The sequence below is a fragment of the Chlamydotis macqueenii genome, chromosome 1 (genome assembly GCF_036417535.1).
Source record: "Chlamydotis macqueenii isolate bChlMac1 chromosome 1, bChlMac1.mat, whole genome shotgun sequence".
NCBI classification, from domain to species: Eukaryota; Metazoa; Chordata; class Aves; order Otidiformes; family Otididae; genus Chlamydotis; species Chlamydotis macqueenii.
Genome location: NC_141556.1, coordinates 206341337 through 206483827, shown reverse-complemented (window position 1 = coordinate 206483827; position 142491 = coordinate 206341337). Strand labels below are relative to the sequence as shown.

General features: G+C 40.9%; 1 protein-coding gene across 2 annotated transcripts; it reads right to left on the bottom strand.

Annotated features, from left to right (window-relative positions):
- Positions 1 to 21691: 21691 nt before the first annotated feature.
- NOX4 (NADPH oxidase 4) lies at positions 21692 to 125656 on the bottom strand. Of its 2 annotated transcripts, none has more exons than XM_086742833.1 (18): positions 125573 to 125656; positions 124831 to 124926; positions 114139 to 114249; positions 113046 to 113130; positions 112288 to 112385; positions 110199 to 110226; positions 107785 to 107857; positions 102621 to 102701; positions 98041 to 98269; positions 95908 to 96072; positions 95696 to 95758; positions 78485 to 78545; positions 57462 to 57543; positions 33577 to 33696; positions 29792 to 29900; positions 29141 to 29209; positions 26982 to 27082; positions 21692 to 22456 (listed from the first exon to the last, which is right to left on the bottom strand). In XM_086742833.1, the coding sequence occupies exons 1-18, from the start codon at positions 125627 to 125629 to the stop codon at positions 22336 to 22338; spliced, it is 1749 nt and encodes a 582-aa protein (XP_086598959.1). In that variant the 5' UTR covers positions 125630 to 125656; the 3' UTR covers positions 21692 to 22335. The 2 variants fall into 2 exon arrangements, with proteins under 2 accessions (XP_086598959.1, XP_086598967.1); XM_086742841.1 differs by having other exon boundaries at positions 114139 to 114245.
- Between the last annotated feature and the right edge of the window lie 16835 nt (positions 125657 to 142491).

The window sequence follows — 142491 nt, the reverse complement described above, 5'->3', positions numbered from 1 at the left end:
GAGGTGCTACATCCACTCTGCGTTTGAATGTAAGCGCAGAAAGAGCCCTTTAGTTTAGTGAGCAAAATATGTGGTGTCTCTGAGCAGAGTGAATGACCCATAAACACATTTTTCTTCTAGGATAGAAATATTTTACTTGCAACTCCTGTAATGTCCTGTTTGTCCTTGATTCAATGCCACCAGCAGTAGAAAGCGGGCCCTCAGAAACCACTTCTCACTTGTCTCAAATGCTCCAGTTAGTCATATTCTATACCATTTTGCATTTGTCTGGGGAGCTGAGATGTTTTTAGGAGATGAAATGTAGTCTCACTGGGTCCACCTCTGTTTAATTTGACTTAATTATTGCTCATTTTATTGTTGACTTTTTGTGTCTCAGTATGCATAGGATAATGAGAAATAAAAACAAATCTTAAAACACCTTCCCCTCCCTCCTCCCTTCTTCCTGGGCTCGATTTCATTCCTGGTTTCTCTACCTCCTCCTCCTCGGAGCAGTGCAGGGGGACAAGGAATGGAGGTTGTGGTCAGTTCATCATGTCTCTGCCTCTCCTTCCTTCTCACATGCTTCCCCTTTCATGGAGTGCAGTCCCTCAGGAATAGACTGCTCCAGCGTGGGTCCCCCATGGGGGTCACAAGTCCTGCCAGCAAACCTGCTCCAGTGTGAGCTCCAGTCTCCATGGGGCCTCGGCTCCTGTCAGGAGCCTGCCCCAGTGTGGGCTTCCCACGAGGTCACAGCCATCCGCCTTCCCTGGCGTGGGGTCCTCCACGGGCTGCAGGTGAATCTCTGCTCCTCCGTGGGCCTCCATGGGCTGCAGGGGCACAGCCTGCTCCACCATGGGCTGCACCACGGGCTGCAGGGGAATCTCTGCCAGGAGCCACATTACTGCTCCCCCTCCTTCTTCACTGACCTCGACATCTGCAGAGTTGCTCCTCTCACATATTCTCACTCCTCTCCTGTACATATTTTTTTTTTCCTCCTTCTTAAATCTGTTATCCCAGAGGCACTACAACCATTGCTGATGGGCTCAGCCTTGGCCAGTGGCGGGTCTATCTTGGAGCCAGCTGGCATTGGCTCTATAGGACATGGAGGAAACTTCTGGGATCTTTTCACAGAAGCCACCTCTGCAGCCCCCCACTACCAAAACCTTGCCATGCAAACCCAGTACACAAGGTATTTAATTACACGATGAACATTAAATAAAAAGAATCACTCCTTTTTTTTTCAGATGGTGACTCCAATTGGCTTTTGATAGTTCCAAAGCTCATCTCCAGCCAAAAGCATAAATCCACAGCTGCCCCAGAATGGTCTATACTGTTAGTCTGGTTTAAAGGATTCCCACCACGTTTTAGTCTTCTTTTAAAATATTAACAGAACAAGGCAATGGCCGTGCCTTTGGTGCTGATCTACTGATGGCAATGCTGGCCTCTGGCTTTATTCCAGGTATTCAGGATAGTCTTGTGGTTCAAGTGATAGATTCAGCCTTTGGGAACTGAAGACGAGGGCACGGCAGATGAGGGCACCTTGAAGACTGCAAGGAGCCACAAGCATGTTTTAAGGGGGCTGTGTGAAAGCTGAGGGAGGGATGACATTGCATAATTTGAAAATGGGGGAAATGTACTTTGACCATTGATCTGAGTGCTCTGTCCTAATCAAGAAATGCCACAAGACCTCTCAGATTAACTTTCTCTCACAAGTGCCTCCAGTGAACATCCTCATGGAGTACTGTAAAGTGTTTTCTTAGTAGTTTTCAATTGGCCAACTACATGGATTTATTTCCATTTCAGGGCAATCGCACTGGAATTTTCCTCTGAACTACAGACATCACAGCTTTTTACAGAGCAGAGGAGACACAAAATAGTAAGGGGCTGGTATGCTTGCTGGGAAGGGTCCGTTTAGAGCAGATGTTTCTGTATGAGATGATGCTCTTCTGTGATTTTTTTTTTCCACATCAAAGTGTTAATATCTCTCTCCTGCTGTAGGATTCCTGCTTTCAAGGAGCATACAAGGACATCTGCAGTCTCCCATCTATCCTTGACCGAGCAGTAATAGTCACAAAAACAGGCAAAATATAAGGTGTGTATACCACTGCCAGTGTATTCCACTAGCAATAGAAGGAAATGTCTCCATCTGCACCCTCAAATCCAACCATATGCCATCTCCAGGAGCTAAGTGACTGACTGGTGCCTGTTGATCTGTTCCACTGCCCTGATTAAGGAAGGCATGGGCTAAAGTCGCCTCCAGCCCAGCAAAGCTTTTGCTGAATGAAGCTCTTTTGCCAGGTGAAAGATTCTGGTCTAAAATCCAAAATGGCTCTTTTCCTATGGCTTCTGATTGTTCATCTGAGATACTAGTAGATGAATGCTCTCCAGTATCTTAGAAAGTCTTAAAAACAAACACAATACATGGAATTTCAAATGCTTCTTGGCACTGAGGCATAGTCAGGAGGAAAGGAATTATATTATGAAAATATTTCAAGTGGTCAGTTCAGTCATTTAATTTGTATTTTATATAAGTCAGAATATTCTATTTGTAGAAACAAATACTAGCAGCAGTGAAAAACCATCCATACTTAAATTTTTGCTTTATAAATGTTGATTGGTTACAAAGTCAGATAAACACAAAGATTTTTATACAGTCTATTTGAGGACTCCACTCAAATTCTACAACTAGTAACTATTTGTTTAATTTCTCTGGACTACTTCAACTAACTAAAATGGGAAGAAAAAATCTCTGATAAGCACATAGGGAAAATCACTCTTTGGTGCCCACTAATTCTGAAATCTTTGCTTGTTGTGTTCAATAACCATGGTTTGGCTAAAATACTTAAAATTATTATGTAACTCTTACTCTGCAAAGTTCTTCTGAACAAATATGAAAAAGGTAACAGAAGAATTTTTAAAGGGAAATTTTTAGGGACAGGTAAGGGCAGGATTAAAATAATAAGTGCTTTTAATCCATAACTGTTCACAGAAGCCTAAATTGCATGAGTGCCTGGGAACCCTGGACTCCCTGCTCCCACCTGGCTCTACTGGGCAGATGGAGAGTTGCAAACACACAAACAGTGGCAGAGTGGAGCTGAGATATGAAGAATCTCTCAATCTATGGAAGGAGAGTGGAAATCCCATGAGCTCCCAGGGGCTTCCAAAGCAGAGGGATGTCTCCTGGGGAGAGTCTGGAGCTGGTACGCTTTTGGGGTCCCCAGTCCTGGTGTTAGACTGCAACAGGAATATGTTGGAGTTGTGCACCTTAAAAATCCTAGATGTCCAGCTTTGAGACAGTCTGAATGGCTGTGGCAGTCTGAGACAGATGGATGGATGCCCTAACAGAAATAAAACTTCTGTGTTTCACTGGAAATTTGCTGAAAACAATGCATTTCTGCAAAATATTTCACGTCAGTAAAGTGGTATTTTCCTTTGAAAAGTTATTCTGATAGAAAAATACTAACTATACTAAGCCTATGTCAGCCTTTGCAATATTCTATGGATATTTCACTGTCTTTGGTGACAGTGCCCCATTTTCACATCGGCTAAGGTAATTTTTACCAAATGTCAACCCCTCACAAAGGATACAGCCAACAACTCATTTCTGATTCAGCTCCTCAGCTGCTGGTGTCTTCTCCACAGATCTTCACCAGTGTTCCCCGGGACTTCCTCTTTGTGCCATGGCAACTCACTATGCCTGGAAGGATGAAAGTGGAGCTTTGGCTCGTCAGGTCTTCTAAATCCTGCTTTTTGCCAGCTCTTGATCATCCCTTCCTCCCCGAAAGCATGGAATGTGTAATTTGTACCTTGTCACCAAACCTTGTGACCTATCTCTTTATGCTGTACTCAGATCATCTGCCAGTTCCCAGACAAGATTTTTCCCTTCCCTTTTCTTCAGTGAAGGGTCTGACAGTCTCTTTTCTTCCCCTAGATACTTCATCAGAGAGACCTCAACATAGCTCTAACTGATGAAAAGGAGCTTCCATCCCCTTCATACTTGTAGGCAACCCCCAAGCATTTTTCCCCTTTAACTCCCACTCACCATGTGACCTGGGGACCATGTCTGCTTTGAGAGGAAACAAAGAAAACCGTAGCCCTGTTTCAAACAGTTAACGTGATCTGTGGCAGGGAATAAACAGTACAGTGTACGTTAATCTTAATATTTAGGACAAAATTGATACAAGGAACACATGCTGGTTCTCTTCATTGTTGTCTTTTTCTTCTCAGGGTCTTGTTCTGGCTCGTACTTACTTCTGGGCTCAGACACATGTAAGTTAAGAGTTGAAGGACCTCTTCTCTTCATAGATGCTTCCCAGAGATGGCAGTTGGAGCTCATGCATTGAGGTTGTGCTTGCCATGTAATCTCATTGAATCTGAGTGGGCAGAGATTAAACACAGCCCTGTCTTTACCTTTTCTTCTGTCTGGCCAGGGTGACTCCCCATGCTGTGTCTCTCCTTCTGAGAGAAGGAACTTTCCATTGGCACAAAGGCAGCTGGCTCAGGCTTGAGGAGTTCATTCTGACAGCGTCAATGCCAAAAATGGGGCATTCCAGTGCTTGGTGCCATAAAATCCAGATCCTATGCCGGTAGCCCATTCAATAACACGCTACCTTGACAACAGTGGGCATTGAAGTTGGGCTTGTCTGAAAGCACTCGTCAGATGAGGATCCCACCAGCTTCAGCATACAGGGATATATTTGCAGTATCAGCACCATGTTGTTTCACATAATGAAACAAAAATACTGTATGGCTGATGTTCAGAAATCTTCTGTAGGATACCTAGCAGCTTGATTAAAATGTACTCAGTATTGTTTGTCTCTGTTTTTTGCAGGAGAATGTTACCTCTGTGAAATCTTTCATTTTCAGGCCTGGTGTCTTTCTTCCCTGAACAGTTAAGAGTCACATTTAGTCAAGGCAGGATAATGAGCAGCTGTCAGTCTTTTTCATTCTGTTCCCCCTCCCACATTTTCCCCAAATTTGTATTTTTAGCACTTGTCCTCTCCATTGAGTGTCATCTGTAATCTACCATCTGTGTATACACGTTTGTGTAGGGATGCAAGTCCTTTTGAATCAGTCTCTATAGTGAGCTGAAAATTGGCAGCAATGAGACCTCATCATTAAAAATGGCCTTTTACTGTAATTTTTGTAATAAGCTCTAAATTAGATATGAAGTAGTTATTATAACTATAGAAAACCAACTTACTTGTGTAAGTAAGTTGCATCCATTAGGCTTTCTGATATCCCATTTTGTATGCGGACATTTCCCCAGAAGTCTGCCTGTCACCTCCTTCTCTTTAGGGCCTCAGGCATGCAGAATTCACACGGTGCCAAGAAGTTCTGCAAAACTGCTGGATTAGTAAAATATGTGGAGAAACTAGTTCTTTCCTTGCATACAGACAAAATCCCCTTTGAAACAAGAACTCGGCAATAAACGTTAATTCTGGACTCCAACTGTGGCTTGGCACTTCGCATCATCTCTCTTCATGTAGTTTGATTCAGCCTTACATGACTTCCCTCTCCTGTCCCCCCCACACTGCACTGCTTTATCCATCAGGAAAAGGGATCCTTGAGGGCTCAGTGTTGCGATTGTCCTGTATCACTGATGGTGATGCAAAACAACCCACAGAGGCGGTACCTACACCATTGCTGACTGACTGTGTCACACAGATTGTAAAGAACTTGGATATATATAAAACACCTCCCTTGTTTTCCTTATTGTTCATGTCTGAGTGTATAACAATAAAACAATAATAAGGAAACAAGGTATTTTTCAGGTTGATTACATGTTGTGTGACAAATTTTCACACATTTTCTTGTGATCATAACAATGCTTAAATGTTTCTGGTTTGAATTGTTTCTTGGAAAATTTAAGCACAACCATTTCACTGTGCTACATTTTTGAACCGCTGTACATCTTCCCAAGCACTTCTGACAACAGTGCCATAAATATGAATAAAGGAAAGGAGTCTGCAGAGCCTCTTACCTCTCAGGGCAGAGCCATGCACCAGGCTTTTCTTGCCTTGCATACCAATACAACCCTCCTTCTAATCAGACTCTGATTTTCCCCACCAGTGACTGATGCTGATGAGCTTTTCTACAACATTAATATCATTACTCACCTTCATTCCTTTGTGCAAGCTATTGCAAATAAATAGTCCATATTCACCACACACAAAAATATATTTCTGGGAGAAGTGCTAAAAGCTTAAGCTCTTTGCATGTGACCCCTTCATGTAAAGATAAGAACACTGCAAAAATGTGCTATTTTGTCACAGAGCTGAATGTGTCAGGAAGATCTGCTAACAGGACTTGAAAGCCTGGACTGTCTTCTCATAAATTTACTGTGAGATTGGCAGGGTGGAAAATACTGGTTCATTAATGGTGCTCTGCTAAATTTACTGTGGACTGATTTCATTGTCAGCTGAGCTGGCTGTATAGAATAAAATATACACATGGTTAGATAGCTTGAAAAATATCAAATGACCAAGATCATGACAGTAACTGTATACAGAAATATTAATTGGTGTAATTATGAGAAAATGTGTGGGTTTCTTTTTTTTTTTTTTAACTGAAGCACAACACATCCCAGTGTCAGAGCTGCAGCTGTTAGCTGATAGCAAAATACAAATACTCATGGCAACAGAGAGGTGCTATACAACTCTATTCTTACTATAGTAGTAGAAGTTGTATAACATGTATCTATATGGGGGTACACAAGCCTTATAAAGATTCTTTTTCCCACTCTCCTTTCATTTGGATGACATTACAGACATTTACATCAAAAGCAAGTGAATACATTATACGCCAAGTCAGAACAGCAGCAATTTGTTTTAACTTTGATCTTGTCAATTAATGCCACAGTGACCATGGAAGATGCAGACCACCAGAGAATCCAGGCTTCATGTCCTCTTTTACATTGTCATGGACCTGAGATGCTACTTTAAAATTCATGTGAGTCTTTTCAATCTACAGCCTGTGGTCCCAATTATTTAATCCAAAGGGTTGACTCTCAAAGCATCAACCTCCCATTAACATTCAGGGAGAATCAGGCTCTTGACAAATTTCATTTAAAAGCCTAAATGAAAATCAGACATGCCTGTCCTCCCTACTGCTAGCAGAAAAGGTGCTTGTCACTTTGGAAAATCAGATCACTTCTAGTGAGAAAGACTTTTCCCTTTTAGTGGAGCAAATACGCTTAAATCCACAAGTCTAGATACCAAGACTTAAAAGTTATGACCTCTTGTCTCATCCTAGGAGCCACAGCACTCTAAAGCACCAAACAGGGATGTCTGAAGGGAGGCTTTCACTTTAGAAATTGTCTTTAGAGGTCTGGATACAGATGATAGATCGGGGAATTACTGCAGTCATCATAACAAAGGTGACACTCTCTTACAAGGAGACATACTACTGTAAAAAGTTACAGGAAGGCTGATTTGGAAAATTAATTTGCAGAGAGATCAGAAACTTTGGGCTAACAAAATTAATTTTCAGGAAAACCAGAAGAACGGTTTTAGGGAGGGAGACAGGACAAGTTGTTGGTTATTCAGACCATCAGTCATGAGCCCACAATGCACAATTTCAGATTAGAAAGTGCACTGTTATTAAGCTCAGCCTAATGCTTATGTATATGATAAACAAGAGACCAGATAGAGTAACGATAAATCACAGAGCCATTAAATTCTCAAGAATTTAATTTGGGAGGAGCTGGAAAAGGGAAATGGATGAGAAATGCACATTGTTGTAAGTCATCTTGCATGCAAAAATGACGTTGGGTTTTCAGGAAAAACAATCCAAGTTGTATTGATTAGAAATTATTCCAGTGTACCCCTCTTCAGTCCTCCTGTAACATCCACCTGGCTGTAATGCGCTTTATGGCACATCTAAAGCTAAGCATCAGGTTCCCTGCAGCGAACGAGGCTCTAACTGGATTGCACAGCTGCTCCCCAGTTTTCAGGAGGCTGGTGGGACCAGCAATGGGGTACCTATCCCTTTTTCCCCAGAATCCAGAATTGGGAATAGGTAGGGAACCACCTGTGTGTGCTCCTCAGATGGTCTCAATTTTGTAACACACACTGCTTCTTTAGGTGGGTCTCCAGCTGAGACAGCTAGGACAGGGGATCCAGGTCACACCTAACCAGCACCCACATTTGCAGCTCACAGTGTGCTGTGTTCTCCAAATAAATAAGTACATTCCCTGTAACACTAATGGAGGGAAAAAGGAGATTTTTAAACAGATTTTGTATGCTGAAATGCAAAAATCCAGGTCAGGTGAATCAGATCTCCCTGGAGGTCTTCAAAGGGCTTCACATCTCCCCACTCATTATGTGAGAAAGATGTTCATTTACTTTAGGAGATTTGGTTCAGTAAATAACCGCAATTCATGAGAGGTTGGTGCCTGAATCAGGCAGAGAGCTGCTGCTCAGCCCATGGCTGCTGCTCTTCTCTCCAGAAAGGCTCATCCATCAGCAGGTGCAGTCTTCGCCTGCCATTGCCCACCCTTCTGCTCACCTTGCTATCAAGCATTTATTATCATCAGTGATGCCTATATAACACTGAAGTGGGGAGGAGGAAGCACAGCTTTTCTCTTCTGCTAGGAAACCAGCAGACCACAACACTTGCTTGCTGCTCAGAGTAAAGAGTTTCTTCTTTGCTTTTAGCCAGGTTTTGTCAAAATAAAAGGTTCCCCAATTTTTGTGCTGCCCTTCCCCTACTCTTCTTGTACAATGAGATTTCCTTCTTCATCAAATGCCCTTGTGAAATGCATTGTTTCCGATAAAACCTCTGCAAATATCAGACAAAAACATCAAAGCTCAAGAGCCAAAACACATTTTGCCAAACCTCATTACTTGGCCAGGGGAAGGTGAGTGGGAAAGGATAAATGCCGTAAAAATTTTTGAATGTATCAATTTTCCCTCTGATAGCTCTGTCCAGTGTGTCACTGACCCTGTGCTAAGTATAAATAAACACATTTTACATTTCCACAGCTCAGGAACTTCTCTGAAGTGAAAACATTAACTTTCTCTACATGTTTTTAACCTAATGTCTAAAAATAGATGAGAAGGAATACACAGGTGTGTATTTTCATCTTGCTGCAGTTAAACTCCTCATTCCAGAGGGATGGTACCATTTGCCATCATTATATCAACACCACTCTGGAATGAGAAATTCAAAAATACAACCTTGAAATTAATTTATGCAGTTTGTGTAACCTTACTTCTCAAAAATAATTAACCAGAACCTTTGACATCAATTCTGAAAAATCTCAGAGAAGTCTGCACACTTGTATTAATCCATGCTTCACATGTAATTTTCCTAAAAACCCACAACCCTCCCAAATGCAGAAATGATTAGGTGGATGGCTACCAGGACATTCAGCGTCTTGCAGAAAGACCGAGTGGGTGCTTTGGTCCACAGTACACCAGAAAGGCGTCAGTGGGAAGTGGATTATGAGTTTTAAAACAATCATTTCAGATTTGCTGTGGAATCAGCAGTGTCTTGAAGATCATAATAAAACATCAGCTTTCCGTTAGGATCTATCAAAACCAGTATGGTTGGAGCAGGTACTTCAAATAAAACACTGTGAAACGCTTTACCAGAATGAGCAGACTGAAGAAATGCCCAGATCGTGTTTCACTCAGTCAGGTTCTCTAGTGTTCATCTTAAGTGGGAAGAATTTCTACACACTTCTGGTATAGGAAGGAACTTTGTTCATCATTGATTTTGAAGAGCTGGGGTCAGGCAGGTGCTGTCCTCTATTCCCATTGCGCTCTAAACAAAGACAAGCACAGCGCAGGGGACTGATGTTCTTCCAAGTTCCAGTGGTGGGAGGATCATGTATGAGAAAGAGAGAAATTTATTCTGCTTCTGAGATGGTCTCATAGTCAAAGATAGAAAAAGAATATATTTGACACAGTCCTTCATTTTGAATGGTCTGGATTTCTCAGAAATTTCAAGAGGTGGCATATGAAGTAAGCATGTACCTCATGTTTTAAGTCAGAAAATGACTCTCGGTGGATGAACAAGGGTGACTACTACAGTTTTTGTACTTAGGTGTCTTATCCGGCTTCCTGCTGTTGTTCCAGAGGATCCTGGGTCTCCTGTAGCATACCCGCCAACCCTGTGGGGATGTTTCAGCTAGTACAGGGCATCCCAAGCAGTATTAGAGCCTCTGTTTAAGCAGTGAAATCCCAGCCTCCCCTGCCAGCAGTAACACATACGCACATATGCACACCCACAATGTTTCCACAATTAAAGCAGTACATCATTAATTAAAACCAGGTCACAAATAGCAACTCAACCATGTTTTGTTCAGTCTTGGAATGGTTGTTTATTCCAAAGTCATGAAGCTTCCTGTAAAGTAAATACCTCGAGAGTACAGTGCTGTAATTACATGATGAATAACATGTATGGTGCTTTGTCAAATACAATAAGAGATATAAACCCACGTTAGGGTGTCCTGCTAATATAACAGAACGCAAAAATAACATCTGAACAGCCACAGAACTCAGCAACCAAATATTGTACTTGTCAGGACTGCCATTAAGATAAAATGGCTAACTCAGTCTAGTATTTTTGGAAAGAAGTATCCTTTCCATACTGCAACCAGGAACTTGCCATTTAACTAAACAAATTTGACATGAAGGACTATTTGCCAGGCAAATCCATAAAACTCTTCTCAGGTGTGACTGTCCCCATTCTACAGGCAGGCAAAAAGAGCATGGGATTTTAGAAAGACACTTAATGCAGTTGGGTATCAAAAACTCTGTGAACTTGAATTCTTCATGTTACTCTGAAAATCCTAAGCCAAGTGACTGGTTTGTGAGGAAACTGTACGATGAAGGGATGCAGCCCAGGATTCCTCCCCAGCCAATCCCTTTTTTAGCCGATGGTTTGCACCTACCCTCACAAAACTGTATAAATAAGAAAGAAGACATTATGGCAAAAGATTTCTGCACTTGAAAAAGAGAAGAAAAAAAACACTTAAAGGACTCGGGGGAAAAAGAAAGAGAAGAAAAAAAAAAACAACCCAAAGCTTTTTTTTATGATCAGTCTTCGAGCTCAGCCTTATTATACAGCTAACTGGTAAAAGCTTTGCTTCATTTGATGGGAACTAGCAGAGTCAAAAAGCTTACTGCTTACTCTTTGAAGGTTTAAGAGACATGCAGTTACAATAGTGATTTATTTAAATCCTTCCAGCCAGTGGAATATAGTTCCTCTGTTGTGTTGGGGGGCAGCAAGTTGAAGCTACAAAATGGGCGGTTTCATATGACAAGAGTATGACTTCTCATAAGCAGGAACCTAGTAAGCACTATTCTCTTTCTTAAAGTCAAGCCTGGGGGAAAAAATTAAAAATCAAAGTTCAGGACCAAATTTTGCCTTCTGTTCCATTTGGAAACTAAGCAGACATTTCTCTTCAAAGAACTGTACCACATCCTGATCTATAAAAACATAAGAACAGAATGAAATTACATTAACGTAAACAGCATCTCGGAAAAGAACACTGAGTGCCAGCACTTTCCAAAATGGTTATCTTGCACATTGTATGGAGATAAAAAAGTAAATGTTACCTTCATTTTGAATACACCATTTTTATTTCCATTCTAGGGGGAAAACTGTGTAATTATAAAACCGGAAATTCAGAACAAATTTTCTGGTCTTTCTTTTGGGACAGGAAAGAGTGAGGTCAGCAAACAGTGAGGTCAGAAAGAATGCGGTCAGCAGTAAAAAAGTCAAGACTTGCAACTAAAGAAAAGAAAGAGCATTCATTTTTTCTTTCACAGTATACATGTTAACTGGAAATAACTACTTTCAAGGCTTATTTGTAAACATAAAAATTGGAAAGTGGAACTTAGTTTATTGCTTTTTCCAAATTTTAGAGATGGCAACAATTTCTTCTGAGGTTTACATCTTCATTCCTGAGACTGGATTTCAATTAATTATTTTCTGTCTATGTAGCACTCTGGTTCAAAGAAGTCGTCTGACTAGTGAGATCACAGGCTAAGGCCTTTTCAGGATACTCACTCATAACAGTGTGCCCAGTTCTTGAACATCTACCATGTCAAACTCTCACATGGCTTACAAGACACAAATAACTATCCAAAGAAGTGAGACAAAAATGGATCATTTGTCTTCTTCCTTCCCAAGATTTCTAACTCTATATCCTCACCACCTCAGAAACCACTATAACATAAGCTGTGGCTAAAGAAGACTAAATGTCCAGCATGCTCCCAGCCCTCAGTACTCATGACTCTCTCATGGGTGGGCTGGTGTCTGCCCAAGAGTCCACCGAGTCCCCAGAGCTTGGCTCAGCCTCTGAACTCAAGTTACGGAGCAACTCAAGTCTAGATCTGCCACAGACATTGCCTTGAAGGTTCAGATGACAATGTAGACATGATCCTAGAGAGATGCTTTGTTTTAAAAGGAAGATATTCACTTGTTGAAACTCAGATTGTGGTAGTACTCCTTAGTTTGAACAGTACTTTTCACTAACAAAGGTTGGAAAGAAAAAAAAATCCAAAGAATGCTTTGCCATTAGAAAATAATAGGGTTTTTTTTTCCAGTTGGCTTCCACTCTAAGTATTTTTGAAGATTTTTTTAAACAGACAGACTTGTTTTGGACAGGCTAACATTCCCCAAGTAAAATGATGTTTGGATTTTTTTTTTGTCCTGCTTTTTTGTTCTACAATAAAAATATATTTTTATAAGCAATGTAAAACCATAGAACCTTAAAAAAAAACCCCATACACACATTATGGAACTAATACAGCTGGCCCAGTCAAAATATCATTTTAGACATCAGTTTGAGAAGAAATGTCACACTGATCACTTTTCTCCTCAACTACCACAGATAAAGGGAACTATTTCTCACCCAAAGTGTTTCATCAAATTTGCTCTTGCAAGTGATTAGAAGGAACACACAGAGAGAAAAACGCAGTGGGACTACGGGCTTCACAATTTGGCACATATGGGCGAAAAAAAAAAGAAAAAAAAAAGCCTAGAGCTTCATCAACACGAGTCCTGGAAGACGCTCTTGGTCACATCTGAATCTCAGTGAAAGCTCTGCCCTTCTGCAGTCACAGCAGCATCAGTGCCTCCTTCTCAAAGATGCAGAGCAGAACATATGTGTTGGGAGCTGCCTGCTTAACAGCACAATTCCTCTTCTTTCCCTTTATAAACAATGAGCTCTCAAGCTCCCTGAAGCAAAGAAACCAGGCGAGGAAATATTTAATCAGTGAAAGGAGGAATTTATATACAGTTGATAAAGTAGGAGCTGTATGGAAATAGAGAATGTAATTGAAAAAAGCAACCCTTTCCGCTGTCCTGAAATGCCTACGTGTGAAAGCAGACACGACTTAATTTCAGTGATGGCCACAAACAATCTAACTTTCACAAAACCAAATCCCTGATTCTCATCCAGAAGATGACATAATCTTTGCTACTATGAGTTTGCTCCATTTTCTACACAGCTGTCCCTGTGGCACTACCCCTTTTGTCATTCCAAAAAAAAAGCATCTCCAGAACTGAGATGCTGCAACCCATCACTTTCCTAAAGCTAATCAAAGCGATGACAAGATCGCCATTGGGTTCTGTACACTAGGAGCATTACAAAGGCTGGTGTATGCTATAATCAAAATTGAGGACCTCTGCATTTCCCAAAGTGGCATTTTCCTGAGTTAAGGGAAGCAGAGGCTGGGAGAAGCCTCGTGACACAACATGTGCTATGGAGGGAGGAAGAGCACAAAAGGAGGACTATGTGACACACGGATGAGGGTGTTTCCAGTGATCCAAAGGTTTGAGCACGTCTCTAGACAAAGGCTGATGGTATGCAGAGAGGAAGAGGTGGATCTGAAAGCTCAGCTCTCACCAGTCTCTTATGGAGAGCGAGCTGACTGAGATTAATGAAAGCACCCATGCATCCAGCTCCAACTGACAATGATACTTCACTATCAAATAGAGGCCCTTTGCCAAGTTGCATCTCAGCCACATTTTTAAGCTCTGCTTGGGGAAATTACGTTTTTCTCAAAAAGCATGTATCAAACAGTTACAAGCACTTAAGCAATCAAGAAGAATAATGCCATAGGTGAATCTCCACATTCTTATCAAATATTTTTAAACAGTTACTTATGTTGTCCTGACACAATAAAGGAAAAACACAGCACTTGTATCTTCTCAGCAGAGATTTTGCCATTTATTCCTCAAGAACACTGGTGCAAATGATGCAGAGTATCTTCAGTCATCAGGGGAAGCTGGGATTCACCATTTTCGTTGGTTCTGGACAGTACATGCTTTCAAGTGTCTAACGCCTGATGAGATACAATAACATACCCTGCTCCTCAGTCCCTGAACAATGTGCTTCTACAAAGCTACAGAAATACAAAAGGTTACGTCCATACCCTCAGCTAACCACACAACTGAGACTGTGCTCAAGAGTCAGGCCAGCTCACTGTCCACCCAATCCACCCTCCGACACGGCAGGGGCAAGCTCCAAGCTGCAGACTGCACACAGGTGGCTCACCCGGCTGCATTTAAACCTGCTTTCATCTCACATCGCAGACTGAACCTGAGAGCCCTCGACCTGCCCTGATGCCGAGGCGTGCCTTTAGGACAGGCTCTGACTCAGCACCACTCAAAGACGTGATGGCCAATGTTGTGACATGGTCTGCTTCTGACTACAGATCATGTACTGCTGCTGTAATTCTCCTTCAAACAGTCGTTTTCCTCTTTGCCTTACACCTCGCTTCTTCCCAGCAGCTTGCAGGGTTTCTGTGCAGCATTTCTCACCAGGCTGCACTGAGTGCAGCTCGGGACACAGTCCCCTCTGTGTGCTCTCTGGTATTTCACATTTCTCTCAGATTATTAAAGGCAGACGAAAAGGCTCAGAGGCGTTATTTATTCAACTCAGAAGCAACCCGTTATCACTGTGTTACATTTCTAACATGCAAACACCACTACACAGCAGCACGAGAGAATCCGTTATCCCCAGAAAAGAAATGACCTGCTCTTTCAAAATCAAAAGAAATGCCCTGCTGTCGATGAAGATATTCTCGGTTACAGCACAAGGAGGAAGTTTTTGCTTTTCTTCCCCCACCTCTCATCCAAATTTCTTCCCCAGGGTTCCAGAGTACGAGATGAGCAACGCGACCTTGCAATGACAGAATTTTAATGTGCGACTGGTGCACTGAAAGCAATGCAGCAGCGTCTCTCTGCTCAGTGCTGCTATGTACACCAGGCATTTATGTAACACTGCTTCTCATCCTCAAGGCTGTCCTTACCTAGGGTCAGCAGCTACGAATGCAGAATTTATTTAGTCAACTGTCAAAGCTACTTACAGTGAGCACAGAGAACTACACACGGCAGTGTTTTGGTGAAAAGGAGTGAATAGGTAAAGCCATTCCCAACCCCAAAGCTGCAAAATAGGAGATGTTTTTGTGGAACAGGTTAACTAGAAAAAGTCAATGGTGGATTTATTTCAAGCAAATTGCTTATTTCCAAGGTGTTTACTAAAATATACTAGTTTTCTTCAGTGTGTTAGCACTGAGTTGTGCATTAAAGGCAATGTCTTTGCATAATCAGTTCTCATACCCGAGTGAGACTTTATATGCACATCTAGATAATGGATCTGGCTTCTAATTTCTAAAGTTGAAGGGCCAGGAAGAACGTCTTCCTCCTTCCCCTTTGCTCCCAGGTTTGAAATATTTCATCCTGTTCATTGCTGGTACTCGTCACCCTCTCCTGCCCTCCTTGGTTTGCTCCTCCGTTGACAGCAGTTTACCTGAGGCATCAGGAGCTACTCTTGGCTTCCCTCTCCTGGTGTAATGGTACAGATCGTTAGCAAGAAGGTGCAGATTTTCGGCTGTGGGATGGACAGATTTTGCTAGGAAGAAGCAGACAGCATGTAAATATATTTTTGCAAGGTCTGATGCCCTCAGAAATCCAAGGGCCCTCTTAAGAGGTAAGCTGCAATTGAGATGGATGGCTTTCTCCATCTTTCTCTCCGTGCCCTGTAATAACGGGACAGATCCATTGCTGTTACTCCAGTTCTGTCAGCTATTTCTTACAAATATGATCCTTCTGGAGAATATCACGCTTTAGGTACTGCAAATCTTGAGCATCCACTGCAAGTCTGGAGACATTCATAACCTCAGAGGAACTGCACAGCATTCTACAGCACCAAAAGAGATCCCATCCTTCTTACAACACAGGTGGTACAACTAGCAGGATACTAAACCTTCACAAATACTCATCCAGCCCTTTAAGAAGCAGCATTTGTTGCTCAAAATGTTTGTGTAAGAGCATTCATTACATGTGTCAGTTCAGCAGGGAACTAAGAGTTCAACCCTAAAAGATGCTGGCTAATTAATCTACTGTACCTACAAGGGCAATTCTAGAGTTTCTGGAATTTACTATGCTTAGTACAGGCACTAAAATATCAGGCTCTTTATGGGAATGAAAAGTCTCACTTCAGCTCCATGTATCTCACCAGTGCATCACTACAGTGGCCTTAATGAAATACAGCAGCAGCAGAGACGATGCAAGCCCCAAATCACCATTCAGAGCTGAGTCCTCAACTGCATTCTATAGATCTCTGAAAAATGTACATTCATTGCAGAAAAGCTCAGCTCAGCACGGACACCAGTGGCATTTTGATTAAACCTTGCCGTTAAATCCTCTTTGTTAAAACAATAAAAACTCATTTTATTTGTGAGAGGTGGGAAATCTGCAAACAAATCAGATGCATAATCCAGAGAAGAACAGATCCAGCTTGTCTTAAATCACACTGGCATGTCTATGACATGATTGCCAAGCTGAAGTGAAAATTAATCTCCCTAGAAGCTCTTTTATTTTTTAAACAAGTAAACATCGCATTTTAGTAACAACGTCTCTTCTCTGACTCACAGGGATTGAACTGCTATAGGCAATGACTGGTGAGGCTCCTGCCTGCTTCTCCAAGCAACACCTTGCAGTTTGAAACTTTAACCTGGCGCGCAAGGGTTGAATAGAGGCTTTTCTCTTAGGCAGCTGTTCTAAAAGCACATTTCCTACCAAGCCATTGCTCCTCTGCTCTGTCAGGCTGCGGTAGCTGAATTTCTGATCCCAACGTGGCTGGTCTGCCACTCATACTGTTCCAAATCACTTTCTCACCTCTGTGCCAGAAGCCTGAGAAGCAAAGGGATGACTCTGCGCTCGCTTGCACTGCTGGTATGCTCACAGGTTGCTCTGTGCTTGCACCAGGCTCTGTGCACGGATGCAAGCATACGCAGTATTTCTCTCACCTGCAAGGCACGTACACTAACAAGACAGCTCAATATCTGCAACAAGGAAAATAACAGGGATTCATTCAGTGCTGAGGGAGTAAGCCCACGATCGGGATGCAGTGTGTGCGCACCACGGGCTACTGGAAGCTGAATGTGCACAGTGCTTTCATACACATCTTCACATCAGGCTTGTGCGGGCAGGAGTCTTCAAACAGAGAGAGAGTGTATCTCTTCTCCCTTTACAGCAACTGTTCTCTAGTCTGTTGTGGCAAAACAATCAGCATTTTGCAGAAAAATGGATTTGGCTTAAACTGTCTACCCTAAGCAGTGCAGTCATCAGCTAGGTGTCTGTGGTACACGTGCTGGTGTCCTCTCTCCAGCCCAGGTTCAAGGCTGTATATTGCGATCTCTCATTCTCCTCAGTCCTTTCTCGTAGAAAAACAGACAAAAGACCAAGGAAGAACTCACATGCTGATAGTACCGTACACTGAAACAGGGAAGTGTTGCTCCAAAGCCAGAGCTGAAATAATCATCATGGAGGGATGGGCTGTGCTGCAAACTTCAGAAGCGAAGGTCACTCCTCATCGGGCCTTCCCACACTCCATCAGGGCTCACCTCTGCAGCCCTTCGCTATGGCAGCAAACAGTTACTCACACAATTAATCTCAGTGCTACGGGAATGGAACTGCTCGGGTGAATCTGGTTAACCCAGCTGTTAGCGGTGTAAAGCCCCGAGTCTCACACTGCTGTAGAGAGAGGTGGGCTCCCATCGCAGAGACAGGGTTTGGTTTTCCATCATGGCATGAAAACACATCTGTTTTAAAGAAAAGTCCTGAAACATTTATGATGAATAAAACACAAAGGTCCTGCTAAGCAAACACTGAGGGTCTACAGTTTTGTGACAGACTGAGCGAGGAGTTGCAGAACACATGGTGGGATCCTTCCCCTGCCAGCAGGACACTTACGACAGACTCACAGGACCCCGTTTAAAGGGTAGAGACCACATTCAATTACAGAAATCCAGCTGAACTGTAAACGTGGAATTCAGTGCTGTCAGCCATCACTTACTTGCCTGGCACAGTTATATTTTAATGTATGTTTGGCCTACAGATAAAAAAGCTATGGAGTTTAAAAGAGGGCTCGGATCGGTTTTGCAAGCTGGAGTTACACACGCAGAAGTGGCAGGGTCAATGCAGCCCGTAGAAAGAGTGTGTTTATTGATAACGTTTGCCGTTCCTGAAGTCCAGTCAGTCATTAACCCTTAAAATTTTTGCCCCTCTAAAAAGCATAGCTCAGGGAAAAGGAAAAAAGCAATTGAAGCTTTTAGCCTTTCCCCGAACTCACCCTCACCTGGTCTAGCAATTACTCATATCACCAACAGAAACGTTTACACAAAATACAACACAAATACTGCCACACAGCAATTAGAGAGACCTTTTCACTGCAGGGGCACTGAACTGATCCTGAAACACTAATTAAGCCTCACAACACTCCAAAAAGGGAGACAGTCCCAAGCCTGTTTTACAAGTGGGTCAGCTGAGGTTGGTACAGGACGAAGGCAGAAAGGGGAGACGGTGGCTTTGCCTGCGTCTTGGCTCTGACAGCACTGCCTCATGCAACAACGGGCATTCAACATGCCTACACGCAGCGTCAGCTCCTGCTACGATGCAGAACGAGAGCACAGTACTAGTATTATTAATTTAATTATACTTCGCTACTTATGTAAGAGCTCAGCCTGAAAATATAATCTGTTTTAGCACAGAGCTAACTATGAAACTAGCTGCTCATTATATGGTAATGGAACCGGTATCGATCGGAGAAGAGATATGAAACCACAAACAACACCGTGATTGGATTACCCTAAACCGTATTTAAAAAACATTAGATACTAGATCCTAAAACAAGACGGAAAAGATTACTGTCTGGTTGTGGATAATAGATGCAGTCATGATTTCACTCATGTTTTAAGCTAACTGCCAGCAAACAAAGAAGCCTGCAGTATCGGCAATAACCGGTATCTATGCATTTTGCCATGTGCGTTATGTTTATCATAAAACCCATGCAGGCAGCATTAGAAATAAATCTTAATGACTGAAAAGGATCTAAGCTTTTTCTGCATACCCCCAGTTTTACAGTGATAAATGAATAATATCCAATCGGAAAATGACAATCCTTGCAGTCCAAAAAAAAAAAATTAAAATCAGTAGCTGCAACATAGGCTCCCATCTCTGCATTTCCATTTTGGCTTCTCTCCTCTAGGCTACTTTGACAATTGTCATTACTGGGAATAAGTTAATCTCTTGCTCTTTGTTCCCCTCTGAATCTCAAATTGGGCAAAGTCGGAGGCAAGAATTTCAACGTAAAGTCCAGACACTGAGGAACACGTCCCCATGTGCCTTCACTGCTCCACCTCCACCCTGCTGCTCCACTGAGGGCAACTCCTGAGGAGGAGCTGCCAAGGCAAAGACCCAACTCGTTTTCACTGGTTACACATACAACGTGTCCATACACCACCTACTAGAAAAATGCTTTCTTCTGAACACTGATACCGATACTTGTAGAGCCCTGTACAGAGTTTGCTGCGAGCTGAAAATTAGTGTCTTTCCTACCAAAATAAAAAAGGTCTTCATTGGAAAGGTGTAAACCGAATCAAATGCACTGTGCTAAATACAGGTGAACCACAGGCACAAGAGATGCTGAGCCATCTTACGACTCTGTGTGCTGCAAGCACTACAGGGTATTGCTCCCAAGCTTCTGATGGAGATTAAAGGGCAGGTTTTCAGCAAGTATAAAGCGACGCTGCTCTAATAAGCTGCACTGGAACGATGCCTATTTATGCCAGCTAAGTGTTTGACCCCTGTCCTTTTCTCAGCAAAATAAGGTAAATGGTGTAAAGAAGAAATAAAGAAAGTTAGATCAGCTATTGGATGGAGGACACAAAGTTGCGCCTCATAACCAAAAAGTTTATGAAGTGCTTGCTTCAACCTCTAGCCCTTCTGTGGCAACTATGAGCAGAGTGGAAAACAGTTGTGGGGAGCTGAAGGGAAGGAGAGCTTAAATTTGGAGTACAGAATCTGAGAATCGTTTAGGTTGGAAAAGACCTTTAAGATTATAGAGTCCAACCGTTAACCTAGCACCGCCAAGTCCACCACTAAACCACGTCTCTAAGCATCACAGCTACATGCCTTTTAAATACCTCCAGGGATGGTGACTTCACCACTTCCCTGGGCAGTCTGTTCCAGTGCTTGACAACCCTTTTGGTGAAAGAATTTTTCCTGATATCCAATCTAAATTTCCCCTGGCACAACTTGAGGACATTTCCTCTTGTCCTGTCACTTGTTACTTGGGATCAACACTCACCTCACTACAACCTCCTTGCAGGTAGTCATCAAGAGTGATAAGGCCTCCCCTCAGCCTCCTCTTCTCCAGGCTAAACAACCCCAGTTCCCTCAGACACTCCTCACACGAACTGTGCTCCAGACGCTTAACCAGCTTCACTGCCTTTGTCTGGAGGCACTCCAGCACCTCAATGTCTTTTTTGTAATGAGGGGTCCAAAACTGAACACAGTATTCGAGGTGCAGCCTCACCAGTGCTGAGTACAGGGGGATGATCACTTCCCTGCTCCTGCTGGTCACACTATTCCTGACACAAGCCAGGATAATGTTTGCCTTCCTGGCCACCTGGGCACACTGCTGGCTCATGTTCAGTCAGCTGTCAATCAGCACCCCCAGGTCCTTTTCTGCTGGGCAGCTTTCCAGCCACTTTTCCCCAAGCCTGTAGCATTGCATGGGGTTGTTGTCATCCAACAACAGTTTCTCTCTGCATAAAGGAGAGGATGTCTCATGACATCCTTGTAGTCCTCCTGAGTAGCCTATCCCTTCTTCAAAAGGTCATAAACTCCCTGTTTTTATCCTGTTTCCAGGCTGGATGTTTCAGACCCTCCTCTTTGGAAGATACTGAAACCGTACTGCAGCTCCTGCAAGATTTCTATCTGCACACAACACAAAGAGCCACAGCAATGAGGGTTTCGTTCTTAGATCCAGCCTGACCCTGCCTTCAGTGACATCAGTGCAAACAAGTGTGACTGCAGGGGTGGTACTCAAAGCATCACAGTCAACCAAACATACTCTGGAACCTCTAAAACTGGACTTCAACCTGCTGCATTGTAAAATAATCAGTAAGAACATCCGAGTGCTTGAAGTATTTGACATTCAGGGCATGTGAGTGCAGAGTGAGTGCAACTTCCACGCTGAGCGCATGGTATAATAAAACATCATAACCTGTCTGCTCCCGTTAATCACTTTTCTTGCTCTATGTTTCTGGCTGCATAAATCATACTTATTTTGCAAACTCACTGAATGCTGAATCGGTGCAAGACAGAGAGTTCTCCAAGTACAGCTGTTTGCTTGTCAAAAGGCTGCGATTTACATCACAGCAGAATCTGCCCACAGGTGCCACACAGATGTGCTCACTTTTCCAGTTTAACTTACACCCTTCCCCACATTCCACCCTCTCATCCATTCAGGGTGAGAATATTCACATCCATTACAGAAGTAGACCAGTGAGAGTAACACTCTGTATTTTAAATAGAGAATCCCAGTTCTGCAATGTATAAAATCTTTAATATGGAGTGTTTCCACCCCAAAGCCATGAGATTTGTATACCAAGAAAAGCAACAGGTCTTTTTAATACACTATGTTTTGTCACTTGGATTAACTTGGGGTTTGGTTTACTGATCCAGCTTCAGAGGACTGAAATGGAAGAAGTTCAAACATTCCACAGATTCTTCTTCCGTCAGCTTTTAAAGCAACCGTGTCTCTCCCCAGCTTCTGTACTTATTAATTAACAGAAACAATCCCAAAGAATCACCACTGCCACACATATTGTGTGAGCACATTTGGCTTTGAGCGTAAGCACATACTATTTGTTGGTATACTGCTGCATCCATAATTTCCCAAAGTCTTAAATAATCATAAATAAGAAAATCTGTGCTATTCTTTGGTACATTTCTGTCTGTTTAAACCACGGATGAACTTCTAAGTTGTACAAACAAAAAATTGCACTTTTATCTTCCGGAGAGTCTTGCTAGTCCAGCAGACTTTCAGCTGAAGGATTCTTTATTATACTCAAACCTTGTCCCATAAGAGTTGCTGCTGTTGCTTAGTTTATGAAGTATCTTAGAGATTTTGTTTGGTCCACAACAGAAAACTCCAATGGTCTTCCTGTTAAAAAAAAAAAAAAGTTATGACATTGCAAAGAAGCAGTAACTTCTAACAATAGAAATGGATTCTGGCCTCACCGAATACATAGGCCAACTATGCACAGATTTTAAGGAGACAGCACCGAAGGGCTCAGAACTGAAGCCAGCATCAGAACAGGGCACATCCACAACAGCGGCACTGAGGCACTCATGATGGCACATCATGGCACTCATGATGATAGTCATCATCTCCCTTTTTTTGAGAGATGAGGTGAAGGGAAAGGAAGGAGCAGGGAAAGAGGATGCAGCGCAGTCTCCTCTATATAAAGAAAAAAAATATTTCTTCATCTTCCTGCTGAAATTGTGCCACTACAGAGAAAGATCTTAAAAGTTTACTGGGATGGAGAGAGAGTACGCAAGAAGGGACAGGTCTCTAACTCTTTTGATCTACAGCACTCACCAAGAGGCTGGAGACTTGAGTTCTGGTCCCTGCCTCCGGCACTGCTTCAGTACTTTATCCAGTAACTATTTAATATAAAATATCTTAGCACGTGCAGGATAATCAAGCACACAGTTTTAAGCTGCCTGTTTGGTGAGAGAAGGCAACTAACACGTATAAGAAGAAATCTTTGATGCATACTGTCAAGTGTATTTGCCCGACGTTAGGCAGCAGCTTGAACAGCAACACAGTCAATGCTGTACCAGTGCACAGTAACACTGGCACGGCACATCTGAGGACTCAAACATTTAAAAGCATCTCAAAGTTACACGGGTAAGTGCAATGGTGCCCTTGTGCAGGCACCTTACAATGCTGACTTTAATTGCCTTCAGTTACACCATCTCTCATAACAATCTATGGAAAATACTTGTAACTTGTACTCTTCTCACTCTTATGTATATCTATTAAACGTTCCTGCCCTGGCAGTACTCCTTTTAATGGCAAGGGGTGTTGTGTTGGTGCCTGGATTTGCAGAAATAATGTGAACACTATCGCTCGTTGCTCTCCAATGAGATTCCTCCACACTTGCAGACTCTGAACATCCTCTAATCTGTGCACAGTGGAGAAAAAGGGTGCATGAGCTGCCAGCAGGAATCTGTCTTCTACTGTGCATTTTATTGAGAGAATTAATATTGTTGGTTTTTTTCATTAGACTAATTAGTACAGACAACTGATAAATAAAACCCAAAGAGTTCATTTGTCTCTCTCCCTTTCATTACATATATATCGCCCCTGAAGCACAGATATATCTAAGCAGCACATACTGCTAATGTATTCCCATCCCAGCAACATCCTTCCAAGGTACACAGAATTTTAAGCTAGTAAACAGAATCACAGAAAGGTTAAATGTTTTGCTAAGATCACACATGAGACCCATGGCTGACTGAGGTCTCCTGAATCCCAGCTGAGCCACTGCCCCATGCAGTACTGTGCAATATCCACCACCAGCATCTACTCTGGACATCCCTCCAGGTACCACTGATCCCCCACACTTCATGCCCCATGTCCTCCCTCACCTATGCCCCGCACTTCCCTACTTGCAGACACCTTCCTCCCTGCCTCGCCTGGCTCCTGCCTGGTTGCCGTGGCACGAGCAGGCAGGCGGCTAAAAGCAGCACACTGCTACCCTGGACTTCAACTGTGTATCACTTCTTTGGGTCAATGGCTCACCTTTTTCCTCAGATGAAAACAAGCAGCTAGGTATTCCTGGAGCATAATGTCTGAAAATCTTTTAAATACTACTACCATGTTTACAATTAGGGTAACGGTGTTATAGGCCATTCTTTGTAATAACTATAAACATTAATATAGGATTTTACTCATTCAAAGCACTAAGAAAATAACTCCTCAGTGTTTCTATGGGAGGAGTAGGTCAGCACGTATTCTTACATCCATTTTATGAACAGCAGGAGGTGAGGGAGAGGTGAAATACTCTGCTACCTAAAGAGGACAGAGTCAGGACTTGAAATGTTGCAGTTTTAAATCCCACATTCATTCTTAGAGAGAGAGGTTTCTCCTTTACAGTGCATGAGAAATTTATCATGGTGCTCCATGCCTTTTTCTACTACAGATATTCACGTCTTTTTCCAGGTCAGTCTCCATCTGGAAAAAAGCACACGTCCACTTGAACTAAGTAAAATTTGAGAAAGCGTGGCAGCCAAGGCATGGTATAAGCTTTTCATCCGGGAAAGAACTGAACAGAAACAAGGCTGCTGCTCCATCTCCAAAAAGGGAGCATGGAAAACAAGACCAATAATTTATTATGTAAACTGTCCCAACCACATGCTTGGGACTGCGGGTGTCATGTGCAATATCAGCAGTAGATGGCATGCGTCTGCTCTTCTTACTCCAGAAGAAAGACTCAGGAACGTGATGCTGGGTTGTCCCATGTCATGCTCTGAAGGTCTGGCAAAGCTCAGACACTTACAAATGCATTTTTCTTATTTAAGACCCAAACAGCAACAACAACAACAGCAACAATTCAGAAACCACAAACCAATCAGATGGTTAAACCGATGAGAGGCTTGCCAGCTGCGTGTTTATTTATGCACAGCTTTTACTAAAAACACAAGATAAAAAAGTGGAAAATATCTTGGCTGCCCATAAACAAGCCCAAGGGGATGATCGCAAATACATGTGAAAGTCTGAACACTGGCACCAGATGTTGGAAACAACTTGGTTGCCCTGTTGTTTTTTTTTTTTCTTGTGTGTCTCTGTATTGAAGTAGGGTCATTTAGATGGAAAGTTACTGAGAAACAAGAACTGAAATAGTGTTAGATGGAGACCAGGAAAGGGGAAGACTTAGGCTATACAGAAAAACAGAAGTTCCCACCTTGTCCAGGGAAACAGGGGGAATATTTACCTACAACAGGTAAGTTTATGTGGGATAGCTGAGTTACAGGTCGCGCTGCTGTCTATCGTGTTCCAACCCAAACCATTCTATGATTCTATGCTACATGCAACTATATCTACAGATACACATCTGTATCTGTAAACCCTGACAAAGGAGTGACAAAGGGTGAAGAAGCCTACATCTTAGCAACTGCAGGATAATCATGAGAGTCAGAACATTATTTAGGTACTGAAAGACATTCTGCTTGGAAATGGTAGCACAATTTAAAGACCTGATGTGCAAATGCAGAGGAAATGGTACTTGAAGTCTACTTAAGGAGTAACGCGATGGAAAAAAAAAAGCAAGTATGACTACCACTAATATCTTCGTCTGTATTACGTGCACTTAAAGCTTTGGAAGGAAGTGGCAGAAACTTCATCATTCTTATCTTTTTAAACTGCATTCACACATTTAAACAAAAAAGACATTAGAATGAAGCATAAAAGGTCAACACTCCCCTATGCAGAAGACTCTGAGCCAGAGAGTTAACTTGCTTCTCCAGTCTCTATTTCCCTTTCTTTCCCATGGTTCTTTACTACAAACCCCTTCTCTAAGTGACACTTGTTTGCACAGTATGAGAATCCTACTAGAGATGTCCCTCTGTAGCAGCCTTTGAGGCATCCCAGCAAGGGACCCTGTCTGCAACATCATCTAGGACCAGAATCCAAGAGACATATTGTCGGCAGCTTACACTGCCAACTGCGATAGACCTTGGCACTCAATACTTCTCCAGAGCCAGGGCTCAGCGACCTTTAGTCATATCCAGCCTCAGAAGAGGAGAGACAATAAACCATGGGCAGATGTTCACTTTGCAAGTGCAAGAGAGGACAAAATGTTCTTGAAGGAAAGTTCTGCAGGTCAAGGGGATCATGAGAGCACCGCTCAACCTGGTACACCCGGCTTACTATCAACAGTGGTTTGCTCCCACCCCACTGACTATACCAGAAATTAATTAGGGAAGACTTGCACAATACTTTCTACCAGATCAGCTTTTGAGGCAGAAAACTGCCAATGGAGTGTAAAACACTCAACCAGCAAAGCTCGATCTGGACAAAGACATTCCATAGTCTAATTGCATGTCTTCTCTGGTTTACAGCTGTCTTGTTTCAGACTCTAATATCTTTGTCGAGCACAGTAAAAAGGCATTGCCAGGTCTTAACAAAGAATAAAAAAGTGCCAGGAATTTCCAAAGACAATATATCCTCTGAATAAAAACAATATAGGACAGTTAGGTTCTTCCTTGTGTATTCTGTTTGTACACCAGCACTATAAATCACAAAAACTGCATAAGTCAAACATTTTAAAAAATGCAACTTTATATATAAAACCAGCATATGTTGCAAGCAAGATATTGCCACGGACAAAACCATATGTAATCTCTGTGCAGCGAGATGGAAATCTATTACTTTTATTTTCTGGGCCACTGAACATCCCAGCTGCATGAAAAAATGAACTGTTCTGAGTGTAAAAAAAAATAAATGTTTTGGTTTGTACAGGCTATCTCTCACAACAAAATATTAGCTAATTTCAACATCAGTAGCTTAAACATTACAGTCTGAGATAAAACTCAAAAGTATTTTCCTACAAACATAGCTGGAAACTAATAATATACCCACCCTTTAAATTGTGGCATCCTTCAAGCGGACTGGTACTTACCGCCTGTTACACTTCGCTATTTCATCAAAAAGGAGTTTCCACCGGGGTCGTCCAATCAAAAGCCTTGAGTTTAAAGCTTGGTATTTTTCACCAATTATCTTCTGCAAGAAACAAAAAATTCCATTCTGCCTGTTTTGCAAATTGCCTCATATCACCCAGGGCTCCCATTTCTGACACAGGCTGACTTACCATGTTGCTGAGGTGCAAAACCTGAGCACAAGTATCAGCCAGTTGTGATTAAAACTGCAGCCATTTCATGCACCAATACCTCTCTGCTCACCGCCTGTTCAATGGCTCTCCTTGGTGTTCATCATACATTGTTCTTCATGCAGCTGCTCATTAATCTCCCCATTACTTTTAAACCAATTTATGTAAGCCATAAAACAATAACCACGCTCCTATTATTCATTCCCTCATTGGCTTTTAATGCTAAGCTGGAAGAAACACCGCTGATGCAAAAATCGTATTTCTGTCTGAAGTATTTTTTTTAACTTTGTACAAGTAACTATTAAGATGACTGGGTCTGAAAAAGGAACAAGGGAAATCTTACATTTCTCCCTGAAGGTAGTTTGCCAGCTGTTTTGAGCTGCCGCAACAGCAGGAAGCAGCTAAAACTGCTGCCCAGATGGATCCCAACTCATTCCAGCAGTGCTAACTCACCGGCATTTTAATAAGGTCAAAGACCCTTCCATTGCAGGGCATTCCTTTCCTTTGGTTTTCTGTCCTAATGTGATAGAAAGGCGGAGGGAAGTTACATCTTATCTAGGCTACCAGATTTGCTCCACTGCTGAATGACCTGAAACATCGCTCGTACCAGTGCGAGCACAGAGCCTTGGCTAACTCATCCTCCCTTGGCCTTTTAATATTCAAGAGGCATTTGCTGAAGGATGGGCTTGGCTCCTTGTTGTCGCACAGGCATGCTAATTCTGAGCAAAGGGAGCACAAGGCAACACTGCCCTAATTTTGGCAGCAGATAGCACTCTGGACTCTCAGTCAGAGAGGCTGCATGGCAATGGAGAGTTGAGTTTAACTCCCTCTTGAGAAATCACGAGCAGCACTGTAGGTTATGCCAGTTTTGTTCAACAGCCACAAAAGAAAAGTGACTTTAAAGAAAGACTTAAAACAAAGCCTACAAATAAATTCAGTAGCTGCTTGATAAAAACTTGTTTTGCATTGTCTATTATTACGATCTTGCTCTGTCATTGCACTCAAGTCCTGCTTCAGATTTTAATTTTAACCTAATAATTGCATACTAGGTTCATCAATTAGGTATTTTCAAGTACCTCATTCCAGTTGACTTACATCATCTAGGCACTAAATCTGTGGAGGACTGTTCGTAACTACTGCAGCTATCACGTTATTTAGACTACTGGATAGTGTTCCTAGCAGAGCTGTGAATGTCATGCTGTCTCCACCTAATACCAGGCAGATCAAAATCCTCTGGGCATGGTTTCTCACTATATTTCATGTTTTAAAGTAATTGTTAGGCTTGGTTCTGTGTCTGCTGCAGTCAATGGAAAGCTTCCAGACACAGCAGGGTAAAGAATCAGGCCTAGGCTCATGTGCTAAATAACGTTAAACGAAGATCATAAGCGCAAATAGCGACGGGAGATGCCAAGATGTGAGGAATTAGCGCAGCTCTGGGGTTGGTAACATGACAATGGACAGTTCAGCACAATTTCCAGTTACACATCAAGAGATTTGTAACTTTTGTCTGTATTTGAGGCAAAGAAATCAAAAGCTTTTAAAAATAGCTAGTTTATCTCAAAATATTTATTTGAAAATAAGGTTTGTGCTTGCAAGCTCCTAGAACTATTCTGTTTTGATTCTTAGCCCAGAAATGATGCAGATTTCCCATAAAACATGGCCAACTGTCTGGTTCGTGGCCTGGCCTGGAAGGACCTCTTTCCCAGAAAAGGAAGATATAGATTTCTGCCCACACATCATCAAGTTAAGGCAGTAGCCTTAGAGTACGTTCTCTTAATGCTATGAGGATGGACTTGCTCTCTTGCCCTAGTAATGAATCAATCACTTGAGTTTATGGCCTCATTTCCTGTTTTTACCATCTGCACTCATTCCCTTTTGCCTTTGACTGACAGTTTGCATTGTTTGCTAGCCCAAGGTCTAGTTCAGTTTACAAACAGCATTTAGCCACATACCTGTATTCCATCTGTTTGACTGAGGTACAGCTGGATGTTTATATAGTCTGGTCGATTCTCCTGCCAAAGCTGGGAGGATGATAAAAACAGCTAGTGAAAAAAACATCGCTTCTCTTAACGTAAGCATAAAGTCACTTGTGCCTACTATCCAGAGAGACTTGGGTTTCAGCATCAATGAAGTACGCTTTTTAATGAAGAAGATACACTTGTGTAGCATCCCTTCACGCACTCCAGAATGCTGCACATCATGCTGTGTACAAAATATTATTTTAGGAAGATACACTGCTCTTAAAATCTACCTGAAATTGTAAATATCCCTCCCTTCTCAACCTGTCTACTAGTCAAATGGTTAAAGGCTACTCAGACTCCCCAGCCTGCACGTTCTTCTTCCATCTCACAAATCTCATGGATAAATGTCTAGATTACTGGTACTAGGTTACACTGTGCCATGAAATACTGGTGACAGATACTCAAACAGTTGTGCAGCTCCAAAAATAAATGGAGTCTGGGTCAGGTAGCCCAAGCAGAAGTACTGCTGGAGCTTGCTTCTTTTAAGCAAGGCTGCCTTTCTTTATGGCGTACCAGTTATGTGATGTGGACAAAGCCTGCATTTATTAAGTTGTCAGTATCCCTCCAAGCAACACCCATTACCTTGTTATGCAACATACAGAGCAGATCTGCAAACCAGCGGAAAGATTCAACGTCCCTGCACACCCAAATGAAGTAGAGTCTTCTGAGCTTGTAGCATTTCCAGCCATCACTTGAAAATAAAATGTTTAAGTAATTAAAAATAATCATTTTAAAAGGACACATGAATTAAGATGCTTTATATTCATTAGTGGAAACGTGACTTTCTACTAGAAGCTAACTGCTAAGTTGTTCTTCATCCTATGACACAGCAGACAGTGAAGTGACCAGGGCAGCCTATTATGATGATCCTCAGAATATTAAATCTCCAGCTCAGAGCAAACATCCTTCACAGATACTGTTTCCGCATTAGGAAATTGTCAGCTATACAGATGATTTGGGCAGCAAATATGGATTCATGCATCATCATCAAACTCTTATTTCAAAGCAAAGCAGACATTCTAAGTTCAAGTGGATTATGTCAATTCCTTATTAGGTTTATAAAGCGACCCACAAGAGGAAAATATTGACAAATGCAATAATGTCAGGACTTAATTCTGCCTTTATATGTGAAAGGCTTGGGTTGATTACAATTAATACTCTAGCAAAATCACAAAGACCAAATCAAATCAGAGCTCCATCGTGTTAGGGAACTGTGTGATATATTACAGTCCTCAGAAAATGCTGGTGGGGAAAGTGAAGTCATGGGCAGATTCTGGCGTTGCATTTAGAAAAACAGGACTCTTGTGTCAGCTTTCTAATGCAAATAAAAGGCAAATATAGCACAAAGGAAGGACTGGAATGAACTGGGAAAGAAAACAGAAGTGAAAAAAATCCTGATGATTAATGAGTTCAAACAAAGCACAAATATCTGGGAAGTTTCTTCTCAGTTAGCCCGTGCTGTTTTCTGCTGCTCTGATCTTAGCCAGTGCACAGATTGTTTCCTTCTTTTTCTCCTAAAATAATTTTCAGATAGAGAAAGTCATAGCCTGTCAACTGCAGACACTAGTCCCAGGAGCCAACCCCAGTTGAAAAGTTTCATGATACATCTCACGTTATCCATTGCACATTATTTCAAAGTCCAGAGTTGCTGGCATATCCATCAAGGGTACTGTACTAACAGATCTACCTAAGTGATGACTCCAATCACTGTCCTACCTCTCCATACCTCTAACCTCCACTGCAAGCCTGAGGAGCAAGAATGGAGACATTCTCAGCAGCATGCCGGGGCCGAGAACTCACCTTTCATGTGAACTCTCCACAGAGAGAAAAAAAAAACTGCTTTAAAACTGGAGAAGCATCTTTCAAGTCCTGATTTCAGCTTCTTTATTTGTAAACTGTTGACCTGCAGAGCAGGATTTCCTCTATTTTTTTCTGACTGCCTATACTAAGACAAGCCCTTAGGAAGGGTCATGAGATGTGACAAGATAACTGTAAACAGTAGCAAGGAAAATAAGTGCCTTTCATCGCAGAAAAGAATAAAAGAAGAGAAAAATGCAAGGCATTTTGTACTGAACTGCTGTAGCTCAGTAACAGCTCAGTAACAAAACACCACTTTAGGTGATGAAACATCGCAGCTGGACTGTGAGACTTCATGAAACAAGTCAAGAACAGCACCTCAGACACATATGCTTGGGTCTATCTCCAGCAGGATATATTATGTAATAAAGGTGCAATCCCTCATTAGAATCAAATCCACATGTATATAACACTTCTTGTGTGTTTATATGTTATCACTGCTCATAATAACAGTCATTATGGTTTTAAACTAAAAAAGGGTAGATTTAAACTAGACATAAGGAAAAAACTTTTTACACTGAGGGTGGTGGAACACCGGCAGAGGTTGCCCAGAGAGGTGGTGCATGCCCCAATCCTGGAAACATTCAGGGCCAGGTTGGAAGGGGCTCTGAGCAACCTGATGTGGTTGGAGACGTCCCTGCTGCTTGCAGGGGGTTGGACTAGATGGCCTTTAAAGGTCCCTTCTGACCCAAACTATTCTATGATATGAAAGCTTTCCTTAGCGTAAGTTACATATTCTTAACAGTAGAGCATAGGGTTCAACAATTAAGTGGAGGAAAGGGCAGGAGCAGGAATTAAATTGTGTACATACAACAGGAACAAAACTGAGCAGGAAACAAATGATTATCTTGACAGGCTTCTCATCTCCCCTAGACCTGCATGTCCTTGACACAGCAGGACTGGTCCCGCTGCTCTGCAGCACTGCCATCATAAGGCAGTTTGCATGTTCACACCTGCCAATTTCTGGTCCTAAGCCAGGGCAAAGACAACAGGCAGATCATCCACTAAACCAGTGCTTTGTTGATGTTTCAATACTAAGAAGGAAAGCAGGCTTAGACTGTTACTTTTTCCCAGAATCACAGAATGATTCCCCTGTACAATGTTACAGTGTGCAAGGAGAAGTCTGGCTACAAAGGCAGGTTGTGAGATTGGCTGCTTGGAAGCCCATTTATGGCTTTATCCAGATAAACGAACATTGCAGAAGTTTTTAGACACTAACCTTCTATGGCAATGTCTGTGCAAGTTCCTACAGCCTCTAATAAAAAACTGGTAGAGGCAAACATCTCATTACCTGCCCTTGGCCCCTCATTACCATCTGTGACATTTTTGCTATGCGTTGTCAAGGATAATCCATCACGAGGAAAATGGTCATCTTATCCACCTGGGCCCCAGGCTTTCAGCAAAAATGTACCTGCTTTTTGAGAGGATGATCAATACACTCTCAGGAAAAGAAAATAAGAGAGCCCAAGATGATCTTTGAGGGCTGCAGCGCTACGAGACAAGTTGGGCTGATAATTCTCAGAAGCGGTCAGCACTGTCAGGTCCTGCCCAGATCCAGAACAGAAAAATGTAATGTGCACAGTATCTAAATTCTAGGCTTTAACTTCACTTTGGAGTTAGAGCTGGCCATTGGCCTGTTTACCTCAGAACAAATGCTTCAGTTGTGCATTGTAAAACCTTTCCAAAGCCAGCTAGCCTTTCAGCACTTCAGGGAAGGTTTGCTGCTTTCTGGCTGTTTACACAGTGCCTATGAAACAGGGGTGCTTAACCTGTGACTGGAGCTTTTAGCCAATACTCTAGCAAAAAAAAAAAAAATTAAAAATCAATAGCAATCATAAAAGTAAGCCTATTTCAGGCAGCGTGAGATTTCGTGGGAACCATGTTGCCAATGTGACAGAGAAACAAGAAATGAAAGGTTTGGTCTGAATAGACCTAAACTAAAAAAAAAAAAAGAGAGAAACAAGAAAAAAAAAAAGTAAAGAAAAAGGCATACCTAGAATCTAAACTTTTCAAATAGAGTTAAACATCTGAATGCTATCTGAATCCAAGTTGATCTCTTTCCTTTAGAACTTTAAGCTTACACATTTACAGAAGACACACAGACCAGGAAAGCTGGCCCTGCATTTCCAGCAGAAAGACCTTGCTGACTCTCAAATACTCACTATCACAGTCCATAGCTTCATCTAAGCTGGGACTAGGGGAAGAAGTCTAGCTGAAGGCTGTGACTAAAGCAACCACAGGCTAGGCTGGTGTCAGGATATAAAGGCTACTAACACTGTCCCAGTTTAGGTGCATTACTGGCACAACTCTGCCACAACTCTTTGGGTTACAACAGCTGTATGAGATGATTTATGCTCTTCAGGGGACATCCCAGTCCTCTCTCTCTCTCCAAGGAATCATTCACTTATGTTATGCTAATAGAAGTTTTTAAATACTCCGAAAGTCTTTCTGACATGCACTACTATGGTAAATTTTGGGGAAATGGCTTTAAAAGACTTAAGCTCACTTACAGCAGTGTGTTGAGTACTGATGCAAATGGTGTGACTCCAATACCTCCAGCCACGCAGAGGCTGACCTCGTAGTTCAGGGATTCCTCAAAGGGACTTCCAAAAGGTCCATCCACATACAGTCTGCAGAAACAGCATAAAAAACACCTTTAGAGAAACCTGCTAAAATCAGAGAGAGGCAAAGAAAAGTAAGCCAGAATTAAAATCCTACAAAGAATTTGTTTCCATTTTTTATTAGTCTTGGGATGCAGAATGTGAAAATCTTTTTCTTGGAAAGCTTTATGTAGAGAGAAACCAACGTACAGGTGGTATAAGAAACTGTTATATAAAATCTCTTGGTAGATTCCATGATTAGACCAGCTGTTCTTTAATCAAATGAGTGGAGATGACTAAATTATGACCGCCCTTTGTGTCTGGTATTAGAGTGCAAAGAAAGTGCTGCACTGGAAACAACAACTTGACGGGTCATATGCAGGAAGACAAAGAAGTTTGGCTAGGCCTGTCTAAGAGGTTCATATCTTGAAAATCAGATACAACTGAGATGGACAAAGGTTCAAAAAAATAATCTATTGTTTCTGGCTTCACAGAATGCTTTTCAAAGGCCTCAAGTGAATCAAGAGGAGGTGACACACATCCATTCTGCAGAGCACAAGAGGAACAAATTACATCTATCTACTCCACTTCACGTCCAGACCCGGAGGAATGTGATCTACACCAGTAGATTCCCTGAGGAATGTGCTCTATGCCAGTCACACAGGATATCTGAAGAGGGGGAAAATCACTGAATTGTACCCCTTTGACTCATGCCTCTCATTCTTTCAACAGTTTTGTCTACCTGTTTTTAAAGATTGTTTAGGAGACTGAGTCCCACTTCCAACCCATTTTGAGTATTTCAGAGACTGCCAGAGAGTGAGTTTATTTTAATTCAAAAATAAGCTTTTAGGTATTTTTAGTTTTGCACACACATAATGGTGCTATTACACAACTAAGCTAGGCAGACTCTATGTCTAATGAAAGGGCATAAGCTTCTCCTTTATAACATCGGCCAGAGAATCAAAGGCAGAGGAAATGTCTCTTTTCCCAGACAAAGTCTTCCAACCCTCATCTGATTCTTTCCTTTCAAGAACTGGATCTTAGCCATAACTCAAGATCTCAGTCCGATCTCATTTCTTTCAGTTTTGTGGTCTGACCCTTTGGATCTCAGCAGTCAAGACAACATCTTGTCTGGATGTCCTTGGCCAATATGGTCCTTTCTAGGAAATCTCTTCCAGACCTCTGCTATTGCTGACATCTTGAGGCCTCATGCATTACGCTCTTTCTTCCGCAGTGTCTAAACACAGATAAGCACCTTCTTTCTGATGGATCTGGAGGCAAACAGGCTGATTCTTATCTATGCCCTTTTCTTGGCTCTTGGTGTCCTACCTGGAGAGAAAGGGAGAAGACACTGGGCGAGCCACAGCCATCATCAAAAAGCATTGGAAGTGCTGGCAGTGGATGTTTTAAATGACCCAAATTCCTCACGGATATTGATAACTAATCAATCTGCAATCCAAATATGCTTTTTCTTATTTCTCTCTCTGTATTCTGAAATTACTAAAGTATTCTACAAATGTTCTCTTGGAGAATCTCAAAGCTTTTCATGTCAGATGTGTTAGTACCAGCATGATGAGAATACTAGAAAAACAAATTCACTCCATACTTAGGAGAGATAAATTCTTTGGCACAATGGGGCCAAGAAAAACTTAACTGGATATGTGCATACAATATAAACAGAATTTTAAGTATCTTCTCATTAAATGTTTCCTTTTACATAACAATTTATACCCTATTTGCTTAGCAAGGGTTTATTTTCCACTAATGAAATTATATCACTGCTGGTGCAGAGAGCAGCAGCAGCTGCTTTAAGGGATCTTCTAAACATTGCACTATCACTTAACTGAGTAGGTAAAGGAGCACCTCTTATTTAAATAAACAACAAGGGAAATACAGAGAATTAGGTCATTCCTGTGAAATGAATCTGGTCCAGGGGACATTCTGAGAAAAGACCACCACACTCAGATGTATATCTCAACAAAGATCTAAATTAGGGATATCAGCGTACAGCAAACAGAGAAGGAAAATTTACTGGCTAATGAAGACCAGTAATCGAAGTTTGCTGTCAGTCCTGGCATACCTCTTACACATAGGTTACTCTAATCAGATCCAACCTAGCTGATGAAATTGGGAGAATCACTCCTAAAGGTATGAAGGGCATAAGCACAGGCCTGAGGGAAATTCCTCGCATTTCGCACAAGCAGCACTAACTTTCATTTGGATATACAGATGTAAAGCCAACATTTTGGGAGGGAAACACAAGCAAACAAAAGCAAACTAGCAAAGCAGACTATTCCAGAAATGACCACAGTGGATGTGACAAACATAACTGCACGGAAGCCTACTCGAGGACTATCTGAAGTAGGCATGTGTGTCTGATCTCAGAAGGGACAAAGCAATTCCTGGAAAGTCTGAGTGGCACTGAATACCACTGACATGATCAGGACTTGAAAAATGCAAAACTATATCTGGTCACTGCAAACCAGTCAAGCACGGTGCATAATTCCATGTCATAAATTCAAGAAACAACCTTCAATTAAATACATATTTTGGTCTGATTGCTCCAGTTTGTGGCCCATTAGCCCCATCTGGCCTGAAAAATATTTCTATCTGCCCACTGCGTCCTCCTTGGAGTGAGTAAGGAGCAGTTGTTTGGACAGCAAATGCAGTCAGAGGAGCCAAGAGCCTCCTGCTGTGCCTGCATGTGGCCCAGCACAGAACAGCCAGAAGTCATTGCTTCCAAGTGTGAGAAAGAGAAATGAGGAAAAAGCTAGAGAAATATTGCTACTGCGTTAATCCACTCCACAAGACTGCCTGAAAAGGCTGATTCCAAAGATAACATGACCTCCCTGGAAGATTTTGTTGGATGTCATAAATATGCACTATTTAATCCCATTTTAGTACAGGGATAATTTATAACTAAAAGAAACGTGACTCTGATGCCCTGATGGAGGCGGTCAGTTAGGGATTGATCTTTCTTTTATCCAAGTCAGTGGAACAAAAAAAACCCCCTCCTGATGCCGTATCAAGCAGTGCAGTGATGAACAGAGCAGCAATTCAGTCACAGACTTTTGCAGAAATTATGAAACTTTCACTTCCCGTCAACATGTTCTTCCTTTCATTTGGTAGTACTGAAAAGTTTTGCATAAAAGCAGTTCATTATTGCAAATGAAATCTCACAGTGTTCAATAAAAAGACAGCAAAGCCAAGGGGGGTAAGATGACTTTTTGTTTCTCGAGCTGTGCCCCAGATACATCACACCACCATGCTATGTTCTCCTATCCCCCCAGTTTTAATTTAATTAACATGCAGGAAAGGAATGGAATTTTACTAAAAGTTTAGAAATTCTCCCTTCAGGCAAACTTATTCAAATAATGAGTTGTTCTTTTTATACGTATTCATTTCCAGTCTTAGGAGCTCTCTCAGTTATTCTGGCACAATTTTGTATCTCACAAACAGAAAAAAAAAGCTTCTCAAAGCAGAATAGATCACAAAAAAATAGCAGACCACATTATTAAAAAGCATCTTACAAATAGTTGGTGAACATATTTTCTATTTAAAGCACACTTGCATTCTATAGTACAGTGGTACAGAAATATCCCAGCAAGAACCAAGTTCCAGAGCTGGGCAATTCCAGCTGCAGGAACATGGGGCTGTCCCTAAAGGAAGGGACACTGCCTCAGGGACACAGGCAACTCTACTCCTTTTGAGATCCTGGTTATTATCTTTCATAAGGAACTGCACACTGATGTGTGGAGACACCTGCCCACATCTCTGTCAGACTTGGACCTCAGTGCCATGCATTATTGCAGGGTGCAGGTGCCCTTAGAAAAGTTTAACGCTTATCTTGTGTCTCACTACCCAATTGTAGATGCTGGTATTACAGTATAGCTTTTTTCCTAGGCTCTTTGGGAGCTACTGTGAGACATTATGAGGGATATTAGTGGAATAACAGATGGACAGGGGAGCTAATTCAAGAGCTTCTAGGAAATCTTAATTAAAGAAGTATCACCATTTGCCAACTGAACAAAATGCTTGGATATGAAGTACTGCATAGAGCACAGGAAGCGAACGCCTAATCTGAATGAAGTTTGTGACAAAATTCTTACCAACAGCAACAGAGTCAACAGATTTCACCCAGCAGTATGAGATTTTATATCCTCGGAGCAGTATTCAGTTTGTTACTAAGACCCAGCTGTAAGCATCTCTGTGTGAGCGTACTGATTAAGTCCCTGATACAGTCAAAAGATATGCAGTCAACAGTTAATAGAGCCTAGAGAGAGAATCAGGATGTGATGAATTGCTCTCTACATCTACAGACTGTACCGACTCAACTAACAGGACCTTAGAGATCAGTGTACCTCTGGAACAGCTGAAGGCCTAGAAGAAATGAAGTGCCATTAGGCACCTAGTGTGAGGCATCCAAATCTACACCTAGATCTCCACTGAGAAAACTGGAGCTCAGACCCCTAGCTCACACACAGACACCTACATTCAGACATCTTTGGCTGGAGCTGAACCCCGCCCCAGATATCCTGTTACAAGCCCATGTCATTGACTTCAATAGGTTTTGGATAAAGCTCTCCAAACTAAAAATCAAATTAAGTGAAGAACCCTCCTCCCACACTCGTTCTTCTCTTTAACTTGTCCTGCTAAAACCACAGCTGAGTACTGCCATGATGGATACAGCCAAAAAACTCCAAGGAACTGACTGTCTGATCAGAAGATCTCCTCATGCTCTTCTGCCGCTGTAACTCTTATACACCAGAGAGATGCCATCACCTCCCTCTGATAACCCACAATACCAGCCTCCACCCACACGTGATAAATATTCAAACAAATGCCTTCATGTTCCTCCCACACTGCCCTTCATGCCTGGGAGGAAATCTCCTAAACATCTGCAGAGTTATTTCATTATCTCCCTTCAAATTCCTTCTTAAGACTCCTCTTTCCTGTAATATCTAAAAACCCAATAAACCAGAAGCTGACAGCACTTAGGCTGCCGCTGTCCTCGCCATAGCTCAGGCATATTCTGGCCCAGTACTGTCTCACTGTTTCCCTGAATTTTGCTGTCTGATTGTATCCATCTGTTGTCTCCTGTTCTTCTAGTTTAAGCTGGTTGGGTCAGGGCAGTCCCTCTGCTGTGTGTATCAGGATGGCTTCATGATGCATGACTGGTTCTTCAGGCCACTAGGATAACACAGATAAATGAAGAAATCACCCAAATCTGAAACTTGTATCAGAGGCAATTTTTCATATGGTAGGTTTGTAGAAAGTAAAACTGACTACAAAAGTCTTCCAGAGTACTTTGGAGCCCAAGGCTCAATTCACATTTTTCAGTAAAAACCTAGCTACAGCAAACTACATTATTTTATTTTCCAAATAAGCTGCACTTACTACTCTCGAAGATTTTGAAGTATTTTCTGAAGCAAAAATCAAGACAGCCAGTTCATCTTTTGAAGTCACCATATGACACTTTAAATCATTATTTAAATCTCAATTAATAAGTGTACACTCTGACACTATTTTTTCAGAGGGCTTATGATTATTGACAGCATTTCAGTATCAACAGATGAAGAACCACCACTGAACAAAGCACATCATCGTTGATTTGTAAGGATTTCCAAAACTACAATGGCTTTCAAGGTTTAAAAGCATAACAAAATGTGACATCTGGCATGTGAGATCAGAGATTCCCATGTGTTCTCCTGACACCATGAAGGATGATGTTTTCATTAAAGAAAACAGCAGCCCCTTAGACAAGTACGCTTGCAAAACCCAGTGGGTCCAATTAACTTTATATACTACTTTGCACAAGATTGCAAAGTGTTATGATTCTAATTCAGATTTCATTAGGCATTCTCTCCTTTTTTAACAGCTTGAATTTAAATTATGATGGATTATTCATATTTTGTTTTCCTTTCAACTTCACATATATTCTTACTAGAGCTTGTAGGAAGTTTCCTTCTCTCTTCTACAGAAGTTGCTTCCTTTATCAGTTGGTGAAACATCCAAATATAACAATGTAGATGGCTCAAAACTCTATAGAATCAAATAGCATCAGATTTTCTTCTCACAGAAACATGTTAAATTATGATTCTTTTTAAAATTCTAAAAAAAACCCACTGATTTTTGGTACACCTCAGTTCCATTTATTTCTCCCTATCTGAGCTAAACAAAATGAAAGCACCCATTCTTCAGCTCATTATACTTTCAAAGGCCCAGAGATGTCTGAAGAAGACTTTCCATTTCTACAACATCCTCAGCAAGAGAAAATGATGTTGAAGGCACAATGAAAAGGGCAATAAAGCAGAAAAATTTTCATGGATAAGGCTCCTTCTGTAATAAACCCTGAACTGAGATCCATGGTTTTCTATGAGACGATGCAGGTTCAAGGAGAAGATGACCCCTCTGGAGTAGGCTGGAACACTACAGCAGCCAAAGTTGTACAACTACCTATAGGGAGCTGGTCTTGTAAAAGAGGAGTGAGAAGGAGGTGGAGGAGGAGAAAAGAATCTCATAAATATGAATGATTTTTTTTTTTAAGTATAGAGATAGAACTTCCACTGAAGGAAACAGGAAACAGACTTGCACTTCTGACAGACATCTTTCTAAGAACTGCTCTTGCTTGTTCAGGACTCCTAGAGCAATCTGAAGGTAACCTCTCAGACCAAGTTCATCGAATAAAACTGTCTAAATATTGCCTAGCGGTCCTGCATACGGGTCGGGACAAATCCAAGCACAAATACAGGCTGGGTGGAGAATAGATTGAGAGTAGCTCTGAGATGAAGGACTTGCGGGTGTTTATTGATGAGAAGCTGGACATGAGCTGGCAATATGCACCTGCAGCCCAGAAAGCCAACCGCATCCTGGGCTGCATCAAAAGAAGCATGGACAGCAGGTTGAGGGAGGTGATTCTTCCCCTCTACTCTGCTCCGTTGAGACCCCACCTGGAGTACTGCGTCCAGCTCTGGATCCCCCAACATAAGAAGAACGTGGACCTGTTGGAGCAAATCCAGAGGAGGGCCACAGAGATGATCAGAGGGCTGGAGCACCTCTCCTGTGAGGATAGGCTGAGAGAGTTGGGGTTGTTCAGCCTGGAGAAGGCTCCAGGGAGATCTTATAGCAGCCTTCCAGTGCCTAAAGGTGGCTGATAGGAAAGACGGGAAGAAACTTTTCAGAAGGGTCTGTTCTTACAGAACAAGGTTTAATAGTTTTAAACCAGAAGGAGGTAGATTTAGACTAGATATAAGGAAGACATTTTTTGCAATGAGAGTGATGGAACACTGGCACAGGTTGCCCACAGAGCTGGTAGATGCCCCATCCCTGGAAATATTCAAGGCCAGGCTGGACGGGGCTCTGAACAACCTGATCTGGTTGGAGATGTCCCTGATCCTTGCAGGGGGGTTGGACTAAATGACCTTTAAAGGTCCCTTCCAACCCAAACCATTCTATGATTCTATGAAGTATTTATGGAGAGCTCATATTTCTTATTACTCATTGTTGACTATCATAGGACACAAACAACAGTTTAGAGCATTTACTTCATTAAAAAGGTCTGTAAAACCACTATGAGAACTACCATCAAGTATAATTATGTATTCAGACAACTTTGTTCTCTGAAAGTACATGTACTTTCTGTATCAAATTCTTGGGCCAATATTCTTAATTAATGTTGTATTAATTCTTCTCCAAGGCAGCCTTTTTACTGTCATTCTTATAAAATGTTTCCAAAATGTATTCCTTTGATTAAGTATCACACATGATTTAATTTTACTGCAACAAGAAATCCAATTTTCCACTTATTTCCTCACCAATTACAGTATCTCTTTTGTGAAGTGCCTTGCCTTTCTGTAAACTTGTCTCCTACCAATTTTGCCTCAGCTAATAAAATAAAAGAAGAGTATTTATAACAACTGCATCACCTATTATAACTCGCCCTTTGAAAATTGAGTTTGTTACATCATTAAGTGATAAGATGCTGCAGATCAGCAACCACAAGTAGGCTGAGTGTGTTGGCCATGTTTCTTCACAACTCATTCACTGGCACTATAATGATCTGTCCATCTCACGGCAAACAGTATTTCTGCTCTAGAGTAATCCATTTCCAGATTTGACTTTTTGTCTCTTTCAATGGCCAGTGGCGGGTCTGCCTTAGACCCAGCCGAGTCCATCAGAAAAGGGGGAAATTTCTAGCAGCTTCTCACAAAAGCTGCCCCTATAGCCCTACCCCTACACAAAACCAACACATAAGGCAAGGTCTATCATGATCCGCTCCAAAGGGAGCCCTTTCTGATTCTCAGGATTAGACTAAGTAGAGATGAAGAATTCAAAATAAAGATAATAATAAGAAAAAAATAAAGAAGGACAAATTGCACAACAAATTCTGCAGTTGGAATGAAATAGTTAATCTTGCAATAAAATGGGATCCTCAATATACAGTAAACCTAAGCTCATATATGCTACTTAAAATGTAAAAAACACCCAAGAAAAATTTACCATGTCTCATTGCTGACTCTTTTCTGTCTTAAGGTGTACATTTGGGTAGGCAAAGTGACTTAGTCCACTCACAAGCACATCTTTTCTCCGGAAAATTCTTTTTTTAAGGAAGTGTCCCCTACAATTACACTTCCTTTAAGTAAAGATGCTCTCCATGAGCCTCACATCTGATACAGGCCAGTGAATGTGCCTACAGGAGTAGGTTCCCTTCAGGATATCTTCATGAAGCAAGTAGTTACTGGTTTGAGGGTTTGTAAAATATCTTTGCCTAAACTTAGCTGCCAGGAAGCCTACAAAGAAATTCTCTAAAAATTGCTCAGACAGTTGAGGAGTGATGTCTGCAAGATCATGAGAAGGTAACTTCAAATGTCTTCCAGATGCAATGGTCAGACAAGCTCATTTCCTCAGGCAGACTACCTTTTATCTGGAAAGTGATATAGGTAACTGGCAAGGCCAAAATGGAAAGAAAGAATACCTGCTGAGTGCTAGAGTAAACCATACGTAGTTGCAGTAAAATGGCAGATTAAGGATGAGATCATTCAACTCGGAGAAGGATTTTCCGAAGTCAACATAAGCCTATAGATGGCTCTGCATACAGAGTCACAGGCAGAAGCTTATCAAGCTACCGGAGAATATCCTGCATTACATCACAGATGAGCTCAATCCAGCCCTGCCCATCTTGACCTCTTCATTGGTTTTTCTATGAATATGCTCCAACTTCTTATTTCAAGTTCTGTTTTTTTAGAGTGAATGGCCCATTATTGTCTGCACTGTTCAATTTCAGTCCTGCCAAGGCTCTACATAATGGTATCATTATTCATAGGTGGTAGTGTCATCATTACTACCTCTCTAGACACACAAAGATGCCTCTGTACAGCCCTCCAGTCTCTTGGCTTATTCAAAATAAGGAATTTTTTATCCCTTGAATTTTTAAATTCCTTCAAGCTCTTACCTTTCTATGTGCTGTAAGAGTATCCATGATAACAGAGAGTGTCCTATTTTTAGCATTTCTATGAGTTTTAGAAGCTGAGAGAGAGCAGGTGACCCTGAAGAAGACAGATGAGCAAGTGACTTGCTGAGAGACAGAGGGAACTAGTGTTTAAGTACTTCAACTACATAACTCCTCTCATAACCCTTCCCACCCTTAGTTTTCATAAAAATGCTGAGATTTAGAACCCACTGGGTGTGAAACACTGCTGGAGGACAAGGTGACTGCAAGGCGCTGAACAGAACAGAGGCTGATCACCACAGCAGAATACATCTGGCACAGAGTCAGGGTCTAAGCCAAAGGGGTTTTTCCTGTAGGTCCAATTCCAGCTCCTATGACCAGCCCCCTGAAGTTGCTCTGGATATATACAGAGAAACCACACTATGCGTGACTGGTTTTGTCATTCTAGAGATACACAGCAAATCTTAACTCATGAGACTTCTTGCATAAAATGAAGTGTCCTGCAGCTCTACACTGGTCAAGCTGATCCCCATCATGTTCGTTGTCATTGTGAAACGCAGGTCACAGGACTGTGCCTCAGGTCTGACCTCAAATGCCAGCTTTGATTGGTCAGAGAGGAAGAGAAGTCCGAACTTTTAATCCCATCTCCCTCATGCTGATCCACTGCCATTTCCAGAATGCCATTTACATCCTCAGCTATGCTCTTCCTTTTGGTGAAACCACATAGCTACACTTTCTCAGACCTCCCCTGCACAAGATCGGGAATGCTCAATTTAATAGGATTAATTCTCTTAGACACACAGACAAAAGGCTGTTATAAAGTGCTAAGAATGATCCTAACATTTCCTCTACCCCATGTGACTGTTCCTTCTTTGAGGACGGTAATTTCTCTCTTGGTGAACTGTCTAATATTTCTGCCTATTTCAACTCATCTTCCTTTTCTTCCACTCACCTCCTGAAATTTGCCAGATCATTCAGAAATTTCAGTCCATCTGCTCTGAAATATACTACCCTCCCTGGCCCAATAACATCAGAGGACTTAATTAACTTGGTGTTTACATCTCCCTCCTTGCCATTCATTACCTGATATACTGAAAAGAACAAGTCCCAAGATGAATTACGGCACATTTGATGCCTCACCCCTTTTAAAACTGTCTACTGAAGAACTATTTGCTGCTTGCCACCTGTCAGCACTTTTTCATTTTTTTCTTTACACTGTGTTGTATTCTCATTTAGACAACACTTTGCTAAACTCTCTATGGAAAAAAAAGATTTGATTCTATGACAAATCAAATGGCAAAAATGACACTGAATTTCACAACAGCAGCATTTAGTTCCACAGGACTGAAAGGTATAATGCCAAGCAGATATTCACTATACAAGTGGATATATGTACCAAATCTATTTTACACTATTTATCCTGCTGTGGTACCTATATTTGCAAGTAAATACATCAGGATATGGGCAGAACATAACAGACGAAATCCCAGTTTTCTAGGTTTTGTGTAGCTACAAAACCTCATGTTTCGAAAAGCTCACTCTGTATCCATCAGTTGTGATCAGTGGTTTAACCATTCCATGTACCATTTACTTTCTTTCTGTTTAAGGATTCCCCTAACAATTGCAATTTAAATAAACTGTAGAGTAAATACTGGACTGACGGGTGAATACTTTCTGGTTGTTCCTTTCCGAGATTCTGAAACTGCAGTTATGTTTTTCCTAATGGTTGCATTCATCAACCATTTGCTAAACCACCACCACATATTTGTACTGTTATCACTGCTACATCTATTGCAAAAGCGCCCAAAGGTCCCTAATCAGAAAGTACTTTCCTCTTTGGAGTAGGGACTTTACAAAGAGCACAAAGAGGAAGGATAAATGCAGAAGCTCAGGTGCTGTGCTGGGATCCAACTTGATCTCTTGTCACACTTATCCTCACAAGAACTTAGAACAGAAACACAGAATGGTTTAGGTTGGAAGGGACCTTTAAAGGCCATCCAGTTCAACCCCCCTGCAAGGAGCACGGACATCTCCAACCAGATCAGGTTGCTCAGAGCCCCATCCAGCCTGACCTTGAATGTTTCCAGGGATGGGGCAAGTCAGTTTGACACCATGTAACACCATCTACCTGTTACATGGGAACAGTTATATTTCTCAGAGAAGAACATTTTGACAATGACTTCATTAAAAACCTGTGAGACCCATAAATACATCTATAATGGTGGTCATAAACCCCCATCAATATATGGATCACTCTCCTTAATGAGCAAACAAAAAGGAAAAGAAGGAAAACATTACACAAAGGAGCATTTCTAGAGATTCACTGGTTTATAGTTTCATCTGTCTAACTGATGGCTTTTACTTGCAGACCTGACTGATAAACTGTTTAAAAAAGTGTAAGCAATAGCTTCATATCTCATTGGATGAGTCAAGTGAAAGGGTAAAGATGACTGTGGATAAAGGCATCAGCCCCGTTATTTCCTTGTTAGTTCTATTTCATCAGTTTGGTTAACCTTACATGACAGTGTTCAAACACTTGAGTGCATAGGGTTTTTTTTACCACCAGTAACCCAACAATAATAAAACAACACGTGATTTAGAAGCACTTTTGATGTACTTTTTTTCTGTGAACAAGTTTTATGGGGCAATGTCCCTTGAACTTTCACTCTCCAAGGGACCTTCAAAGGCAGAGAAAAAAGACCCCCAGACTCAGCAATATCAAGACACTTTCTTTTTTTAAATAGATCCTAAATAGTTCAATCTGAGTCTTCTCGTTAATCATCATAAGAAGGATGGAAGAAGGGAATGAGTCAAATTTACTTGTCTCTTAATCATCACCACAACATTTCCACACGGTGCAGATGCTATTCACTGGTGCCAGAATCCAAGTGCACGGCCAAATAACTAACAACAAAGTTAAGTGAAGAGGGTTCATCTGACCAGGTATAACTGGTACAGCCAAAGCAGAGATAAATGGGTTTCTTAAGCTTCAGTGATGCTCTTTAGAGTTGCTTGCAGTAAACCTGCTCCATTTTCCTGTAAAAGTACTTGGAAGACCCACCCCAGACTTTTGATAACTGCTGTTTGCACCAATCTCTTAAAGTGGATTTATTCATTGTAATGCAAATCTGCATCAAGGAAAGTTAACCATCAGCAGTACACAGCTAGTTACTGCCATCTAATAATGTGCAGGCAAAACGCATACAGATACACACAAAAAATGCATTCAAATAGCAAAGTGCTGCTGCAGATGGGGCAGGGAAAGCTAGAGAAGTTCCCCATCTCAGAAGTGCTGCTTGTGCTGACTCTGAAAGAGGGAAGCAGGGGGACAGCCCTACGCTGCACTTAGCGCTTGGAATTAGATGCTCAAGTGCCTACTAACAGCACCATAGGTGAAAGAAGCCTTGGAAATGTCAAACTCACAGCCTATTTTCTCCTGGGGACACAGTGATCTGCAAATAAATTAGCAAGACATTCCTTAAACCCTCTGCCCCAACACAAGACAGAAGGAGCTCAAGTTGTCCGTCAATACCAGCATCGCCTGCCTGGCGCAGAAGAGCAGTGCCCAGAGGCTCTCATTACCTATAGAGCCCTGTGCAGCTGAACAGGCTCATTTTATTTTGCTCTGCTGATTCCATAAGGTAAATCTGTTCTTTCAAATTAAGGTATCCTTCTGCATGTAACGCGTGGACTGTGCACGAAAGAGAAAGCTACATCTGTCTCTTCCTCCTCCCTGCTCTCCTTCCCTCCCTGCTTCCATCTTCCCCATCAGATCATGCAATATTCAGCATCACTGCTCCCTTTCAAGCCATTCAGAAACCAAAGTTATCTTATTTTCTTTTTCTTCAGTTCACTAGCAAGACTGATGTATGTGAGCTGAAGCAAAATTTCATGTTGGCTCCTTGAAACAAAACAGGGTCAACAGAGAGGCTGGCGTGTAACGATTGTCCTTCACAGAAAGTTTGTTCTTTCTGGAGGGAAAGCAGCACAGCGTTTCCTTTGGACATAACTGAAATACAAAACCAATGGCTTTTACACTCTTCAGATCAGCTGTGATCCTTCAGGACAGCAGCCCCTGTTCTTCCTGCTCCGAAATGCTGGCACAGCAACTGAATTGCCCAGTGTATTGCCCTAACTAATGGATTTTGGTACTTTCTAGTCTTTTTTGCAGCTTACACTAAAAACTTATGGAAAGCCTGATTTTAGTTCACAACTCTGTCAGATTTTCTCTCATACCAACTTGAACAAAGTGCCAGTTTCCTCGATTTCAGCCAAGTGAGTGGGAACTCTCCAACACACTTCAAACTCATACTGGTACAGCGATCAGCTGAAATCCTAGAACTGCTTCCCTTGAAAACTGCAGTGGCAGGAGACACTCTTGGTATACTCTTAAGATCACAGAATTTCATCTTCACATTGCCCAAAAGCCCAGTACCTCAAGTTTATAACACCTTCACAAGATAACATTACATCTACATATTGTGCCTCATCCAAGTTGAAAATACATCTGGGGATGAAGCACAAGAAACTAAATGGTACAGTTCTGCCACCATTTCTTTAGCCTTGCTCTGGTATTGCACATGTGATGGAGAAATTGTCACTGACCACTTCCATTGCTTTATTTTCCCACATAACATAAAAATTATGGCACAACCCCTGCCCTCTGCCGTCCCTACAAATAGCTTTTTTGAGATTTTTGAGGGAATGCAAATATCTTTATTTTGGAGAAAACACTGGAAATAAATGCCTGTGTTTCAAATGTTGTTTAGGAAGCTTCAGCTATCCGTGCAAAAAGGGACAATTTAATCTATTTTAAGACCTTCAGAATTGGTTTAGCCGAGGGAAGTCTATATAATAAAGAAATTCAGTCTTTTATGGTGAATTGTCTAAAAGAGGAATTAATTATATCTTAAAAATTCCAGTATTAGAAATCATCAGTATTATATCTAAAAAACTATTTTATACCATGAAGACATGGTATACAGTGAAGTGTTTTGAAACAAGAGAGCACACAGAACACTTACACTGACAACTGTATAGGCTGTAGTACAGGTTACTGTTTCCATACCAGTCAAGTGGATTTGGGGTAGGAAGTCTGACCCTGCTCACGTGTGGTTTTTTGGAGTATGCAGTAATTTTGCCTTATACAAGCTTCCAGAGTAATGAGGAAAGCTCCTTGAAGAGTTTGGTTCTAAATGAGTTCCAACAGTACACAAACTTAATTTAAACCTTGTAGCACAAAGATAACTTGACAGCAATGGATCATTAAGTCATAAAGCAAAGTGTTACATGAAAGCTACTACGCTCTAAAGCAAATTATTTTGGTATATTTTCTTTCTGGTCGATGTCTACAACATAGCTTCTGTCATTGCTTCCGGGAGAGAAAAAATGTCACTACATTCATGATACCAAGGAAAAGCATTGCTAGTGACCTCACTCAACACACATAATGCCTCACTTTAGGTGCACGTGCTTAGGCTGGTGATTTTCTGACAAATCTGTATCCCACAAAATTCTTCTATCAAAAAACAACCACCAGGAACTCTGAATATCACTCAATCTATCTTTGCGATCCAACAACTCAGCACACATCTTCCATTCAAACAGCTTTTGTGTTAGGACTTACTACTTTAGCCTCCAGTTCTGCTCATGAACACCTCAGCTAGCTGATTAGGCAACACTCTGAAAGGATCTGGCAGCTAATATCATGGGCCATTCAGTGCTGTTCTGCAGCTGCTAACCATGTTTTCCAGCTGCTAGCTGTCTGGCCATTCAAAAGCACTTGTGATTCTTACAAACTACTTGACATGGTTGTAGAAGTAGTTTCTTTGGGACTAGGCTTTCTCCACTGGGCACAATATCTCAGCAGCCAACTCCCATCCCCATGATAGAGGATAATCGACAGCTACAATATCACACTAGAGGATGAGATGGATTTTCTACCACTGCCAGTTTTTAAGACTTGATAGTTACTTCTGAGTTAAGCTCTAGCCTAGACGCTGAGACATCTTACTCGATGGAATGTGGCTGACGTACATGTTTACTTGGAGATGCTCAATTGAGGGTGCTCCCACAGCCCAGATCTCCTGTTCATTTCTCAGAAGAGACAGGAGACAGCTGTTAGATCAACATGGGCCTCTCACTGCCCCTGATTATCACTAAGACCTTAAAGCCCAACTTGTTGCATGAAAAAGAAATGTGAAGTGTCTCCCTCCCATATACTGCAGAGCCTGGCACTCAGAATTGAATCACTCTACCAGTGCCACCCACCAAAAAGGTTGCTAACATTGCCTTCCTTAGACCCAGAAATACAGTTTTTTATGTCGTACATGAGATATAAACGAAGACATAGTAGGCAACTTCTTTTTCTCTCTCAGATTCTTTAACATGTTTACAGGCATCATTTGCCCCTTTATTATATCCAGAATCTCTCCTTTCTCCCTCTTTCACCAAGACTTACCAACAAGGCACCAACAAAAGATGCTGCCTTCTTTAACAGGTTCTATGAAAGAAAACAGCCTCTGGTTCCCACACTTGAGAACATGGGGCCAGAAATTAAATTGCTAATGTGCAGGCAGGCGTATAGGAGTGAATGAGTGATGATGCTGTTCCCTTTTACCCACAGAGTCAAGGAGGAAGTAACTTCTGTCAACAAACACAACTCTTCAGCACTTGGGGTTTTTTCAAGTGTCTGGTGCTTGGATTTCTGTAAGTGTGGTAATTGTGAAACTATTTTTCAAACTAATAAAAACCATTATTTTCAAAACTGTTAAAACTGGATATAAGGCCTGAAGGGATCACTGTAACTCTCTCTTGCATAATGAATCAAAGAACTTCACTAATAATTTCTGCATCAAACTACTACAACTTCTGTTTGAGCTGTTTAAAAAAACATCCTTCAAGTCATCTGGTGGCAGATAATTCCCCACAGTCTCACACTGCTGCTCAACAGTCAACAGGTATATATCAATTAAATCAACAGGCTTTATCAAGAACCATACTCATTCTTCTACAGAGCAGAATGAAAACCAGCTTTAATATTTTGTCGTATACCATTCACTTTGAACAAAGTAATGATTTCATCTCCTAAATATTCTGAAAGGTTTAGGCATCTTTTCTTTCCAGTCAGCCCTTTCCCCTTCTCAATTGGGAGTATTGCAATGTTTTGCATAAAACAGTTGATGACTGCTAATGATCCACAACTATGCTATGATAAACAGTTGAGTTAAACTTGAATTCCAGATTCCTCGGCACTTAAAAGAGAATATATATGCAGCCAAAGCTTCGATTTTGCATGTATGTTGCTGCACAAATCTCCCAGAGGACACAGGTTTTTCCCCACATCTCTCTACATCTGAAGGCTTTGTACTTGTTTCTTCAAAGTTTCCTAGATTTCAGGTTAAGTCTGAGCTCTGCTGAAGTTAGCAGCAAAATTCCCTCAGCTTTAAGGGGACTGGTTCACTCTGTGTTGTTGGTACTTGAACTCAAGGCCTTTGGAAACAGAACAAATGTGTCTTTATTTTGCACTAGAAGTTACTGGGGCATTGTACTGACACTCTAAGCAAACAGAGCTTCTGTCTCAAGGAATTTATGACCCACATTTGAGTTTCATGTGCAGTCCTAAATATTTTAAGATACTGACTTGGCCTTGTCTGATACTATGCGGATGTGTCCACATGAGTCTTTGTGGGATCTGAGCCCATTCTGTGAACATGTAGTGCACAGTATGAATTACTGTCCTCTTTCTTCCCATTTTCACTATGGTTTCAACAAAATCTAGATCCAACACTTGCATTTTTAGCTACATGATTACTCCCATAATATGACTGTTGTTTACGCCACTGCCACTGTTGTTCTTGCCATTTGGTAGGAATCTAAAATGTCAGGAAAATGCCCTTTTCCTTATAGTGGAGGTTTTATTGCCATGGAGCTCAACCCTGCACTAGTCTCCAAAATCTACAGGATAACCTGATACCAACACAAGTCATTAATATTTTTTTTTTAAAAGATGAAAATTAGAGACAAAATCCCAAACCACTACAAAAACCCTATAAACATTCTTCTCTATAAACAGCTTGAGTTTCTTCTAAGTGTCATCACAGATTCCTTAAGCAGGTATCTTTTTTTTTTTTAATCAAGTAGTCAAAGTTCTCTGAGACAAAACTTCTGAGGGCTCAGGGCTGCTGGCGAGGTAGTTAGCTTCTAGCCTGCATTTTTAAATAAATCTTGGAGCATTACAAAACCAATTTTCATGCTTAATGTACAAAAAGCATTCAAAGTGCTTGTCTGGGCACCTCTGCAAGGCTCCCTCACTTGGCACTTTCTCATCAGATTTCAGCAATATGGACAGGCCATGTGATTCTTGCAGTGGAAAACAGGATAGATGTTATTTTAGACGAGAAAGCCAATTGCACACACCTGAAAGGACTGCGGAAGACCTGATTTCTATTTCTGGCCTCGTCCCCAGGAGTTGTTCCTGGGTGACACTGGTAACTCACATCAGAGTCTCATGCCTCAGTTTCTCCTCCGGAACAAGAGAACATCTTTTGTAAAGCACTTCCCAGAAAGCCTTTTATAGCAAATCACTCTGTGGAAGTTCTCTCTTTTTAAAACTAAAAAATCTCTTTGCCTTACAATGAAGACTGAGTGACGAACACGTAGGTCGTGATTTTCCCCCTTGTTGAACACCAAAGAAGATGTTACCTTTGCTTCTAATGCAAACTGAATTGGGTTTCTAGGCCACGATCCTGCTAGCTGCTCTTGCATGTGCTTAAATCTGGGATTCACGGAGAATCTCAGCGGATGTGCCATCTGAGCATCGTCACTTCCATAAGCCGCAACTCCCTACTTTCTCTAGTTAAGAAAAAATTATTTTTCTCTAAAAAGAAAAATGTTCTCAAGACAGTTACAAATAAGATAAAAGTTTTATTCCTGGGGTATTACTTATGAAATATTATCGGGTTTTTTGGCTCACATTTCAAGCTGTAGTAAATAGGCATGGATCCATTACAGATCCATTATCGTTAAAATGAGTAGCAATTGGGAAGCAGATGGCACAATGGTTTAGGGCACTAACTTTCTGCCGTCTATTTGTCTAGACTACTCCATGATGAGAATTGAATAACACCATTTGGCTTTGTTTGAGCTGAAACTTTCAGTAGCTTTTCAAAGATGACCTTCAAAAATATACATTTGAACATACATACATATATAAAAATCAAGATCCTGTATTTTCTGTTTAATTTTTTGTAACACGAAAATGACTGGTATTTTTGTGCACACACAAGAAGTCCACCTTAATTTACTAAGAATATACGTCAAACAAGGGTTTGTAAGTTTATGACTCATGGAAAGTAAATGTATTTGAAATACTCTGTTATTTCATTGCACCTGCTAGGCTCAAGTTCATTTTTTTTTTCTCCAAAGTTCAATATTTGCACTTCTTTTAAATAATAAGATTATTACTCAATTTAAACTGTCTCTCTATTTGATTGTAAAGAAGTGTTGTTATTAGTCTGTGTGCACATTATGGAAACAGTTACCAAAATACTCTCCTAATTCCTGCTTGTTTCAAAAAGAAAAAGAAAAATTTTGAAAGGTTTTAAAAAGAAAAAAGAAATTATTATCTTTTAAGTAAGGAAGGCTTTATTTAAACTGTCCAAGAGAAGGGTAAATTTTTAAATTACCTCCAACCTCTTCTATAGAGGTGTCATTTTAGATAGTATAGGACTTTCTTGTTTAGCAGAAAATGGCATAGTGAGATGGCAGAGACTGGAAACTGAAGTTAAAGAAATTAATGTCATACACATGTGAAGTAATTAACAATTGAAACAAGTTGATGTAAAGACTTGTGAATTTTCCATTTTTTAACATCTCAATTTAAAGACTGGATGTCATTCTAAATTCATGCTCCAGTTGAACCAGAAGCTTGCTGCAAGGATTACCGGGTAATGCTCTATGGCTTATGTTAAGAAGGGACTCAAATTAGCTGGAACATAACAGCTCCTTCTGTTCTTAAAATCTGTGAATCATCCAAGAACTTTTCCACCAAACCCACAGAAGATAAGAATGAAGACTGCAAATATTTCTGAAGGGGAAAAAAAAAAGAAGCAAATAATCCTTCTAAAAAATCCACATATGTATTTAAAGATTTCAGGAACATCTTGAAAATATAAAGTACAGCTGAACTCTCAAGTCACTTGTATACAGAGAAATTTGCTAAAAAGCTGTAACACCAGTAGCATTTCCAGCACATCCCTCTCAAGCACTGTTTTGTACAGTGTCAGCCTCTCTCCTGCTTTTTTTCACCCATCAACCTAAAATTCCTCACTCTCACACTTCCGTTATCACTTCCCTTATCATTCTGTTCTTTTGTGTTGTTTTGTTTTTTTTTTTCTTTTGAGATTATCAGGCCCAGCTACAAGAGCTACTTCTCTCTAGCACTGCAAGGCAATTGTGCATCCTTCCTTTGCGCACACAGCACGGGTGGTCAGGAGCAGAGTGGAGTCAGCAGGGAAACACCAAAGGATTCTTGTGGGACAGAGTGAACTAGGACCCTGCTGCTAGCACCAACCACCCTGTCACATGCTGGACCCTGCAGCGCAATTAATGAGCATAACAGTGCCTTCTTCAGGAGCAATCCTCTGTAGCCTGTGTCAGCACTTCAGCAGTTCTTGCATTTTATGAGTGAATCTATGTGATAAAACAGTAGGAATATCATCAGCTAAGTGGACAATCAAGGAAAGTATGAGCTGGATATCAACGTGAGAAAGCTCCTGCAGAAATGTTCTAAGGGTGAAACTCTGACAAGTTTTTTATGAGATACAGTAGCCCTGATACTCATTGTCCAAGTAATGAGTTGGGCTAAGACTCATTGCAAAAAGTTTAGTTTGTTGACAGGCCTGATCGTGCCGGTGTAACTCACCTTGGTGACTTCAGCACACTCATGGAGCGAAGGAGAGAAGGAACAAGCTGCGAGTATGTCTGTGATTTGGTTCGCGTGCAGAGGCTCTTCCCAGGCAGGTACACTCGGAGGCTGCTATGAGCCCCCACCCATTTGGCTGCCCACAGCTGCAGATTTATTCTTAGTTTCAGGAATGTGAATCCTCATGGACATGGTACAGCTCCATGTCAGCTAGGAAACAGATTTTTCCTCAAAATATGTGGATGGTTAGGTTTTCTGCTGAGATGGATGAGGGAGGTCTAGTGACATCTGATTTCTGAACCATGCATTTCATCCTCTAACAGTTGCTTGAGGTATCAAAGACTTGCCTGTATTAGACAGGTCTTGTGAGTTCAGTAATCTGTAACTATGTGCAGTGCAATATTTTTCATTAAGAAACTCTAGTGCAGGCATTTATGGGAGAACATACTTCCACATTTCCTTCCCCAATAACTATAATTTTTCCAAGACACAGTTACATTGTCACACGAGTGAAGTGTAAGATAAAGCCAAGCTCCTTCTGCTCTGCAGCCTCACAGAGAAAAAAGTGAAAGGACACATACTGCAGGTCAGGTTGACTGGATGGGTGCCGTACCGATGCACAGTACTGCATCTCAAACCACAGGCCACCATGAGAAATGGTGTTCATGATGCCACGCTACTTATGGACACACCGTGATAAATCAAGGTGATGTGCCATGTGGCTTTGCAAGCCAGAGTCTTTGTAAGCTCAGGTCTCTCTATAATCTCCTCCACGTGCCAAAGCAGGTATTTGCTCCTTGGTTAACGTAAGATCGGTAGAATAAACTCAGGCAAAAACAAGGGCCACGAAAAGATTCTGAATTTCTCCCTTCATCAACTAGGAGCGCAAAGCATGTTTCTTTGATGCATTTACCCCAGCAAATCCATAACAACATATGCATGCATATTCTAGAAAACATCTTCCACCTATTCCAGTGCACAGACGTCTCCTCTGAGAAAACACGTACCAAAAATGATCCTGCTGTTCCCTGGGAAAGAGTTCAGGTCTTAATATAACAAATGTACAAGAACATTTGTCAGGTCAGAACATCAAGGCACATCTATTTCTTTCAAAAATTGACGAATTACAGTTTGCTCATTTAGCTTTTAAGATTTATCACTATGACTCTGAATATCCTGAGAGATGGTGAACATTTCCTATTCAATCTCCTTCCTTTGGCCATATGTCTCTTAAATATGTACAAACTTTTGTCCTTTCTATCTACTAAGCCCTATTTAGTCAAGCTGTTCAACTAAGTCATTACTGAAATTTCTCCTCTATTTTTAACTTTCCATATTCTTAGGATTTCCTTAAGCATGACAAGCTCCAGCTTGTGCCCCATGATGATGTCTCATTAAAATGACCTTACAGCTCAGATCCTCATGTACTACAACCAGCCATTGCTAAGCTGAACTCAGTAAAGGGACACTGATTTATGACATCTGTCTGTTCATTACCTTAATTTCTGTTAATCGACCTTTCAACGAAAAAGAGCACAGGGAAGCGAAAAAACTGACAGGGCAATAAGACAAAATATATTATGAAGATGAACAGGTTTTCTACCTTGCTGAACACAAGCACTTCACTTGAAAGACAACCTCTAGGCAAATTAAGACATGTCAATAGTCTTCAACTGGTTTCTAAATGAACTATAACAAATGATAAATTTCTGTAACAAGTAAGCAAATTTGCACCAATTAATGATGCTATAAACAGAACTCTATTGCTTTTGAGAACATACGCAAACTTCTCCTTCAGTTAGGTGCCCAAGTTTGTCCGATTTTGAATATTAGAAGAATCAGTCAGTCTTGACAATTAATGCGGCTGAAAACATGTATTTTGTGATGCAAGGCCATTATAACTTCAAATAGCAACAGAGTTCCATACTACAAGCTATTTGTTGTATGATCTTCAGAGAGCTGAAGCATCCATTGAACAGAAGACAACAGGCGCTCATTCACCCATTAATCTGACAATGTGCAATACTGCTAGTAGACTGTACTTGCCTAGAATGCTAGCGATAAAGTGAATGTAAGGAAACAGAAAGTCAGACACCTTAGGAATGATTTATATAAAACTAAGTCTGCTCTTTGAGGAAGGACAATAAACTAGATTGTCAGACCAGACTGACAGTGTCCGTACCATAAGCGAAAACATCTAAGCCAAGCAAAGCATTCTACTGACACGGAAAAAGTGCTCCAGTGCTCCAGCGCTCCAAAGCATGAGGAGAAAAGTAATAACTCATGGAAGTCCTAGTGAAAAAAGTAGACCAGTCCATTCACATAAGGTGCCTCCAACAGTTTCATATAGCGTACCTCCACGGTATTCCAGTAAAACAATAACAATGGATAATGCAAACAATAAATTCAGGGAATAAAATCCTGTCTCCCGTGAAGTCAATGCAAAATTTCACCACATTCAGAATCAGGATTTCATCCCTCAGTGCTTTTATTTTCAAGTATTCAGAGTGAGGAGCTGACTAGCTTTCAGCACTCACTCCCACTATTTGTTGCCTGCTCTTACACAGTTTAAGTCATTATTATCAGATTTTAAGACCTGTATTTAACACTTAGCTCCACTGGCTTCTTATATATTTCAGGAATCTGCTAACAATAACAACTAAAACAAATAACTTTGCTTATTTCCATCATTGTTGGACTGTCTCCAGACATTCTTTCTTTCTCCTCTCCTCTCTGTCCATCCTGCACTAGCCTTCTCTCATTGCTTACTCTGGCCATGGTTCATGCGAGGACTATTTCTTCTCCTTTTCTCTTCACTGCCTCTTTTCAAGACTTAGCTCAAGGTGACTCTTTCTTTTAACCAATATAATAAAAAGGAACATCTTTTGTTTCATTTAGGTATCTCACTTGGGAAAAGATGTTTTATCCAGGAATACTCAATACACGCAAGACACACAACACCACTCTTTTGCTGTGCCTGGACATACATCCCTAAAAAGGGTAGGAAAAAAATGTTTTCTAGTGCTTACAGGCTTCCAGAGGGGAGCCTGTTAAAATCCAAGGGAATCTGTCACCATAAATGATGGAATCCCACAAGACAAGAGTGGGGATTAGCCTGACAAAACATCTGCCTATGTCAACACAGTGTCAAGCGAAACAAAGCTCCACCAGACACTGATCTGGGCAACTTAACGTCTGCACTCTGCCACCACCTCCCCGCTGACAGCTGGGCAGGCTGGCAAAGCAAGTCTGCTTCTCCCTGACACCGCTGAAAGACTGCAAAGCTCAGTGCAAGCGTGGCTTCCTGACAGCTCTGCCTTAGGACTTCACACCAAAAGCATGTACAGTGCTATAAATGCTTCACTCTCCCTCGCTGCAAATAGATAAAGATTTTAGTTCTCCCAAGAAGACAATCTTACTTACTTGGGATAGCGCCTCTGCTGAAAGATGGGCAGAATCTCTGTATCTTGGTTTGAATGCAGAAGCAGTAAATCCCGAAATCTTTCTGTCAGGACAAAGAAAAAAAAAAAAAGAAGAAAAGAAAAAAAAAACAAACCCAGACTGTGACTCTGCATTATAAGTTCAGGCCACAAGTATGCAAGCAGTAATATCAGTGAATTCTCTTCTCCAGCAATATTTAGCAGAGGACAAAGCTAAGTGTATAGGAAATAAAATCTACACATTCATACAAAACTGCTGCTAAGACTAGAAATCACTGTTTACTGTAAACCCTTTAAACAATATTTTTAAATGCTATTTTTTAATTTCAATATTTAATTGTAGTAGTGCTTGCAGGCTTTCTGAGGTCTGCATACAGGTTTTCTGCGTATCATACACAGCCAGACATAAACAATCCCTGCCTTGAAGAGCTTAGTCAGAACAGAAAGGAGGAGCAACTAAGAATTTGCCAGTCACTCAAGGATCACAGTAGTCTAAACAAACATAGATTAATTAATTGATCTAAATTAAATTGCAGTACAAGTGCTTGGGTAACTGATTCATTGGTATTTTCAAGGATGGCTGTAAGACTGAATTGCTTTTTGTTCACTATTATATATTTTAAAAACTGCATTATAGGATCATCTGCAGTAGGTAAGGTTTCTGTAATTTATGTTCACTGACCACCAAGGGAAGGGGTGGTTGTGGTTTCTCTGATGGCTTTCTCTAGAGATGGCTATACGCAATACCTACACAGGATTTGTAGGAGCTTCCATCAGTATCAAATTCTCAGTTCCTAGAAGATCAGAATCTCCTCAAAACTCATTTGATACCCAGATTCAGGGACAGAAAGGAATTTCTTACCCAGGTCAAATCCCCTTTGCACACCCTGTAGCTCTCCATAGCATGGGGCATGCACTGTTTCCTTCTTTCCTTCCATCATCTGCAACTTTTATTTACCTAGTCCTCCAGTGGCACAGAAACCTAGGACACTGGTGATGCCCTTCCCACCTTCACATCTACTCTTCCTGCAATACCTTACAATTCTGGCTTGAAGTCTTCAGCTACGGGTTTTATGCTTCACCTGCTAAACCACAGTTTGTAGCCTGTGTTGTGTGTAGTAGATGGACTATGGGTTTCTCTAAACGAGCTATCTTTCCTGCATAAGTTCTTCATTCTGGGAACCGAACCTGAGCATAACTATAGTCCTTCCTTCCCTTACACCCCTATGTATCTCAGAATATCCTCTAACACTGGGTTTACAGATAAGGAAATCAAGGGAAAGAACATCAGTGGAGAAAAAAATCTAAATCTTCCAGCTCCAAAAAGGAACCACAGCAGCTTTCTTACAAGTTAATATATGATGGCTTTCTTAATGTTCAGTTTCATGCACTGTTACGTCATCATAAATAAACTAAAATGAAAAAAAAACCCCGAATCCATACATCATAGAAGTTGTAATACTTTGAGGAAAGCATAATAAATGCAGAAGAAAAACTCTCTTGTTAAGGGCTCAGTTTTAAAGATCAGTTGTTTCAGATGGTCTAATTAAGTCTTTCATGGCTAAGATGTACTGCAAACATCTTGGAGAAGACAGCAGGATCTGCCAGTGAAGAAACAAGGTGTGATATTTAATATCTTTGTTCCTTTATTTCTACACCTCTTCAGATTCAATTTTGAAAGAAATAAGCACTTGAACCTCCAAAATTCTTACTGCATCTTCAAAATGTAACTTAGCTTTCCCTGTACCTAACCAGGACAGAGACTGCTTGTGGCCAAGAACAATAAATGCAATGTTGTAAAGGTTTCAGGGAACAGCCCGCTCACTGTTTTGACAAAAAGCTTGCCATTACGGCTACCTCTTGACCTCTTGTTGAATTTTCAGGAAGATGTGGAGATTTGCTTTTATGTACCAGTCCTCTGGTACATGGCAATATGCTGTACGTGGGCATGACCTTAAAGATGACACGATATGATCTTCAAAAGCCACTTGACAAATGAAAGGCTTCAGGAAGCTTTCACTGGTGCAAAATATCCAACTGTGCATGTGTCAGAGTGAGCACATTAACTTCCACTCCTACCTCGGGAATCTCCCAACACGACTCAAGCTACTGAAACTCGTTACAAAAAGGCTTCACACAAACAACAACAGCCTTCGTGTGTGCCTGGTGGAGGAATGCGAGGAAGTTTTCAATGGCAAACATTGAACAATAGGACTTCCTTCCATGACTTGAGGGTTTTGACCTCCAGAACATGGTGAGAATCACCATGATTAAGGATTTGTCTTTGGGATGGTCTGATTTTTTTATTTTTTAGGGTCTATAAAGGGGTGCAAGAGCAACACAAAGCACAGGGAGACATGCTCTTTTTCAGGTCAATACTGTGCAACACCACATTACATGTAAGTGAGCGAGGCCAGTTTGGCAGATCTTGCAAAGGGCTTGCGACTCTCTGGGAGAGACAAAACACCTCTCAGGGAGGGTGTAGGTATGTCCTGCTCCATTGTTCTGCCCGAGACAGATGGCATCCAGGCAGACAGCCATATTCCATCTCTAATTCCATCTTTTTCTTATGCTGCTGCCGCTTCACATTGACCCAGGCCACCCAGCTGCACTCCAGGACTCAATTCAACAAGCCGAGATCTCGAAAATACTTTGAATAGTAACGTGACAGGGCTGGCCAGTGCTGGAGTGAAAGCAGCCAAGTTATGATATCTGAAATTGGCCTAAACAGCTTCCCTACTGGATCTTGTTTCAGTTAAAGTCAAATTTTATATTTTTTCCCCATGCTATGGCAGATTTCCCAGGCAAATGTATTTTCTTTTCACCATATGACTTTACTAATTTTTCCATGGCAACGTTTAGGCTATATGGTAGCATTCCACCTCATCTCACATACATCCTACAACTTCCTCCAGCACATGCTGCCTCCACCCCCTGTAAATTCTCTTAAGAGAAATGGCACTCTGACCAGAAGCCTTTAGGAGTAATTTGTCCCATAGGACCATTATGTACATGCTTTACCCTTCACGACTATGCTATTCTCATATTACACGTATGTGTGCACAGTACAGAAGTCACACTGGTGCAAATGACACTGTTGCATTTAAGGACTATCCAGCAAGATGGTAAGAGAGGTGACAAGAGCTTTGGCAGGTACTGACAGAACATAGGTACTTTTGGTTCTCCTACACAAGTGAGTATCAGAAGCCTAAAGCTTGACAAGAGAAAGCTTTTCAATTTGTAAGAAAAAATCACAATGATACTTTCCAAGGGGGGAGATTTTTTTTAAAAAAAACTAAGATTTTGTTCTAAACCATGCTACAACTTGAAAACTGATGAAACTAATAATTAGTGCATTTTTACATTATGTTGATCTGCAATCATTAGTTGATTAATAGAACAAAACCAAGTCACAGACAATCTTATCATTACTTTGACCATTTTAGAGAGACATCTCCCAAAACCGAGCCTTTCCATCATTTCATACAGTTTAGCACCTAAAATGTGATGTTTTTTGGCTAGGTGTTGGTCTGGTTTCTTAACAAAGCATACTTACTTAGCCAAGTTGTAAGAGGCTTACTTCTGAATATCTTCAATTATCTTCTCTGTCGCTCATTCTATCCATGCAATACTAATATGTATGTACCAGCTACTCTCCTAATTATTTTTTACATTGTTCCAAGATCAATTATCTCATTGATTGTTTTGTCACTCTGAGCATGACACTGCAGACATCTTCTCACTGACTCTCCCGTAAGTCCACTCACAGGATGAAGTTCTCACGGACATCAAGAATGGTTGCACAGTCATCTCTTATGCTCAAGTCTATCTTTTCAACATGCTGAATGTCTCCACTTCCTGGCTTTCATTTTTAGCGTACAATTCCTTGCAAATCCTTGATCAGTGAGAAGACCTCAGTTAAATTTAGGCAGTCTCACTGGGATCATATATGTTCAGCTAAATGTGTAGCATAGTCACCTCCGATGACTCGGAGCTGGATGTAATGACAGAATCTTATGCCTTCTCCTCCTAAATCAGGAAGGTTGTAGACTATGAAGGAGAAGAGAAAGTTTGCCATTGAAAGCTTCAGAGATTTAATCAGTCCTCTTATATATATCTCTCTTGCTCGTCTGTCATCTAATTCTTCTTCCCTCTTCTGCACCCTTTGTTCCTCCTCTTTGCTCCCAGCTCATATTCATATTCACAAGTCAGCTACTGGAATCTCAGCATAAAAGCCAGCTAACATCTTTATAATACCTATTATGACAAACCAGTTACCAATTTACAAAGACAGAAGGATGCATTTCAAGGGAAATTTTCCCTTTGAAATATTTAGATGCATGTCATTCTTGTTCTCAAGCAGAACAGAGTTATGCTCAGTACAGTGAGTAAACAGTAAAATGTGAGCAAGAATGGGCGTATGGTATGAAGCCCATTCAAACTGTGTTACACAGTCAAGTTTCCTTTTTTTTTTCCAGAATACACTATTAGAGAGATGGAAAGGGAGATAAAGGGAAATTTTATTATAATATTTTAATATATGGTGTTCTCAAAGCAAAGACAAATAATTTGTAGAGAGGGTTCCTGTGAATTAAAACACAGTATTATTCACATTCTGTAAACAGAGACACTAAAGCACAGGGACTATTTGCCTTGTTTTTCGAAGTTGTCACATCCCTGAAGCTCCTCAGCATCTTGCAATAATTTAAAAAAAAAAAAAAGTTAGCTTTCTTAAAACTGCCAACGACATTTAAAAAGATTTGAGACTCACTAATCTGACTTGTTTTCAAGTTCTGTAAATTTGGAAATGCTGTCATAAGCAGTTCCTCAGTGCCTTGCAAAAAGAAAAGGCATTTAGGAAGAAGTCTTTGCCAGTTCAGGGCTATAAAACTATGATGAGCAACGAGATGGCATAAAATTGAAATATCCAGTATTTTAGTTTGACCTGTGTCTTATCAATGGCCAAAGTTTCTGAAGTTGAAGTGTCACATCTCTCCTCTGGAGGAGTCAGTGCTACAAATATCCTCCCTCAGATCAAAAAGGGGAGGAAGAAAAACAGTGATGAGGTAATGCTGATGAGCTAAAGGTTCCAAAATAATTACATCATAAGCCTTGGAATTCCCCTGAAACATGCATGCTTTGCTGATACAAAGAGGTAGGCTTTTTGACCAGCCTGAACTTCCATGATTCTCAGCCCATTAAGTCTCAGGGAGTTTAATTCTCCTGTTTTTTCACCACCATTTCCTTCCCTCCTCATCAGTTACTTGAAAGAATACTTAGAACCTATCATTTACAGAGCTACTGAAAAAAAAAAATTAAAAGCAAGTAAAAATGCAGAAAGTTGAAAATCACATAAAAAACTTTGCTGTTTATGTTTATTTAAGGGAAATAGAGAGGCTTTTACAGAAAGGCAACTGGTCTCTTCATTTTTTAAGTCAGGTGAATAAACAGAGATCATCCTTCTGTTCAACATTTTCTTTTGCAGGATTTTAGTTTATTTAAGTGGAGGGGAAAACATAAGGAAATCAACTAACCATTAGACAAGCCAGCAGTGAACCTTCCAGTCACTCTGGACCTGCAGAACAGTCCTCCTATCTTTGAAGAAAATCTGTGTACACCCTGCTTTCCCTCCTAACCTGCATTTGCTTCCAAAAAAGTAGTCAACTCCTCCTCTTTCTCTACCTGTGTGCTCACCAGCTGGAAATCGTTCTCCCTCCCTGATTCTGGCATCAGCACATCCTTTCCCTGATGAAACTCTAGGTGCTTTCTTACGTCTTTAAAATGTCCCACCTACTATGTCAAAATTATCTTGGACAGATTTATTTCTAACTAGACTGCCTCCATTTACACTATGATCACACACATTGCATGATTTATGTGTGTATACCCATGTATCAGTCAACGAAGAAACAGAGTAAAAGGCAGTTCTTGTCCAAGGAACCTTAAAAGGTTGGGAGATCAATGTCAGGGAGGAAAAAGCATCGCTTGCTTGCTTTCAAAACAGGGAAGAAAGATGCTGAGGACTGTATTTAGACTCCATGTTGTATGTCTAACTTGACAAGACAGCAGTGAATGACCCAGACTGCCCATTAGCTTCATTGCCAGACTCAGGTTCCCAAGCCAGCCAGCAAGGGAAGCACACAGAACACCAAAGGTAGGCAGCCTCAATGCTCAATACCGAGTTAGAAATCCTTCTGTAGCTTATACAGCAACTCCTTGGCAGAGCTGGGGATTAGCAAGACCACTGAATTTCAAAATCAATGTCTTAATCAAGAAACTAATTTTTCTCAGAGGTACTTACTATGCTTGAAGACTATTTCTGTCATGACAGTAGAGTTCATTCCACAACTCGACACTTAAAAAGCGCAACAGTAAAACAGGGTTTAGAAACAACACAAAACTATAGCTTTAACTTAAAAAATATCTTTATAAATACATGCTCTGAAGTAAATGTTATTTACGCAGAACTTTTTTGCATTGAGTTCTACAATTGCTTCCTTTGGCCATGGGCCATACTTTGCTGTTTGAACTCCCTATAAGCCAATGCAGGGAGGCTCAGCTACCATTTTCTTCAGTAGTGGTGCACTTTCCTCTTTTGCGGTACGCTGTAAGAAATGATAAGACATCAGTACATCCCTTTTTGGCTTTACGGTAAAGTTGTGACATTTGATCTAAAACGTCCTTGCATTCACCAAAAAAAAAAAAATGCAAGGAGGATATTCAACTGGTTCTCTCTTTGCAACTTGTAATCTGATACAGAAACTAGAGAAAGCCCAACCTTTCAAAACTTACATGGGCTTTTAACACTGAAATGGAGCTACTCTCTGTTCTGGTTTTGTTAGTGAGGGGGGGCCTAAGGTGGTAGCTTCTGTAGGAAACTGCTAGAAGTCGCTCCCCTTTGTTCAGTGGACTCGGCCGGGCCTAGGGCGGACCTGCTGCTGGCCAAGGCCGAGCCAATTGGTAGCAGAATGTCCCGTGATAACGCCTCTGCGATAACGTATTTAAGTAGGGGAAAACAGGAAAAAGAAGAGAAGATGTGAAGCAGCTGAGCGGGGGGCAGAGAGGGGGAGGCGCGAGCCTCATGGGCCTTGCAGGCCTCACCCTCTGGCCTCCCGCCGGGCAGCCGACTGGGCCCAACTCGGCCCGGCCCGGCTGCAAGAAGTGGAGAGGAGATGAGAAGTGAATAAGATGTAAAAAGGATCCTGAGAGGCGTCTGCCAGCCTGTTGTGAGGAACGGCTGCAGACGCCAAGGTCAGTTCAGAAGGAGGGGGAGGAGTAATATGGCTCCTGGCCAAGATTCCTCTGCAACTCGTGGTGAAGACCATGGTGGAGCGGGTTGTCCCCCTGCAGCCCATGGAGGTCCACGGAGGGGCAGAGATCCACCTGCAGCTCGTGGAGGACCCCACGCCAGAGCAGGTGGAGGCCTGAAGGAGGCTGTGGCCCGTGGAGGGCCCGCTGGGGCAGCTGTTCTGAAGGGACTGCACCCCGTGGAAGAGATGACCCACGCCAGAGCAGTTTCACGGAGGACTGTGGCCCGTGGGAGGGACCCCACGCTGGAGCAGAGGAGGAATGCGAGGAGTTCTTCCCCTGACGATGATACAGCGGCGTAAAACAACGCGTGATGAACTGACCGCGACCCCCATTCCCTTTCCCCCCCCCCGTGCCGCTCGGGAGGGGAAGGTAGTAGAGATAATGTTAAGCCCGGGAAGAGGGAGGGGTGGAGGGAGGTTATCTTGTTCCCTGTCTCATTCTCCTGCTAGTTTTAGAAAATAAATGAATAGTTTTCCCCAAGTCGAGTCTGTTTTGCCCGTGACGGTAACTTTAAGGATTTCTCCCCGTCCTTATCTCAAACCTTGAGCCGTTTTTCTTATATCATCTCCCCCTGTTCTCTTGGAGGGTGGGGGGAGCGGGAGAGAGACTGCGTAGTCTGGTCCTGATCAGGGCTGAACTACGACACTCTCCAACTGTGTAATTACTGCAATGCTATCCAGTACTGCAAAGCTCCAGAGGGTATGCCTCTAAAAAGCTAAGCAAATGCCCAATTCATCAGGCTGTACTGTTTCACACCAAGGGCCTCTCTACCCTAATCTATTCCTCCACACGCAGACACCTCTGGAAGAATGAGCACAGGGCAGGCCCCTCCTGCTGCCAGTTCCCCAGCCTCCAACCACTTCTGTCTTGGCAGATCTCCTTAGCCTAAGGTGGTCTGTCTATTAAGAAATGCCTTGACTTCTCTCTAAAGTATTTGCTCAGTCCTCCATGTACATCTCTTAATCTATCTCATATCCTCTGACATGGAGTTCTAGGTGCCTCTCACCTCCTATATGAAGATCCACCATCTTATGTTTGCTCTGAAATAGTGTCTTACTGACTGTATTTGATGGCCAAAAGTTCTGATACTGGCAGAAACAGTGAATAGTCAGGCCCTACCCACTCACTCTTCCAGAGTCCTGCTTTTTTGTTATACTATCTCTCCCCCATTTCCCTCAGACGGTGGGCAGAGTGAGTGAGAGACCACGTACCTTGGTCCCAAGCAAGTATAAACTACAACACTGATCTGATTATGGGAAAAAATATTAACAACAATATTTTGTGCTGTGTCCATTGACTGCCACCTTTGGATAAAACTGTAAACCCTGGTCTGCTTGAGGAGAGGGACACAGCAGGTTAGGAGGCAACTGTCCCCACAGCTGATAAACATGCAGTCAGGACACTGCCCTGCCATAGGCTTTGTACACGCTGGGCAGGTTAGATGACGGAGGGGAAGGGAAAATGCTAAAGAAAAAAAAAAAGAGTTTGCAAAAGAGAAAAGGAATTTCCTTCTTAACACATCCTCGCTCCCTGCCTTGTAATATAAGGTAGTGGTGAGACTGCCCAGCCCTCTTTCCTCCAACTGCAGCTGTGAATGATGTTGTTAATCACTGGGGCTTAACTGATGTTAGTAAGGTCATTAAGCATAACTTTTACTTCCTCGCAGCTAAGTTGTGTGAATACCTACATTGAAGGCGTTGTTGTTGTAGTTGTTCTCAGGGCCAGACAGAAAGCTGAAATAGGCTGAACACTTAGAGACAGTGCTCAGGCAAAACAGTGCTGATAGACACCCTGTGGGGGAAACGCCTGTCCAGCCAACCACTTAGTTAAACTAAAATGCTAGACGTAACAGTAAGAAGGCTCCAAATAAGAAATTAAAGAATAAATGGGGTATTAAGGGACTCCATTTATATATAAAAATAATTTCTCCTGTGTTTTCAGCTGCCTATCTCTTTCAGAGAACATAGACAAGTTCTTCTCTAAAAGCACTCCTAGCACTAGCTGCACTGAAGCATAACACAGGATAAAGTGATCAGAGCACAGCTGGATCCTATTTTCTATATAAATTTTGCTAGTCAGCTGGGGATGATCCACTGGGAAGAAATGCACATTTTTTCCAAAGATCTAATCACATCTAAGGCTCCATTTCTTATAACATCTCTCAAAGGGCAATATCAAAATCTTAGCAGGAAATCATTCGAATGACTGGCAAATTAAACGAGCCATTAGATACTGCTTTTCTCCTTTTTTTTTTTGGATAGGTGATAAAACTTAATGCACACAAGTGTATCAGGAAACGTATCGAAAGTTTGGTTGAACTTCACCCTGCTGTGAGCAATTTGTTATTTCTTCTTACATCTGAATTGGACAAGTCATTCTTGAGAACTTAAGCCAGCCCACTCCCTGACTATAAACTACTATATATAACCTAGTCTGGGTAGTTTTCATTTACTCTTAATTAATAATGTCTTAAAAATACATGCATTTGCTGAAATAGCACTAGCTCTTGCGTAAACTCTCCTTAAAATATCCTGCAGGATTTTCTACTGGACCACCATCTCCATCTTTCAAATATCATGATATTATGATTGGAATAAAATATTGAATACACATGTTTTTACATGACAGAAAGTCATGGCTCAAGTCAGTAGAAAACGTATTCCTAGCCTTGAATGGGAGAGAAAAGCTAGAAAATGCTACTATGTAATACTACACTGATAACTATTTTCTAGAACAAAGAAACAGTGCTTTAACATGATTTAGATCACACAGTTTGTCACATCATTGTAAGGAAATAGTTTGGCACGTACTTTTCTGAAAAAAAAAAACAAGCAATTTTGTCAATTCTTGTAACTATAAGCTGTCATTAGATATCTACCTTTTGATTCTTTTAGTTACCAGTCACAATCTGGCATATAGCAATGCCTTGATGTATCATCACAAACTCAACTCCACAAAATGGCACAGAAATTATAAAAACCTTTTCATGCAGAAATGGCACATGCTGGTATATATGTGTTGAGAAGTATGGGAGATTTTTGAAGAAATATTATTGCTAAACAAATTTTTGGATTAATGAAACGCTGCTTTATTTGGAAACTGCACTGAGATTTCATTTGCTATGCTTCTTAATAGTGGGGCACAATTAGCATAATCCCCTCAACCCATTAAAAAAACCGCAAACATCAAATAACAGCAATTATAAAAATGTCTTCCTTTAATTAGAACTTTCGCCTTTTTCAAACTAGTCATGGCTAAGAGACACTCGGCTAACAGTGTAAGTGAAATCCTTGAGGGAAAGCCCTGTGCCGTCAGGCTGGCACCAGCCACTTGGCAAAGCACAGCAAAGCATCACAGCTTCGTCTTTGAAAATGTGCGTGGGTGTCTGCAGCATTTTCCTTGAGGAAATGGCACGTACAGTGTGCTTAATGAATAAGGGAATATGTTAAATTCATGGGAAGAGATAGTCCTTAAAACCGCTTATCGCAATGAAGAGCACAAAGTGCCCACTGATTTATTTTTGTTTCACATAACGAGAAGAGGCTTCTCAGAGGCTGTAGGTGTGCTGGTTATCACTGACAGTACAGCAAAATCATCGCAGCAGCCATTTCAGCAAAACTCAAAATAGCTAATAATCTCTGAAACTCCTCCTCTTCCCAAGATCCCCCTTCAATACTAAAAAACACGACAACAGCCCTCAGTAAATGTCACCCTCCACTGAGTCCCCGCTTGTCCAACACACACAAATCCACAAATGTGCCTGTTTGGATCCACAGACCATCCAGGCTCTCTCCCTAGAAGCATTCTCTCTTACTTATAACCATGGTATTTACTACAGCATAACTTCAAATTTTCTGGTTCCAGGTAAGTCACAAAGCTAAGCAGTCATCCACTGCTTATCAGCTTCTACAATACAGAACAGGGTCCCTGTAAATTACTAAAAACACAATGATGCTTTGCGTAAAGCATTGTCCAGATGTTACCCTCTACAGATGGTCAAACATTTCCAATCAAAGTGTTGTTCAGATAGGATATCGACATTTGAAGAGAAAAAAAAATATTAAAATGCAAAAAAACGACCCAAGGGCTGAAAGCTTAGGGATGTCTGTGGGCACCTATATATAAATAGAATGCAGCATTTCATGCAAGTCACAGAAGAGTTTTCGCACGTGCCCATCTCTTTTCCCAGCTAGAGCTGCCAGCCAGACTGTATCTGCCATGACGTGAGGGCTTTCTCTCTCCAGGAGAGAGTGAGACCATGGCACATTACAACAAATATACCATAAACTGGGAACCCAGCCAAGAGAAGATAAAGAAAGCTGGAGACATACAAATCCTAAGAGGCAGTGGGGAGAGCATTTACAAGTTATATTTTTGGCTTTCAGACAGCATCTTTGACCATATGAATTTGAGAAACAAGTAGTATTTATCATGGAATAGGTAAATAAACTTTTTTAAAAGTTTAAAAAAGGAAAAAAAAATTACTCAAGGAAAAAATCGCTTTAAAAAGTAACAGGGAATGTTATTTTATTCCCTGCTCTTTGCTTTGACTTTGCTGCCTCTTTGTCAAACCTGCTGAAGGCACTGCATGCCTGAAAGACAACCTGTTTTTTCCAGCTGTTTCAGCTGATCTAATAAAAGATATTACCTCTCCCTACAAAACTTGCCTCTCATGGAATATTATTTCATTACCGTGTACTTTGGTCTAATCTGCTACAAATGTCACAAACTATATAAATAAGAAGTATCATATCACCCTTTTTGAAACAAGCTCTGTCACTTTACTCCCATTCTGAGCAAAAAAGCACTTTATATAAAGAAAAAAAAAGAGGAAGAATAAGAACATGCCTGAGCTGCAGAAATACGGGTTATAATGTCAGTGAAACAAAATACACGCTGCACCCTGCCCATCAGCTGCTGCACTTCATACCAAAGCGCCGTTTATTGCTGTCACGACACACTCCGCTCTGCGTACCACAATGGGCAAGGCTGAAATCCCATTCACATTTTGGGAAGTGATTTCCAGCTTACAAATTCCCTCCTACAATTTCTCCTCACAGCACTTTAGTTAATACTGAGATAATTGAGTCATTTGTCTCATTAAGAAACGCCACGTTCAGCACGTAGCAACCGTCATTTCCAATTTAGCTCAAAATTCGGACGCACTAGCAATTAATTTATCTTGCAGCATCTTAAACTTTACAGAGTATTTAAGGCATTTCTGCCTCACCGCCTTTTGAAATTTCAAAGCTTGATAAAAAGAAAAAAAAAAGGGTTTTAATCTAGTGGGCTGGCACTCAAAAAAGGATGCTTTTATACTAAAACATGGATTGCACTGGCAGTCTGACTCCATTCCCATTAGGAACTTGCCCCCACATCTGTGTCCTGCACTGGGGTATCCACTTTTTTGAGGCATGGGACCACGAGGTTCATAGTCCAGTACAGAGCCGTGATTAGCACGTAGTGTCATGTGTGGTTTAAGTTCGTAGAAAATGTGTAGCCATAAACATTTTAAACTGAACTTTTCTATTCTGTTCATAGCATATCCCAAAGCACCTATTTTGACAAGTTGTGGAAACCTGCTGCTGGCCCACTGTCAGGACACAGTGCTTTCAGTGCAAGTTCTGAGGTTTGGGTTGTTTTTTTTCCTTAAAGGAAGAAGTAACACTTTCGCAGCTGTCACATACCCATTTTTTTCAGAGGAATTATATTTTTGCAGTTGATGATAACTATATAGTTGGTTGGTGGCAGATTTTTATTAATATTATTTATGATTTAATGGTACAGATCTCCAAGATGCCTCTCAGTAATTCTCGGATCACAGCCTGGCTATATTTCCTTACAGTAAACCCCAAATTCTCCAGCTAGAGCTTGATGCATCACAGAAACAATGTCTATACAAAGTCAAAAGACTGGATGGAGCAACAGGAAGGTGTGTGGCGCATGAATGCAACACTTGGTTGCAAGAGGCTGTAGGGAACTGACGCTAAAATTTGGGGTGTAGGATTTGCTTCACATGAACAAGGCCAGGACTGATTTTAATGAATCTTGGAAAAGAAAGAGATTTTGTAACAGACAGTTGCTGTTTCAAGAAAGTCTGAAGTTTGGGGTGATGACATGCAGCTGGCAAAAAGTAGGGTAAATGTAGTTATGTAATGAAGGATTAAAAATAATGTAATAAAGGAGATGGGATAGCCTGGAGAAGAGGAGGCTCCAGGGAGACCTGATAGCAATCTTCCAGTACCTCAAGGGGGCCTACAGGAAAGATGGGGAGAAGCTGTTCAGTAGGGCCTGTTGTGACAGGACAAGGGATAATGGTTTTAAGATAGAGGGAGGTAGATTTAGATTGGATATTAGGAAAAAATTTTTTACAATGAGGGTTGTAGAACACTGGAACAGGTTGCCCAGAGAGGTGGTGAAAGCCCCATCCCTGGAAACGTTCAAGGCCAGGCTGGATGAGGCTCTGAGCAATATGATCTAGTCGAGGATGTCCCTGCTCCTTGCAGGGGGTTAGACTAGATGACCTTTAAATGTCCCTTTCAACTCTAACCATTCTATGATTCTATGATTCTATGATCCTAACTAGAACTTCAACACTAATATCATACCAACCAAAATCTATATCATATTTGTTGTGTAAATAGGGTGAAAACATCATATGCCCACGTTATTCAATCACAATGACATTTGCAATTTTGTAGGAGTTTAAATTAACTCCCAGAGAGTTAACTGCTGAGCACAGAACAAATTCTGAGCAAGCGATAGCCCCTCTCCCTTCCAACCCAAGCTTAGACACGGCACCTGTAGAAATAAGCAGAAGGGTAGGAGAGACCAAGGAATAAGGAACAATACAAAGTAGCATGACAGATAGTCTTTTGAACAGCCCAGCAACCACCACTGCTGGTGGTCTTTGTGGAAAAAGAGAGCTACAGCTACCACAACCCAAACCAATGATGAGACCTCTACTGAAAAGCAAGCCCACTTCTGTATTTAAAAGGAATAACAGAAGTGGAGAGGGTGCACAAAGCAAAGAGTCAGACAATGCAAGGTCTCAAAACTTGAACTTAGTTCAACTGATCAACCAAACAGAAGGTTCAAAGGTGCCATACTCATTTTCTGTAACTATTTGCACATAAAGAGGCGACAACTAAAATGCACATTTTCAAGTGGTGGTTCTTGCCCTGAAATGAAGGACAAAAGGGGGAGAAAAAAAAAAACAAACAAACAAGAAAACTGGGAAAAACCACTAAATTATGACATCATCACAAAGTTGAGATTCATTTCCACAAATAGAACAGAAAAAGCCCATGGACTCAACAAGGTTGAAGCTGAAACATCTGCAGATTATTTCAATCCCAAATTTTGGTTTTGGCTTATATTAACTTCTGTATAGAAATTCTAAAGAATTCTAAAGCACCATGCAGGAGTTAGGAGCACATAGGTAACTGTCCCTTCTGAGCATAAAGTTTATAAATATCAACTTTTCCCACAAAGGTCTTTCCTGTTTTTCTTATGCTCCGAATTTGAAATATGTTTTTCCTAATTAATTACAGCATTTTTACAATCTGTTAGAAAAGGATTCCAAAAAGAAACCTTTCAAATCTACTTTTAAGATATTTTAACTAGCAATTTTTAGTTAAACTGTGGTAACTCATAAGAAATGTGTCTGCTTTTTTTCTTCTGTCCCTGAGGGAGAAGTTTCAATGAACTGGCCACAAAACAAGAGGATGTTTAGTAGAGATTCTTCAGCAAAACAGGAGTGGCAGCTAGGGGAGCCCACTATCGCCCCTTCGCAGGAAGAGCTGGCATTTTGATGTGAACTCTCCCATCTCTCCAGAAACCATGACACACTTGAGCTTGTTAAAGGTGCTCACACAAAGGAACCATAAAGTCCAGCCAGATTTTATATATTTATTGCTTGAAGCAGCTGCGTACCTCTGCACAGAAACTCCCACAAGAATGGAACTTCCCTGAGCATCCCTAAGACTAACAAAAAAATGGTGAAACACAGGCAGCTCCAGAACAGCAACTCTGCCTTATGCAGAAAAACATAGCATATAAATAGCGATTACAAACCCAGAAATTTGCCTGGCAGTCCACTCAAACACATGTCCTAGAGCTCTTCTATCTTGTGACTATTTTCAAAGCAGAGAGTAGCCTTTTGCTTTTTTTCACCACAGTCATCTAGATCTCATCAGCTGCTACATGTTCAAGTGCTCCACAGGTTTCATTCCTGTAGTTCACAGGGGTACTTAATGAGGCACGGCAAGGAATCCTTCAACCCTGTGTTCTTGGATCGGTTCTTAACTACAGCAACATCCACACATCCTGTGCATACTATATTGAAGGATAAAAATAATTTACAGAATTCAGACACATCATTTTCTATAATCATTACACGATTAAAAAAAGCCTAGGATGCACAAAAAGGTGGAAGTTTACAAATAACAGGATACATGAAGAAAAAAATTTCAGAGTAGGAGAAAATTTCCTTCAAGGCAACTTTCTCACCTAAAAATCTTTTTTCCCTGTAGAGGTAAAACTCATTTAGCTGTTCAAATCGGACTTGACTCAAGTTTTGGTACTAAGTCAGCTGGAGTTCAACTAATATAAAACATCCAGGTCTCAAGCCAAAACTTCAAATGTGTTCGCCTTCGGCATTAATTCTTTAATCAGAGGAAAGGGGCTTTCAGCATTGAGTTAATAAACTAAATCTGTTCTCCTTTTTCTCCAGTCTCTTAATCCTGTCTTCTGTTGAGCTTGTTTGCAGTCATAAATAAAATAATTAATGAATGTTAATGGCAACGAAGAATAAAACTAATATTCCTTATGGCACACTTTGATTAATTACATAATTAAGGTATTTTAACCTCCCAGAAAGGTAACACTATTACTTTTATTACTAATGTCAAATTATATAAAAAGAAACACAATTAAACATTTTTAGTACTCATTTCTGCTGTCTTCCTCAGAAGTGTAAGTAGAATTCACTGACAACATAAGAATTGGTAGTCATAAAATCTAATAGAGGAAAATAACATCTATCCCATCTCTGTCTTCTGCTTCCAAAACCACACGTTGATTTTGCTGGAACAACCGACAGTAACACATCATTAATGCCTTTACACCCTGCCAGGAATCTCATGGAATAACTAAACATAACAAAATGCATGTTACTATGGAATGAAAAAGGCCCAAATCAAACAGAGCTTGAGGTAACAGCAGAAGAGTTGACCAGCCATCACCACTGGTTGGTCATCATCATCACCAGTTGCTAGATATTTTTAAAGAAACTCAGCAGCAGTTACAGTGATCCTGGGACAACCTTGTCACATCCTGCAGGCAAATTTCATAGTCTTATTATTCCTTCTTGTCATCTTCTGCTTCACACACTCCTCCAGTCTGAACCAAGATCTACTAAGACTACAGTAGATACTGATGGAATGATCCACTACTTCAATATCTCTAAAGCTCTCCCTGAGGTTACTGAAAATAAAATATTGTTTCTTTGCTAGCTCCTACGCTTGCTGATAAATTCCAGCTAAGCACAGCAACGCACAGCAAGCCTTGGGATGCTTCAGGCATTCTCTAAACCACGAGCTGAAAGAACTAAACAAGGTCACGTAGATACTCCTCAACAATACGACAAACCCTCCCAGCCCAGCAAGTTTAGATCATTCTTCCTTCAGAGCCACTCAAAAGGTATGTTTATTTTCTTCTGGTAAGCATGCAAAAAAAAATCCTTAGTCAGCCTCCAAAATCCCAAACAACTGCCTTAAAAATTTTATCTGTTTAAGAAATTTGGCATGTGTACTCTTTTCTGTCTCAGGTTTCAGTCCACAGGGAGTTAAACAAGATCCATGTTTTCATACCTTTGCCATGTTCTGGAAAATTGTTGTTTTTAACTGAAGAATGTTGGTTTTGGTTTTTTTTTCCCTGAAACTTCCTGCTCTAAAACCAGACCTTCCAGAAAACGGGTTATGACAATATCTGACAAAAATTCACATCATACCACATCAGATTCATAATAAGGTAGTCAGTACTTAAATGACTTAGTGACCATGTATATCCTCATGTCTAGCAGGAAAAATTATGCAAAGATACGTATTTTCTGAGAAGACCTAGAGTTTTCTAGGGTGATGCAGATCGGTACCCCATGATCTGTCTGTTCTGGCTCTAGCTGGAGAGTTCCTGCACACATCAACACCTCCTGCTGCCATCACATGCAGTAACCTACAGGACAGAAGTCTCAGATTCCATGGCTGGTATTAAAGTGCTCTTATGGCATCCCCACAATAAATACCACGATGTCTCTAGGATCATACGCGACTACACAGCAGGATGATGTCACTACCAGATAAAAACTGCTATAAAGCACAGAAAGCAGCAGGTCCCACATCAATTTATACCAGCAACACACTGCAACAGAACAGCAATGTTTTATTGCCGTAAGGCATACGGTTCACCTTAACACCTCTGAGGTCTGTGTATTTGTTTTCCACAAAAACACGCCACATGGCTTCAGAAGTCAGTTATCCTGGCATCATCAATATCACTTGCTGTCTCGCACCCTGAAGTTTGTCTAGTCAATGAGACACATTGTCTTGATACACTGCCACGGGTTTTTTTTTCACTGCTGTCAAGTGGTTGGACACGAGGCATGGCTCGTGGCCTCTCTTTTTCCCTCCAGAGGTGCCACATGAAACGCCAGCTTTAAAACTAATCAAGCAGTAGTACTTGTGGCAGCAGCAAGGACAGAGGAAGCATAAGGCTGACAGATGACAATGCTGAGGACAAACTAGACAGTAAGTGGGACCCATTTGTAAATGCTAAGCCAACACTTTTTTCAACAATACCTAGTGCACATAGCAAAAAAACAGAAAAATCATGTTAGGAACCCTACATGGGAAAAATCACAACTAATTATCAATTACCTCCAGACTCTCTTTACAATGAATGAAGAGAAAAAGGCATGCTTGGGCATGGCTCACCTCATCCTATATGAGGCATATAAACAGTTCAGAGGTCTAAAAAGGGAGCCATAGGAAGCATTTCAGGTGAAAGTATCTGCTACACAGGCGTCTGAGGTCACGTTACAGCAAATACCAGTGCCTGTTTGTCTCTGTTTCTGTGATGAACACGGAAGCAAAGCACAATACAGTTACTAATACCACCATAACACAGATGAGAAATGAAAGAGCTCAGATTTGTACTGGAAATTTATCTAAAGGATGCTGCCGCCTATGTAACGGGAGGGAATGTTGTGCCTTTATCCAAATCTGCTTCTGAGAAGGGCAGGCTATCAGCTCTTCTCAGCTCAGACAGCATCATTTGATTTCAATGGAGCAAGAAATCACTTAGGGGTCTGGATTACAGTTTGGTTTGCAAAGGTCTCAGAGCTAATGTTTCTGAGGTTTCTTCCTCTCTTCCCTACTTTTCTTGTCCTATGTTTTTCATTACTCAAATCATTGCTTTAAAAAATAAATAACAGCATTGCCTGAAAATCTATTAAATATTTGCTCCTACGCAAAAAAAAAAATATTTCTAGAGTGACTGCCTTTTTCAGAAGCTGCTTCTCGTGGCTTCTTCTATTGGATCTCTAAAATGGTACGCACTGGGATATGGGCAATGATGGGCAATGGGACTTGCCGTTAACAGCAACTTCTCATCAGGAGCTGACAATTCCATTACCCCTTATCTTCTCTAGTGACATGCAGTTGCTTTCCCATCCTACAAAACAAAGCCACTAAGGCCACAAGGTATTCTACTAAATTTTCAAAATATAAGACACCGTGTCAGAGACTTGACCCAAAACATAAGTTGCAGAATTGCTTTGCCCGCAGTGTATATCTCCCCTTAAGTCCTTACAGCTAACAGCAGGAAATTGTTCCTTTGCTACATCTCCCCTGTGCAGGCAGCAGAAGCTGAAGCCAGAGAGAGGAGAAATGTCTCAAACTAACCAGTTCTCTGCATTTCACAGGGTATCTGCACTCTTCTTGCAGCCTTTTAATTTAAGCTTGTAATTGAGTTCTCTGAAACAAATTGTTAACTCTCCTTGAGTCAGGTCTAAACTGCCAGGAATGTGAAAATATGATACAAAAAAGAACTTGAGTAAATAGGAAAAAGGCTGAGAGAACAGGTCGTGAGAAGAGCTCAAATGACAGTATGTCACATAAAAGCTCCTCCAGCCCAACAGCCTGTCTGCAGAAGCAGCCATTACAGCACGCTTAAGAAAGATTATAAGGAAGGCAGCAAATATAATAATAATCCTTCCTCAAACAGTCAGCGGATTAGAGACCATTAATTGTCACAGGGCTTATGGGACCAAGTGAGAACAGGGCTTCATGGCACAGATGTGGCATAAAGAGTTGGGTAAACTGTCTACTTCTGGACAGCACATTTGACCCCGGGAGAGACAGCTCTGTTTAGCAAAACTAATACAACAAATGGTCTCTGTAATGTGACAGTGCCCTGAATCTCACACAGTCCTACCTAGGTAGGCCTGCTTCTCAATGGAGAATATAGATAATGAGTTGGGAGAATGACATTTAAATGCTAACACTGAGCAATTCACACCACAGAGGCAATCAGAAAACTTTAAAGATACCACTTTTTTGGAAAACATATTTAGCTAGCATTTCTCCACCCTACTTGTCCCAGTAGCCCACTTTCCTCTTCCGGGTAGGAACGATGCTTAACAACAAAAAAAAGCCATCATACTGGGGCAGACCACAGGCTAATTTGGCCCATAATCTCCTACTGTCTGGCCACCATCCTATACTTCGAGCAAGAACAGCAAATCGGGTGATTATGGAGCATATGTGCGCACGGCATTGCCCTCCCAACCTCTGCCTATTAAAGGTTCAGCGACTTCTGCAGCCAAGTATGCAGCCAGATCAACAAGTTCAACAGACATTCATGGATTTATTCTCCCCAAATTGGTCTAATCTCTTTTAGGGCAACAAGCTCATTTGACTCGGTTCCACAAAAACACAAGCCGATACAAATTAATATGGAAAACATTTCTTCATAAGAAATGAACAAGATGGTGTTGTGCGTTTGTCTTCCTTACAAGGGAATGTTATGCTTAGCAAGAAGAAAGTCAGCCACCAAGGAATAATGACAACTATCACTTGAGTATACAACTGTCACAGGGAGCAGAAATTACAATTCTCCTCTGCAGGGAATCCTGGCTTACACCCCTGGTCTGGAGGACATTCAAAGAGCAATGGAAGAGCATGGAAGAACATGAAAGCAACCTGTAATCTCAGTGTACCACAGGCGTTAATTAACCTGGCAGCCCTCCAAACTGCTGGCATTAAAATCCTCTTATCTGGGAGCTGCACGTTTCAACATTTCTGCAGACACTACTACGCACAGAGGCACTGCGCTGCACAGGGGCAGCAGGCTACCAAAAAATAAGAAAAAGAGGCAGAAACAGAGGAACATCAAAAATTATTAAACTGCAATCAGAAGATCTGTTAGTAGTTGGAAAAACACGTTATCTGAAGAAATGCACATCTGAATAAAGCGGGGTTTGCATCAAGAATGTAATAAAAAACTTTGGGAAAACAAGCGTGAACCATCTCTAGTGAGAATATGCCACAATCAAGGTACAATCATGCTGAAGCCAGAAAGGGATAACAGTTCAGATAAAGGTATTCATCTCTGAAAAGGAATTGTTTTTCTACGTACCTGTCCAGTCTCCTACTACTTTAAGGTGGACCCCAAACGTTGCTTTGGTATCTGTAGGGCACTAAAAATATTAAATATATTAAAGACCACTTCGGAGTAACAAGAAAACGACAAAATGCAGTCAAAATATGGTTGTTAAGACAGAATTTGGTGTAAATAGGTTATTCCTGAGCAGCCATACCAGCACCTATACCCTTTAAAAAGCAAGTCTAGCATCAATACAGCTCAGGAAGCTGCGCATGGCTAGTCTCCACTCCACTTTCTTCTGGTCACAGAGGACTTTGGGATGGGATTGTCTAGGGGTGTGATCTGGAACAGCCACTTCACTAAGCATTACTCAGCAACGACATCAACTGAGGATACAACAGTACAAATACTCCCTCTGCTATTGACCCTTACCATTCAAAACCAGGAACTGCCCCATCAAGGGGGGCATTTAACAGACTTCTTGTTCTTGAGTGTCAGGGCTCATGTTTTCAAGCTGATTGTTCTCACACAACTGATGCTTTCCTCTTAATGAAAACCGAGGTTTTGCTGCACTTCACAAGAGCTTAGAGTTTGCAAAGGAAAACCACCAGATTGCATGGCACAATATCATCCCTGGAAACATTCAAGGCCAGGTTGGACGGGGCTCTGAGCAACATGATCTAGTTGAAGGTGTCCCTGCTCCTTGCAGGAGGGCTGGACTAGATGACCTTTAAAGGCCCCTTCCAACCCTAACCATTCTATGATTCTATCACAAAAATCACTTTGCAGTCCCCATGCTCTCACTCTGCACTTATGACCTTACCTTGGGTCTACTTATCTGTGACTATCAACACAGAAAATACACTATTTACAGTGTCATCCACACCACAGTATCTAAAAACCTCCAATCAAGTCATTTCAAAGGTTTAAGGTGCCCTCTTAGTTTCGTTGTTAGCTACAGGGAGATTTCAAACGTACTGTCAGGACAGCTTTTGCAGGTACACTGAATGATTTTACACATAAACAGGACAAGCAGCTATTCCTCAAGAAAAGATTCTTCACTTTCCTTCTGTAAACCAATACTACTGGTTTATTTTTTGACAGATATACTATTATTGAGTTTTGACAACTTTCTTAGAACCTGTTAATGGCTGAACCAAGCTCCATCATGAAGCCAGCACTCAACAGATGACATTTCTGTCTTTTTTTTTTTCTTACTGCTACAGATAAATATGAATTCTGAGGAGAGGGCTTAAATTCAAGGTAAATATTTGTATTATAAATAAAAGAGGCCTAGGGAGTGAATCCAAGCACCAAACATTCAATCATCCCCCATGCTTGTGAGGACACTTCCTGGCTCCATTTTGGGCCACTCCTGCTAGAGTTCTCAAGACAATTTCTTGAGAAGCGGAAAACCACTGGCCTAAGGGTTAAGGATCCGTTCCAATCAGTTCCTTATTTAGCAGCAAAGACACAGAGAAAAGGTCAGTATTCTCTACATCTTGGTAAACCTAGAACAGGGAATACAATGTCCTGGCTAATCACTCCATTTTCCTGGAGGGGAAGAGCATTCTTGTTAAGAGTATTGATTACTAGACAGATTCATGTTTAATTCCCCGTCACCTTTCAAGTTTTCCTATAAAAATCTGGTACACACACTTGGAGTCAGAATTATTTCAGCAAGTCTTAGCCTTCAAAAATACAGCATCAAGGGAGGAATGCAGACAAACCTCGCACAACAAGGCCTGTAGTTGCTGTGGCTAGTACCTTCCAACAAAAACATCAAGACCAATTCTGCATACAAAACTAGGTAAGCAGCCTCTCAGGCAGAAAGTAGCATACTGGAAGCAGAAATATCTGTTCTCCTAGAGGCCTCTGTAACAGCCTTTAGCAGAGTTCATTTTTCAGTTTGGGCTGTCCCAGGGCTCTCTGTGTTTCACAGGAGGTTGAGTCATTTTCTTAATTCAACTATGCGAAGTCCCAGTTCAGCACATCTTCTACAAAATTGTCTGTCATTCCCTCCTTCCGTTAAAGTTAATGGCAGAATATCCCTTGTCTCCAGACAGAATAGGTTCAAATCAGTTATCCTTTACATTACCCTTGTGACTAACTCCTTTCTGCACTACTTCAAAAAATTATCCAATAAAAAATAGATTTATTTCTCTTTAGACTCTGGAAGCCTATTTTGATATCTATAACTGGGTATGAGAGTTCCTCAGAGTGTTCTGGAAAAATCTTACTATGCTGCTAAATCTTACCAGAAGAAACACGCCCATCATCTAGGCTACACAGAATGAATTTCCCCCTTCAAGAGAGAAAGACTGCAGATAGTCCAGTGAAGGGCCTCCAAGACGATGAAAGGCTTGGAGAATCTGACATACAATGAGAGGTCAAAAAAATAATATGCTTGTGTAATCCACAAAAGACAAGGCTCAGGAAGATGACTGTCTTCCAATAACTAAAAAACAGCTATATAGAAGACAAAGGTGCTCTCTTCACCACCATGCATGGTGACACGACAGGAGACCAGGAGCACAAGTTGCTTCATGGGAAACTTCACCTGGATACAAGAAAAATATTCTTCTCCATGGAATAGGTAGCCCAGATAAATACTGCAATGTATCTTGCTAATTCAGCTTCACAGGTCTCTGGATAACCTAATCTATGGCCCTTGCACTAGAAGGTTGAACCAGCTGATCTCCAGAGCCCCCTTCCAACTTAAGACTTTCCTATGAACCTGTAATTTTAACTTTGAAAACTGTATTTACGTTTTTACTGCAAGGAATGCTTATTTTACCGCTCTCATCTCCATAAACACAAGTTTCAAAATTGTGGCTTTTTTCCAGACTGTTAGAGAATATATTCCAGAAGCTTAAGAAAATATTCAAAGACAGTTTTTCAGAAGTTTAATCATGAAAGTGGGTAAACTTTCCCATGTTACTGACAGACCTTTGGGCATGTGTAATGAAATGCAATGAAAATATCTTCTCATACACTTAACCTTCTTCATGAAACCACAGAATCGCAGGATAGCTAAGACTAGAAAGCACCTCTGGAGATTGGCTACTTCAATCCTCCTGTTCAAAGAGGTGAGAGGAAGTGGCACAGGACAGTGTCCAGTTGGGTTCTGAATGCCTCCAAGGATGGAGACTCCACAGCCTCTCTGGGCAATCTGTGCCACCCTCACAGAAAAAGTGAGGTTTTTTCTTATGCTCAGATGGACTCCTACTCCTGTAGTTCAGTTTGTGTAGTCCTGTCACTGAGTGCCACTGAGAAGAGTCTGATTCTATTTTTTTCATTCCACCATCAGTTCCAGCTCTCTCATCCTCTCCTGAGAAATGCTCCAGTTCCTTAATCACCTTCACAGTCCTCTGTGCTCCAGTATGTCCATGTCTCTCTTGTGCTGGGGAGCCCAGAACTGGACACAGAGCTCCAGATGTATCTCAGCAGTACTGAGCAGAGGGAAAGGGTCACTTCTCTCGACCTACTGGCAATGCTCTGCCTGATACAGCCCAGGAGGCTGTTGGCATTCTTTGCTGCAAGAAAACATTGCTGGCTCATGGTCACCTTGGTGTCCACCAGGATCCTCAGGTCATTCTCTGCTGAGCTGCTCTCCAGTCAGTCAGTTCCTATCATGTACCTGGGGTTACTCCTCATCAGAGGCAAGATTTGGCAATTTCCTTTTATGATCTTTCATGAGGTTACTGTCAGCCAATTTTTCCAGCCTCTCAAGGTCCCTCAAACGGCAGCACAACCACCTAGTGTATCAACCATTCCTCCCCGTTTTGTATCACCTGCAAAGCAGTATTGACCCGAGGTACACCACTACTGACTGACCTCCAGCTGGACTTTGTGCCACTGATCACAATCCTTTCAGCCCGGCAGTTCAGCTGGTTTCCACCTACCTCCCTGCCCATTCACCTACTCCCTACTTCATCAATTTTTTCCATGAGGATTTTAAGAAAGTGTCAAAAACCTTGTGAATTATTATATTCTTGTCCATTTTACATACCTAAATTTCTGATCACCTGTTTTACTTTTAATTTGCCATATCTCATCTTTAAAAGACTGCACAGCTAAACACTGCTTCAAGATCCTTATTACAGTCAGCTTATACACACAGTTGAACTCGTATCTATTTGTACTCTATGAGGTCAAGCAGAAGCTGAAGCACCCTCTTGAACTGGAAATGAAGAGAATAAGTACATGAGCCTCAATCAAATAAAGGTGTATCAAAGCGGCCTCAGCCATGCATGATGTCCTCTCTGCAGCTGTGAACAAACACAATTAAAATTGTTTTTTAAATGTGTTTGGATAAATAGTACATGGACTTCCCGCTGCTCCTTTTGATATGGGAGTCTGAAGAAACAACCCAGTGAGTTAGATTAGATATTAGGAAAAAGTTTTTTACAATGAGGGTGATAGAACACTGGAATAAGTCACTCAGAGAGGTGGTGGATGCCCCATCCCTGGAAACATTCAAGGCCAGGTTGGACGGGGCTCTGAACAACCTGATCTGGTTGGAGAAGTCCCTGCTCCTTGCAGGGGTGTTGAACTAGATGGCCTTTGAAGGTCCCTTCCAACCCTAACCATTCTATGATTCTATGACTATTAACTGCACTGAGAAGAGAGCTGCATGCAGCCCCTTATTTCTTCCTTATTGTCCATTACACTGTCCCAGAGGAAATTGTAAATATTTGCCAATCTTGAAATAAAAGAATACTTTATCTTAGTTCCTTTTCCTTAAATAAGGAATGTTTTCCAAACAGGAAAATCACTAATTTGTATAGCTTGTAATGAGAAGGGCCATCAGACACTGTTAAACAAAAGGTCACAAGTGGTAAGTTTTTCAGTAGTTGTTTCTGCACTTTGAAGAGTTAAATAAACCCCATTTGCCACACTCATTTCATTAAAATGCTACAGTACCCAAATTAACTGTGGCAGATAGTGTAATTATGTGAAGCGATGTTAATACTATTCTGACCTCAAGCTATCTGTATCTTTTAAAAGTGAAAGATTCTGCAGGTGGGAACATCTATGCTAATCAGGTTATCTGCCAACATTTGGCCCTCTTCCAAACGCAACTGAAAACCAAAGGAATTCAGTTGAATTTAAAGAGCTGTGCAGATTTAAACCTCCGAAGAAACCAAACTAGGTTCTTAGCACTGGAAAGCTGGTAGATTTCCTCAGAGCTGTTAATCACAAGTGAGCAAGTTTACAATGCCTACTTTTTTTTTTAATTTTTGTAGGTATTTTCACATTCAAAGCAGTGGGAATAGTATTTTATATATAGGTTAAACTTATGGAATACAGATTATTCTATATTTTCATGAAAAAACACCTTTCCATATAGATTTTTTCAATTTTTTTTCAAGTGAACTTGAAATGCAAATGCAAATTATCACATAGGGAACTTGCAACAATCCCTGGAGAACTTTATGCTTATAAACCACCAAATTAATTGCACTCACCAGTAGCTGTAGCTCTATTATTTATCTCTATGTTGAGTTAAAATATAGATGATAATTTTTAATAATCTTAATAATTTAATTAATGTTTAATGCACCACTAGATTAACACATACTTGAAATGTATTTTATTTATCAGTTTCACATTGTGAATATGATTCTCTGTTGTCCTCTATGCCTTGCTTTTACATGAACACAAAGTAAGTGAGCTAATTACTATTACATCATAGTAGTAATACTTTACACTTACTTTATATTGGTATAAAAATCTACTGGAGGTGACGAGCAGTGGAAAAATCTGTGCATACAAGAGCACAGCATACAGCAAATGAAAACTCTGTTATTAGCATCTGTATTTCCAGCTTAGAATACCCCGAATATTCAACATCACTGGTATCTACTTCCAGTCAAGAACCCTGCCCAGAACAAGACACAGGACAAACTTTACTGAAATAATTTAAATGATATTAAATACTATTGAAATATTGTAAAACTTTATTTTTAGACCTTGGGATGCAGGGAGTTGGAGTGAGTCAACAGCAAACTAGCAAGAAGATATAAAGCTAACTCCTGTAAGTTTTTAGTTCATCTGTACATCTCTACCACAAGCGTTGTGAAGATTCCTTAGAAAGATGTTAGATCTTGATTACAGCACTGTCACGGAAGCGCTGACGGATGCACCAGGATAATACTACAGAATGTCTATTATCAGAAAAAGGAGATGAAAGGGATGCCCAAAGTTATTCATCCCCACATGGCTTTACAAATAAAGCTCCTTACAAGCTCCTGTGGAGATCCTGCTCTCAAGCTGATGCAGCACAGTAAACACCAGCCTCTGTATTTGGTGCTGTAGTAGGTGGCCTTAACTGTGCCCAAAGTTACAAAGATCTGTGCCACAGCTGGAAGGACAAAGCGAACCTCATCTTTTCCTGATTTTGGGAACTAAAAAGCTCACCGCGGATTTTGTTTAAATAAAGGCAAACTCCTTCAAAGAAAGCTTTAACTCTGGGGAAAAAGCCACGACTTGATCCTAATACGGATTTGCAGGTATGCTGGCAGGGACTGTAAACACAGCCCAGCCCCGGATCTCCTTCGATGGCTCTGCCCACCTGCCAGGGCGAACCAGCTGCACCCACCCCCCCTGCATCAGCGCAGCCGTGCTCCAGACTCAGACAAACCCTTGCATAGATCAAGAAAAACACATCAAAGACTTAGCATGTTTGGGAAAGAGGCAGATTTGGGGGGGAAAAAAAGAGAACTAGGCACAATCAACTTATTTTCCCTCCTGCAAAGAGGGAAAAAAATAAAAGAAAAAGAAAAGACCTAACTTTGTCAACTGACAAGAAAATGTGAAGCTCAGAAGCTCAGTAAGCTGTAGCTTGTCTGGTTTCATACAGAACTGATACAAACATTCCTGAAATGATTCATCCTGACATTAGAAAATGAAGAGGAGTGATGACAAACACAGGCATGCTATATAAAGGTAGCCAAAAAATAGTAGCTAGACTTCAGTCTGACTCATAGGAGGTGAACTCTGTTACATTGGGCTACCCCTGTTTTAACTAATGAATCTCATAAGAAGCAAATTTCAGAGAAGAAAAAGTTAATCTGAGGAGTTACTCTTTTAAACACATCCCTGCCTCAAAGGCAAGGAGATTCTTTAAAATGGCTTTGTTTATTTTTGGTTACATTACAGATTGGATTTTGTCTAAAAACTTTCCCTGTTAGAGACTTGGCCTTACATCTATCCTAATTTAATTGGCAGACATCAGCAGACATTATAACATCTCTGAATGGGGGGAAATCCAAGCCATGGAACATGATTTAAGTATCAACGGTATCTGGATTATCAAGGCGAGACCACCATGCCTTGAATACTCATTGCTTCAGCCAGAGATCTTCCATCATAGAATGGACTCCTTCCAAGCAGCCCAGCTGCTGAAACACATCCCAAACACTTTTCCCTTTTGCTTTCCATTCCCTTATACTCCTTGTTGTACAATCCCAAACACCTGCAGCCTAGCTAGTGGAAAAAAAACCACCATAATTCTGTGGGATGTTCAGGACGCATCAGTGGTCAGCTGCAGTGCCAAGAAGGATGGCTCCGGTCATCTGGGGTCTAACTTCTGCTGTAACATCCACCACAAACCCACACCCACTAACTCCTGTCAGTCTGTAGTTGAGCATTTGCTACTTCATTCCCTGCAGTCTCAGTTGTTAAATTACTCTCAGTGTTCAAAATAATCTTTTTTTTTTAATTACATCTCAGTCTATGAGCATTTGGTCCTTGATTTCACTCTTGCACCACAAGAAAACACAAATCTTTACTGTAACAGATGTGTTAGGATTGTAAATAGACCAATAGTTGTAAGTGTAAAATACATATAATGTCACATAAAATATATACATTGTTAAATAAATAATACAAAATTACTTTATTTGTTCTCTAGTAAGTCGGTAACAGCCCAACTGCTTCACTATGGCTGCCACAGATGAAGTACAAAGACACACTTCTACAGAGTAGTATTTCTCTGCCTCTGCAGCTCTATCAAGGTAAAAAAAGTTGCTGACTACCCTTTCACCCCAGCAGACACATAACATTTCATAGGACCATAGAACACACAAGTTAGAAGGAAATCAGAAGGATCATCAAGTCCAACTCCCTATAACATAGTAAAAATGTTTCAATCCTAACAATATTCAGCCCATAAAATTTATGCATTTCAAGTTGCTAGCCTGTGGAAAAAAAACGAACTACAACCTTATGCTCAGGATGTCCCTGAAGGAGTAAACGACAGCAGAGCAATGTTTCTGCTGAATCTCCAAGTTCTCCAAGGGTATGTGGACGCACTGTCAAGCGACACCACCCTGAGCTGAGAAATGCATGAAGAAGGAAACTGAATGGCCCAAAAAGGTCTTTCTCCATCACTCTGAGACGAAACTACAGGCCATCTCCAGAATCATGCTAACTGGCTCCCAGTGGTGTGAGGCACTCATGGAAAGATCATCAAAGGATCGACAGGTTTTCTAGTTGGATCACCAACACCTTGAAGAACACTGTGTCCCTTAACTACTCTACCAGCACACACAGTAATTTGCCAGGCTGAAGCCCAGATCTCAGTCGGTCAGTTGGTCTTAATTTTAGGACAGCAAGAGGCAGGGCGCTTCACATCCTTTATTACTTTGTCCATGTGTAAACTGTGTTCATGTCTAAAAGTTGTGTCTGGTTTTTTTTTTTCTAATTTTGTCATCCTCCTGCATTTCCTAGACCTTTCTCTAACCTGACCTAGCAGCTAACTTAGAAGTACTACTTCCAGTGGGAGAAAACACATTTCTCTGATAAAGTCAGTAGATGCTTGTTATATACTGTAAATTTACTTTCATAATATCAGAAAAAAAAATCTGCTTACGAGAGTGATCGGACACCTTCTGTTTAAAGCAGCTGCTGAAGGAGGACTCAGAATTTAGTGAACTCGCATATAACAATTTCTGTGTTCCCTTGATCCAAAAGAGTCAGATTTATAAGTTCAAATGAAAATTAAGGTTAACTTAGGGTTTGTATACAGACTCCAAAACTACTAAGCCCAAAACCAAACCAAATGAAACAAACAAGTCTAAGGAAGTACTCAAGGCATCTGAGATATTAATTTATTCTATTTTTGTTTTACTTAAATTCTTTGTCAAACAGCTGCTAGATTTTCTACTATGAAGAGCAGACAAGCTCTAAGGATTTCTTTAGATTGCCAGCAAGATACTTCAGGATATCTGTATTTCCCTAAGTGCTCTGCAAATCAACTCATAAAGCTAAGTTTCATGACCCTTTGCAGAAGATATTTAACAAATCTTATTAGAATGTCATCACATTAGATTTTGTTTTTACTGTATTTGTCTGTCAGTATGAACTTAGCTCTTGATGTCTTTACATACTTTTTACTCAGGCAAACTTCCAACATCTTTTCAATTTTTTTTATGAAGTATTTCAGATTTTGGCTCCTAGGCTTTTCCTGTTGTGCATAGTTTACTTCTGAAGTTTACAGTACAGGACATATGTTTCTCCATCATCTCCAGTTTTGCTCCTTACACAGTACAAAATTTCTCGCGTAAAAGAAGCTCAGAGCTAAATCTTCACTGGCAGACTGTTAATATCTCCACTGATTTTAAATGAACTCCGGATTATCCAGGGACAAAGACAACCTTGGCTCTACAAAACACTGGTTTTCTCTTACAAAAGCAAATGTGTTATCTGTGATGTTGTTTATACTCATGTATTATCTGCTGAGACCTTTCTGACAAGGCATCAAGCCCCAAATTGTAAATGTATAGATCAGGACCATCAGCTTGTAATCCTATCATGCCTAAATCCAGATATCAAATTGACTTAAATAGTGGTGCAGAGGTAACAAGGAAAACTCAATCTACAAAAAAATCAAACTAAAACAAAACAAAAACCTTAAAGGTAGAAAATGCATGAATAAGTAATTGCTTTGAGACATTTAGGTACATTATTATAATTTGTGATGTACATACAGAAACCTCTTTCAGGTAATTCTTCCACCTACTCTGAGATGATTAGTGGACTTCAGAGTCTCTCTGCCTGGGGTTCAGAAATAATTACTTTATAGAATTTTAACTGGGATACTAATCAGACAAAGTATTCTTCCTCAGTTATATATGGATTTTTTCTGTCGATCTCAGTATCTGCATATGCAAACTTGTCCTCTTCCTGCCTCAAAATTTACCTTTGCCTTATTAAAAAACACACGCACAAACTGTCCCCCTAACTCCCTACATGCTGCAGATGACATAGCAAGGATTTGACCATCCATGTATATCAGAAGAGAATTCAAGTCCCTCAGGACTTTTTATTTCTTACTTGTACAGAACTGTATGTGGAAGGAAAGGAAGAAAGACACTACACTACAAATCCTCCTGACATGATTTGCTTCAAATTAACCATCTGCACAAAAAGACGGAGAACCACCAAAATCGCAGAACTTCTTGGAGCTTTTTATCACTAGACTCTTCCAGCTTTTACTTCAATGGGATTTAAAAGTAGATTTGTTATGCAGCACTGTAGTAGGGAAGGTCAGAGCATGTAACACGGGAGATAATTTCTAGTTTGAAAGAAAGCTCTGCCTGTTGATGGTAGCCAATCTCCATTTACCTGCTACCAGAATTAGGATCTAGACATTGAATGAAGAGCCAAAACTCTTTGGAGGATCTGAAGAATCAACTAATATAAAGCAGATATTTCATAAAGTCCTGGAGTCTGAAGGCTGAGATCTTTGCTTCGGGCTCTTTATTTTGCTTTTATTTCTTGTTTTAAATGTGCCACTTCCTGCCTCTATTAACACTATCTCATGAAGCTACTGATCAGTGGATATGCAGAGTATGTCTTAAACAGAGTGGCAGAGAAACCTCAACAAGAGTTGATGCAAGTTACCTGTGCCTGAGTATCAACAAAAGTATCTCAGGATACATGTATGTGGTATTTAAAAAAAAGGTCACTGAAGGACAACTTCAGTGCTACAGCAGTATTAATCTGAAAAGACAACAAATATCAAGCTCAGGATATATACCTCTCGCAATGACAAATGAGGACCTGGACAGCTTTATAGACATGAGTAAAGTTCAAGGACATTTATCTATGCACTGTTCACAGGAGCAGAAGAGGTGGTACTCTTTTTACACAGACACCTTCTTACAATGAAGATTAGCATCTTCACATTAATATCTTCACATTAAACCCTTTATCTCAGTAACAGGTGGCTTTTCAATTGTTTCCAAAAGGGATTCAGGATGCTTAAAGGAGAACTGCAGGACAGGAGGGGACATCCTACCAATGGTGCTGGGTCAGGAGGAATGACGGAGAAAGACATGAAATCTCGAAGTCCAGTCAGTCAGTGAAAGGCAACCTATACAGACCAGGCAATGCTGCTTCTCTGCCTGAAGAGCCTAAGCTTAGTGAGATAAGATTTGTTGTTTCATCACTTCCAACAAAATGATGTCCTGAATCTCAGAGGAATTCAATATGGATTATTTGCCTTCAAAGAAGAAAGGAATTGTGGTCGGGTCACTGAAATCACTAGACAGGAACTGCAGAGGGCAGAATTCCATTCCCAGAAACTCCTAAAGACTCTCTTCTCTCCAGCACCCACAGCATCCGAGAGGGGACTTCCAGGGACTAACGCTAGCATCTTCTCTAGTCAATGCAATAATGTGATTCAGAGGATTTCAGTTTGGCTCCCCTTCTGAATGTCTCTTGGAAGAGTCTCTTGCCCTCATAGTAGGGAAATATGGAGCAGCTATAAGCACTCCCTTTTGTTTTGCACAACAAGGTTGCCAGTCTAGAGGTGTCGTCTCAGCATCTACACACACTGCACAAAACTCTGACGCCTCATGTCTTGGGTGCTAAAGCAATATCTTGTTATGGCAAAGTGTCAAAATACCTGAAAAGATAATTTATTATACACACACTTAGAGACATAGGAAATGAAGGAGGACAGTCCTTTGAGACCCAAAGCTGAAGATTTTAGCTGAAAAAACAAAAAAAAAATTACTATTCCAAATAACAGATCTATGCTGTTGACATAAAACAAAACTTAATTAAGCCTTTCCATCAGCAGTTCAACTCCAGCAAAGAAGATATTGCAAAGTGACTCATTCAGTCACGAGAGCACCCGCTACGCTCTCCTCCATAGCCACCACCACAACAGGCAGCAGCAAAGAAGCTTTGATGAACGACTCGGGTCACTACTGCACATACCATTGGGACTAAGTTCTCTTTTCTCCTCAGAGGTGGTACTTCTACTTTAGAGACAGTACCCACTGCAAAAACAGTTTTGAACAGTTTGCACTGCTCCATGCTTGAACCAGAAGGAAAGATTTTAAACTTAAAGCTGTTCAGACAGCAGTTTAAGTGAGCTGTGAATTCAGACCACAAAGGCAGAACAGTATCTCCTATCTTTATGCAATATACATTTCAGTTCCAGGGGGAAACGGGGGCATGACAGCATGACAACCAAAACTGTCATGAATTTGGGATAAGAGGTCATTTGATCCTGCATTTGTGGATGTTTGCTGCAGAGCAGAAATTTCATCATACCTCAGATCAGAATCATCTCCAAATTTAGAAGAATTCGCCTCTTGGTTTTGTCCTTATTTCAAGATCTGTCACAGTCTAAGTTCCACATGAAGTGATGTAATTGTTTCCTACCTTCTTCTGCCACAAGCAAATCAACACTACTAAAACAATAAGGTTACCAAGCTTTATGAGGTGCTGGGAGTAGACACCAGTCTTTTGGCAGCCAAGCTGTCTAAACCGCAGCTTGTGAGAGCTCGTGGCTTGCATTGACTCTGTAGTAGATTCAACAGAGACCACATGAAAGGACACAGAACATCTTCTGCACCACTTAACATCTGCAAAACACAAGGCTATTTCCTTAATGCTTACTGCCAATCACTGCATGCCAGTGCAAGAAATTCCAGAAACACAGCAGAAAAAGTGACTTCTCTTGTAAGACACTAATACAGATTTTAAATGGGAATCTACTTCTGAAGTCATTAATTAGCAAAAAAAGGAAGCATGCAGCCATAAACGGTCAGTACTATGGTTTCACGCTGCTGCAGATAGTCAGTAGTGTAGTTAAGTGTCTGGAAAGAAAGGGAAACCAATACTAAGTGGAAAATGTAAGATGGAGAAGGAAAGAAAACCAATGCCACCATAAACAGCAAGCCTTAGTCTCTTCTTGTTCATATAGGTTAAAATGAAGAGCAACCAGAATGAAGTCAGAGGAAACAAACACTTTCCAAAATGTAAGGCCACTCCGTAAGGCCACAATTGGAGCACTCTGTCCAGTTCTGGGCTCCTCACTACAAGAGAGACATGAACATACTGTGGGGAGTCCAACCAAGGGCTATGAAGACAATTAAGGGTCTGAAACATCTCTCCTACGAGGAATGGCTGAGAGAGTTGGGACTGTTCAGCCTGCAGAAGGCTCAAGAGAATCTTATCAATGTCTATAAATACCTGAAGGGAGGGTGCAAAGAGGACAAAGCCAGGCTCTTCTCAGCTGTGCCCAGTGGCAGGACCAGAGGCAACAGGCACAAACTGAAACACAGGAAGTTCTTTCTGAACAACAGGAAACACATTTTTACTGTGAGGGTGGCCAAGCACTGAAATAGGTTGCCCAGGGATGTCATGGAGTCTCCATTCCTGGAGACATTCAAAAGCCATCTGGACACGGTCCCGGGCAACCAGCTCTAGATGGCCCTGCTTGAGCAGTGGGGTTGGACAGGATGACCTCCAGAGGTCCCTTCCAACCTCAGCTAGTGTGTCTCTGTGACATTAAGCCTTTGACAGCAGAGTCAGGTCACAGGTTAGCAAAGAAGCCAGACTGGTAGCCCTGAGTTCAGAGTGACGTGAGTTTTGCTTCTTCAAACTCCCGTGTGCATTTTGCACCATTTACTTTTGCTCATTCCTTGCATCAGCAGGGGGAAGAATGCTTTCAATTGACAAAAAGGAAAAGAAAATAAACGTCACTACAGAGATTTTTGAACAATGCCTACCTCTTTCTGCTCATTTGGTTACGACTCAGAGCTCCCTCTGGCTCCAAGTGAAACATGTGGGAGCTTTGCCAGAGTGCAATGGGAATGGGTTCAGCCCCTTCACACAGCCTCCCAGTGTCTTCCTCCACCCCAGCATTATGTAAGAAACTGATCTAAACTGTAAATACTACACAACCTCGAAAAGTGAAGGGACCAGCAAAATATCTGTATGACTCCTTCACGCTGACTCACCCCTTCCTTTCCACTTTTGCTTACAGTCCTCACTTAGAGTATAATAATACGCCTGAACCGGTCACTTCTTGTCTTTTACACATACTCCGTGCGCAGGGAGATGTTTCATCAGCTTAGACAGGACATCACATAGAGCCTAAGCAGGAAAACAGCAGCAGGAAGAAGGCTGCAGCCTTCCCTCAGCTCTGCCGCCGTCATCACCGCACTGTGCTTGCAGCGTCCGAACCCCCACTTGCCCCTCGCGCTGCTCTCGCCGTGGCTCTGAGCCCCACGCTTCTACGCTAGCCTGGAAAAATAACCCAGGGATTATCATCATCCAGCAAAGGAACCAGCAGCAGTGTTCCAGCTTGCTGGTAAAACTATAAGTAGCTGAGACAGGATCAGAAAAACACTGAGTTAAGCTATTGCCTACACACTCCATAAGCACAGTCCCGTGTCTGGCATCGTACTAAACAACAAGAAGCATCTTTCTAAGCAGGACAGCAGCCCAAGGCGTATTCTACAGCCTAGAAAGCCACGTAGAAATGACTGTCCCCTGCTTAGGCTGGGCAAAAAGATCGTCATAAACCTAGACATTTCAAATCCTCATTATGCAGCAAAATAGCTATTTATTCAATAACAGCATTTCTCCAGCAGAGTTGGACATACTGAAATATGTTTGTGGCAATAAAAATGAAGTTCAGTAACTCAGTAGTAACTTCATATCCTGTAAGAGTTAAAACATGTATGTGATCTTGAAGGAGACACTGTTACGTTGAAGGATATCACTGTGCTGTGTAAAGCATTGAGCATGAACAGAAATCGCCTGGTCTAGTATTACATATTTAAAATATAACGCATTGTGCATGAGTGGAAATTGCTCGTTCGAATGTTACATATTTAATACATGACTGTAAAAACCACCCAAACTGTAATTTATCAGCTAGACTTATGTATCAGAAATACACTGCCCATTATCTGAATGCAAATGAGTTATATTCACTAAGAAAACTCAGACTCATAACAAGAGATCTATTTTCCACAGCTCCTAGATCTAGAAGTTTTCATGCAAAAATCATTTTTCATAACATGCATTATTGCAGTATGTCATTTTAATACTGGACGAAATCCTCAACTCAGACAAAGAATCTGACTTAACTTCATCCTGTGGTCTAACCCAGTAGGTCCACGTCATCAGTCTCTTTTCTGAGCAAAACTCTCACCATAACAAATAAGAAGTTTTGCCAAAGAAAAGACTGTTCAACCAGGCCTAATATTCTTTGATGAAATTACTTCTGGAAATTAGAATCATACGATCCATTGTTTTTGCAGTGTCCTAATGTAAGAAGAGTAAATCCTTGTAAGAATCTCATAGTTCCCAAACTGTGTAATTACTACTAATGATCAACTTATTGCCAATATTTTAATTTCAACTGAGATGGAGAGTCAGAAATTAAGAACGTGAAGTTATGAGATTAATGTTTAAATAAGATGTGTCCACTGGTATAGAAAAGGTCTAACTTTATCACATACAGCTATGCTAGGGCTATGCTAGTGTAAAGAGCAATCTGAGACTTATGCTAAGTTCTTTAAATTTAACTTCTGATCACTGAACTAATAAAAATATAAATAAATACTGACTGAATCATTCTGCCCAAAAAAAACCAGCTACCATTCCATCATACTCAATGTGTATCATTTTTCAGCATTGCCTATCTAGTTACGATCATGCAGTACACAGAAGAAAGCCTTAAAAATTCCCTGCTGGAGTTAACAACAGATAAATAACACATGCTCCTGCTTTCTACTGGTAAAGTGATTAGCAAGGAAAACTTTATAAAAATCAGGCTATGCAAATGCCAATATTGCTTCACCAAGCGACAGAGAGGCAGCTTTCCTTAAGTGAGATTCACTCCCAGATTTACAGCCCAAAATTTATTTTGGGTGGAATTTATTGTGAGTTCCTCTGTGACAGCACTTGCCTCCTGGCTCAGTATATAGACAAATGAATTAAAACAAAATAAAACACCCCACAAAAACAAAGAACTGAAAGTGGACAGGACCGGATTGTGCCCTCTGAATCTCAAGTGACAGTAAAACATCTCAGCTGTTCCACAGCACTGGGTACAATTCAGTGGGGATAAAGTATCAGTTGTCAGTCCAAAGATAAGAATCAAACAGGAATATTTATCTCCATGCTCTTCTTGAAGAAGAGTACCCATTTCAGACAATCCTAAAGCCTTTATTCCCTTTGGAAGGAAAAGGCTGCCACTAATATTTAACCTCAGACGCTGCTTTTTGTAACAATATCGCCAGTGTAGTACAGTGACTTTTTGGTAGCACATCCCAGGCCTCTGCACTGCTCACTCCTGGAGAACTGCAGATACGTTTATATACAATTTCACTTTATTCCAGTCTGTCTCCAGGGGGTCCAGTTCCCATTCTGGATCAATTGAGCTGAGTAAGTAATAATCCCAGTGTTGTACGACTTCACTGGTGTATCACTTTAAGTCATCGTTATCTCTCAATATAAAAATAAAGCAGAAGACTATTTTAGCAACTTCTTTTTTAAACTCGGTGTTTTTCTATCTTTGGAAAAGGCAGTTGCAGGAATGTCTTTTCATTGAACAGGAAAGATGACAAAAAATTCATTACAATTTGTGCTCATTCTGCATTAACGTCTACAAAAATGGCTTAAATCTTTTTTATGAAACAATAATCAAAATCACAGGGATTTTATTTATTTACTTATTATTTGTTTCATTTATGGAAGACTTCAAAAAAGTTCCCATTACCATTTTCGCAACAGTGGAAAAAATTAAATATGTATTGAGTACTGTCATACATAATAATCATGCCATTTCATATTCATTGGTACCCTCATAAATGAAACATAAGCTCTTCTGGAGGGAATTTTCACCTTGAAGGAAATAAAGATCATTTCCTTACCAAATATAAATAAAAAGGGAAAGTACAGAAAAAAAATCATATTACTTACCATTGTAAGGGTGAAAGGATGGCTTTCCAGTGCGGACACTCTTGGACAGTGTAGAATAACATACTGAAACAAAATCAGACAGAGAAAATAAAATTATAGGAAATATATGTTCAAAACATTCAGTGATGGGTTAGTACATAGAAAGTGAAAGTCATCCCTATAGACAATGCTATGTGAATAGCAGTGATTTTTTTAGGGGCACATTAACTCACCTGACCAGGCCTTGCTTTAAAGCCATCTTTCACCATCCTTACTTCAAGGACATTGGAGGGATGGCTTATCACCGAGGTTACTGTGACTGGTTTATTGCTGCGGATGTAGCGGTACAGCCTTTCCACACAGTACAAGCACAGAGGTCCAGAAATCCAAAACCAGGTCTATGGGAGAACGGAAATATGCTATCTCAAGGACTTTTCATTTTCACATCTATTGTGGAACAGTGTTTTAGTCACAAATGACCTCTACGTATCTCTATGTGCAGAAATCCAAGCGCGCTACAGAGGCCTAATCAGTCTAAGCGGCAGCATCACCCACACGCACAAACGACTTCAATCACAAACCTCATCAGGAACGAAATGCTAACGACCTCATTTGCAACCAGGTAACTCTGGTTTTATGTAGTTAGATTGCAACTGGTTTCAGCAGTGAATGACACAGTACTTACACCGTTTCAAAATATAACAAATTAACCTTTATGGAAAATAACTTTCTGGCTTTCCATATTACTTGACTATTACATTCTTTTAATCACCTCAGGTACAAGCAAAAAATTAAGAAAGAAGCAATTCTTATGCTATAGAATTTATGCTTGTATTAAGCTAGTATAAAATCATAGACAAGGGAGAGAAATGGGCACTTTACAATCACAATTCGTTTGTCCCTGAGGAAGATGTGTATGCTAGACAAACAATGCCCTGGAAATGCCCATTTCTCTGCCCTGATTACAGGGAGCCCTGGGTGACTACCTCAGATGGAGACATTTGCAGCTGCTCAGCTAAATCCTGGCATAAGAGTCAATTACTAACAGCTTATGGCAAAGCTAACTACTAATTCCACATCTGCTCAGTCATTCAAACCATGGCACTGAAGTGCCCTCCACCCTCATCCATCTTCCCCTCCCAATTTTTCAAGTTACACATCAGCATCTCTTGCAACTAGCAGGGTATTTCATTTCCTCAGGCACCTCTGGCCTTAAAAACTTCAGTAGCTCACAAGACCTAAGGCTTTTTTTTTTTTTAGACTTGTTATCACTGAGTGCACAAAATACTTCCAAATACAAAAAAAAGTCCTAAAATAATGTCACGAGCTGCCAGAAGAACACTGAGTGGCCATTTATTTCTGTGGCTTTTCTTTTCCTATAAATGGCTCTGAAGTAGACATCTTAACCTCCACAGAGGACTGTTTGATGTCCTCTGGGTCATACGGAGACAGATGCTCTTACTCCAGGAGTATTACCACAACAAAATACAAATCCAAAGAACTCTGTTGGAGGACTTCAATGTAGAATTGACTGTTTCCTATTACGATTACATGCTCCATAGTAAAATCAGAACCCACTGCAGCTAGTAAGAGACATATGTGTTCTACAGAAAACAATTATAAGAAGAAACTCCTGTGAGGTCTGTTATGGGACCACCTTGAATGGTGGGTCTTGGACTTGTGAATGTCGTATTCTCAAACTTCCTCAGGCTACTTGCCAACACAGCCCAGCTCGTCTTTTCTCAAAAGAGAAAATTAGTACGAAGAAAAAGCTGCTGTCACAAAGCCAAAGAAACAAAAGGAAAATGAAAAACAGAAAAAGAAGAAGCTTTTCTATCCTCACTGTCATCATACTCATTTACCCATGCCACATATAAAACAAGCCTGTCTGCAAACAACAGGCTATACAAAGCCAAACCACAACCAACTGCAACCCAGAAATGAGTATTAGGGCTTGCATCCGCATGGTAAAAAAGAGAACAAATGGAGTTTGATTATTTCAGTTAACTACTGCCACACAATGCTTACAAAGGGACCTTATGAATGCATTATATAAATGTTTGCTCTGAAGTGCTACTCTGTAATTTAGAGTCACATTTATAGCAAGACTAATACATCTCTTATCATGTCGTTCAAAAAAGAATATTACAACCAATCTCTTGACATTTTTTCACCCTATTATACTGTGATGCAGTTCAAGGCTTAATACAGATTGTTTTTTCCCCACCAAATCTCTGAATGCCTGAAAAGGTTTTAATATTTTCCATTATTAAAACATCTGATCTGGAAAAACAATAATTAGTGGTTATGGCTGACTGAGTGACTTGGCATGGCTTGTAATACCTGAAACGTCGGATCATACAGACCTCTGGGAAGTGTGACTGGAACTTGGGTTCCTCAGAACAAATTCTCATAAAGTTATTTTGTACAAAGGGTTCTGGTACTGCTAAGTCCTCCGGGAAAGGCTCAGTAGTATAGTCAGGAAACAGCTCTTCAAAAGCCTTTGGCACCGTCATATTCTGCTGGACTGTTTTGTTAGGATTAAAGCAACCAGGAGGGTGTTCCTCTAAGTTGGTCTGGTACTTGAGCACTCCCCTACAGGAAAATAAAAATAGCAGACACCAAAGGAACAGTCAAAACCAAGCAACTTATCTTAATTTGGAGAGAGTTTTAGAAAGCAGTCACAAGGCTCATCTTCTGTAAGAATTTTTATTCCGTTTGCTGTCAGGACTTTGAATGAGATCGAAGCTTTGCAACAATAGAGCCTTCTGTCACCAGAGGCAAGGTTTAACTTTTCCAGCTCACTTGGCACTCCCCCACTGAACAGCCTCAAGCTCAATACTGCTTGAAAGGGGGAGATATTGTGAGAGCCTTGAAATAAACCTAAATAATCACATTTCCAGTTCAATCACACCCAGGCTGTTTTCACTCATCCTCCCTACAGTCAGCAAGCCCCATTTTTTAAGGCAATCTGTAGCAGAAGTGGCCTAAGTTGCCAAATCATAAACTGCAGGAATGTTCCCACTATTTGGCGTTCATCATGTTTGCACACAACGGCATAATGTGCTCCTTTGAATATCATCTTGTCAAACAGAAGGAAAAAAAGAACGTCCTGCATGACAGCCAAGGAACCTTTCTTGCAAATTATTCTGTGGGGTCCATACTTGTTTTTTTAAGCTAAAGTTAAATTTACAGTAAAATCAAGTGAGAACTTTGCAGCTGCAGCTAGAAACTATGAAGAAAGAAGCGGAAACCTGAGACACTCTGGATACTGCAAGACATGAATGAATCATTGAAAACGGGGAAGAACCGACAATGTTAGCAATAAAATTCCTTGGAAGTGCTACTTGCCTCCAAATCTGGATTTGATGAGGGTAAAATCACAAGAAGAAATACTTAAAAAACCAGAGGGCTAAATGGCAGCTGGACAGGATGGTGCCGGGTGGGAAGGAAGGCATGCTGACACAATGTCTGTTGAGATGGGCCCTCTGCATGCTAGGCCACGTGGTGATGGTTCATCTCAAGTACATAACCAAACACACGGACACAGGCTCCCTCCTCCTCTCCCCAGCGTACCCACACAGCAGCAGCAGTGACAGAGTTTGGTTCACAAGAAGAGAAAGAAGTAGGACACCTGCAACACGCCCAACTTAAATGGGCTCCGACAGGCTACTGGCAATCCTCCCTACTGAAATGCAGTCCTGACAGCTCATAACAAGCTTCCCACGTGGTCCAGTGAACAATGTACAGCTTGGAAGTTAAACCTGCTCACGCTAAACTCCATGTCCAACCCCAGGAGAATCACCCGGGAAGTGTCCATGAGCCTACATCCATGCTTCTGTCTGTATTTATTGCCCAATCATGCCTGTCACTTGCATCTGGCATCACTGTTGGTCATCGCATATTTGCAAAGCGATGGATACCCCCAGCACTATGCTAGCTCCCTGCTCCATAAATATTATGGTGCCTCATGGATTTAGCTGGAACTCACAACACATGTGATATTTTTCCAGTCAACCTTGTGTGCATGCCTGCCAGCTGCTCTCACAGCTTCTCTGTTCTCAAAACACCCCCAAAGAGGATCCAAGGTTTTCCTTGAGATATGAATAGCTGAACTGCTAACATGAGCATCCCCTCCAGTGATCTCTAGTTTGTTTAAACTATTACAAACATGCTAACTGAATGGCAAACCGGAATGACAAAGCTGCCTGTTAACAGCAGCTGCAATGACTCCCATTTCTGAAGCTGTCAAGGAAAGGCAAGTTGTCTTACACACCCAAGATCAGTTCCCAGAAAGGCTGAGCTCTGCACAACTCTTAAGGAGCCTAAGATACATCCTCACATACATACTCAGTACAACACCTGAATACATAAAAATCAATGTGTGGATGTCAGCAAGTCGGAGACAGATATCTTTAGCAAACAAAACCGGGAGAGGCAAAAAAGGCAAGTCATACGAAAGCATCCTACTGGCTGAGCAACACAGCATGTAGTCCATTTGCATGGGCATACATCAACCTCTGCTCCAATTTTCCACCACAAAAATAGAGACGACATTCACTTCTGGCTAGAGCTGGAAAATACATATCATTATTTCTTAAGATTTGTATGATGATAAGCTAGAGATCGATGGTTCTTAATGTTTTTATAGGGAACTACACTGCCTCTATCTTCTCATCCATGTTCCGCTGTTCAACTCAAGGTGAATTGCTTGAGAGGTCTCCTAAAGGTCAATGTGTGGGTCGAATCTTAAGAATTTTCACTCTTCGGAAGATAGATCCTTGGATAACTTTAGTGACTCTTATTCTCAGCTCCTGTGAACCACCATAACCCACTTAACTCCACAATAATATCAAATCTGGATCAGCTGAGGATTTGGCTCCACATGTTTGGTATGTTTTATAGCTCCTTATATGGGTACTAGAAACATCAAGCTTCTGTTTTAACATAAAATATTTTTTGTTGTTGCTTTTAGTGGCTTAAAATACAGATAAATTAATGTAGATATGCACCAAGCCTTAAGCCACTAAAATATCTGAAAGTCCCATTGCAGGAAGTACAAGAGCAACAAAAGTCTTTAGGGATAATTCCCTGAAAGATTCTCCTCTCCCTTAGGGTAGGGATGAAAGAACAAACCGATAACACATGACAGATGAATCATGTCACTTTTTCTACCGCTGAAAAGAGGATACTGTAAGAACATATCTATAATAGTTTGAAATAAAAAAAGAATCCAGAAATACTGTGGAAATTCTCAAAGGGAGAGACTCCCAAGACAGGTAGATCCTCACCCAATCTGCCTGCACAGCCCAGCCACAGGAAACGCCTTGCTCTGTAGAGTAATTGGCCACGTCTGCAAATCTCTAAGACATACCATGTAGGAGTCACTTGGGCACCTAAACGTGTGTGTGTAAGCTTCTTTTATTCTCAGAAGAGATTGTCTAATCAATATCCTCAACGGAGCCCAGAAATCAGTCTACAAAGTAGATCTTTGTAGCAGCAGGTTAGCTGAAGCATTCTCAAGGCTCCATTGACTGTATTTATTAGAACTCATTAGACTATAATGGGAGATAGACACTTAGAAAACATGTAGAGACCTACATTTCAGCATCTTGAAGTTGAACTTAGTCCCACTCTCCATGACTCATTCTTCTCCCACTTTTAACTAACACTCAGTTTTTTAGATTCACACTGAAAGGCTTTCCAATTCAATATTAAGGAGGCTGTGTACAAGAAGATGCCTCTGTAGTGCTTGATGCATTCCTGCAGCCTTCATTTGTGAACTACTCTAACTGGACTTCTTCATTTATGAAGTGGCAACATGGTTAGGAAGACAATGGGCAAAGGATAGTACAATGAAGGAGATTAATTAAACCGGACATGATAAAAAACTCTGAAGGTAAGCACTGGAACAGATTGCCTAGGGAGGTTAGAGGACCTCAGTCACCAGATGTTTTCAAGAAGTGAGGCAAATACCTGTAAGAATAACTTAGCAAAACTTCATCCTGCCTCATTATGAGAAAAACAGGTTAGATCCATCTTCCCCAGCTATGAACAAGAGCTATGCCAGAGAAAAAAAAAAAAAAAAAACCACCACCCCACAGAGAACTGGAATTGTGTCCAGGAGTTTCAATTGTTTTGAACTCATTATTTCAATTCACCAGATCTCAAGCTGCGTTTGTTTTGTTCAACAACAGATTCCTACCATGATCTTGCTAGGTCTAATTACCTTTCACTATTTACTTTAAGCAATGGTGCTCACACAGCCATGCCAGCACCCCATGTTTCAATAGATGTTTGATGACACGGCGAAATAAATCTCATTCAAATACACCTTCCCTTCCCTATACCAATCTCTGCACGTACAAAGGAAACTTCAGAGACACTAATGGACCAGATTTTCAAACAGCGTAACTTGTGGAAGCTGCTTTACCTTGCAGAGCTGGGCTTGTTTGTGCCAGATACAGACTTGACTATCAGCTTCCTGACTCACATTTGTGAGCCCAACAAGGAAACCTAATAAATTTTGTATCATAGCAATGAGAAAGAGATAAGTAGGGAGAAGCCAATCCTTCCCTCTCCTTAGGAGTCAAAATGAAAGGTAGTGAGGAAAGAGAAAGGGATGAGCAATTTTACTTCACATCCTCCTCTCAGCAGAAAAGAAACAATAATGTAATCTTGATTTCTCCTAGAAACTGGTAAAATGGACAAGGAATAAACTTGAAAGTGAAGAAGTTCGTGCTAGCTTGCTGTAGTAACACACAATTCTCCAAGCTACAGTCTGAACATTATTTAAGTAATAACCTGTTGAAAAACTGGCGATCATAGCATCTTGTCAAGAAGTTGGCCCACTGTGCACAAGTCAGCTCGGGAAAGGCAGTAATCAAGGGAACTGCTCTTTCTGGTTGTGTTTCAGGAAAAGGGACAGTGTTTTCCGTTTACTTACCCAGAAACATGCAGCATCAGCAGCATATAGAAGACAAAGAAAAGGTTGTGTGTATACCAGAAGATGTCATAGTTTGAAACCCTGAAAAGAATAAACCATAGTTCAATGCTGTTTCACTCAGATGAAATTACTGCTAATAAAAAGCAGATCTGTGCACACAGGACATCATTATACACCACGTAGTCATCTAGAATAGTCAAAGGTCAGTATCTGTTCCTACAGGCACACTGTACTTGCAAGCAATTAAGTGTTGAGAAGAACAGGTGACTGGCACAGAAATAAAAAGGTGAGAGATGAAGGACACAGAAGTACAGAGCCAGCTGAAGAGCTGTTCCTAAATTAGGAGACTTCACTGCTTTCATAGGTCCTCGTTAGCCTCTATCAGATCCTTACAGCTAAAATAGTTCTTCAGTCTCCAGGCTCAAAACTTAACCTCTTCACAGTGAGTGCCTCCTTGTGTTCTCCTTGCCCCAGTACAGGCCTGTGGTGTTTAATTTGTCACTACTGGTACAACATACAAATAGGTAGCATAGACAGCCGTAGAAGGGTTGGTGGGAAAGGTAAAAGAAACTTCTGAAGGTATGGAGTGGAAGGAGACACAGGAGGAAAGGGAACTAGAGCAAGGAGGCAACAAGAGGACAGGTAGGAGAACCTTCAGGGCAGGAGGCCATATACGGTGGGGCTCTAGGACTGATGGTCTTGGGAGAAACAAGAACATTACCACTGTGAGGATCAGGCGAGGTGAAGGGAAAAGAGGACTTCTTTTCATCAGTAATTTGTTAGGTAATGTAAAAAGAACCAAGACCAAAGAAAATACCCATCTGGAACTGTTTTCTGTTAAGCTTGTTTGTTTCTTCTTGAGTAAAATAGTCACCAAAAAACAAAAACAGCCAAATGGTTAAGAAAATACTCTACTTCACAGCACACAAACACATATCTCGCACTACACAGCATGGTAGGAGAGTCCCTTCCAAAACCAAAAAACCTACTCCCATCCATAAGCCAAAATAACTATTAAATAAAAGACAACCTTAACTCTGAGAACATAGCTTAAGATGCTACTCCTCCGACACAACTAACTTTTTTTCAGAATTTTTCCCCTCCTACGACTTTTTACATAAAGAGCTAACTATCCCTGCTTCAATACATCTCAAACGTATGCTGCATTTGTTTCTGTCCATACAGGACTTAGTTGTTTTCTTTCTCAATACAGAAAAAAAAAAAATGATATTCTGAGGGCCATCAAAATAAAACCCAAGCAAGGGAAGTTCTAAGGAACTCAACAACAGCAAGGGACTGAAACTCCCCCTTCATCCTGCCATCCTTCCCCCTTCAGCATCACACTCTTTCCTCCCTGAGGCTCCTCAAACCCTTTCTAATTACTCACACCCTGGTAGGCATTTCCATGCAGACACCCATCAGCATCTGTAAGGTGTTGTGGGAGTGAATCTCAGTAAGATTAAAGTAAAGGATGATGGTGTGAGGAGCACAAAGAGAAGGCATAAAGAGAACAACATTTACTCCCAGACCCAAAACAGGTCTTGGAGCTCTGGTTTAATTTGGTATCCTTCTACAATATCAAAAGCTGCACACACATTTTTGTTGGATCTTGAGCACTTTTTTTTCCCAAATGCACTCATTTTTCAAAATTTCACTGATAGGCAGTCAGTCCCAGCTTCTGACATGTTGTTTTCAACAGCTAATTATTACTACTGACTAAAATTGCTGTACACTTCTCTTAGTGTGTCTAAATGTCAGCTTCCAGCCAGTTGAGCCTTTTAGTCTTCTTCCAGTATTTGTGCAGATACTTCCACTTTAAAATCCTGGTTCCTCACATGTATCAAGTTGCCTTAAATGCAATCAAGTCCTCTCAACTTCACCTCCTTAACCTAAAAGGATGGAGATCCTTGAACCTCTTACCATTAAACGTATTTTCCAACATTTCAATAACAATATATTTCTTACTTGTGTCCTTCTTAAACTGTGTGTCCTACAGATACATACAGTATTCTAACACAGTCAATAATGTTCCTACTGCTACATATATATTTTTACAGTTCTTCAGAACATTTATTACTTTCTTTATTTTCTTCTTAGGGCTTAAAATAGACATTATTCACAGAATGAATGCATTTCTTCTGAACTCAAAGTCCTGAAAATCTGAGGTCAAGTTCAATATTTAATTTTAATTTTGGTTAGCCTACTTTAGAATTTTGCAGCTGAAGGCCTGCAAGAGTTAACATACTGAGAAATGTAAGGGGAGATTGCCATGCTTTAAAGGGACACAGTAACCAGTACAGTTTTGGAAAAATATTTTTAACCTTGTAACAGCTAGTTTTGAAAAGAAAGATACATGTGGTAGCTTACAAGATGAAACTGACGACTGGAATACTTGGTTACTAGAAAATGAAATTGAAAACTGGAATATTTCGTTACAAAAAGAGATGGCAGTGGAGCAGCTTATATTTTCATGTTCCTTTAAATATATGATTTCCAAAGTCACTAGTAATTGTGTTCAATGGAAATACTCTTGAATAACATTCATTTCAAAGCTACCAGAAATGTTAACATTTATTCACAGGATTTATTGTATGTTCTAATAACTCCACAATCCTTTCAAAAAAAAAGCCTACTGAACAAAAAAAAATGTTGGTCTAATACTCAGGTATGACACGGCAAAAATTTAGAAAATTTTTCAAACAATACTTACTTTCACCCTTTAAACCATTAGCACCTAATTCAATCCTCCTAATACTTATTCACATAATTCACTGAACAAGTAAAGGCATGAAAATAGCATGAAAATTATTTATAAGAAAAAAATTCCAGAAGAACACACAAAGGAAGAAATTATTAAACAGGTCAGTGTGCAAGAGGAGATTAGAGCCAAAATCCAAGCGAGTATAATAGTCTCTGAAATATGTTTTTGAAAGCCCAGTTTCTGACAGGCAGTGAACATTTACAAGTAATTTTCCTAAGACTATAGTGTGAGCTTAGTCATTACATGTCATGTGAGAATCCATCAGGAAAGAGATCGAAGAGGGACAGAAAGATGTACATGGAAGCTTGTTTCCTTCGGAAAACACACTAGAAAGACAAGCTTGAGCCACATGCCTGAGGGAGAAGCCAGGATAAAACTTCTACAGAAGAATTATCGCTAGAATAACAGAATATGTAGATTATCTCATAAGGACTTTGATTCTGCTGGCTAGATGGCAGAATGATGGGAAAGCTCTTGCACTTACAGTAACTGAAGAAGGAACCAGCAAGTATGTAACTTCAAAAGATGGAAATCTTTGTTGCATGAACCCCAAAATTATTATTTCCAATAATACGTTTGCAACTACATATATTTTCCTAAGTTTCACAATCATTAATAAATGCTGGGGTTTTTTTTTTTCTAATTTATCACGGCCTTGGAGAAAACAGAACTTTGTTCTGGCTCACTGCTGCAGAGTGAAGTAATAGTTTTATTTTTCCATCTGCCCAAAACTGGCTTTCTTTTTGCAAGTAGAGCCATCTGTGTGGACGATGTAATGTGTAGCCATGTCTGACATCTTGTGCAGCAGTCTTATCCTGCATTTCTGTAGCCCACAGTGCCTCACAAAGGTCCCAACCCTGGAAGTTATCTTTGTATACAAAAAAGTGCACAAGTATTTGCTGAACTAAGTTCTTGAATCAGCGCCTGACAACACTGCCACTCTGGAAAGACAGATTAGTTCAACAAAGTTCAAAACCACATATCTAGCTCACATCAGTGGAGGCCTACAAATGTTTGAAGATACGGAATTAAAATATCCTTCAGTGTTTGCTGAATTGAGATTATGTATTTACATAATCAGTCTTTGAAATCACCAGAGACTGCTAGAAACATCAAAGGTTTTGGGTTTTTTTTTTTATATGCTTCAATTGCAGAATTCAAGCCTTAAAAAGGCTCCAACATTGAGCTGGATCCTCCGAGGTACCAGTCACTCAAACGTACCTTAGTACGTGTTCAATAATGTTGGTGTAGAATGTGAACCCACTGGGGACCAAACCTTCAGAAATCCCAGCAGCTACTCTGAGCCAATACTGCACTGCTGTTTCAAAATTAAAATCAACATTAAGAAGAGTATATCTGACAACCAGAAGCAGAGCTGTAAAAAAGCAACATTCTGCTTAAATAGAATCATAGAATGGTTAGGGTTGGAAGGGACCTTCAAAGGTCATCTAGTCCAACCCCCCTGCAAGGAGCAGGGACATCCACGACTAGAGCAGGTTGCTCAGAGCCTCATCCAACCTGGCCTTGAACGTTTCCAGGGATGGGGAATCCACCACCTCTCTGGGCAACCTGTTCCAGTGCTCTACAACTCTCATTGTAAAAAATTTTTTTTCTAATATCCAATCTAAATCTACCTCCCTCTATTTTAAAACCATTACCCCTCGTCCTATCCCAACAGGCCCTACTGAACAGCCTCTCCCCATCTTTCTTGTAGGCCCCCTTGAGGTACTGGAAGACTGCTGTAAGGTCTCCTCGGAACCTCCTCTTCTCCAGGCTGAACAGCCCCAACTCTCTCAGCCTGTCCTCATACGAAAGGTGCTCCAGCCCTCTCATCATCTTCGTAGCCCTCCTCTGAACCTTCTCGAACTGGTCCATGTCCTTAGCATAACTCTGTTTCAGTTTGCTTCATTGTCAATTTTTTTTGTTGCTGGGTGGTTTTTTTTTTTTACAGTTTGTTGTTACAATTAACTGGTGAAAATAATTAATATAAAGATATCATCTTATCTTACTTCCAGTGGACTTAATTTATGCATTGGACAGAACTTTCTGAATGTTTAACTTACTGCCTCCCTGTACAAACAGGAAAAAATAACTATTCTTATTTTTAAAGGTCTAGATTTTTAACTGAGCACATTCCTCAACCAACATTTTTCTCTGAAGGTAATTTAATCAGGTCTTGTAATTTTTTGAACACAAAATTCACTGGGCTCACTTACCTGCAAGCTAGTTCAAAAAAAACCAACAAAACATAGCAAGAAAACTGGCATTTTTAACACTCATTTTTAACACTCATTTAAATACTTCTTACCCTGTATTATATTAACTTTTCATTCCCTCTAATCAGTATGAGAATATGATTACTCAAACAGCATTTTTCAGCATAATGATCAGATTATGTCTTACCTGATGGCATACGTGGAAGCTGTACACATCAGGAATAATACCAACACCATAATGACTCCAGTCAGACCTGGAACTGAAACAGACATAAGATAACTTACATTTGATCTCTGAGGAGGTATACTTGTCCTCTATGACCTTTTAAGAAAGTGAAAATTCTTAGACATACTAATCACGATTCAAACTCTTGCATGTATTTATCTCTTGAAGACAACTAAAGTATCAAACCAGATAAGAGAGTTGTTGTATAATTTCCCACTTTCTTAGAGAAAACTGTCTTTTTCCTTGGATTTCATCACTAACTTCCTATTAGTCTTTGCTCCTGGCATCATTTGCTCACAGCATTTGTCTCTAAGTAGGTAAACAAGAACAAATCCGGTCTCTTTGTTTATTTATAAGACTCACTATACAAGTTTCTACAGCTCTTTTTCATTCCAAACCCTAAACTCTGTTGAACAAGACAATTAAAAACCTGGTCAGGGACAGAATTTCAAGCAAATCAATTTCTATACAAGCTGTCACTACAATTGTTTGCCAACCCATTTCATCTTGGAATGAGAAAGAGTCTGAAATTACTCTCCATGGCACTATACCATGCTTGAAATTGTTGCCCACAGAGCAAGGTCCATGAGAGTGATCTACAGCCACTATTTGAGAAGGAAAGGTTAAAAACATTAAGGATTGGACTCAGCTGTTCAAATGCATACTCATATCAGAACTAGTCTGTCCCCAGCTCTTTGTTAAGTCAAAGGAAAGAAACAAGCATTCCTACAGCATGATTCATCTCATCGTAAAGCAGAATTTTGCCCGTAAAGCACAGTAAAGCATCAGTCTAAAGACAGATTAAAAAAGCCCCAATGAAAATTACCACTTTTTCTGAGCACTTTATCTTCAAAATTGTCATCTCAGGAATTAAAAATCTGAATTAAGAGCTAAGAACATAAAATCCATGAAGCATTACATCAAAACCTTTTACTTCTTGAAGAACAATATTTTTTAAGGATAGTCTTTGGTCACCCTGAAAGCCACATGTTTAGGTTTAAACAAAGTCAGTCGGGCCAACCACCAAGCACAAAGCTAAATAACTGCTGCTTTAGTGTCAGAATATAAGTATCTCAAACAGCTTTCATGGACATAATTGGCAAAACCACAGATTTTAATGGTCCAGGATCTTTTACAGGATCACATCCTAATGATAAGAGCAAGCTAATTTTTTAAATAATTGATTGTGATTTTAGACTCTTCAGTAATAAAGAGACAATTTCAAATCTAATGTTTTTCACACTATAAATCTCTCCAACTCCTTATTCCTTCTCTTCACTGTGTTAAAAAAAAAAACCAACTATCAGCCAATAAATACAGTTCTGAACCATTTGGGAAGAGCTCTAGAGAGCTCTCAAGGTGTCTTCAGAAGCCGGGACAGTATTTGGTGGGGCCTCTACACTGGTTCTACACCCAAAGTACTTCTCCTTCATCCAAGATGTTAAATATATCCTTTGCTGCTTGTTCTGATCCTCTTTCCCCATGTTTAACTCCCTTCTTTGCCAGTTACCCTCTTTTAAGCTTCCACCACTGATTCACTAATGACAGCAGTTACTCAACCTATTGCCAGCTAGCAGTTAACTTACACTTCAATTTCTATCATTTCACTTTCTCATTTCTTCTACTCTCAACTGATCTAAACCTTGCTAAGGGTTTTGGGAAAGCCCTTTCCCACAGATTGCTAATTCTAGTAAAGGTATTGGGATTTATAGGTCTAGAAACCCAGTTATTGCCGTCCAGACTGATTCCTTCGGACCTTGCCCTAAATGCTACCAAGCTGGGATTTCTTCATTTGGTCTAAATAAAGGTGAAATAGAGTTTCTCTCAGAAAGGATCTTTACTTGCTCATGAAGTGCTACAGCTTGGGCCTGTGCTTAGCCCTCCATTCTCTAACACTGCTCCCTTCTAAATTCCTGCACCAAAAACGTCTTTGCTTATCTATTCTTCACGAGGGCTGAAGTCTGATTCCCATGTAACAGTTTAGATCGCTCTGAAGTCAAACCAATCCTTAAATAAACCAGCTGAAGCAAGAAGATTGCTTTTTTTTTTGTTGTGTTTCTTCTTCTAGAAATTGGATCATTTAGGAATTTGGTTTTAATATTATGCAGAATCTCTGTTTGAAACTGATGATTTTCCACTGACTCATCTGTACAACAACAGCTCTGAAGATGCTGCTCATCCTACTACAGGGCTTACGTAACTTCTCCCTCCTGAGTATTGGATAAGCAAACCCAGGTTATATTAACACAAATAACACTACTCATCCTAGCTGAGATACGACAACGGAGCATGTGAACACAGGATCAAAATGTTTTGTCTGGAGAGTGATGATGAGAAGCAGAAAACCTTCTCATTCAGTTTTGCAACAAACTTACCAGTAGCAAAAAGCAGTTTCCTTGGGTCCTGAAAAACAGACAGGCAGAAAAAAAAAATAATCAGTGTATATGATTTTCTATCCATATGAATAATGTAATAATAATTAGTAGCTCATAAAGCTCATGTGATTGATGGCATAACCAATCCCTAAATCTGGATGCAGGAATGGATTTGGTACTCAGTAGCAGTTTACAGGGACTGCAGTTCAACATAAACTAAACCTCTAGCCTTTGCATTCTCCCAGTGAAGACAATTCTGATCTGTTATGAAAAATTGGGATCCAGGTAACTTTACAGATAATTACCTTTTGAAAGCTTAACTTTACTCAGCTATACCATACCTTTGGGAGGACAAGGGGGAGCGGAGGAGAGGGAGATTTTGAATTTAAACGAAAGACAAGCGGCGAGCATTTTACTGCCACCTCCATCACCAAGAGGTTTGCTGTGGACTCTAGTGAAGCAGGACCGAACACAAAGGAGCTGAAAATACAAGGCCAGACATTCCTGTGTCCTTCACCACATGTGAAAGGCAGAGGGGATAGGTCAATCTCACAGGAAACTGCCTCATTGCTCCTGAGTCCTGTGCCTCCTGAGGTTTTGTCTTTACTGTGGAGAAAAACTTCAAAAAAAAAAATTGCAGTAAATTGCAGTGAGAGGAGGTGAACAGTTTTTGCACAGGTCAGGAAAAATGAAGCATCCCTCTCCCTGATCTTGTCTGTAGCCAGACGTGTGCACTCATGTACAGAAGATGACAGTAACATCCAGACTGCCCACCAGTTAAAAAACAGGTTTAAGTGGAAAACAAGCACAAAGGTTCATGAGCTACTAGAGCACCTAAAATCCAGGAGTTTTTGATCCTAGAATTACTGAAAACATGTTATTATCTCCATTTGCTACTGCAAAATTCCTAAGGCTGTTCAGTACAGATTGCCATGCACACCCTGGTGAGTTCTTGCCTGAGGCAAGCTCCTGCTGATGTTCCTCATGAGGCAAAGTCTATTAGACCACTCCTAACACATGCAGACACAGTTCAATCCAGAACCTCCGCACAATAGTTGGTGTTGGCATGTCTGCCTGCCATAAAATAGCTGGGAGATGAGATCATTCACCCAGGGAGTAGAAGACCTTGGTTGCTGGTCCTCATGAGCCTGGGCTGAGTCAAGCTCTCCTTTTCCAGGAAAGGATGCAGCTGGGATAGGGTCATTCTAAATCTTTCCTAATGAAGCTGGTTGATAGAAAAGAAAAGCAGACTTGAGACTGGAACATAAACAAGAGAGAACTTGATTGCAGTCCTAAGAAGAAAGAATCCTAGACTCTGATCTTAGTCCTATCTGCAGACATCTCCCCAGCGCCAAATACACAAGCAAGCACCTGGAGGAGAGACTAGGACTGTGATAGGCCTTCAGGAGATCTGCACCACAGTCAGAGAAGTCATGCAAATAAACATTTCTACATAAGTAGAAATCAGTTTCCAGCACAGCTCCTGCAGATAACTAATTCCACTCTTAGCACATATATTTACAGTTCCCTCTGCAGCTTAAAAATGCAAAATCACTCTCAAATCTCTCTATCCTCAAATCCTCAGTACTTGTCACATAGCAGTATATTCTAAATTTTGCACAAGCAGAATGTATTTTCCCAAAACAGCAGTGTAAGTTTCTCAGTCAGGCCCACCCAAGGAACAGAGGGAAGCAGAAGCAGAACAGAATTAGACTATTTCAGTTGGAAGGGACCTTCAAGGATCATCGAGTCCAACTGCCTGACCAATTCAGGGCCGACCAAAGGTTAAAGCATGTTGTAGAGAAGCAGGAGAACAGGGTGTAAGGTGAAAGTACTTGATGACAGCGTTCTCCACCTCACAATCCAATCGGTCTGAATCCTGCTGACTCAAACAAAGTGCTTAAAACTTCCTTTGTCCAGAGAAAGAATAAAATCTACAGAAATCCACGTGACGGTGAGTTTTCAATGCACAAAATCAGCAGCACTGTATAGATCATAGAATGGATGACACAATGGAACTGGATATACAAATAATCACGTATTTAAAGTCCATACTTAAAAGGAAAATACAAAAGGACAGCCGGCTCACCTCACCGCGATAGTTCGCTGCATTTAGTGCCAGAAAGTCTTCGTTGTAGTTCTCAGAGAAGTTAAGAGTGTTCACCAGATGAGCAGCAACATGTAAAACTGAATTAAAAAAAACCAAAACAAAGCTGAGATCTGGAAACAAGAGGTAGATGTTCCCTTGAAGCAAAGAAAAGTGGCTACCCAGACACTAAGCTATAATCACATCACCTGCATGAGATGCATATCAGGGACTAAGGAATTCTTTTTCTAAAGTAAATCAGGTTACAGATATTCATGGCAGACAGCTGTAAGTATTTTAAGATTTTTTTTAACACTACAGCAATCATTTCCATACTGCAATGCTTCAGCTGGGAGATAACATTCAAAAGCGTCCCCTCAAGAATATTTCTTCTTCCCCAAATTGGGTATTTGTCTCCACTGCTCCCTCTTCTGCAGATAAGCCTGGAACACCCTGCTGCTTCACTCAGATTCCTTAGGTACGATGCAGGGGCACTTGTAATGGCAGATTTTGACCTGATCTCACACATCTGTCCTTTTAGAAACCAGAATTTTAAGGAAAGGCTTGGCATTAGAATGTTAGCCCATGTGTTTAAAGGGAAGATAAACCAAAACCCACACACATTCGAGAAAACATTCACAATTTCAGGCAGGGAAGCACAGAGCAAGACTACCCCCAAATGTACCACACAAGAAAAACCACAGGGTCGTGCTTCAATATGTTTCCCAAAGAAGCTGCTGCTCAGCACAGTAAGCTCTCACCTGAAAAGATGCATATTGTAACACCACACGTCACATGGAAAGTTTTACTTTTATCTAGCAGCCTTCTGGTTTTCCTGCTGGCAACCTAGTAAGAGAAGAATTCAAGCAATCTCTCTTCTAAAACAAAGTAAAGAAAAAAAAAATACTAACAGCAACTGAGGTGACATAATAGCAAATCCAGCTTTTACTAGGTTTAACACACTTGCAAGCACAGTACCTAAATCTAAAAACTACAGGATTACGTCAATGAGCCAATTTTGAGGTCTTAATGAAGAAATTACAGTTGGATCTGTATTACATAGATTTCAAGAGCACATAAAGCAATGTCCCTTCTGGCCTTAAAATTTAGGAATTCCAGCACTAATTGCTGTAGGCATCACTGACTCTTTAGTAAGCAGAAACAGAGGGAAAGGCGTATTTGCATACATTTGTGCATCTATAGACACCTAATCTTATGGGTGCTGTCACATGATGAAAAGAGCTCCTAAGTTCAAATGGCAACCATCTAGAAAACTCAGGTCTTCCTCAGAAGCTTTACTTACGTTTCTGTAAAAGCAACTGGCTAATCACAAACAAGCTAAACTATTGTTTACTGAGTACTGATACAGAAAACAAACCCTCTTAGCTTTGCTGAACTCTTTTTTTTGTCCCATGATAACAAATCTATCAGGTTGAGTATTTTATTTAAACTTCTGTCATCTCTAGTTGGACACTTCTGGCCATGCAAAGACAAAGTCGTTCTTGCTCTGTTGAATTGTACCAGGAAGCAGTAGAGAGGACACAGATGTTTTTTATATTACAGTTGGGAAAGAAAAAGACGTTGTCTGGTTACAGTTCCACAGCAACTCCCTGTCCTTAAAATGCATTGAAGAAACCTTCCTCACAGCAAGGCCAATCAAACCAGACATCGACAGCCAAGGCACTGTCTTCAAAGGAGTCATGAACCTAGGCTTAATGTCCGATACTTGCACCATGCAGGCACATGCTGTATAAGAAAGAGGGATATAACAGATTTTTTTCCTATTATTTTCAGACTAAACAGGGGCCAGGGCCCTCTTCTTCTCAACCACTGCATGCTGAGGACAGTACTCACCTTCTGAGATCCTCGCAGGAAGGCCAAGAGAACGCGGCACATCGGTAGAAGGACCAGGCAGCAGTTGAGATTGAGGACAGATGCTGAAGCTCTGCTAACACACAATCCTAGCTGAACAAACACAGCAAGAGTTAGATTATAGGGAGAAAATGGTTCTGGTGTATTCAGTATTCAACCTCATTTTCTTTGCTGTGGAACTGAACGGTTCCCATGCTCTCTTAACTCATCAGGATAGTGGAGTTTCATGATTTACATGTACTGGAAAAGAACACTGTATACACAGCACACTAACCTGTTCTTCGTGGGAAACAGCTCTCACCTTTGCATCAAAATATTCATTTTGTCATCAATAATGTCAGCAAACAACAACTTTCTACTGAAAGAACCAGTATCCTCATCTCTGCTTAAAGCCACATGGAACAAAGTGTATCTCAGACAACAAGAAATTACCTGAAAGCATCAACAGTCATAATTAAATAGGAAAAAGGGATAAATCCCATGAAGACATTAGACAGCCACTTAAATAAAGGGTAATGATTTTCTGGCAAACAACCCAGAAAAAAAAATGTAAAAAATATTGATTCAATTAAACTGAAATTATAATATTGTTTCAAGGGTCCTTATGGAATTGTCACCGATCTCCTCATCCATTCACACTATGCAGTGCCATATTTGGACCTAAAGAAAGTAGGGTTTCTTCATTTTAACTACTCAATAGCTGGGAACTGTAATGAAATCTAATTTCCCTAATGCTTTCACTGGTATATTTGGAACTTACGTAATTAGAACAAAAACACTTGTCAAATAAACGAACAAAGCATAGATTAATGTCATAACCCTGTATTTTTTAATCTTTAATCTGTATTCTTTCATTCATTTATGGGTTTTTAAATAGTTAGCAAAATGCCATTGTTCTCCTAGTTATTAGGTTGAATTACCATTTTACTGGCTTATATAAAAGATGCTTTTAGACTGCTAACAGATTTCTAGAAGGATATTTCTTACAATGTTCTCTAAACCTCAAGTTTTCTAACTCCTGAAGAAATCAATGAAAAACTATTATATTATAAGGTAACTAAATACTGCAGAGGTATGTGAATGATTTGAAAAGGTATAAATTATCTCATAAAAATTACAGAAGATTTATTACTTTTTCAAAATGAAACTCTATGTCAAAAAATTGTTATTTCTCAAGCAAAAGATTTCATCAGTGAAACATTTATTATATTGATATCTTTCTTACGAAGAAGAAGAAACAGAACTGGAGAGAAGCAAAGAGGTTTTATTTATTTGGAAATTTTTTTTACAAAAATTATTTTAAAACTTTGTAATTTCAAAATTTGTAATTGCTATTAGTTGTCTGCACTTATGTACATGTCACCAAAATGGATGATGGACATGGATCAGCTAGTAAAAATAAAATAAATAAAATAAAATAACTGGACTTCAGCATGTCTAGTAAGAACACAAGCATGATAGGATCTTCTCAGTACCACAAAATTGCCTCCTCTCACAGTAACATCCACGTACCTCACCTTCTCTGCAGTACCTCTGGGCACACAATCAGTAGGCAAACAACGAGGGTGGTGGAACACTGGCACAGGTTGCCCAGAGAGGTGGTGGATGCCCCAGCCCTGGAAACGTTCAAGGCCAGGTTGGATGGGGCTCTGAGCAACCTGATCTGGTAGGAGATGTCCCTGCTTCTTCCAAGGGGGTTGGACTAGATGGCCTTTAAAGGTCTCTTCCAACCCAAATCATTCCATGATTCTATGTTCAACCTACCTGAAGCATCAAGCTCTTCACCTAAATCCCATTTATCTTCTGGCTGCTTTAGGTTATTTAGCTACACCTGAGTGCTTGGAACCTCCTCACCAGACATTACCAGCTTCCACAGTACAAAGCAATTGTAAGAGCACTTCCTCTCAGAAGTTGCCCATGAGAAGTAGGAGCAAACAAGATGTGCTCTACCTTGTTTTCTGCAATGTAAATGCAGGACCCCCGCCAAATATCCCAGGAACAGATCTCACGAAAGTTACACTGAGAAGGATGCTTACATCACTTAGTTCTTTCCCACTGTCCAGACCTCCTCCACTACTTCTTCCAATGAACTGTTAGTCTTTTTTTTCCCTTACATAAAACCTCCCTTGCTTCTATTTCATCTGTTACTTCACGTTCTGTTCACATGCACAATGAGAGATTATTCTTGCTACTTTTCCCTCACACGTTGTGTTCTTCAGACTTTAAACCATCCTCTCCTCTCCCTTCTGGACTCTCCCAACTGGTCCAGAGCCCAAGTGCAATGACTACAACTGAGCACCAGCTATGACGGCCACAACTTCAGCAATGGAGCTGAGATTTTACTGAATGCTGATGTCACTTTCCACTTTAAAGTATGATAAAAAAAAATATATGTGAACAATCACAACAAATATTTCTTTATCCTTGCCCATAGTAGCTTAAAGTGACTTTAGAAAATCATAAATATTTTTGGACTATCATTAAAAATGACAAAACCCTTGAAATTATTGGACTTAATGGCAAGTAAAATGTCTCTATAATGTGTCATTTGCATACACAAGACTATTTTCATTTATTATTATTACTCTAAAGGGAAGCTAAAAATGAGCTACACACCTCATAAAAGCAATAACTTCAAAAACATGATCATTAAACACATATAAGCATTTCTACTAGAGCTTGCTGATGTGCTACCCGATTTAAGTTATTTGAACAAGTATGATTTGAAAAACACAAGAATTATGTAAAACTAATGTTATGCAAAACTCTGAAGTAAACTGAGCCATTTTTGTAGCTCTTATCTAACATGTAAAAGCTGAAAAAAGCTACAATACAATTAATAAGTAAAGCAATCTGAAAATTGTAATAATTTTATTATATGACCTGCACGATACATTGTTAGTTTCTCAAGAATTTACATTGTCTTCAAGTTGTCGTAGTTCAGCCCCGATTGGGACCAGACTACGCAGTCTCTCTCTCACTCCCCTCACCCTCTGAGAGAACAGGGAGAGAAAATATAAGGAAAAACGGCTCGAGGTTTGAGATAAGGACAGGGCAAAATAGACTCGACTTGGGGAAAACTATTCATTTATTACTAAAAACAGAAGGATAATGAGACAGAGAACAAGATAACCTCCCTCCACCCCTCCCTCTTCCCAAGCTTAACATTATCTCTACTACCTTCCCCTCCCGAGCAGCACAGGGGGGAAGAGGGAATGGGGGTTGCGGTCAGTTCATCACATGTTGTTTTACGCCACTGCTTCACAGTCGGGCGAAGAACTCCTCACATTCCTCCCCTGCTCTGTTGTGGGGTCCCACCCATACGCCACAGTCCATCGTGAAACTGCTGCAGTGTGGGTCATCTCTTCCATGGAGTGCAGTCTCTCCAGAACGGCTGCCCCAGTGGGCCCTCCACAGGCCACAGCCGCTTTCAGGCATCCACCTCCCCTGGTACGGGGTACTTCACGGGATCCAAGTGGATCTCTGCTCCTCCGTGGACCTCCACAGGCTGCAGGGGGACAACCTGCTCCACCATGGTCGTCACCACAGGCTGCAGGGGAATCTCTGCGGGGAGCCGCATTACTGCTCCCCCTCCTTCTGAACTGACCTTGGCGTCTGCAGCCGTTCCTCTCACAAGAAAAGTTCTTCACAGCAGGCTGGCAGACACCTCTCAGAATCTCTTCACATCATCCAGATCATCTCCTCTCCACTTCTTGCAGCCAGGCCAGACCGAGTCAGGCCCAGTCGGCCACCTGGCAAGAGCCCAGAGGGTGAGGCCTGCAAGGCCCATGAGGCCTCCGCCGCCCCCTCTGCGCCTCTGCCCCCGCTCAGCTTCTTCACAGTTCTCTTCTCTCTTTTTTTTTTGTTTTCCCCTTCTTAAATACGTTATCGCAGAGGCGTTATCACGGAACATTCTGCTACCAATTGGCTCGGCCTTGGCCAGCAGTGGGTCCGCCCTAGGCCCGGCCGAGTCCACTGAACAAAGGGGAGCAACTTCTAGCAGTTTCCTACAGAAGCTGCCATCTTAGGCCCCCCCCTCACTAAACAAAACCACAACACAAGTTTACACATAAACCAGGCAGGAGGTCAGTTATCCAGGCACAACTATTCCTCTTGCAAAACTTTGGCAAAACAGTCTAGTGTGGAATAGTCTAGAATAGAGTTAATTCTACACAGTATAGTATTAAATAAATGAAATAATCTATTGTAAGAAACAAGTAAAACGCCAAACAATTCAAAAAAATATGAATCAGCTATGATGAGTAGAAAAAACTACCCTACTAACCTTCCTTTGTTTTTTTCCATAACACTATTTAACAAATAGCAATATTCATTCGTAATGCAACTACTATGGAAGAATATCCTTACATTTACTCTAATTCAATGCTATCAGCATCTATACAAATTAAAAACAAACAAACAAAAAAAGAGAGCAGGAAAAGACTTCTTCAAATATGCAGTGCACTTCTAGGAAAGTGTGATTCAAGTATTTTCACCAATGGTTCATTTAAGGTTTTGTTCTGAAGAAATAAAGTTGGGCAATGTTTACTGCAACAAGCCCATGACCAGTTTGAAAACAATGAAAAATTGAAAGCAATACATTTAGCAATGCTTAGAATCACAATTCATGCAAGACCCAGAAGAATAACAGAGTACTAAGTTTGCTCTTAACATATATCCACAGGCTAAAAACATCTCCACAAAACTATTCTTTCCATACAGTTTCCAAGGGGTCTCTTTCTTGACTTCCTTTGCATTGCCTGAGTGGCACAGTAACAAATTAACATAGTGTATTGTTCAACTTTTAAACAATAGTAGAATAAAAAAAAAAAGATTTTTGCACCAAGGCAACTCATTTGTTCTAAGAGGGAAGACATATCCTTATTAACGAGATAAGAAATGAGAGAAACATCATCCTCTTTTTTTCCTAAGGTTATCATTATCTTAAGAAAAGAAAAGAAAAAAAAAAGGTGTTATTTCATGTTAGTAGCATGTGAAAGTGCTATAGGATCAAAAAGAGAGGAGAAAACATCCCCAAAATCTCTACTGGACACTCTCTTTCATCCACCTTTGCTGACACCAAATCCAAGCATTTGACAGTGTCCTTCTGTCCTCTGCCCACGCAGGACCACACATGTTGTTATCCCATTTCACAGAGGGGCAAAGAGGCATAGAAAAACTAAAGGATTCATCGAATTCACAGAGGAAATCTGTAGCAGAGATAGTAGTGAACTGGCCCCTCTACAAACTCAAATCCTAAAAATTAGGCCAGCTTTTTTCTCCAGACATCTATAAAGCCATCACCCTATTTTCGTTCACAGCAGCAGAAAAGGGCTCCAGAGATACAGCTGGAATGTAAGTTCTCTGTCGATCTCTGTCTGATGTATGGTCCCACAGGAATCGGGATTGACTCCTGGCTACACTCATAGAACGTGCAAAGTGGGACAGAGAAGCAAAGAGTCAGTTCTTGTTGGATGTTTTGTGTGCTGCTGGGGAGCTTCTCTGTAGTTAGGCAAATGGTGTCAGTACCAGGTTGAGGGCTGAAGTAATTTACTCTATATCACAGAATTCCCCAAAGTTCATCAGTTATAAACAGATGAACGTTACCTGCAACTGCTGTGCACAGAAACCTAATATTCAAGATATGGCTGAAAAACGCATTGGGGAGCAGAATATGGGAAGACTTGAACAAATATTGTCCTATCTCATCTGAAAAAAAAAATGGAAGAATACTGCAAATCCTTACATACCTAGAAGTGATAGTTTCTCTGATTCTCAAACCTTCGCTATCTGCAAGCAACAATCCTGAACAGCTCACAGTGCAGAAGAGACATCACACTTGACTCTCTCTCTGGAGGCCTTTCTTTGAACTTTTTCAACCTTCTACGGTCTAGGGCAACTTGAAATGTTGTGCGAAGACTCATAAGCCACATGCTGCTCTAGAGACACAGGTCACAGACCACCTCCTCCAGTCAGTACTGGAGCAGCTAAAAATATGTATTTTTGTAGGTGAGACAAACTGTGCTACATCATGCACCTCCCTTTGACCTGACTTCCTTTTTTTTTGTAGAGTACTCCTTGTTTGGAGTAACAGAGCACAGATAATCTAAGATGAAGGACACATCTGAATTGTACAGATATCAATTATTCCCTCTAGGCCTGCCAACTTTGGCTGGAGATCAAGCAAAAAAAAAAAAAAAAACCTGAAGCAGCTGAAAGGAAGTTGAAAGGAAGGAAAATTTTTTCTTTATTTTAAGACCTGCCACTGTTGGACTACCACAGGAAACTTGCTTTCATCAACCAAAGAAACATCTTGGCCATAATTCAGTTCTGTTCTACGCGGAGTTTTATGCCATTACCATCTCAGAAGGAGAAGCAACGACGACAATGGGACTATTTTTAACACAAGTCTACATGATACAGAAGTAAAAATTGCAGTTAATCATTTGAGATGTACCTTTACTAATTTACTATTTGCACCTTCACTACTGACAGTTTCACAAGAAGTTCTTCCATAAAACTTAATAATTTAGATGTCCCTTACAGGTTTATTGTCATTTGAGCTAAAAAAAAAGAAAATAAAGCAAACCGAAGAACTATATCATGCAAAACTTAAGATCTTCAGTGGCTCATAACTGAGAATAATCCCAGCAACAATGCTGAACTGTGGGCTGTCCAGGAAGGACAAAGGGTTAAAGGAAAAAACATTCTAGCAAACAAAAAATCCAGAATGAGGCAAAGAGAATGCAAGAAGAGATCTCTTTCCAAATTCAAGGGGACTACCAAGATAAAGTCTTGTGGATTAACATCCTCCGTCTTCACTAGGGAATTCTGCATGTTTATACGTGTATATACATATATTGCTTCCATAGCAACATAAATCCATTATTAAACATTTTTGCTACATGTAGCACCCCAAAGAGCAAATTCCAAATAGCTGGTTACAAGACAGTTAACTAACAAACACACACTGCATTAAGGAAAATAAAGGGTCAAGATACACAACGCTGCTCAACGCTTGGATGTGTGGGGGAAGCAGCCTGCAGTATGGTTGCACAAAGATCAATGAAAGTAGAATTTAGCCTCAATTAGCAAAATCTTTATCATTATGATAAACTAGCAAGGAGAGACATGCAAGTTACTGCAACATCAGGAACATATTCCAAGCAGTAAATAAAGATGACACAGATGTGATGCACGGTACTGTACAGCAAGGCAGCAACTGTACAGATAAAAAAGTGAGGCAGCACTTCTCATTTTCAGTTATTCAATCTTTTCCCAAAGAGACCCTTCTAAGAATGCATTTTCTTCACTTTGGTGTGAAACTCAAAAGCTTATCTCTTGTATTAACATCCATTTGACTACATTAAAGTTATCTGCGCAGGGACTAGAGAGGAAATAGGGAAAGAGAGACCCTTTATGCCATGACAAAATGAGCCCAAAGCTCTTTATACTCACGAGGAACAAGAAACAGGTATTTCACTTAACGCTGTTAAAAGCAAGATTTGAGTTCTATAATACGGCCAGTACTGAATTTAAAACTGAATTTCTTGGTCAGATGCAAGCCAACTTGTTGGAAAATAACTGAGCCAAGCTAACGTGAAGGGAGAAATCTTGAAGTCTGGAAGGAAATTAATCATCTGGACAACTTCCCTGACTGAAAACCTCCAACAATGGCAATGTTGGAGTCATGTCAGTAATCTACGAATCTTCCTTTCTGTACAATTCATGCATACTACATCCTGTAGTATCTACTATGAACATGGAGATGAGAATCTTCCTTTCCTGTTCATCAGTCTCGTATATGAAATCAGTGCCTGTCGTGTTCCCCGCAGACCTCTCTTCTGTAGGTGAAATAATGCCACAATTTTACATTTATTAAATTAGGAAAAAAATAGATTTTTTAATTTGACTTATGTTCCTGAACCAGCTGCAATAAATGTATTCATGTGGTAAGACTATGATCCAGAGTTACAAGCAATCGAGAATCCAAAGGGGCGGTTAATCAAGGTAGAAGTACTGGGAAGGGGTTTACATCCACTAGGTTCTTGTTAACTTACACCACAAGAATCACATAATCACAGAATTATCCTGGTTGGAAGCGATCTCATGATGGCTCTGTTCCAACCTCCTACTCCAAGCAGATTCAACATCAAATTCGGACCAAGTTTGGCCAAGGTTTTGTCCATTTAGTTGTTGAAAACCTCCAAGGGCAGAGATTCCACACTGAAGTTCATGGTCTTACCAACAGGACTTAAATTGAGCAAAGTGGTGACATCTGACATAACAACTTTACCCACTAAATTCTGTAGTGTAGAACAGGCCAATTAACCTTCTCCTAGCACATGTATTTTCTTTGCGCTGCCAGGACACCACTATGCTATCATTGCCCTTATACAGGTGCAGAATTAAGGATCAGAAAGATTGACATTGAAAGACTGAGTGAGAGTTAGGTAACCAAATATTTTTTAAGTCCTGTGCTAAGTATCAAGGTTGCAGAGAATGCAATCAACAAAGAATAAAACTGAGCCTCCTCCTTCTGTAGAAGGCTGAAGGAAAGTGAACCACTGCAGTGATCACTGAAGGAAAGATTAACCTCATTCTTTCTCCTTCTTCACATCAGAAAGAAAAGACACAGCATGAAAACGTGGCAGAACTGAATATATTCAGTCCAAGATTTCATTTCATATCACAATCTGATTTCCTACAGCAACTCTTCTTGTTCTCCATCCTGTTAGTTGGTAAACAATAAAATTACCTGTGGTAAATCTTTCAGTGCTGCAAGTGAAGAAGTTCTTGAGATTTTAGGCTAACATAGCATACAAAGAGAGAAGAAAAACTCCTTATCAGACCTCACTGAAAAATAAGAGAATTTCTTCAATTCAAAAAATGCCATTCCTTTTTGTCATTTTTTTGTTAACTGGCTGGAAAAAAAAGAACTGATATTCATGAAAGCAGCTGTAAAAAAAAAAGTTCATTTTGTTAAGACAAAAATAAAAAGCAACTGCTGAATTATAAATGAAGGATTTTCATCTAAATCTCAAAGTTTTCAAACATCAAGAAATGGCACACAGAGGCACTGCAAGCCACTCACCCATGTATGGAACAGAGAGGACACTGGTTACGGAGATGGGCCATGAGGCGGCCAGTGGCTACACTAAACAATGCAGAAAAAGCAGAGAAGTAAAAATCCCCGTGGAAGGTAACAGCAGCTGTAGTATGGATGTGCTTACTCTCTGTTTCCTGAAGAGACTAAAATTGGGTTCAGTTTTCCAACCTTTGCAAAACAATCTGTATGATTTACACACAGACACAAATATACTGAAGAGAATGGAGAAAGCTAACTTTGGTGTCTAAGGATAATACTTAGACAAACTGTTAAAAGTTAATTGCGAGAATGCTTTCAAAATTTTTAAACTCGTTTCAGACCTTTAACCAGAAGTATATTTCAGACTTAGCTCTTCACTCTTTTCCCAGTTTTAGAAAATCTCTAAACTCCTTTGCTACTTTTTCCCACAGTTGCAGACACAGTCAGACAAACGCATGGCCTCCTGGTTCTCATCTCCTGACCAAGACAAGGAATTTGTTGCTTGAATCATCTCACAGGTTCTGACCACATATTATATTACTCTGTATGTCTTTCATTTTGAAGTATAAGAAAAACAAAAAAAAAGACCAGACGATGAGCTAGGTCAAGGCAGATGAGTCTTCTCAATTGAAAGGAACTTTGCTGATTGATACCAGCTGACAATCTGGCCCAATATGTTAACCCAAGATCATTGGCTTTATGAACAACCCACTTTTGCTGCCTGGAACAAACACATTTTTCAAATGGATGCACCATGCTGCAAAGCCATTAGAGATTGGGGTAAAATTAAACACATTTTCATGCTTTTTCTGTCACAAAAGTCAACATCATGAAGGATTTAAGTATTTACATTCTCATTATTAGGGAAGACTTAGATCAGACATAAAGAAGAAATTCTTTACTGTGAGGGTGGTGAGGCACTGGAACAGGTTGCCCAGAGAAGCTGTGGATGTCCCATCCCTGGAAGTGTTCACGGCCAGGTTGGATGGGGCTTTGGGTGACCTGGTCTGGTAGAAGGTGTCCCTGCCCAGGGCAGGAGGGTTGGAACTGGATGATCTTTAAGGTCCTTTCCAACTCAAACCATTCTATGGTTCTATGAATATAGATTACAGTGATTTAGACAGAACACAGGGACTATGAGGATGACAAATAGTGAAAAGAACTAAGATGTATCAAAGAATTCCTTCGGCAAATATGTATCACAATAACTGGATTAGAAAGGATTTGCCAGCAGGAGTCCATGAGCTCGGCTAACGTTCTGATGACAAAAAGTTGAGCTTCCGTCGCCTGTTGAGCATGTTTGTGTTCCCGTGAGCCTATCCGCAGCCAGGAACACAGGGAGGGAGGAAAGGAGGGGAGGGATAGCTGTCTCACACTTGACCGGCTCTTTTTCTTCTCAACACTGTTCACTTTCTACTCCTAAACAACTGTCAACAGTATCTCAGTAGTGTCCTGTTTGATCCTTCCCCACTTTGCAGCGTTAACAGGTAGTTTGTGTCATCCCCGACCAGCAAAAGCATTCTGTCCCTTTCCCATCTCCCAGCATCCCAGTTTCCAGGGCAAAAAGTAATGTCCGGGTCACTCACCCCTAACATCTGATGTAAATAATAATACTGCAGCCCTTGATAGTAGAGCAGGAAGGTTTTCCAGAAGAGCCATACATTGAGGGCAAGCCAGAAAAACTAAAATGAAACAGAAACAAGAGATTGTAAGTGGAAGCTACATGTGCAAAACTTTTCACTGTTAATTTCATTCATTAAAACTCATAGGCATGTAGTTTCATAAACATGTGGAATGGGAAAACAAACTGCCAGCATTTAGCATAAAATATTTTAAAATATTAAAAGGAGCAGCCTCTATGTGAGAAATTTTCACTTTCAATTAACTTCACAGAACTTTACCTTTGTGACTTACAACTGAGAGCTGGCGAAACTCTCCGCATACAAACCGCCACTGCGAACCTTTACTTTGATATCGCAGCTGAGACCCACAGAATAAAAACTCGCAACAAAGAGACCGAGGCAGGGCGAACTTGACACCCAAGGGGACGCCTCTTCTCCCCCAGACTTCCCGAAAGGGCTCTAACAAAGAGCCCACGCACGCCCGCAGCCTGCCCCAGCCCCAGCCGGCGCTGTCCCCGGCCCACGGGACACGCGTGTACCTCTGCCACCCGCCCGCCGGCACGGGGCCGGTCCCAGCCACCCCCGCACCCTACATCCCCGCACCCCTGGCCTGTCCCCGACCCTTCCACCGTCCCAGGGGCCCAGCCTGCAAAAAAAACGGTCCCGGGACCCCCTCCCCCCACCCCCCCTCGCGACAGCCCCCTACCAGAAAGAGGTGTTTGCTGCCTTCGTTGCCCAGCCAGCTCCTCCAGGACAGAGCCATGATGCCCGTGGGGCAGAACCTGGGGGGGCGGCGGGCTACCGAGTCCTCCTTTTCAGCTGGGCCGAGCCGGTCCTCCCCTCTCCCCACCCCTCACCCCCCGCCCTGTCTTCCGGCCGCCGGGACGTTGGGCTCCAGCCCCGCCGCCCCGGGCTCCAAACCCACTCCTCCTTCCCCTCTCCCGCCCGGCTGCACCGAGTGTACCGGTCGGTGCCCCTTTGTCTGCCGGCGGCCGCCCCGTCAGCACCGGGGTGGGGGGGCTCAGCCTCCCCCCAAGGGGCCGTGGGTCGCCAGCGCCTGTGCCGCCTGCATCCCCCCCACCCCAGCCTTGGAAAGCGTGTTTTCCCACGGGAGGAACCCGTCCGTGGGGTTCCCCCCTGCCCCAGCCCCCCACCGCTGAAACGTGATACAAAAAGCAGGAGGGAGCGGGGGGAGCAGCCGTGCATGCAAGTGTACCGCAATTCGGGGGAAAACAAAGGGGCTGCCTAAAACACTGCTGTTGGGCTGTACTGAGGTCCTGGACAGCCGGGACGGGGCAGGTTGCACCATCACGAGTGTGATCCTGCTCCATCAGGTGTCCTTCGGGACATGGACCATGGACTGGTTTGGGTTGGAAGGGACCTTCAAAGGCCATCCAGTCCAACCCCCCTGCAAGAAGCAGGGACATTTCCAACCAGATCAGGTTGCTCAGAGCCCCATCCAGCCTGACCTTGAATGTTTCCAGGGATGGGGCATCCACCACCTCTCTGGGTGACCTGTTCCAGTGTTCCACCACCCTCAGTGTAAAAAATTTCTTCCTCAGAAGAGGTAGGCTCCTGTGCCCAGCACAAAGCAAGCAGGTGTGCAAGCCCGAGGGGTGTGTAACCGTACCCCCACCAGGAGAAAAGGGTGCTACAGGCACCGTCACACCCACAGTGTCCCCAGTTCTGATTGTTACACTTTGCAACCTGTCTGCTTTTTGTGGCGATCTCATGTCTGGTTTGAGATTGGGTTGTGGTTTGGTTGTTTTTTTTTTTTTGGAGGGGGAGTTGCATGAGATCCTAAGTTTTGTATTAATAAAAGCTTTAAAAAAACCCTTGTTGCTAGCAGCTTTTAAATACAACACCCTCAAGGGTGAGCTTCCACTCTCAACCAGGCACTGCGGTGCAGACGGCGGCTCTGTGAGACAGCAGCAGCAATGACAGTGGGCAGCAGAGCAAGGCCGTTTGTCCAGGAGATGCCAAGTCCAAGGAGCAGTGCCGAGAAGTCTCACCCAGTCCAGCCTGCGCTGGCTGTCTTTCTCTTACAACTCAGAAAGTTCCCTTTTTTATGTGTGTTCCTCACCAGCCACACAGGGTCTGGAGAAAACTGGGAGGAAGCTAAGTACCATCTTTCTCCAGTTGCATATAAAGATGGAGGGAGTGTCTGACCCGTATGTAGCCCTAAGCATAAAGAGCACGAGCAGGGCATGGATCCTGTGAAACTCAGTTGGGGTATTTTGGCTGCAGCAGAAGCCCCATCTCAGAAAGCAGTGGGATTTCTGCGGCTGTCTGAGGTGCCAGATGAAGTTTTGGAACAGCAGGGCAGAGGATTACAGCTATTTTATATCATCAAATGACACTAAAAGAACTAGTGAAAGACAAAATACATTTTTTGAGTTTAAAACTCAACAGAACCATAGTTTGATGCCAAAGCAGTTCTAACAGCAGAAGAAACAGTATAGTTTATTTATCTTGTTTGCTATTTCCATTCACTTCCTCATTTCTATTGGAATGTAAAGAGAAATGGAAGCTGCTTACAGAGAACTGGATGATGAAACTACTTTAGACAAGCATGTCAAAGCTGGAATGACAGAAAATAAAACTTGTAGGATATGTCAGACCTAATAACATGGGGCCTTGGCCAAAGCTGAAGCTGCAGCAAGCACAAACAAAACCAAAATAATTTGCCTGTGCCATATGCTGTACTTCAAAATACCCTTAGAAATGTCTCTGAAAAATCAGCTTATGCAGGATTTGGCTGCCCACTCACATGAAGTCGATGACTCATGAGCCAGCAGACTGCTTCACTGCCCACTTACCAAGTGCTGTAACGCACGTGGAGTACATGACTCATGCTCCGGGCGACATTGCATCCTACATCATATCTAGGTACACAGTGAGGAGTGTATTTTTGTGGAAAACGTCCCCTTCTTCTTTCTCCCTGGAAACAACCAAGGGTTTTGAATCAGTATCCCAAGAGGCTTGCAGAGACCAGCACCACACTAACTTAACTGTCTTCTTTCTCCATAGAAGAGGGTGAGTTTGCCAAGTGGATAAATCAGGCCTTCCCAGGGATGTCTGGAAGTTTTCTGTCTTCTTTTTCTGTTTCAAACCATCCCAAAAGTATATGAGTATGTGTTTTCATCTTCTTGGTAAAAGCAGTCAGAAATGGCCATAGACGCTACTTATAACCTGAATAATTAGAAAAGTTATAACATGACTCTTAAACACCATTTGAGCACCAGCTCTTCTCGCTTCGTGAACATCCATCCTCCATCTATGATGATCTTTGTGCTTTGTCCTACCAGCTGGAAGAGCACTGTCAAGGCAGGCAGTCCCTCTCACCAACTGAGCGCATACTCTGAAAAGGTTGCTTCTACCACATCAGCAAACTCACCCTGACTGCACACTCACCTTCCAAGTCTACTTCACATCAACATCCGCTGCACTCAAATCTACTCTCCCAGAGCTTACGCAGGTACTTCACAACACTTTGTTGAGTGTTGTAGTTAATATGATGGACATGGCTTAAAAGATTTACATCCAGCTCTGGAGCCCCCAACATAAGAAGGACATGGATGTGTTGGAGCGAGTCCAGAGGAGGCCACGAAGACGATCAGAGGGCTGGAGCACCTCTCCTATGAGGACAGGCTGAGAGAGTTGGGGCTGTTCAGCCTGGAGAAGAGGAGGCTCCAGGGAGACCTTATAGTCTTCCAGTACCTAAAGGGGACTTATAGAAAAGATGAGAAACTCTTTAGCAGGGCCTGTTGTGATAGGATGAGGAGTAATGGTTTTAAAATAGAAGGAAGCAGATTCAGACTTGATATAAGAAAGAATTTTTTTTTTTTTACGCTGAGGGTGGTGGAATAGTGAAACAGGTTGCCCAGAGAGGTCGTGGATGCCCCATCCCTGAAAACATTCAAGGCCAGGTTGGGCGGGGCTCTGAGCAACCTGATCTGGTTGGAGATGTCTCTGCTCCTTGCAGGGAGTTGGACTAGATGACCTTTAAAGGTCCCTTCCAACCCAAACTATTCTATGATTCTATGATTTCTGGTGCTGAAATTTTGCTTATGTACCTGAGAGTGATCCAAGTTAAATCCCCTAAACTCTTAGGTGTCTCCATCTCTCAGCACATCGTGATCATCCTGCAAGTTCCCGCAGTGACTGCAGGTGTTGTGAGCACAACACTGTGTCCTTCCAGTCTGGGAATCGATCTGTGCACCTCATCTTTGGCTCTGTGGCAATCTAGATTTAGGTAGACGGGCCGTTAATTTCTGCCTGGATCCCTAAGGGGGTTGATCCAGTATGCCTTCTCAGAGTATTTGCCCTTGACACTGAGGTCGTGGGAGGAGAAGGAAATGTTGGCACTGATTTCATTCCAGAGAATGGGAAAAGTGCGGTTGCTGCATAATAGCTGGGTGATTAGAGCACTTGCCCAATAGTGGGAGAGTGGGACCTTTCTCGAAGAACTGAAGCCATTGCATTCACATCTCAGGAAAGTTTCCTAACCACTGCCTTTCAGCAGGGTCAAAGAAGGAAACAGTCTCCAAGTGAGCCACTGTGCCGCCAGTAATGCAAGAGAGAGAGGTCAAAGAAAATCAGAAAGGGATGCTGGGCAAGCGGTAACAGCACTTATCTAAGGAAGGAAGGAAGAGGATCATCTAGGAAAAGGAGATTTGGGATGCTAGTTCATTTTTTTGTTTCCATTGGAAGAAAAAATGCAGAACAAATTTCGAAATTGAAAATGTTCAGGAGAAAATGGCAATCACAGGAGAACCTAGAAACCGAAAGGTTTCCCTGCAAATAAACTTGTGTTTCTTAGAAACTTTCTTATAAAACTTAAGCTACACAATGTTTGCCTTTATCACTTTTTCTATAGCTCTACTGTGTAGTCACAACAGAAGGGTAAAATAGCAATCAAAGTGTATGTCGCTCCTGAGATCTGTGCCATGTGAGTAATATCCTGTGCGATGGCATATGGCTTTTATGGTATTACATGTTATGTCATTTTTTTCCTTTTTTGAAACTGGATCTTTACATTTGCTGCATACCACAAGATCAGTTTGCATTCTTGTACGCACCCTGATGGACTCAGAGGCCTCCCTGGGGTGAAATACTTCTTCAGATTTGGGCAACAGCCAAGTTTATTAATTTCAGTGAAGGTGCAGTGATTCAGGATAGTGCATTATTTACTGCTGCCGTAGCGTCTAGGAGGAGTAGGCATGGCCCAGGCCCACACTTTACCTTACCAGAAAAGTAAAATTAAAAGTAAAATTTCTGTCCAAAGGCTTCAAATTAAAAGTCATGCGATGACAGACAGCAAAATGAGCAGCAAGGCACGGGTGCACTGGTAGCATCAGCAGCCTGTGTTTTGATTCCATTGAAACTCTTCCCTAAACCAAGCCATTCAGCCACTGTTCAGCTCCATGCTACGAGTTGAGGAAGATGACAGGAGGTCCTACAGTATTTCGTCCTCAAATAACCTCCTACACATTCCTGATTCAAACAAGAACGACAGCATGATAACTCCAACACACGGCAACATCGTTCATCACGAAAGAATGCAACACACAGCACATGGGGAAAATGTGTATAATAAATACAGCTGGAGTGCATTCCCTGACAATTTGAGAGAAATGTCAGGTATATTTATTTTTCCAACTGTTTGTAAGATTTTCTTGAACACTTATTACAGAATTGAATGACATATCTATGGTTCATTAACATGCAGCACCTTGTACCTTTTGTAAGGTTTTGGGTCCAGTCCACCTTCCACTGCTGGGCCTTTCCTTTATTTCACTACGAGTGGGGACCAGGTCTGATACATAGGTAACAATGTATATTACATTGATTTTAGAGGTTAAAGGAATTATTATATTCCCCCAAACTGGCATTCCAGAGATTCTCAACCAATTATTTCTGTATTTGGACAATCAACTTTGTTTGAGCTTGAGCAGTTCTTCTTAAAAAAATAGCTAACCTTATTTTAAAACCTTTGAAGGGGGAGATAAACACAACCGACTAAGCTAAATGATCCCTTAATTCATTATTCTTTGCTTTCTTTTTTTTTTTCTGGATGCACCATATTATTAGACCAAACAGCACTAAAGCCATTTTTAGAGCACGCGCTGTTACACAGAAATGAATTTACCCTCAGAAATCCCTTTTCTCTTCAGCTTCATGTAACTTACTTTCAAGTCACCTTTTAATCATTTTCCTGGTTAACTGAACAGACTGTGCATTTAGTTCTTAATTCTTCCTTGTGAGACAAGGTTTCCAGAGTTGGAGGGCTCACTTATATTCTAGGTGGGAGAACAATTATCTTAATACATTACAGGATACTCCTCGGCTTATCTGCCAAGTTACTGCGTTTGCCAATTTAGCTACAGCAGTGCACTGAAGATTATTAGTGCTTCCAGAGCATGAATAAAAGCTATTGAACAGAGCTGGTGTGGAAAAAAAGTTACTGAACAGTCACACTAGCACACTACCACTGAATAACTATCCCCTGTGATATGTACTTAATAAAAAAGTTATATCCTTCAAAGAGAGGCCAGAGCTTAGGTGGAATCATTAATAACTGAGTCTTGGAACAATCCATGAAATAAGTGAAAACTGGGCAAGAAATGTAAGAAAAGCTTCATATCAGCACAGTCACTTCTCAGGTAGAAGGGGAGAGCTGGTTAAGAGTGCGCAGCAATCATTTAAGACAAGAAATGAAATGTTATTTTACATCTCTGGTAGCTTGCATCCCAAGGTGATGTAGGGCATGCTAACATTGTGCCAGGGCATCCTGATCCAGTGCCAGGGAACAAAGGTCAGTGCCAAATAATCTGCAGTATCCAAGTATCCCAGGGGGCTCATCAAGAACACGTCAGTCCTGGTTAACTGAAAAATTTTAAACAATTACAGTACAAACTACAGCTCTTACAGTTTACAGAGGACAGTTTACAGAAGCTCTTAAAGTATACAGTACAACATCCAACAACATGCTTATGCAAGCATCATAAATACCAACATTGAGTAAACAGTCATAATTCCCCAATTCTTGGAAAAACTTTTTTCCTCGGGAGAGTGTAAAGTTAAAAGCATCAAGACTGCAGATCCGAGAGATTGGCACAGTCTTCGGCGTTAGCTCTGCCAAACTGCGGTTTGCATGCTTACTACGAAGTTAGTGGGGCAGGAAAAGAGATTGGAAAGGCAAGGGCAAAGGAGGGCACAAAGCTAAAAAAGGAGCTCTGAGAACTAAAGCTGACTTTTATCCATGTTTAAAAAAAAAAAAAAGTAAAATCAGGAAAGCACTTTTGATACGGCAAGATAAAAAGAGACCAAATTTTGGTCAGATATGCAGATACTAGAAATTCCCACCTGAGGAAGAGTTCATTCTTTGTCTGTTCACTTTGTCACACCTCAGAATACTCTTATAAATGTGCCTCAGCCAACTGTATTACTCTTATTTAATCTGAGGTTACATTTCTAATTGTAAAACCTGCTCAAATCACTCATGTAGATAACTTCTATGGAAGTTCACTGCTGTCTCCACATTTGAGAAAGAAATTGCCATGGAAAAGCTGAAAGGAGCTATTCAGATATTTCTCCCCTAATTGCTCTGTCTTTAAAAGTTTGCTTTCTGAAAGATGCATTTAGGCTGCCTTCAAGATGTGTCTTGCTGCCTGTACAGACAGGGAATCTGACACGCAATACATGCTGTTGCCAGAGGGACAAAAATCTCCAAATGCCCGCATGCAGATGAAAGGTTGTAACAGCACTAGAAAAAAAAAAAAAAAAAAAGAAAGAACACAAAACCACATAAGCAGTGTCTGGAACCTGCCAGGCCAGTAGTACAAACTTGAGGCAGAAAAGTTGACTGTGCCATACGGCTGCACTTGCTGGGGAGTTGAGGAGTAATGTAAATACAGCGAAAAAGTGAGATCTGCTTAGCTTGGAGGGACATGGTGGTATGGGATTGAGTCAGACAAAGCAAGTGCAGTTGGCAGTAAAAGCGTAAACACTAATGAGGGAAAGCACTCTGCCACTGTTTAAATACAGGGGAACACCAGTACGTGAATAAATATTTATACCCTGTTCATGATTAAACAGCCTGGAAACTAGATGAGGTGCAGCAAAGTGCTGGAACAGCTTTCCAGTAAGAGTAGTGGGGGGAAAAAAAATAACTCATTAAATGTAAGAGCTCTATTGTTTTATGAAAAGGACTGTATAATGTCTTCCAGAGTAAGTGGAAGACTGTTAAATGATCCAGTTTCAGAAAATGTCTTCCAGTCCAAACACACCTTCCAGCAGTCATTACAACGGCCAGGGGCTGCCACCCAGGACTCCCAGCAGTCAGCCACAGCCCTGACTTCACCGCTCCTTCTGCTTTTAGTAGCAATTTTTGGGGTCAGAATTGCTAAGCTATTTCTCATGGTTTATTTTCAATTTAATACTGGACATGTTTCTCTCTCTTTTAATCAAAATCCCCTTGAACTTTCTTGAGAACAAGCCTATTATTGCTGCAAATACAGGGCCTTACTCCAGAATTCAGCTATTTTTGCAGAAGTAATACTTAGCATTCTTACTTGGCAATTAACTGCACTGCAAATTAAACTCCCATTCCCTGCCTTGTACAACTTGCAGAGCCAAACTCACAGTTTTAGAGGATCCCCACCCCTGTTCCATTCGATGAAGCCCCATGACATATGGAACTTTCCGCGGATCACGTTGCATTTAGCGCTAAGACAAGGTAAACAGTGCCAGGCAAGACAGTTTAGAGAAGAAAGATTGTGAACATTATGGAGAAGATTATAGGGGATAGACTGGAATCCCCTATTTTATTCAATTAGGCTCTCATCCAGTAAAGGTCTTAGACACACATTTAACTTGAAAAAAAAAAACAAGCACTGAGGTCCAGTCTGACTTTGCTTACGGTTAAGAAAAGGGATTTCTTTGCTCCATGAGGGCTTTCAGCACATGTGTAAGCGCGTTGTTGAATTGAAGCCTTGAACAGGAATAAATGAGAAGCGTTGTTACTGAAGTGGTTGGAATTATGTCAGTTAGGTTGGGAACAAAATAGGGCTGGTATTTCTCCTTGTTCTCCCCTCAGTATTCTGAGCAAGCAGCAAGCCATTATGACAAACCTTGACACAAAATGCTGCTGGCTGGAGAACCTTCATTTTATATGCATTTAAAGTTTAATAACACATTTAATTGTTATTGAATATCTAGAAGTTTATGATTTGCTTGCACATTTGTAACTGATGCTATGACTTTTTTTTAAGACCATTCTTTTGCAAAGCATCTAGGTAGAAAGTTAGGACAAGTCTTAGTTATCTGAAACTCTTGAGCTTTCTTACTAGACAGTCATCTGGGAGAAGCTGAAGGTCTCCTCATTGTATAATATGGACTTACATTGCAGTTATTATTCTTTATTCCTCTGGAGCCACAAGTGTTACATAAAGCTTTATAAATTAATGAAATGTGGTTTTTAGTGAGGCTACTTAAACTGAACCAACCAACAGCATCGTGAAAGGTGGCTCTGGATTTTGTGTGAGACTGATTGCACAACTGAGAAATAAATACTTTTGCGTGGCAGTCATACCTCTCAGCCACATAGTAAGTTAACTATTTCCACAACCATTTAATAGCCTCCTGACCATGTTTTATGACAGCATTGTTCTCTTTTTCCTTATTTACGTGGTGCCTCTGAAAAATGTGCTGCAGTCCCCTTTCTGTATCGCAGGTCCAAACTACGTTTGCCAAAGGCTTCCCCCTGAGAACAGTGCTGCTGGGGGTTATCTTAAACCTCACTGAAATGGAGCTGTAACCAAACTCACTCCTCTCATTTCCCTCATTTCAGAGAAGCATAAGAAGTCACTGAAGTCTGTCAATGAAAAAGGTTATTGAAAAGAAATATCCTCAGAAAAGGGGCACGTTACTGCTCCAAAAGGCAAGTGTGCCAAAGTTGAATTTATTACAGGGCAGAATTTACTAGACATTGATTAAGAAGAGGAAAGTTTACATTTGCACATGAAAATATTGCAAGCTAAAAAAGAAAAAGAAACAAATGGAAAAAATAAAAAAAGCTGGGATATCTCAAATAAGAATATCAAGATATGTAGCTGATGAAAAAAAGTGTGGAATACATACAAAGATAATCTTTTCTGTTACTAGATCATTTGCTAGGAAAATAAAAATGTACATTCTTTATGAATGAACACTTTTTTGCAAATACTTATTGTATCAGGAAGTGCTTGGTTTATTCACGCATATTTTCCTCAAATATATATTTTTTTCCTGCATGTCTAGCTCCACTGATTTAAAAAGGAAAGGAATATAGTGTAGATAATAATGACATGTTTTCTTCAGTTCATATACATTCAAAATTAATTGTTCAGCATTTCCAACTTTAATCTCAGGGAAAAATATAAGATATCACTAACTTGAAAAAAATGTTCCTCCAAGTAAGAATTCAATCGTTATTAATCCTTTTTTGTTTACAGTATTATGAACACTTTATAAACTAGAATACATGAATAACATCTATTTTCAATTATGCTGGGCTTTTGGAATTACAGCAGTAATTCCTCCTTACTTGGTAATTTGTTGCCTAAAAGCAGTTTCACTCTCTAAATGTTATTAAAAAGCAAAAGTTTTTTCTCTCACATATACAATTTGAAGCACATTAAATCATTTAAGTGATGAATGATATACAGTATTCTTGAGCAGATTTTTTGGATGTTCTTTTTATTGCCCTGTACCCTCACTGGAATTTAAGCTATCATCATCTACTTTGGAAGCCAAAAATGTGGATTGCAGTATCAACTAAACAGTTAATACTAATTAATTTAAAAGAATTTAGCGTGGAAAGATTTATAAAGATGTTTAAAATCCAAAGGTCAGTAAACAGCATCATTTTTTAATAATTTAATACAAAGCAAACATTGCTATTTGATTAAGAGACAGTAGGGGAAGGTGAAGCAGGCTTGCCAGGAATGAAATGCATTTACATTTTCCTGCCAGTAAAGGTAACCGACTGACATCAGAGACAAAAAGAAATAAACAAACAAGATAGAGTCAATTCTCAGTGAAAATGAAAAACATTTTTCTGTAATTAAATTGCTTCCCAAAGGAAATAAATTTTTCAGTTCAGTGCCAGAGTCTTTCATCAGATAACATTCCCCAGCGTCTACAAGGAGAGTGCTGGAACACTAAGGTACGGGCATTTTAAAGTATGTAAATCTATACGATTTTATTTGACAAGAATTAATGCTTTTATTAGGAAAAAGCTAGTTCAGCAGAAAATTGGTTTTATTAGCTGGTTGCTGCTCACTTTCGTTCTCAACGTTTCTCTCCTTTCCTTGTTTTGCTACACATTGGTAAAGGAAATCACAGATACTGCAAGTTTCTCTGCAAGTAGAGCTGCCTGGCATCTAGACTGTCCTGGATACATCTTTTCTTCCACCACGACAGGCTCTCTTGAGGGGAACTGAGGACTTTAGCTACCCATCTAATATTTCCAGATATACAACATCTTGATCAATTTATAATGGTCGATCTCTGTAAAGATTTCAGCTCTCTTTTGGAAGTAGGTCCTTTATGAAGGGATTCTTTTTTGGAAACAGATGATTAATTCGCTCCAAGAAACCAAAACATAGCCCATGGTGGTAGTGGAGCAAGTAGAGAAAGCAATTGAATAAATCCCAGATCAGTGAGGATGACCATTAGATCTAGAGCTTGTCATTGAGTGTCACCTAAGATTGAACCCATGTGTTTTGTCTACAAAATACAGGTCTAAATCTGCTTGGACTGAGAGTTAGACCTGTATTTCCCTACCACCAGTTTCCAGGGTAGGCTGGAGTGTGGATATGCCACTGAAACTCTCATCCAGTGCACTAAATTGTGCAAAATTCAGGCAGGAAAAAGAAAGAGGAGCACAAGTCATATCTTGACTCTGCCAGAAATGGAGGAGCACAAATAGAAAGTATAAAATCGCAGTTGCAGTCCCAGCTCCTAGCATTGCTGCTGAGTAGGACATTAACAAGCTAACACAATTTGTTGAAAACAGCTGCTCCTTAAATTGGTTCATCAGGTGCCTACCTTCTTCGTTTGTGTGATATGTCACACTGTTACAGTAGAAGCAGATGGATCCAGAAGATCAGATATTTTTATTAGTATTCAATGGTTGTTGTAATTTGAGATACTGAATTTCACAGTGTTTCTTCTGGCATGCTGTGATATGCTTCAAGAAGATGTAATAAATGTTAACAGGGCATTACAAAATGTAACTATAAAAATTAAAACCACTTTTATGGTTTTCCAAAACAACATTTTTACAATTTCTACTTTGGAACAGATTTGGAAGGTCGTTTTCATTGTGATTCAAAATACCAATGTTTTCTGCAAAACTCATATTTCCTTTCTTTTAACAACCTCTAAAAAAACTCAGTGATGGGCAATAAAGTAATACCTTAGTAATAGTAGTAGTAGCTGCTGTGCCAACATAGCTATGTCCCAAGTCTACTGCAGAATCCATGGCTTCCAGCCAATGTTCTACTTCTGTACCAACTGCCCTTGCTACATCTGTGTTTCCTCCTAGTCCTCTCTGGTATCTGCATAGGCTTCCATCTCCTGCAGCTGGAAGAAGATGGCACTGGAAGCAAACCACACATCCCTTCTCTCCTCCCTGAGAGCAGAGCTGCTGATCGTTTGAGATCAGCAGTCTCAGAGGGCGAGTGAGGAAAGTAGAGGCTTACAGAGTGAGGATAGTCCTGCATATTAAGAAAGTGGATGAAGATCAGGGATTCCAACAACCTTCTGCAGCCCTTACCTGGAGATAAATTCTCAAGGAACATTTTAGTGTCTTAGCAAGTTTGGGCAGGGAAGGAAGAAAGGAAGAAGGGGAATGATGGCCACAGCCAGAGTCTCCTCAAAACTTACTGAACTGTTTCTAAGATGCTCAGTAGGATTAGTAAATACATAAATACATGTGTATCTCAAAGGAGTTTGAATGGTATAATCTCTTGCACTAATATAAATATTTACCTCTAGCTGAAAGCTGTAAGTCCACTAGCTTGCTGCAATGGTGATCTGCTATGCACCAGTCAGCCAGGTGCTAGGTAAGATGTACTGCAAGGGCAGCAGCATTGCTGGATGGGAGTGCTGAGCACCTGGGTAGTCACTGCATCCCCCAGGACACAAAATTAGGCATCACTCACTGAGCACTGCTAATACTGGAGTACCACAACAGTTCATCTCATCTTCCAGGCAAACCTGTGCATCATATATGTGCTGTTTGTACAGCCGCAATCCTGAACTTCAATCCCTTTTAACAAAATTCAACAGTACTTGTGCTTTTGTATGTGTAAAGACAAATATCTATTTACTGAAAGTTACATCTCTTTGTTATAGCCACAACCAAACAAACTGTTGTGATCATAAATTGGAAAATGCATCTTAAAGATCCTGATATTTTATATTTTTATCCATTTGTTTTATGTCCCACAAGATTTGTAAGCATTACTATTTTCAATTTTAAGTACCTAATAGGAACATTTTTTACATTCATTTCCTTTTTTTATGATTGCTGTAGCTGTAAAAATAGATACAGTTTATCTTTTAAATAAAGAACTCCCAGTGCTTTGGACTAAAATTGTTCTCATCAAACAAAGAATCTGTACCTACCACAGAGAAACTGTCGTTCGCACTGGGGAATGTTTTGATTGTTTACCTGTTGTTCCATTTAATTTCTAAGTGGTAAAATTCACAATTGTCTATTGAATGCCAAGATAACCTTTGATTTTAGACTTCCCATTGAGCTTTATTCTTTGCCTTTGCTATAGAAATGAAGAACTGGTATTCAGAAGCCCTGTTGCTCAAAGAAAGTAAACAGCCATGTATTTTGAGGCACAGTGCTTGTTCACGCAATCCTTCTTCAGCAGGAACAAAGACAGCAAGAATGACTTATGTATGCGGAGTTGAAAAAAATTAAAAAAAAAAACAAATGCTTGGAGATTTGCAACAATGCTTCACACTACTTCACACAACTCATACAGCACATCGACTTTCTGAAAGCAAGAATAATTGACAATGTGTTGGTACTGTATAACATTTCTAATCACAACTGTTGCCCTTCTGTCACTGGCATTAGTTTAAGCTGGCCTAGACAGTGATATTTCAAAGGAGTGTCAGGCGTGTATTGAAGTGTGATCAGTGCAATCCTGATTTAGCTGGACGTTTCTCGTGCTTTGATTATCAAATTGGATAAATGAGAGAAACATAAGGGAGTCATAAACTGATGTATAACGAGTGCCTTTATCACCCCATATAAAAAAAAGGAAACGAAAAGCATTTTGTAATATAACTTTTAGAGTTGTTTGTTATTAAACCTGTTTGTTACACTAGAAATTGCCTTCCTGTTCTTTCAGTGAACTAAAATGAAGAAACTCTGAACAGTACAACAAACTTCCTAGAAATGTCAGTTCCTCGGGGTAACCTAGCCTGGGGGCTGGAAGGTTTGTTTCTGCACTGGTTTCATTCCAGAGATAATAAAGGTAACATGATATGGAAAAGGTCTGGCAATACTGTATCTAAAAAGTCATCACTGGTTTACGCCAAGATTCATGTGTTTATATTTAAAAAACACACTTAAAAGAAACATTCTCAATGAGTGAATACAGGAGAATGACAGAAGTGGTTTTTGTAAATCTAAATAACCATTCCTGTTAAGAACATAACCACCACTGGCTAGCATCAGCCTTGACTGTGACTCTCCATCTTTTCCAAAGGTAGGAAAGACACAGGAAGATGGACTGAAGTCAAAACAATTAATAGCAAGGATGTTAATAACTATAATAGGTAGCACAAGCCCACCACCATGGCAAAGTTTTTCTGTAAGCATGATCCTGAAGGATTTGAAGAAGGTCCATGAAGTGGCTTTCAGGAGTTTTACAGTAAGCTCCTTTTAGCAAAAAAAGCCAAAATGGGAAAAGCCCAGTTTACGTTTGCTGACAAATTCAGTACGTGGACCAAGAAGGTCAGCAGTACTGGCTGGCTAAGGTTGGTGATTGACATGGTGATAGCAACTGAGAGGTAAGAACCCCCAAGGTGCTTCACAGCTGAAGTATTTTATGTTTGATGTGTCAGTGAAGAGGAGTAAATAAACACAGTGATTGATAAAAATAAAAAGGTATTTTCCATATGAAAAAGGACAGTTCACAAATCATTGTCAAAAACTGATGGGGACAAGCTACAGTATCTTCACATCCTGCCTGTAAAAGGAGATCAGTGATAGATCCCCAATCTTTCAACATTCATGTTATGCAGGGAAGTATTCCTGTTTTTACTTATTCTAAAGTGATCAGAGCCACGGAAACCTAGATAAACAGGCAAAAGACAGTTGGGTTGTTTGTTTTTTTTTTCTGTGAGATTAATGCCCTTGTTATTTATCTCACTAATTCAGCAGTCAAAGGCAGTTAAAAAATAAAACACTACTTTGACTATAAGACACACTGATTTTTTTTAAAAGCCCTTTATCTCTGTTTTTAGAGTCAGACGCCTTAGACATCAACAACTTAGGAGCAGAGACTGGAAACCAAGTTGCTGGAGTTTCCCACTCTCCTCAGAGAGCTGTCTTCTACCCTACAGAATCCTACGGTGAATCGGTGTGTAGAACAGCAGCGTCATAGCATCACCAGAGGGAAGATGTTGCCTCCAGCCCAGCCTGCCCAACAGCCTGATGGTTAGGGTACCCTCCCTGAGGCTGAGGAGTGTATTCATCGTTCATCTTCCTGCATCTTGCCTGATGCTCTCACTCTCAAGATACTGAATGAAAACAGATAGCATCTTTCTCTGTATTTGAAAGAAAAAAAAAATACAATAGCATTTAACAAAGTTCCCAGTTTGACAAGAGTTCTGAGAAGACCTGCCAGACATAGCCCAATTATAATTAAAATTTTCAGATGAGAACAGGACTTGGGTGAGAGCCAGTAATGGGCAGCTCAATACCTGCTGGAAACAAGAGATGCCTAGGCCTGGGTAGAAGCACAACCTTTAAGATGGTTGAGAATTACTGGTGTTGAAATGATGCATCTACAAGAGCATGAACTAGTGACTGAGCGTGGATAAAATGTAGACATCATCTTTCTGTGCAGGGAAGGAGAGTCAGGAACTGTGGTAACTAGGACCTTGTGAATGCCTTCAGCATCCAGAACGACAACCACATAGATGGAGCGAACTGACGCTAGCAACAAAATGAGTGGTTTGGGGACAGCTCCAGGGAACAGACATGTGTGTGACAAGGTCCAGCAAGACTCCAGAAACCTCACAAGGTTGTAGAGGACAGAGGATCAATATTCAGAAAAATGTGGTAGCAGACTGACCAGTTAAGAGAGTTTAAAAGTGACGGGAAAGAAGAAAAAAATCTCTACCTCTCAGGAAAAATAAATAAAAAAAAAAAGGAAAAAAAAAACATCTCTCCTTTCCCATTAACCCAGATGTGATGGTTTAGCCCGAATTATCACACAGTTTCTCGCCCACCCTCCCCCTCCCCAGTGGGACGGAGGAGAGAATTGGGAAGGAAGGAGAACTCGTGGGTTGAGATGAAGACAATTTACTAAAATAACATGGGAAAACTGCAATAACAACAGAACATAAAGATATTAAAATATACAAAATGAACAGTTTACGTTTTCTCACCACCCGATGTCCTAATGACCGATACAGCCCATCCCAAGCAGCGATCACGGAAACAAAACCGAGCAGCAAGCAAAGCAGCAAAAGGGAGCCAGCAAGGTAGAGGGAGCAAACGAGGGAGAAAGGTGGGTGCCAGGAAGGCAGATACCTGCCCTGGCCAATCCCCACTTATATACTGAGCATGACGTTTATGGCATGGAATACTCTCTTTGGCCAGTTCGGGTGACTTATTCTGTCTGTCTTTCTCCCAGCTTCCAGCATCTGCACATTAGCGAGACTTGGAAAGCAGGACGGTGTCCTTGGTCTCATTCACAACAACTCATATCATCAGGGTGTTTATCAACATTTTTCACACATGAAATCCAAAACACACCAGCTACTGAGAGGAAAATTAACTCCATCCCTGTCAAAACCAGGACACCAGACCTGCTACAGGACAATATGTTTTAATCAGGTTGATTCATTTTTCTTCAGAAGACTGTCCCTCTACTGTTAATAAATTTTGTTGTTTGGAGTTTTTTAAAAATTACATGTTTGATGGAGACTGCTTAGCAAATGAAGCACCTTGCTGTTCAGAATTTTATTTTTATTTCTTTTTTTTTTAATCCTCTTCATCTAGTGTGTGGCCTCACACTTCTCTGCATTGCATTGCACACCGAATATTCTGTTTCCTCAGGAGGTTTTTTATTGTGTGCATCGCTGCAGAAAATAAGCATCTTGCAAGTTTACATGGAGCCTTGTGAGATGTCCTCATTTGACTGATAAGAAACTCAAGTAGAGTGCTTTTTCCTAAAATGCTTACTGATTCTGAGCGGATGAGGTTCCTCAGCTCCTACATCCTTCAATTTTCCCCTCTTCTGATCTCCAACTATGTTGGCTTTCCACTTGTTGCCTTACAGGCTTTACAAGACCAATAGCCCTCCTCATCTTTGTGCCTTG

Coding starts and splice junctions, on each gene's coding strand:
- NOX4 (XM_086742833.1), bottom strand. CDS start 125,629: ATGGCTCTGTCCTGGAGGAGCTGGCTGGGCAACGAAGGCAGCAAACAC. Junction 124,927..125,572: donor GCAGCAAACACCTCTTTCTG/GTAGGGGGCTGT, acceptor GTTTCATTTTAG/TTTTTCTGGCTTGCCCTCAA. Junction 110,227..112,287: donor CAGCGAACTATCGCGGTGAG/GTGAGCCGGCTG, acceptor TCTGTTTTTCAG/GACCCAAGGAAACTGCTTTT.